The following is a 136,936-nucleotide window of genomic DNA, read 5'->3' as shown; positions in this document are numbered from 1 at the left end:
ATTCAAGTTCTACCATTTCAACATCCAACTTTAAGTGTGTCACCCTACAGTTCGCGAACTATACGGACATGGTTGAGTACTCACTCCGACCAATAACCAATAGCGGGATCTGGAGATCCATAATGGCTCCCACATATTCAACGATGACTTTAGTGATCGAATGAACCATTCACATACAATACCAATTCCCTTTGTCACGCGATATTTTACTTGTCCGAGGTTTGATCTTCGGTATCACTCTATACCTTGTTCAACCTCGTCTCCTGACAAGTACTCTTTACTCGTACCGTGGTATGTGGTCTCTTATGAACTTATTCATATGCTTGCAAGACATTAGACGATATTCCACCGAGAGGGCCCAGAGTATATCTATCCGTCATCGGGATGGACAAATCCCACTGTTGATCCATATGCCTCAACTCATACTTTCCGGATACTTAATCCCACCTTTATAACCACCCATTTACACAGTGGCGTTTGGTGTAATCAAAGTACCTTTCCGGTATAAGTGATTTACATGATCTCATGGTCATAAGGACTAGGTAACTATGTATCGAAAGCTTATAGCAAATAACTTAATGACGAGATCTTATGCTACGCTTAATTGGGTGTGTCCATTACATCATTCATATAATGATATAACCTTGTTATTAATAACATCCAATGTTCATAATTATGAAACTAATCATCCATTAATCAACAAGCTAGTTTAAGAGGCATACTAGGGACTTCTTGTTGTCTACATATCACACATGTACTAATGTTTCGGTTAATACAATTATAGCATGGTATATAAACATTTATCATAAACATAAAGATATATAATAACCACTTTTATTATTGCCTCTTGGGCATATCTCCAACAGTCTCCCACTTGCACTAGAGTCAATAATCTAGATTACATTGTAAGGTACCTAACACCCATGGCATTCTGGTGTTGGTCATGCTTTGCCCTAGGGAGAGCTTTAGTCAACGGATCTGCTACATTCAGATCAGTGTGTACTTTGCAAATCTTTACTTCTCCATCTTCGATGTACTCGCGAATCGAATGATAACGCAGCTTGATATGCTTCAGCCTCTTGTGTGACCTTGGTTCTTGTGCATTGGCGATGGCACCCATGTTGTCACAATAGATGACTAGTGGGTCCAATGCACTAGGAACCACACCGAGCTCTACAATGAACCTCTTCATCCATACCGCTTCTGATGAAGCCTTTGAAGCCGCTATGTACTCCGATTCTGTTGAGGATTTCGCCACCGTGCACTGCTTCGAGCTTGCCCACCCATCGCAGCACCATTCAATATAAACACGTACCCAGATTGTGACTTAGAGTCATCAGGATCAATGTTCCAACTTGCATCGGTGTAACTTGTTACAACGAGCTCTTGGTCACCTCCATAACAAAGAAACATATCCTTAGTTCTTTTCAAGTATTTCAGGATATTCTTGACCGTTGTCCAGTGTTCCATTCCTGGATCACTTTGATATCTGCTAGTCAAACTAACAGCATGTGCTATATCCGGTTTTGTACATAGCATGGCATACATGATAGAGCCTACTGCCGAGGCATAGGGGATCTGACTCATCCTTTCTCTTTCTTCTGCCGTAGTTGGACCTTGAGTCTTACTCAAGACCTTGCCTGGTAACATAGGTAAGAATCCTTTCTTACTTTCGTCCATTCTAAACTTCTTTAGAATCTTGTCCAGGTATGTACTCTGTGATAGCCCTATTAGACGTCTTGATCTATCTCTATAAATCTTGATGCCTAATATATACGATGCTTCACCAAGGTCTTTCATTGAAAAACTATTATTCAAATAACCCTTTACACTGCTTAATAGTTCTATATCATTCCCAATCAATAATATGTCATCTACATATAATATCGGAATGCTCTGAGCTCCCACTCACTTTCTTGTAAATACAGGCCTCTCCATGACACTGTATAAACCCGAAGTCTTTGATCACCTTATCAAAGCGTCGGTTCCAACTTCTTGATGGTTGCTTCAGTCCATAAATTGAACGCTGAAGTTTGCATACTTTGTCAGCATTTTTAGGATCGACAAAACCTTTGGGTTGTACCATATACAACTCTTCCTCAATGTCTCCATTAAGGAACGCCGTTTTGACATCCATCTGCCAAATCTCATAATCGAAAAATGCAGCTATTGCTAACAAAATCCTTACAGATTTTAGCTTCGCTACAGGTGAGAAAGTCTCATCGTAGTCAACACCTTGAATTTGTCTAAACCCTTTGCGACAAGTCGAGCTTTATAGACAGTAATATTACCATCAAGATCTGCTTTTCTCTTGAAGATCCATTTATTCTCTACAGCCTTGCGGCTATCGAGTAAGTCTACCAAAGTTCATACTTTGTTATCATACATGGATCCCATTTCGGATTTCATGGCTTCTTGCCATTTGTTGGAATCGGGCTCATCATCGCTTCTTCATACGTCAGCGGTCTTCATCATTGTTATCCACAATCATGACATTTAGACAAGGATCATACCAATCTGGAGTGGCACGTTCCCTTGTCGATCTGCGAGGTTCGCAGAGCTATCTCATTTGAAGTTTCATGATCATTATCATTAGCTTCCTCTGTTGCCGTGCAGGTGGCACAGAACATCTTCGATCTTGCGCTACTCTGATCAACGAGCAGAGATTCTTCAATCTCATCGAGTTCTAATTTTCTTCCAGTCACTTCTTTAGTGAGAAATTCTTTCTCAAGAAAGGTTCCGTTCTTAGCAACAAAGATCTTGCCTTCGGATCTGTGATAGAAAGTGTACCCTATAGTTTCCTTAGGGTATCCTATGAAGACACATTTCTCCGCTTTGGGTTCTAGCTTGTCCGGTTGTAACTTTTTTACGTAGGCTTCGCAACCCCAAACTTTCAGAACGATGACTTAGGTTTCTTATTGAACCATAATTCATACGGTGTCGTTTCAACGGATTTTGATGGTGCTCTATTTAAAGTGAATGCGGCTGTCTCTAATGCATAACTCCAAAATGATAACGGCAAATCAGTAAGAGACATCATAGAACGAACCATATCTAAGAGAGTTCGATTACGACGTTCGGACACACCGTTTCGTTGTGGTGTTCCCGGCGGTGTCAATTGTGAAAGTATTCCACATTTCTTTAAATGCATGCCAAACTCATAACTCAGATATTCACCTCCACGATCAGATCGTAGAAATTTAATCTTCTTGTTACGTTGATTTTCTACTTCACTTTGGAATTCCTTAAACTTCTCAAAAGTCTCGGATTTATGTTTCATGAAATAGATATACCCATATCTACTCAGATCATCTGTGAAGGTTAGAACATAACGATAACCACCGCGCGATGCTACACTCATTGGTCCGCACACATCGGTATGTATGATTTCCAATAAGTCGCAGCTCGCTCCATAATACCAGAGAATGGAGTCTTAGTCATTTTTCCCATTAGACATGCTTCGCATCTATCAAGTGACTCAAAGTCAAGTGATTCAAGTAATCCATCGGTATGGAGTTTCTTCATGCGTTTCACTCCAATATGACCAAGACGACAGTGCCACATATAAGTAGAATTATCATTCAATTTAATTCGCTTAGCATCAATGTTATGTATATGTGTATCACTACTATCGAGATCTAATAGAAATAAGCCATTCTTTTCAGGTGCTCGACCATAAAAGATATTATTCATAAAAATAGAATAACCATTATTCTCAGACTTGAATGAATAACCGTCTTGCATTAAACAAGATCCAGATATAATGTTCATGCTCAACGCGGGTACAAAATAACAATTATTGAGGCTTAAAACTAATCCCGAAGGTAGATGTAGAGGAAGTGTGCCGACAGCGATCACATCGACTTTGGATCCATTTCCAACGCGCATGGTCACTTCATCTTTTAGTAGTCTTCGTTTATTCTTTAGTTCCTGTTTCGAGTTACAAATATGAGCAACCGAACCCATGTATCAAATACCTGTGTACTAGTACGAGAACCCGATAAGATTAACATCTATAACATGTATATCAGATATACCTTCTTTCTTCTTCTTGACAAGGCCGCTCTTCAGATCCGCCAAATACTTGGAGCAATTACGCTTCCAGTGTCCCTTCTCCTTGCAGTAATAGCACTCAGCATCAGGCTTAGGGCCAGTCTTAGGTTTCACAGGAGGCGTGGCAGCTTTCTTGCCACTCTTCTGGTTCTTGCCTTTAGACTTGCCCTGTTTCTTGAAGCTGGTGGTCTTGTTGACCATCAACACTTGGTGCTCTTTCTTAATTTCAATCTCAGCAGATTTCAGCATGGAGAAGAGTTCAGGTAACTCTTTGTTCATGTTCTGCATATTCTAATTCATCACAAAGTTCTTGTAACTAGGTGGCAGTGATTGAAGGACACGATTAATCCCCAGTCTGTTAGGAATCACTATTCCCAAGTCACTGAGTTTCTTCGCATGCCCGGTCATGGCGAGCATGTGCTCACTAAAGGAGCTGCCTTCTTCCATCATTCATCTTAAGATGTGTTTCTATGCTTCATATCATTCCACGTCCGCATGAGTCTCAAATATAGTCTTCAACTCATTGATTAACTCATGTGGATCGTGGTGCTCAAAACGTTTTTGAAGATCGGCTTCCAGATCGCATAAGATGGCACACCGAACTTGAGAGTACCGAGTTTTCCGAGTTGCGTAAACAGCTTTTACTTCATCGGTTTCAGTTTCTGCGGGAGGGTCACCTAGCGGTGCATCAAGCACATATTGCAGATTTGCCATTGAGGAAAATCCTCACATGACGGAACCGATCGGTGAAGTTGCTACCGTTGCTCTTAAGCTTTTCTTTCTCTAGGAACTGGTTAAAATTGATTGAGGACGCCATATCTACAACATATTTGCAATAGTTTAGACTAATGTTTATGACAAATTGAGTTCAAATTTTAATTCAATATAATTAAAAACTAGGTGAACTCCCACTCAAAACAATATCCCTCGCATTGTCTTAGTGATCACACGAACCAAATCCACCACACCAAGTCCGATCATCACGAGACAAGATGTAACTTCAATGGCGAACACTCAAAATGTTCATCATATCAATCATATGATTCATGCTCTACCTTTCGGTATCACGTGTTCCGAGACCATGTCTGTACATGCTAGGCTCGTCAAGGCCACCTTAGTATCCGCATGTGCAAAACTGGCTTGCACCCGTTGTATGCACTTGTTGATTCTATCACACCCGATCATCACGAGATGCTTCGAAACGACAAGTCTTGGCAACGGTGCTACTAAGGATGAACACTTTATTATCTTGAGATTTTAGTGAGAGGGATCATCTTATAATGCTACCGTCGCGATCTAAGCAAAATAAGATGCATAAAAGGATTAACATCACATGCAGTTCATATGTGATATGATATGGCCCTTTTGTCTTTGCGCCTTTGATCTTCATCTCCAAAGCACGGACATGATCTCCATCATCAACGGGCATGATCTCCATCATCGTCGGCGAAGCACCAAGGTCAATGGCGCCGTCTTCATGATTGTCCTCCATGTAGCAACTATTACAACTACTTTGAAATACTACTCAACATGAAATTTAAAGACAACCATAAGGCTCCTGCCGGTTGCCACAATACAATAATGATCATCTCATACATAGTCATCATCACATTATGGCCATATCACATCACCAAACCCTGCAAAAACAAGTTAGACATTCTCTAATTTGGTTTGCATATTTTACGTGGTTTAGGGTTTTCGAGTGAGATCCAATCTACCTACGAACATGAACCACAACGGTGATACTAGTGTTGTCAATAGAAGAGTAAATTGAATCTTTACTATAGTAGGAGAGACAGACACCCGCAAAGCCTCTTATGCAATACAAGTTGCATGTCGAACGAGGAACAAGTCTCATGAACGCGGTCATGTAAAGTTAGTCCGAGCCGCTTCATCCCACTATGCCATAAAGATGCAAAGTACTCAACTAAAGATAACAAGAGCATCAACGCCGACAAAAACATTGTGTTCTACTCGTGCAACCATCTATGCATAGACACGGCTCTGATACCACTGTAGGATAACGTTGCATAGAAAACAAAAAAATTCCTACCGCGAACACGAAATCCAAGCCAAGATGCAATCTAGAAGACGGTAGCAACGAGGGGATTATCGAGTCTCACCCTTGAAGAGATTCCAAAGCCTACAAGATGAGGCTCTTGTTGCTGCGGTAGACGTTCACTTGCCGCTTGCAAAAGCGCGTAGAAGATCTTGATCACGGCGCCACGAACGGGCAGCACCTCCGTACTCGGTCACACGTTCGGTTGTTGATGAAGACGACGTCCACCTCCCGTTCCAGCGGGCAGCGGAAGTAGTAGCTCCTCTTGAATCCGACAGCACGACGGCGTGGTGTCGGTGGCGGTGGAGAACTCCGGCGGAGCTTCGCTAAAGCACGCGGGAGCTATGGAGGAGAGGGGGGCGGCTAGGGTTTGGGAGGGGTGGCCGGCCACTCAAGGGGGGCGGCCAGGTTGTGGTCTTGGGGTGGCCAGCCCCCTCCCCTTGGCCCCTCATTATATAGGTGGAGGCCCCAAGTGTTGGACTACAAGTCTCCGAATAAGACCCAAACCCAAAACCTTCCATGTGATAGGGAAACCTACCCAAGGTGGGAATCCCACTTGGGTGGGATTCCCCCCTTCCATGTGGGGGGGTGGCCGGCCCCCATAGGGGGAGTCCACTTGGGACTCCTCCCCCACTAGGGTTGGCCGGCCATGGAGGTGGAGTCCCTCCGGGACTCCACCTTCCTTGGTGGTTTCTTCCGGACTTTTCTAGAACCTTCTAGAACCTTCCATAGAACCTTCCGCATCATTTTAATTCACATAAAATGACATCCTATATATGAATCTTATTCTCCGGACCATTCCGGAACTCCTCGTGATGTCCGGGATCTCATCCGGGACTCCGAACAAATATTCGAACTCCATTCCATATTCAAGTTCTACCATTTCAACATCCAACTTTAAGTGTGTCACCCTACGGTTCGCGAACTATGCGGACATGGTTGAGTACTCACTCCGACCAATAACCAATAGCGGGATCTGGAGATCCATAATGGCTCCCACATATTCAACGATGACTTTAGTGATCGAATGAACCATTCACATACAATACCAATTCCCTTTGTCACGCGATATTTTACTTGTCCGAGGTTTGATCTTCGGTATCACTCTATACCTTGTTCAACCTCGTCTCCTGACAAGTACTCTTTACTCGTACCGTGGTATGTGGTCTCTTATGAACTTATTCATATGCTTGCAAGACATTAGACGACATTCCACCGAGAGGGCCCAGAGTATATCTATCCGTCATCGGGATGGACAAATCCCACTGTTGATCCATATGCCTCAACTCATACTTTCCGGATACTTAATCCCACCTTTATAACCACCCATTTACGCAGTGGCGTTTGGTGTAATCAAAGTACCTTTCCGTTATAAGTGATTTACATGATCTCATGGTCATAAGGACTAGGTAACTATGTATCGAAAGCTTATAGCAAATAACTTAATGACGAGATCTTATGCTACGCTTAATTGGGTGTGTCCATTACATCATTCATATAATGATATAACCTTGTTATTAATAACATCCAATGTTCATGATTATGAAACTAATCATCCATTAATCAACAAGCTAGTTTAAGAGGCATACTAGGGACTTCTTGTTGTCTACATATCACACATGTACTAATGTATCGGTTAATACAATTATAGCATGGTATATAAACATTTATCATAAACATAAAGATATATAATAACCACTTTTATTATTGCTTCTTGGGCATATATCCAACAAATATAGCCTAAGAGACCCACACGGTGAACACACTGTCACCTTTACACACGTGGGACAAGGAGTCTCCGGAGATCACATAAGTAAAATCCACTTGAATAGCATAACGACATCTAGATTACAAAGCTCATCATATGGATCTCAATCATGCGAAGCGACTCATGAGATCATTGTATTGAAGTACATGGGAGAGAGATTAACCACATAGCTACCGGTACAGCCCTTAGCCTCGATGGAGAACTACTCCCTCCTCATGGGAGACAGCAGCGGTGATGAAGATGGCGGTGGTGTCGATGGAGAAGCCTTCCGGGGGCACTTCCCCGTCCCGGCGGCGTGCCGGAACAGAGACTCCTGTCCCCCAGATCTTGGCTTCGCGATGGCGGCGGCTCTGGAAGGTTTCTCGTACCGTGGCTTTTTCGTATCGAATATTTAGGTCAGGGAGCTTCTTATAGGCGAAGAGGCGGAGTCGGAAGGGTTACGGGGGCGCCACACAATAGGGGGGCGCGCCCCCCCTTGGGCCACGCCGGCCACATGTGTGGGCCCCCTGTGGCTCTCCTCTGGTCCCTCTCGGGTGTTCTGGAAGCTTCGTGGAATTATAAGATGCTGGGCGTTGATTTCGTCCAATTCCGAGAATATTTCCTTAATAGGATTTCTGAAACCAAAAACAGCAGAAAACAGGAACTGGCACTTCGGCATCTCGTCAATAGGTTAGTTCCGGAAAACACATCAAAACGATATAAAGTGTGAACAAAACATGTAGGTATTGTCATAAAACTAGCATGGAACATAAGAAATTATAGATACGTTTGAGACGTATCAAGCATCCCCAAGCTTAGTTCCTACTCGCCCTCGAGTAGGTAAACGATAACAATGATAATTTCTTAAGTGACATGCTACCAACATAATCTTGATCAACATTATTGTAAAGCATATGAAGTGAATGAAGTGATAGTAAAGATAATGACTAAACAATTGAATCATATAGCAAAGACTTTTCATGAATAATACTTTCAAGACAAGCATCAATAAGACTTGCATAAGAGTTAACTCATAAAGCAATAGATTCAAAGTAAAAGGCATTGAAGCAACACAAAGGATGATTAAGTTTCAGCAATTGCTTTCAACTTGTAACATGTATATCTCATGGATAGTTGTCAACATAAAGCAATATAACAAGTACAATAGGTAAACATGTAAGAATCAATGCACACAGTTGACACAAGTGTTTGCTTCTAAGATAGAAAGAAGTGGGTAAACTGACTCAACATAAAGTAAAAGAATGGCCCTTCGTAGAGGGAAGCAGGGATTAAATCATGTGCTAGAGCTTTTTAAGTTTTGAAATCATATAGAGAGCATACAAATAAAGTTTTGAGAGGTGTTTGTTGTTGTCAACGAATGGTAATGGGTACTCTAACTACCTTATCAACCAGACTTTCAAGAGCGGCTCCCATGAAGGACGTTATCTCTACCAGCAAGGTAGATCATCCCTCTTCTCTTTTGTTTACACATGTATTTTAGTTTCATCATTTATAGATGACACTCCTCCCAACCTTTTGCTTACACAAGCCATGGCTAACCGAATCCTCGGGTGCCTTCCAACATTCACATACCATGAAGGAGTGTCTATTTGCAAAATTAAGTTGCTTACTGATGAATCAGAGCAAAACATGTGAAGAGAATTATTAATGAAGGTTGATTAATTTGGGGGCTGGGAACCCCGCGCCAGCTCTTTTTGCAAAATTATTGGATAAGCGGATGAAGCCACTAGTCCATTGTGAAAATCTGTCAAAAGTAAATGACAAGATCGAAAGATAAAACACCACATACTTCCTCATGAGCTATAAAACATTGACACAAATAAGAGATAATAGCTTTTAAATTGTTTAAAGGTAGCACATGAAGTATTTGCTTGGAATGGCAGGAAATACCATGTAGTAGGTAGGTATGGTGGACACAAATGGCATGGATTTGGCTCAAGGATTTGGATGCACGAGAAGTATTCCCTCTCAGTACAAGGCTTTGGCTAGCAAGGTTGTTTGAAGCAAAGTCAAGTATAAAACGGTGCAGCAAGACTCACATATGAACATATTGTAAGCATTATAAGACTTTACATCGTCTCCTTGTTGTTCGAACACCTTAACCAGAAAATATCTAGACTTAGAGAGACCAATCATGAAAACCAAATTTTAACAAGCTCTATGTAGTTCTTCATTAATAGGTGCAAAGTACATGATGCAAGAGCTTAAACATGATCTATATGAGTACAACAATTGCCAAGTATCAAATTATTCAAGACATTATACCAATTACTACATGCAGCATTTTCTGTTTCCAACCATATAACAATGAACGAAGCAGTTTCAACCTTCGCCATGAACATTAAGAGTAAAGCTAAGAACACATGTGTTCATACGCAACAGCGGAGCGTGTCTCTCTCCCACACAAGTATGAATTTATTCAGAGAATGAAAATAACAAAACGAAAATAAAAGCACACCGACGCTCCAAGTAAAGCACATAAGATGTGACTGAATAAAAATATAGTTTCAATAGAAGAAACCTGATAAGTTGATGAAGAAGGGGATGCCTTGGGCATCCCCAAGCTTAGACGCTTGAGTCTTCTTGAAATATGCAGGGATGAACCACTGGGGCATCCCCAAGCTTAGACTTTTCACTCTTCTTGATCATATATCATCCTCCTCTCTTGACCCTTGAAAACTTCCTCCACACCAAACTCGAAACAACTCATTAGAGGGTTAGTGCATAATCAAAATTTCACATGTTCAGAGGTGACACAATCATTCCTAACACTTCTGGACATTGCCCAAAGCTACTGGAAGTCAATGGAACAAAGAAATCTATCCAACACAGCAAAAGAGGCAATGCGAAATAAAAGGCAGAATCTGTCAAAACAGAACAGTCCGAAAAGACGAATTTTTTAGAGGCACTGGACTTGCTCAGATGAAAATGCTCAAATTGAATGAAAGTTGCGTACATATCTGAGGATCACGGACGTAAATTGGCAGATTTTTCTGAGTTACCTACAGAGAACCCTGCCCAAATTCGTGACAGACAGAAATCTGTTTCTGCGCAGTAATCCAAATCTAGTATCAACCCTACTATCAAAGACTTTACTTGAAACAACAATGCAATAAAATAAAGGTAAGTAGAGGTTGCTACAGTAGTAACAACTTCCAAGACACAACAAAACAGTAGCAAAATAAACACATGGGTTATCTCCCAAGAAGTTCTTTCTTTATAGCCATTTAAGATGGGCTCAGCAATTTTAATGATGCTCGCGCAAGAAATAAGAGTTGAAGCAAAAGAGAGCATCAAGAAGCAAATTCAAGACACATTTAAGTCTAACCCACTTCCTATGAAAAGGAATCTTGTACAAAAATAAATTCATGAAGAACAAAGTGACAAGCATAAGAAGGCAATACAAGCGCAACTTCAAAATTCTCAACATAAAGAGGGGAAACTTAATATTATTAAGATGCATATAACCATGTTTCCCTCTCTCATAATAACTTTCGGTAGCATCATGAACAAATTCAACAATATAACTATCACATGAAACATTCTTATCATGAGCTATATGCATAAAATTATCACTCTCCACATAAGCATAATCAATTTTATTAGTTGTAGTGGGAGCAAATTCAACAAAGTAGCTATCATTATTATTATCATCAAGTGTAGGAGGCATAGTATAATCATAATAAAATTTACTCTCCATAGTAGGCGGCACCAAAAGACCACTATCATTATAATCATCATAAATAGGAGGCAAAGTATCATCAAAGAAAATTTTCTCCTCAATGCTTGGGGGACTAAAAATGTCATGCTCATCAAAACCAGCTTCCCCAAGCTTAGAATTTTCCATATCATTAGCAACAATGGTGTTCAAAGCGTTCATACTAATATCATTGCTACTAGCATGTAAATAAGATTCCATAGGTTTTTTAATTTTCGCAGCAAACAATCCATGTCTTAACTCAGGAAATAGAATAAGAAGCTCATTGTTATTTTCCATTATGCCTAACTAGTGTAAACAAGAAACCAAAAGATGCAATTGCAGGATCTAAAGGAAATAGCTTCGAACACTCACACAACGGCAACATAAAAGTACTTAGTTACCTGGGACCGTAGTATGAGTGCCTTTTACCTTTCCTCCCCGGCAACGGCGCCAGAAAAGTGCTTCATGTCTACGGGTGCTTCTATTCTTGTAGACAGTGTTGGGCCTCCAAGAGCAGAGGTTTGTAGAACAGCAGCAAGTTTCCCTTAAGTGGATCACCCAAGGTTTATCGAACTCAGGGAGGAAGAGGTCAAAGATATTCCTCTCAAGCAACCCTGCAATCACGATACAAGAAGTCTCTTGTGTCCCCAACACACCTAATACACTTGTCAGATGTATAGGTGCACTAGTTCGGCGAAGAGATAGTGAAATACAAGTAGTATGAATGAATATGAGCAGTAGTAATGTAGCGCTTGAGAAAAGTGTTTGCTGGCGTGCAGTTGATGGTAGTAATATTGCAGGAAGTAAAGATGCAGTAAAACAGTAAACAAGCGATGATTGCAGTATTTGGAAACAAGGCCTAGGGATCATACTTTCACTAGTGGACACTCTCAACATTGCAATCATAATGGAATATAAATAAGCACTTCACTATGCTATTCCGAATTACTCTCTGGCAAGATAACGAACTCTAATTCATCATGTAGGCAAACCTTAAAGATGTATTACCAAGTACTAATGAACACCCCACGCTGTCACTTTGAGCATTCATAGGAGGTACTAACACACCACAATTTCATAGAGACATCCAACTCAAATCATAACTCAGTGAATAAGTATTCTGTGAAATATAGCCTAAGAGACCCACACGGTGCACACACTGTCACCTTTACACACGTGGGACAAGGAGTCTCCGGAGATCACATAAGTAAAATCCACTTGAATAGCATAACGACATCTAGATTACAAAGCTCATCATATGGATCTCAATCATGTAAAGCAACTCATGAGATCATTGTATTGAAGTACATGGGAGAGAGATTAACCACATAGCTACCGGTACAGCCCTTAGCCTCGATGGAGAACTACTCCCTCCTCATGGGAGACAGCAGCGGTGATGAAGATGGCGGTGGTGTCGATGGAGAAGCCTTCCGGGGGCACTTCCCCGTCCCGGCGGCGTGCCGGAACAGAGACTCCTGTCCCCCAGATCTTGGCTTCGCGATGGTGGCGGCTCTGGAAGGTTTCTCGTACCGTGGCTTTTTCGTATCGAATATTTAGGTCAGGGAGCTTCTTATAGGCGAAGAGGCGGAGTCGGAAGGGTTACGGGGGCGCCACACAATAGGGGGGCGCCCCCCCCCCTTGGGCCGCGCCGGCCACATGTGTGGGCCCCCTGTGGCTCTCCTCTGGTCCCTCTCGGGTGTTCTGGAAGCTTCGTGGAATTATAAGATGCTGGGCGTTGATTTCGTCCAATTCCGAGAATATTTCCTTACTAGGATTTCTGAAACCAAAAACAGCAGAAAACAGGAACTGGCACTTCGGCATCTCGTCAATAGGTTAGTTCCGGAAAACGCATCAAAACGATATAAAGTGTGAACAAAACATGTAGGTATTGTCATAAAACTAGCATGGAACATAAGAAATTATAGATACGTTTGAGACGTATCAGAGCGTCCTATCCGGCGCGCTCCACCAACGCCGGTGACCCGCGGCGTTGTTGCGCGCAGGCGGAGGTGGCGGGCCGTCGTAGGATGCCAGTTCGCGCTCCCACCGCCGGAGGAAGAACGAATTCCACCGAGTGTAGTTCTCGGGGTGGTGGCGCGGGTCGGCGCGTTCTTCCTCCGTCATCCCCATCCGCGCCTCCTCGATGGCGACGTCGAGGGCGTGGCCCTGGGGCGGCGGCGGGATTGGCACGCCACCAGCGCTTAGCCGCCACCCGCCGCCGGGGGGCCTCGTGTCCGGCTGGCAGGGGTACCCCGCCTGGTGGAGGAGGTGCCCCTCCCACGTGTGGAGAGATCGGCGGGGGAACCCGTTGTTGGATGCGCCGTCGTCGTCGTAGAACGCCATCGTTGGAGGTGGAAGTGGAGGGTGAGTGGAGGGAGAATGGAGGAAGAGTGGAGCAGGGGCATCGCGGCGAGCGGTGTGGCTTTAAATAGGCGCGGCGGGCGCGGCGGACGCCGGCGATTAATGCCGCGTGGAAGACGATGCGTGCGCGGAAGACGATGCGATGGCATTAACTCGCCGCGTGGAAGCTACGCGGCCGGCGAATGCTGACCGGCGGCAGGCTTTTACAGCGCGCGGAAGACGATGCGATGAGGATGACGATCGGTGTCTCTCGCCGACAAGTTGGGGCCACCAGACGCGCGGGAAGTTTCCTCATCATTTCGCGCGCTTTTGTTTCGTCCGGAGTCCCCGAGAGCTCCCCGGGGGGCCGGGGATGGCGTGGGATCGCCGGATGAATTTAGGCCCAAATCCGGACGAAATCGAGGAACCGGGGGCGCGACTGGGCCGAATTTCACCGTCCGGATGGGAAAAACGTCGCTCGGGGGCCTCGTCCGGGGGACGAGTGGAGATGCTCTAACTTGTCATCGCAATCGTCCGATTATAATTGAAGGATCCAGATCCTAGAAGGAGATTTTGGTGTGTCTCAGAAGGGAAAAAAAAGGGGAGAACAACCTCCTTTGCCACGTGGCACCTGACTTGGTGGATTGCGATTATAATTGAACAACTTAATTTTGATATAACATTTTTTTAAGTTATAAATGGATTTGGGTCCCACATGTCAGTTGGATATCCATCGAATATCCATGGAGCAAACGCTCTGCCCGTGCTCGCTCCATGAATTATCGGATATCCGCCCCATGAAATCCGTGGACACAACCAACCCTCCATACCCGTGCCCGGCTGGTCGAATATCCATGAATACCCGGATCCGTGGATAAAATTGTCATCGTGAAAGGTATATCTTTTCAATATAGTTATCGACCTTCACAATTTGAAGGAGGCTCGTTTGTATACGTTATCTAGGGAAACCCATTGTAACGGATCTAAAATACCTAATTGTACTCCAATCCAACAAAAAATCTCGCCACTCCTTTACATGCATCATCCTGCCTCTAATGGGACCTGACATACATGGATGATGATGCATGTAGCGAGGACAGATATATGTTTCTCAATTCAGGAAGACAATGCTCATCTACTTAATGTTATTAATCCTGAAAATACAGTAGTGCTACACAACACAAAAATAATACATCCCTAAGAAGCTTGTTCTTGGTGGGATGGCAATGGGTACCCATGACCCATGTACCCGCGGGGTAAATACCTAATAAGAGTACGGGTATGGAATAAAATATTACCCATGAGTTTGTAAATGGGAGAATATCATACCCATCGGGTAGAGCGGGTACGGGTATGTGATGGTAGAACCCATACCCACATACCCATTTACCCATCTAAATTTAACTAGTGGGTCATCGAAATAGTATAAACTACTTAATTTCCCTCTAATCATGTTTTCACGTTGCTAGGATGAACCTCACACTTTCTGGTCTAACAATATCAGCTAGGTTAGTGAGGATTAGACCACTATTTAAGATCACTTCACCTTCTCTCATATTTTTCTGATTAATTTGATGTGTTGTAAGCGTGGGTATTTTTTTCCCGCGGGTACCCTTTTACCTTGTCGGGTGACGGGTATGGGAAAATTTTGTACCCATTGACGGGTATGGGTACGGGTAACGGGTAAGATATAAGGCGACGGGTACGGGTATGGGATGGCTCTATGTACCCATACCCTGCGGGTGCCATCCTTGTGACTTCAAATATGATCATACACAATCAATCAATGGTTTGCAGTATTGGTATTGCTCTATAACCGCTTCCCAAATCTATTTTAAGTTCGTAATCAAGGGTGCAAACAACTACTCATCATCAACACAAACTATATATCACCTCTACATGAACACAGTTGGGCCCATGCCTCTGCCTATCGTTGCCATCAAAGCCTAGATAGCACCTGAACATGGAAACAAGATGTTGTGAACAACTCAACATAGCTGCAAAAATGGTTATACTACTTCTCTATGCAGAATCATGGCTAGTATACCCGGAACATGCTAAAGTAGTTAATATTACAGATTTATAGTACTTAATATTTCACGTTTTCTGAAAAGGGAAACAATCTTAAGAAAACAAAAGGCTAAAAGGTAACCACGGACTTGACATGCAATGCATGACAATAGATAACCATATAACCATTGTTCAGAAGCAAACATGCAATCAAAAAATATAAAAATACAGTAGGTCTTGGCATCTGGATTAATTACCCTGAATACGAAATAGAGAAAATTTATTCCTAGTCAATTAGTTTTCTCTAAGCATAGCGGAAAGTAGTGGCTTCTTAATATCAGTCTAATCCATCGATTCCTTGTGTTCATGTAGAAATATTTTCACAACAATCATTTTAATGCTAAAAATTTAAAATTGTAGAGTTATGTGTCTTTCTTGGGATCCAAAGGTTAAATCATGGCATTTATCCTTATGCATAGCTCAATAGAAGGATGAGAAACAGACCTAGAGTATTACTTAGCATTTAGTTGCTACAACAAATCGATCGTCCTCTTAACTTAAGAGAACACGAGCATGCGCACATTCAGCTTATCGTAAACTCGACAAATTTATTAACAAGATAGATAGGCATGCTACTACTCACATCATAAACCAATAGGGACACAAATTGATGGATCAAAACTATACCTGAGCAGGAAAAACGAAGAAGAGCACTGCAGTAGGTTTCCTTTTGCAATTGGAACTTGCTGCAGATTGTGCGAGACTTCACAAGAACAGAGGATTGATTTGCCAATGTTACATCCACCAAAGGGTTGTGTTATCTACTAATTTCAAGAGGAAAAAAAGTCACCAACAATGAAAGTTAAATCAGAACTCCATCGTCAGTACCAAGGATTATTGCTTTCTACTGATTTTGACCTGTTAGATTTTTCTTGTTTATACTATCTTTAGAACAGCGCACCATGCACATACTGCAAAATGGCTACATTACGGACGCCACCATAGATCTAGAAATATTACCCACCAATAGCATAACTTATGTTAGTTCTTAACTCTGCAAAGGGAGTAGCGCAAAACAGGAGGAAACCTAAGTAAAATATATATAACATATAAAAAAGTAATTTTTTTGCTCCGATGTACAATTTTGATTATGCACCTACCAGTTTCTGGTTTATGCACTGTGCTATTTTAAAAGGAGTAAATATTAAAGACAAAAGCAAATGCAAGATTTCACTAATGTACCATGCAAGTGACATCGATTAATCATTTTCATCAAAGACAAAAACAAGTGCATAGTATGTCAACATTTCTGGGGTCGGCCTCTCTTTTTTAATCAACTTGTGCACTGAAGAGAAGATGCAAAAAAGGGAACTCATAATATTTGCTGACAATCAGGGGGATTCACCACTAGACCTTTTTTTCAATGTTATTCAGCTCTTGAATTAAAGCACGCTTCAAGTACATAACCAACCTATTGCATTGGCGGACATTCTGCTGAAACTTTATGTAATAGACATGAAGTCACTTATTCAAATATGTTAGTCCTGAAAACACTAAATTGATAATGTTTGACATGTACGTTTCTGCTTGAATAAAAAGAAACTAATGAAAATATGCAACAGTAAAATTGGGCATAGCTAAAAAATGCAGTATAGACACTACAACTCTATCCTTGGGATATTTAGCAAACAAACAAATTTACCATGTCAGAAGGTCTAATACCTAGCAGCGATGAACATAAGAAACGGAGGCATTGAAGTAAACCAACTTTGCGGTCAACCAACAGCTTCGGTACCTCGTGATGCATCCGACCAAGCAAGTTTTCTTTCCTCAAGGCAACAACAAAGCAGCCTTCGAGACCTACCACATGACCTTAATATCAAGATCCAAAACCATGGCCGCATATAAAAAGATAGGAAAAATAAAGTTACCGACAATATTAAAAATAGTTGTGTACCATGTTTTGTAGAAGTGCTAATCACCAAATTTCACTCTGAATACCCAAAAAGTTACCACGATTTTGTACTAAGCTCTGAAAGATGCTAATTGCTAGAATTCACGATGTCAAAAAGTGTACCTTTAAGGTGATATTGACCTCCCTTCTTTTCGGTGAAATTTCTGGAAGAGAATTTTAATTAAGAACCATTACATGTAAGCTCACCAGCGGTTCTTGAGCACCATGACAGGGAGCAGTAGAGACCGTCGAGGTTGCCTAGCACCGTGGGAAGGCGAAGGTGCACAGTGTGTTCTGAATCCACACAATAATCAGTCTTCAAGAGAACCATCCAAGGAATTTCCTTTTCTTATTAAACCCAATCAACCTAGATAGAAGACATGAAAATCCTTCAAGAATAGAATTGCACGGTAATACACATTATGCATTACAGCAGTGAGTGGAGCCATATATATATATTCTAGAAGTTACAAAGAAAAATAATTAATTAAGCTGGAAAATGAACAGATCAACACTTCCTGTAAGGCTGCAACTCCCCCAATTGACAGATTGTATTGTACTGCTGAATATGATGAACATGAGAAAGGAGAGAGTTATGTCGCCACTCCGGCGTCGACCAAGTCGTCCACCTCATCCATCTGACTGACAGTGCCCGCCGACCGCGACGCCCATATGCGGGGTAGGCTGGTTAAATACCTCTTCTAGTTGTACCTTGGAGTCAATATAACTGCAATCTTACATGGATAGATGCAGTCCGACCCAGCAACACCCGCCCTCCTCTCGCTAACCCTGTGAGAAGAACATGCGGAACAATTAGAGATTGAGTTCAGACTAGAGGAATAGAGAGAAATTACTATACCATGGGGTACGGAGCACAGGAGCCGGGCAGGCATAAAACACAAGTCCACCATCACCCATAGGAAAGGAAACGGGAGGTGGCTCCTAGCTAGGTGAGTTTTACCGTTAACTAATATATATTTTCCATGTTTATGTTATTTATTCTTGCAGAAGGCTGTTGGAGCAGCAGCTCACCTCATCTTTCTTGGTCCCTGGCGGCTGGTGTGGTTTCTTCTCTCTTAGGGTTAGCTCTCCTCCAGCTCCCTCCTTTTATAGGTCAGCACACACATGGGCTTGGGACACTTGGGCCAGAAACATGTCCAGTGTTCAACACTCCCCCTCAAGATGGATGATAGATATCTATCAATCTCATCCTGTCACATGTCAAGTTGCATTCCCTTGTTCCCAGTCCCTTTGTCAAGCAATCAGCAATCTGCTTCCCAGAACTGATATGAGTAAGGCTGATGATCCCAGCATCAAGTTTCTCCTTATTGAAGAAGCGATCAATTTCCACACGTGTCACACCAAGCTCTCAAGGGTCCCTTTCTCAGAAGTTTCAACTCGCTCAGGAGATGCTTCACCCAAAACATCTCACACGCCCCTTTAGGTAAAGCTCTGTATTCAGCTTCTGTCGTTGATCTAGACACAATTGTTTGTTTCTTGCTTCTCCATGACACCAGATTTTCTCCCACAAACACACGATAGTCTGACATTGATCTTCTATCATCTCAATAGCCAGTCCAATCAGAGTCACTATAGCCATCCACCTCAAGGCGTCCACTCTTTGCAAACCACAACCCCTTTCCCGGAGTTCCCTTCAAGTATGTCAAGATTCTGTGCATTATATCAAGATGCCCACTCCTTGGTTCATGCATGTATTTGCTCACCACACCCACGGCATATGTAATGTCAGGCCTGGTATGACACAAGTACAAGAGTCTGACAACCAATTTATGATAATTTTCCTTATTCACTAGCTCACCTGATTGTGCAGTCACTTGATGATTTTGTTCAATTGGGGTAGGGGCTGCACGACATATCATCATGCCCATGTCACTCAAGAGATCTAGGGTGTATTTTCGTTAACATAAAGATATTCCCTTCTCTGTCCGAGCCACTTCTATGCCAAGGAAATATTTTAGGTTGCCCAAATATTTCACCTCAAACTCCTTGATCAGACACTCATTCAATCTCTTTATTTCCTCTTGGTCATCTCCAGTGATGATAATGTCATCCACATAAACTACAAGAATGGTGATCCTCCGCTCAGCGTGTCTATAGAACACCATGTGGTCACCATTGCATTGACCATACCACATACCACACACAGCTCGTCTAAACCTATCAAACCATGCCTTTGGAGATTGCTTCAGACCATACAAGGATTTCTTCAGCCTGCATACTTTTCCCTTGGTCTGTGGGGTATCAAAACCTGGTGGTATCTCCATATACACTTCTTCCTGCAGGTTACCATGTAAGAAGGCATTCTTGACATCTAATTGATGCAACTTCCACCCAAAGTTAGCAGAACATGAAACCAATATTCTTATTGTGTTCATCTTCGCCACTGGAGCAAACGTCTCATCGTAGTCAATTCCATAAGTTTGAATAAACCCTATAGCGACCAATCTTGCCTTATACCTTTCTACCTTCCCTTCAGGATTCTGCTTCACAGTATAGATCCACTTACAACTCACTGCCTTTTTCCCTGCTGGCAGTGTGGTTAGCACCCATGTCTTGTTTTTCTTCCGTGTTTCCAACTCTTCTATCATCACTTCGCGCCACTTCGGATCTTGCTTTGTTGTCTTCTAATCATTTGGAATTGACACGGTTTGTAGAGAGGCCACAAAAGCTCTATAGGAAGGAGACAAATCCTTGTAAGAAACAAATTCGCTAATGTCATGTTCATCAGAAACAATTTGTAGAGCATGCATTTCGCAAAGAGCCTTCCTTGTCACTTCACCCTTTTTGGCTGCTTCACGTGTCTCCTTTCGCAATGCAATTGGCATATCCAAATGAGCTGCTAGCACTGTCTTGTTGCTCCCCCTGCACATGTGGCTACTGTCCCAGTGTGTCAGATGAGCTCACATCACTACCTTCCTGCTCCCCCTGCACATGTGGCTGCCATCGAGTGTACACACTTGGAGATTCTGCGGCCACTGATCCTGAACAGGAACAGGAACCTGGGGATAATCAAGCGGAATCGTACCCACTACTGATTGACCTGAACCTGCACATCACCATCAGGTTTAGTACCCATAGAATTGCCCTTAGTGCGAGACACTACTTTCTCCCCCTCATGACCATCTTGCAGAGAGTGAAGTTGGTCAAGTTCTGCAAACAACAAGCTCAGATCAGTTTGTTCACCATATAATGGCTCGGATTACCTGAAGGTGGCATCCATACTTACAAACATGCATTTCGCAGAGGGACACCAACATTTATACCCATGCTGACAGAGGAATAACCAACAAAAACACATTTTACTGCTCGTGGGTCTAACTTCCCAATCGATGGTTATGATCCCGAACAAAGCATGTACTGCCAAATAATTTCGGAGAGACAACAAACTTATTTTTCCCAAACAAAAACTCGCATGGGGATTTTATACCGAGTATCCTGGAGGGTGTCATGTTAATAAAAAAAGTGGCTGTCATGACTACTTCACTCCACAGGAACTTGGGCACAGTCGTTGTGTACATCAGCGAGCGAGCTACTTCCAAAACGTGTCTATTTTTTTGCTCTGCCACACTGTTTTGGGGAGGGGTATCTGGGCAAGTCGTTTGATGAAGAATACCTTGTTAAGACAAGAAGGCCCCAAAGGTGGTGTTCAAATACTCCGTGTCATTGTCAGTACTGAGCACCTGCACCTGTACTTAAAACTGGTTCTTTACATATGCATGGAAGTTATGAAAACAGTGAAACACCTCATCCTTGTGGCGCATCAAATAAACCCAAGTCATACGAGAATAGCAGTCAATGAAGGTAACAAAGTACTTCATTCCATTCACTGACACCACTGGGAAAGTCCATACATCTGAATGAATAAGCATAAAAGGAGATATGCTCGTAAGCCCCTTACTCACATATGAGGATCTTGTATGTTTAGCATATTCGCAAGCATCACATGTTAACTTGCCCTTTCTTATTCCACACATAATATCAGGAAATATTCTACTCATCTTATCGAAAGACACATGCCCCATCCTACAGTGATGGATCATAGCCTGTTTTTCCTTGTCCTCCATGGTTGCAGCATACACCAACTCTGATTGCACCCCTTTTTCCACATACCAGAGCCCCTTACGCCTAGTGCCAGTCCCAACCATCTGCCTCGTCTCCCGCTCCTGAATCACGACACCAAACTTGTTAAGAGTCACACTACAGTCTATGTCATCAATTAGAGCACTCAGGGAGAGCAAATTAACAGGAAACGCTGGGACATGTAAAACAGATGACAAAGAGATGTTTGAAGTGCACTTTACTATGCCTTCTCCAACAACAGGTTGTTTTGTACCATCAACAGTTTGAATGGTGCCTTTGCGAGTAGGAGGAAGCTTAATGTAAGACTCAAACACACCGAATTTACCTGCAACATGCTTAGATGCGCCAGAGTCTAGAATCCATCCTGTATCATTCTCATTAGTAGCAAGGGATGCCTTTTCAGAATTACCTTCATCCGTGGAGACCAAGTTAGCAAAGTTTCCATAGGCAGCACCATCCACTTCTGCATTCTTTGACATTCCATTGTCCACTTCAGTCGCCATGTGTGCACTCTGACCACCGGAGTTTCCGGTGTGTCCTCCTCTACCTCTAGCAGTTTGACGTCCTGAGTATCCACCTCTACCTCCTGCCATCCTGCTACTTTCCCCTCTATTATGTTCCCTGCCTCTACCACGAGTTGGGCAGTACCACTTCAGGTGACCAGTCTCCCCACAAATGAAATAGTCCCTAGTCTCTTTTCACTCTCTATGCTCGGTCACGACAAACGTTGGAGCTGATACAACTTTCTCATCTGCTGGTTCCAGAGAGAGCCACACCTCCTCTTGAGCCATTGCTGCAATAGCCTCGTCAAGAGTGGGCAAGAAGGTGTGGTGCGGCAGATATGCCTTTCTGCCATCAAAGCACTTACTTAGCCCCTCCAAAAACTTGAGCACACGCCTGCGTGCTATCCACTTGTGCCCTGACTTGATGGAGGCTGCATCATAGAGTTCGAGAGGGTCACATTTATTCTGATCAGCCCATAAGGCTTGCAGCTCTGCCACATATGCCATCACTGTCATGTCCCCCTGGTGGAGATGGGGAATCTTCGCATCAATCTGAGCAATGAGGATGACATTGCCCTTACCAGAGTACTGGATGGATAATGTCGTTGCCTATTCGACGGTACCTCGGAGGAGGGATCCTCACGAGGGGGAGAAGAAGTAGGGGCCATAGGGCGGAGTGCACTCGGGACGGTGGTACGCGATTTACCCAGCTTCGGAACACCTGCACGAGGACAGGTGACAAGGTATTGACTTGTCAATGCCTATGGATTGTAGGCTAGGGTTTAGTTAGAAGTAGAGGGTAAGTAGATCTCGAAGGTTTCAGCCGAAAAGTACTCGACGACTATGAAAACTAGGGTTTGCAGACAATGATTCGATTGATTCTTCGTCCCTCGACTCCCCTTTATATAGGAGGTGAAGCCGAGGGATTCGTGCTATACAAGTTTACAGAGTCCGGGACGGTTTCTAACTCATCCCGCCAGATTACAAACAACACTTCCTATTACAACTCTATCTTTCCTTAGTAAATCTTGGGCTCCCGAATCTTCTTATTCTTCGGGTATTGGGCCTCCAGTAAACCCCGGGTACCATCTTCGGCAGGCCCATTTGGGATGCCTATGTCAGTAGCCCCCGAGATTTTGCTTGAATCGTAGAGTCAGGGAAAATCTCCATTGTTTATTTTTACTCGAAAGCTTTAACCTTTTATATTTCTTCACATAAAATTCTATATTGTACAGGGATACTGGTAATTGGGGCTAGTTCATCTGACGGATCAGGTACTAGTTAACTGCTCTAGTGGCAATCCGCAAAAACCTACTTCAAAATCACGTCCCCGGACATGATCTCGGGATACTGGTGTAAACGTCGACAGGTGCCGCTTAAGGTCTTACCATTACGTCGAGTCCCGAGTCAAATTTATCGGGTACCTAACGCGTCCGTTAGGATTTTCTTCGTATCTGTTGATACGGATAAAAGTAGCAGAGCTTGATCTTTGGCGATGCCACGCCAATGCACGGATCTGGGGTCTTACCTTCGCAAATTTGCGGCATTCAGAAATTGATCGCAACTTCGGCGTTCTGAGAATATATTGTCGAGTGCTTTTCCGGCTGTTGGAATGGCACATTTTATCGAGTCACATATGACTTATATTGTTCTCCCGATGGGAGTATATGTAGAGTTAATTATAACTCGAAATATACTCTCTTGTTTTTCTATTTTTGTTAATTTCATCGGGCACGCGAACAGCGTTCCCGATGGGAGTAGCCCCCGAGGCTACAACCAAGAACTTGTGCTTGGTTGTAGGCTCAACATTTTAATCCACCTTGTCGCTATATTTTCATTACTTCCCAATATGATCTCTTTCTTCTTCTCTCTTTTTTTTTATCTCTCGGGTGCGCGAACAGCGCTCCCGATGGGAGTAGCCCCCGAGGCTACAGCCAAGGACTTTGTGCTTGGTTGTAGGCTCCCGCAATTTCTATATTTGTCATACTCGGAAATTTACTTTTGTCCGAAGTAGCCCCCGAGCGTTTGGGCAAAAACTTGTTTTTGATCAAAAGCTCCCGAAGTATTGAATAATTCTTCTTTGTCGCCAATCTTCTTTTTATTTTTCTTGTCGACATTCTTCCCTTAATCAAATTTACTTCATCCTTGACGAGTAGTCGTGATTTTTCTGCCCTGTGGGTCCATTGCTCCCACCACGTTGACACGTCGTGCAAGTGGGGGACACACGTCCTCCACTTTTTCTGGCGCATGTACGGTAACGCCTATCTCAGTAAAAATACCTTTTTACCCTTGTTTCTAGAAGATCTATTCTCACCACACGATTTCTCCATCCAACGGCACGCTGCTTCACCCGATTCTTATATAAACCTTTCTTCAACCTCCGTTCATCCCTTCGCTTGCGCCGCTCATCTGTTCCCCTTCGCAAAACTTCTCCTGCGCCCGAATCTCTCCAAGCTTCCGCACTCACAGACCTTACTCTGCCCATTGCCGTTGATGCCACCGCGCACGCGACTCACTCGCCACAGCACTCCGGAATCCAAGATGGCTGCCGAGGATCTTGAGTGGGAGAGATCCAAAATCTCCAATCAGGACACCAACATGCTGAAGAGGCTTGGCCTCATGAAGAAGGAGGACGCCATCCGCTTCCCCAGCGAAGAAAGCTACCCCAAGCCTCCAATGGAGTATCGGGTTAGTTTTGTTGATCACTTAATCCGCGGCCTTTCGACCCCAATCCACGATTTCCTCCGCGGCCTTCTTTTCGTTTATGGGATTCAACTGCATCAGTTGACCCCTAATTCCATCCTTCACATTTCTATTTTCATCACGCTTTGCGAATGTTTCCTCGGAATCCCTCCCAATTGGGCTCTGTGGAAACGCATTTTCTGCCTCCGCCGCAATGGCTCTCACAACGTCACTTATAACATAGGTGGCGTTGTTATCTGTGTTCGTACTGATGTCGATTATTTCGACGTCAAATTTCCTGATTCTGTCCAAGGATGGCGCAAAAAGTGGCTCTACATTCACGAAGAAAGCGCCAACTCCGTTGAACACAACATAGTTCCTTTTGACGGAAGTGCCAGAATCCAGCGCCGCCGCTCCTGGGATGCCGAAGTTTCTGAAGAAGAGAAAAAGGCGACAGAGGCACTCATGTCTCGTATCCATCAGCTGCAAAACACTCGAGGCAAAGAGCTGTCTGGTGTTCAAATCACTGCCTACTTCCTTAGGATTAGGGTGCAGCCTCTTCAGGCTCGCAAAAATCCCCTCTGGACGTATTCTGGTGAAAACGACGCCAATAGAATCTCCGACGATCTTTCTGCAAAGGACTTGGAGAAGTTGATCCGAAGAGTTTCCCGCTTGGCCAAAAAGGATCCTATTCCTTCCGCTTGTCGCGTGGAACCATACAGCTCCGCCAATCCTCTCCCCGAGGTATTTTGCCTTCTCGAGTTTCTATATTGTTCCGAATTTGCCCTGCATCTCATTGTATTTGTGTCACTCTAATTTTTCTTTTGTCGCTGTTTTCTTGCAGAACCATCCTACTATGACTTCCCTTCCTCCTCTTCCTGAGGATGGAGAAGTCGAAGAACGGGGCATCGTTGCCGAAGATACCCCAGGTTCTTCTATTCCTGAAAGTGAAGTCGCGGGTTCCCACAAATCTGCGGCTTCCCATGAAAAGGAAGTTGAATCTGAGGCCAGTGAATCAACGCAATCCCTTCCTCCTGCAGTTTCCCCAAAGAACAAAAGGAAAAGGCATGATGCCGAGGATTCTGGCACTTCTAAGGCTGAAGAAGCTGGTCCTTCTAATCCGAAGGCAACTTACGATCCTTATGTTGAATCCCTCATCAGCTCGTAAGTCACCTATCTCGCTATATTTTTGTACTCGAAATATTTATCTTGTCGTGCTTTTTATACTGCCGATTTTTTGATCAATCAGTGATGAGGAGGAAGAAGTACCAGTTACTGACGTGGCTCCTCGAACAAGCACATCACGTACTGTACTTGCCTCAGACACGCTAGTTGAAGGAGAAGAAACGTCGCCTCCTCAACAAGACGTCGTCACCACTACTCCGCCATCAAGCCCCCGTGTCCCTTCACCAAAAAGGGCAAGGGTTGAAAAGATTGTTGATCCTGCCCCTCGGTTGGGCGGTTAAGTCGACTCTGCTCTTAGATGATGTAAGTCTGTCGACATCTATATTTTCCTTATTTTATTTTTTCACACCTTTTCTCTTTTTCATGCCGATGTTTCTCTTACTGTGTTCACGCTGAACAGCCTATGATCAAGGATCTTCTCCGCATCGGGTCCCAATTTATTGGGTACCGTGAATATGCCGCCAGAGCCGAAGGTAACGACTTTTATACTTGCTATTTTGCACTGACTTTCTATTCCTGTTGCTTGTCGCTATTTTTTGATCTTTCTTTTCTTTCTTTTTCATATCTCGACAGAAAAACTTTCAGAGGCCAACGAACGTGTCGACGCACTTGCTCAAAAACTCGAGCAAAGTGAGGCGGCTCGCAAGAAAGCTGAACTTGCTGCTAGCAAAGCCAAGGCCGAGGTTGATGAAGCCAAGGTGAAAGCTGCTAGTGTCGAGGAACTGCAGAGAAGGCTCAAAGATGCCGAATCTGCCTTAGATGAGCAGAAAACTGCACAAACTGTGCGTGAACAAGAGATCATCAAGCGTCTGAAGTCGCAAAGTCGACGTACGCTGAGTAATATCATCAACCCCTTCTATTGTACTTCCTGTTTCTTGGTTTTTGACTAATGGTTTGTCTCGTGTGGCAGCCCAAACAAACCAAGATTTTGATCTGGAGAATCCCGTCAATGACCCTCTCCTTGATGCACTTTCTCTTCTGGAGTTCCATGGGCGCGAAATTCGTGAAGGCGTGGCCAATGCCAGTGCGAGTTTGTCGGCGTTGTTCCCCTACTTCTTCCCGAAGAAAGAGGAACCTTCGACTTTCCTTGCCCTTGCCAAGCTTTTCAATTCGTCGGAAGACCTGGGATTGAAGATGCGTCAGGAGAATATGAAGGTTCTTTGTCGAGAGTACTGTTGCCCTGGTTGCTGATAGCCAACAGACGCTTGATTGGATGAAGGTTGGCGACACCAGCCAGATAGAGCATTCGAGATGGAGGTCGCTGATCAAGGCAGCCAAGCCCAACACGAAGAAGATCTTGGCGTATCTGGGGATCAAGCCAGCTTCGACTCCTAGCTCCTCGAGGCCGGAGGTCTAGTTGCATGCCTCCTTGTTTCTTTTTCTGTTTCTTTTGCTTTTGTTGCCAAAATAGTTGTTTTGGCGACATTCATTTCTTTAGCTCTACTGTAGTGCCCTTGTAATGATTCCAAGAAATTAATGAAAAACTCTATCTGTCATTTGATGTTGTCTTGTCTAAATTTCAGTTGATATTTGATAACTATACTCCAACTTCCGCTCCTGCCAATGTATCGCCTTCTTCTCGTGCGAGGAGAGCTTTTGCCGATATCGCACTGTCGACGATACCTTGTCGCAAGAACTGGATGAACTTCGGCAGCAACTTCAGTATGCGAAGAAGCAAACACTTGTGATGATGGAGCAATCTCGTAAGTCATCTGAAGCCGAAAAAATTGCTCTTCAACAATCTCACGAAGCCGTGGCTGCTAAGGAAATTGCTGCTTCCGAGGCTGAAAAGGCAACTACTCGAGAAAATTTCATGCTCGAATTAATGAATGAAGCCAGTGCAGATATGTCGGGTATGCCTGTTTCATCCGCTGATATTCTTTATCTTCATGCTATTGTTTCTTAGAGGTTTCCACTTCTTTGTTTTGATAGGTGCCTTTACTGATGCTGCCGAGGAGGAGAGGGTAAATGCTAGGACAACCCTCCTTGTTAATCTTTCCCTGGACCATGGTTCTTTGTTTTGGGCTACCCCAGAGAGGACCCGCCAAATTGTCAGATTTCAAGATCGCGCCTCTCAAACTCGCGATTTCCTTGACTTCTGCACCAAGACTTTGTCCATGGTTTACAACTCCATGTTTCCTCGGAACGTCCAGCCAAAAACTCTTCCTGACTTGATGGAAAGGTTCAGGGATGCTCGCAGTATCCATGATTTTGTCAGAGCTCAACTGGTAGCTGGCGCCAGATTTGCTCTTATCATGCTCCAGATCTGCCACTCGAAGCTTGACCTTACCCAGGTTGTCGAAAAGGTTCACCAAAAAGTAAAACGTCGGAGAGTTGGTGTTGACAGGATTAACACGAAGGTTACGCCTATAGCCGAAGAAATGATTGAGGACCTACTTCGGATGGATGCCGACTTTTTTGCCGATGGCCATTATGCCGATTTTCTTGGTGCTGCTCCTGAGGAAAACAGGGTTACTCTTGATGACATATTGAATCAAGACTAGTTATTTTCTTCTTGTAGATATTTTTTCTTTGTAATCCATGACTATATTGTAAAGCAATCATTATATTTCTCTGTTTGTTTAGCCCCCGAGTGTTTCGGTGACTCTTTACTATATTTGTATACTTGCGAGGTTTTGAACCAAGGCATTTATATATTTAAGGCGAATATGAGCCCCCGAGCTTTTTATTGAGTACTATTTTGTATTTTTGTTGACTCACGAGGTATTTGAATACCAAGGCAAGTTTTTTCTTTTGTCGATGAACTATATTGAAATTCGTCGGAGCGAAGACTTTAGTCATGTCGATAAAGAAGAAAAGTTATATTGTCACTATCTTTATTATATTGCAGCACCGCGAGCCCGCCTCATTAAAAACCTTCTCCGGCCCCACTCGGTGCCCCGAAAAAGGAAAAGAGTGCGTCTGAAAACTCGCGGGCGTTTCAGTACATTGAAGCTTTACAAAGACTATATTTTGACTCTAGGCGTAGAAACGCCTAAGTTGCGCCACGTTCCAGGGGTTTGGCTCCTCCACCCCTGTCTTCTTGTCCTTTATTCTGTATGCTCCTCCTCCAATTACTTCCGTGACAATGTAAGGGCCAAGCCATGGTGACTCGAGTTTTTCATGACTTTTTTGCGTGAGCCGAAGAACTAGGTCTCCCACCTGAAAAGATCTTGGCCGCAAACGTTGACTGTGGTAATTCTTCAAGTCCTGTTGATATTTGGTTACCCGAGATAATACTTCATCTCGAGCTTCATCAAGTGCGTCGACGTCGTCTTCTAGCGCTCTTCTCGACGTTTCTTCATCATATTCACCGACACGTGGAGAGTTGTGCTCTATCTCGATTGGTAGTACTGCCTCTGCTCCATGAACCAGGAAAAACGGAGTTTCCTGCGTTGCTGTGTTTGGTGTTGTTCGGATGCTCCACAACACGCTTGGTAGTTCTTCTGGCCAGGTATGTCGAGCTTTTTCCAGTGGTCCTAACAATCGCTTCTTGATACCATTGCAGATGATGCCATTGGCTTTCTCGACTTGCCCATTGGTTTGAGGATGTGCAACTGACGCAAAGTTCAGCTTAATACCCACCTCTTCGCAATAATCTTTGAATTCATGGGATGTGAAGTTACTGCCGTTGTACGTGACGATCTTTGTGGGGCACTCCAAATCTGAAGACGAGGCCTTTTACGAATTTTATCGCGGATGCTCCATCTGGTGAATTTATCGGCTTCGCTTGTCCACTTTGTAAACTTATCGACGCCTACTAGCATGTACTCCTTTCCTCCTGGCCAGGATTTGTGTAACTTACCCACCATATCAAGTCCCCATTGAGCAAAAGGCCATGACAATGGTATTGGTGCTAGCTCTGCTGGAGAGTGGGGTTTTGCGGCAAACCTTTGACACGCGTCGCAAGTTCTTACTATGTCCTTGGCGTCCTCGATTGCTGTCAACCAGTAGAATCCTGCCCGAAAAACCTTGGCTGCAATAGCTCGACTACTTGCGTGGTGGCCACATATTCCTTCGTGTACATCCTTCGAATTATTCTTCCTTCTTCAGGTGTGACGCACCTTTGCAAGACGCCCGAAATACTTCGCTTATACAATTCTCCCTTGACCACCGTGAAAGCTTTGGAGCGTCGAATTACTCGCCTTGCTTCAACTGGATCGTCCGGTATTTCTTTCCTAAGGATATATGATATGTACGGCTGCATCCACGGTATCTGTATCATCATGACCAAGTCCTGATCTTCTTCGTCTTCTTGCTTTTCCTTGGCAGCCCCCGAGGGTTTCTTCTCCTTCTTTTTTGACTTTGTTGGCTTAGTGGATCTCTCTGTTATCTCTTCCCCGAGAATACACAGCGGGACCGGAAGGCACTGTGACCCGATGTTTGCAAGAACGTCGGCTTAAGTCGTTGCTCAACCTGCTAATATGATTTACTTCGCATCCATCGAATAACTTCTCAAGCTCGTTGTACACCTCCTTGTATGCCATCATGCTATCATTGACTGCATCACATTGGTTCATAACTTGCTGAGCCACCAACTGTGAGTCGCCAAAGATTTTTAATCGAGTTGCTCCGCAGGCTTTCGCCATTTTCATCCCGTGTATGAGAGCCTCATATTCTGCTTCATTGTTAGATGCGTTAAGGAACGTCATCCGGAGGATGTACTTCAATTTGTCGCCTTCAGGTGATATGAGTACTACTCCTGCGCCAGCTCCTTCTAGTCTCTTGGACCCATCAAAGTTCATGGTCCAAGTTCTTGATAAATCTGGAGGTCCTGTATTTTGCAACTCCATCCATTCTGCGATGAAGTCAGCGGTATTTGCGATTTTATTGCTTTTCTTTTTTCATACGTGATGTCCCGAGGAAAGTTCTATTCCCCAAAGGGAGACACGACCCGTAGCTTCCGGGTTATTCAGTATATTTGACAAGGGAGCTTCATTGACCACTATGATCGGGTGTGCCGAAAAATAGTGGCGCAATTTTCGTGCTGTCGTGAACACTCCATATGCTAGCTTTTGGTACTGAGGGTACCTTTGCTTTGAAGGTGACAAGACTTCGCTCACGAAGTATACTGGCCGCTGCACTCCATGGATTTTCCCTTCTTCTTCTCTTTCGACAACTAATACCGTGCTAACCACTTGAGGCGTGGCTGCAATATATAGCAGGAGAGGTTCCTTTTCCTTTGGAGCCACCAGGATTGGTGGTGTCGAGATTTTTCGCTTCAGATCCTCGAAAGCTCTGTCGGCCTCTTCGTTCCACTGGAATTTATCTCCTTGTTTTATCAGCGCATAAAATGGTAACGCTTTTTCTCCTAACCTAGCGACGAACCTGCTCAAAGCTGCGACTCGCCCAGTTAGCTGCTGTATTTCTTTCAACTTTGTTGGCTTTCTCATTGTTACTATGGCTTGTATTTTGTCGGGATTTGCTTCAATCCCTCTTGCCGAAACTAAAAACCCCAGAAGTTCTCTATTTGGGACGCCAAAAGAACACTTCGTCGGGTTCAGTTTGAGGCAGAATTTGTCGAGGTTGTCAAAAGTTTCTTTGAGATCCTCGATCAGCGTTGTCCCCTTTTTTGATGTTATGACGACATCATCGATGTATACTTGCACGTTTTTCCCGATCTGTGTTGCTAAACACTTCTGCATCATCCTCTGATACGTTGCTCCCGCATTTTTTAGACCAAAGGGCATTGTCTTGTAGCAAAACACGCCGTAAGGTGTAATAAACGCTGTCTTGGCTTCATCATCTTCTTTTAATCTGATCTGGTTATAACCAGAGTATGCATCCAAGAAGGAAAGACGTTCACAACCTGCCGTGGAGTCGATAATTTGATCGATCCTTGGGAGGGGAAAGTGATCCTTGGGACAATGTTTATTGAGACACGTAAAGTCGACGCACATGCGAAGGACTGTCGTGTTTTTCTTCGGCACCATCACTGGGTTAGCTACCCATGTGGCTTCTGTAGATATTTCTCTGATAAAACCAGCCTCTTCGAGTCGATTTATTTCTGAAAGCATGGCTTTGCGGTTTGGTTCCGAAAAACGCCGCAGAGGTTGTCTGATTGGTTTCGCCGTTGGATCCAAATTTAGGTGGTGCTCGGCAAGTTCCCTGGGTACTCCTGGCATGTCAGCTGGACACCATGCAAAGATTTTCCAGTTCTCACGGAGGAACTTGACGAGCGCGCTTTCCTATGCGATATCCATGTCGTTTGCTATAGATGTCGTCTTTTTTGGATCTGTCGGGTGAATCTGCACCTCCTTAGAATTTTTCTCTGTGTTGAAAGTTGATTCTTTATTTGGTCTTCCAACGTCTGGCAGTACGTCGTAATCAGTCATGCTTTTTGACGCCAAGTACTCAGCTTGCATCCCGAAAGTTTACGCCAACTTTGTGAAAATCCTTGTCGCACTTATCGGCTAAGGCAAAGCTTCCCCTGACTGTGATTGGTCCTTTTGGTCCGGGCAACCTCCACAACAGGTATGTATAGTGTGGCACTGCCATAAATCGAGCATATGCTGGTCGTCCCAACAGAGCGTGATATTGTGATGGAAAATCGACAACTTCGAACTCGAGCCTTTCGATTCTATAATTTTCTCGGGTCCCAAACTGAACGTCAAGATTGATCTTTCCCAATGGATAACTTGGTTTCTCCGGTGTGATGCCGTGGAACCCTGTGTCTGTTGGTTTCAAGTTTGCTAAGGATATGTTCATCTTCCTCAATGTATCTGCATACATGAGGTTCAAGCTGCTGCCGCCGTCTATGAACACTCGAGAGACATCAAATCCTGCGATAGCTTCTTGGCAGAATAAGTGCTGACTGCCTCGGTCGAGGAACTTGCTGCGGATGATCCGCTATTGTGAAGCCGATATCTTGTCCTGACCAATTAAGGTACTCAACTGTTGGTGGAGGCATTTTCTCTGCCATAAACACCTGTCGTGAGATTACTTTTTGAGCTCTATTGGACGGCCTTCCCTTCTGAATCATCGACACTGCTCCGTTGGAGTTAGGATCAACATAGGGTGGTGGTGCAGGTGCTGCCGCTATTCTTAGCTGGTGTCGATTGTCCTCTGTAATCGCGGGAGGTGGCGGTAGATGAACTTCGCTCCTAGGCTCCCGAGGGTTTCTCTGTGCTGCTCGAGCGTGAGCATTTTCTGCGTATCTGAACATTGCTGAAAATTTCGACGGTCTTTGCAGTGCCCTGACCGTCTTTTCCCGTTCTTTGTCGAGGAAGAAGTGCATCCGGCATGGTCCGTTCAGCATTTCCTCGGGGACACGAAAGGTCTTGGAAACCTCGGCCCACTATTTTGCACATTGCGTGAATCATCCCTATTATCACCTCGCTGTTCACTGCTTCTCTGGTAATCATCTCTGTTGCCTCCTGTATTTGTCCGAAAACCTGCCGAAATTTGTCCTGGAGCGTCGTAGTTTTGGTACGTCCGAGGAAATCTTCGCCTTGGTTGATAGTTTCGACCACGGTCCTCCTCTGGCGACTGTGTCGTTTGTTGTGGACAGCGTCTTCTCCATCTGCCCATTTATTTGCTATCTCCATTAACGCGGATACCGTCCTTGGATTGGTCCTTCCCAAATCCTCGACAAAGTCTCCACGCCCGACTCTGCGACAAACGCATCTATTGCTCTCTCGTCGATATGTTTTCTCACGAGTATTTGATGATATTCCACCTCTGGATGTACTTTCTCATTGGCTCATCTCGGCTTTTGTCGACACGCTCTCAACTCCTCTAACGACGCGGGTTTTTTGCACGTGGATCTGAAGTTCTTGACGAACACGTCCTCGAAACTTTCCCAGCTGTCGATGGATCCTGGAGCGAGTTTCTTTATCCATGATCGTGCGGCACCACTCAGGTGCACCTGGATGCTTTGCATGGCTGTTGCCCTAGTTCCTCCTGTCAGCTTCACCGTCTCCAGATAGTCGACTAGCCAATCCTCTGGATCTTGAAGGCCGTCGAATTTCTTGAAATTATCGGGTAGCTTGAATCCTGAGGGGACTCGAGTTTTTCGGACTCTCCTCGTGAAGCATGGTAAGCCACACATATCTTCGTCATTAAGTTCTGGGGATTGCCGGTGATCCCTTCTGCTCTGCCGCGCTCTGTCGACTCTTGCTTGTGCTGCTGTGTCTCTTGCTCCACTTGGCCCTTGAGTCTTTGCCTATTCTTGCTGCTGCGGGTCGTGGACTATTTTGCCTTGCCGCTCCTTCGGGAGGCGTTGATACGAACGCTGTCCCCATAGCTCCAACTCCTGCTACCGCCATATTGTACAGTGTTTCCCGTGGATCACCTGGAGGTGGTTTAGATGCAAGGATAAAAGCATGTGTCGCCATATACCCAGCCTCTGGTGTCTTAGGGATGATGTTTCCTCTTGTATCTATCGACATAAATGACATGTCGAGGTTTTGGACCAAGTGCTCTCTTTCTGCTTCGGGTATATGTTGCAGCCTTGATCTTGCTCTGTTCCGCGCCTCCCGGTGGCTATCACCCGTAGTTCTAGATTGTCGACTTAGATCTGCCCTTCTCCTGCTGGATGCAGAAGCTGCCTCCTTTCTCCTGTTCAACTCAGCTGTCTGTTTTTCCAATTCCCTGGCAGCTCGTGCGAGCCTATATTGATATGCTTGCAGTTCTTCTGGTGTGGCCGTGGTAGCCATTGGTTCTGTGCCGTTCATAGCTCTCGCGGCTCTGTCCCACGCTGCTTGTGAAAGTTGAACTCTATCTCGCGGCTCTGGCCCGACGTATTTGTTGCCCAGGCCTTGTCGCAGATTGGAGGGATCGACGTATGGATTTCCCAGACTGTCGAAAGCCTCAGATGTTTCCTCTTGATCTTCAATGGCGTAAATTTGATGGTACTTTGTACTCAGATCTACGTTGGGTTTGGTGACATCATCGTTGAGATTGATGAAGACCTTGCCCACTGTGAGAGATTTGTCGATGAAGTCATAACTGTCGACATCGCTTGAGCCATCGCTTATATATGAGTCCGCAGATGACTCAAATGACATGTCGTTGAAGATCTTGGCAAGTTTCTCTCTTGCTCTGATGCTGACGTAGCGTGTCGCCGAGGTTTCTTCTTCTCCTGACTCGTTTGACGATGCATAGCTTGAAAAATCGGAATCGGCTACCGATGATCCCGACGAAATCGGAATCTCGACACGATACGATCCTTCCTTCTCAACGCGAAAGTGGAACCTTCCGAACGTCATCTCCATGGGCTCCGCCAGATACGCATATGCATCCAAACGGGAGGGTGGGTGAGGAATAAAATCGACAAGACCAGTAGCGATCTGTTTACCTCGATCCATTGTGTTGCTTGCAGTTGATGATGTCGAAGATCTTGAGCGTGCCATCGAGATCAGCTCCTTACGCCCCTAGTTCCCACAGACGGCGCCAATTGACAAGGTATTGACTTGTCAATGCCTATGGATTGTAGGCTAGGGTTTAGTTAGAAGTAGAGGGTAAGTAGATCTCGAAGGTTTCAGCCGAAAAGTACTCGACGACTATGAAAACTAGGGTTTGCAGACAATGATTCGATTGATTCTTCGTCCCTCGACTCCCCTTTATATAGGAGGTGAAGCCGAGGGATTCGTGCTATACAAGTTTACAGAGTCCGGGACGGTTTCTAACTCATCCCGCCAGATTACAAACAACACTTCCTATTACAACTCTATCTTTCCTTAGTAAATCTTGGGCTCCCGAATCTTCTTATTCTTCGGGTATTGGGCCTCCAGTAAACCCCGGGTACCATCTTCGGCAGGCCCATTTGGGATGCCTATGTCAACAGGGCCTACTGCTGCTTGTCTGGAATTATCTGGGCGCTTTCGCGTTGTTACAGTGAGTTGTGGTTGTGCCTCTAGGGCTCCCGGGATCCGGCTTATAAAGGCGCACGGATCTAGGGTTTACATGGAGAGTCCTAGCCGGATTACAGATTGCCTAACTACGGTACAATGTCTTGCCATGTACATCAAGGATCTGCCTTCCATATACGTCGTACTGGATCCGGGTTCCTCATGGGCCTCCCTGGATCCGGCTTCCTCCGAAGGTCGGTTCGGATCCGGCTTACTGATCCTGGGCTGGACTTCATCCTTCATGATCAACAGCAACTGGGCCGCCCGATGGGCCGCATGCCACATCACCGTCTATGGGCCACCCGGGCTTGCCGGATCTAGGCACTGTCGATGGTACACCCATGAAGTATACCCACAACAGTAGCCCCCAGAGTTCTCCGAGATTCACCTCTTGTTTCCGCCTTGCTAAAACTTTAAAGCTTCCGTCAATCTTGATAGCATGGGGAAACTTGAAGAACTCCAACTTTATATTTTTCTCTTTCTCCAACTCTTAGTCGGAAATCTCCCCCATCCCGCGGGACTTCATCCATCGACAGCATTCAACATGTCTCCGGGTTACTCCCCTGCTGCGGACAAGAGTTTGTTTATCTTTATGCTGCAACCCGGAACCTTAGAAGGTTCAAACGGTTCCGCCAATTCTGGCGTTATTCTCGCGTGATTTGAGCGGTAACTTATCCTTAGCCATTCTTACCGTTAGGGTTTGTGACACGTGTCAATCATCCAACGGCGCGACGCTTGCGTTCCGACCACAGGATGCGGAGCACGAATCTCCTCCCCTCAGCCTATAAATATCCGCCGTTCACCCCATTCACCCCATTCGCCCCCCTTTTCACCTCTCACACATCGCCGCCTCCGAGCTCTTCCTCCGCCGCACCGGAGTTCACCGGAGTTTCGCCGGAGCCGTCCCGCCACCGTGAGTTGTTCTTCGTGTTCTTAAGTCTGGCGAGCCACCGCAGCAAAACCTCGCCGCCGGTGACCGCAACCACCACGGAAACCATTCCGGTAAGCACTCAAGCTTTTCCTTTTTGCTGTAGTTGGTAGGGATGAACTAGGTACTTGTCATATTGGATCCGGCTAAGTTTCAGTCTTCCTCGCTCATTGTCTTTGTAGATGTCTTCATCGACTCCGCCTCCCTCTACCGAGCCGATCGTGGCAACCCCAATCTCCTCCGCCCCTCCTCCATTCGTCCCAGTGCTGCTAGAACCCTCCAAGGACTCCGGCAAAAGCATCGAAGGGACATCTGCCAACCCGGAAGATACCGCAGGGGCAGAACAAATGGAACAAAAAGTGGAGGAGGCTGCTGCCAAGAAGTCTAAGGCCCGGAAACGGGATGACAAAGCTAAAGGGAAGTGGTGGCCCTGCTTCACCTCCGAGATCGAGCTCCGCAACCTCGAGGCGGAGGGTTTTATAAAACCCGGGTCCTGGCGGAGAGTCTTCGGCGAACTGAACCCCGCACCCGAAGTCGGAGAGTGGGTGGTGACCAAGGCGCTTATCGAGCGCGGATTCTCTTTCCCGCCCAGTGATTTCTTTTCCGAGATCCTGACAGCGTACGAGCTCCAGCCTCACCATATTGCTCCGAATAGCATCCTGGCCATCAGCAACCATGTTGCGTTATGTGAAGGCCACCTCCAGATAACTCCGGATCTTCCCCTCTTCCAGTATTACTTCTCCGTGAAGAAGGAGAAAATCTCACAGACCTCCACTCTGGCCACTTGTGGTGGCGTTACCTTCAAGCTCCGCCCCGGACGCACGTACCCTGATGAGGACATCCCTACTTCACCACTACCTCCGTCATTGATAAATGAAGATGAACCTGCTGTGAAGCTTAAGTCCAATGAAGTTCGGATTGGACCAATTACAAGGGCTCGTGCGAAGCTACTTAAACAACAGGTGAACTTGTTTCTAAACGGTACTTTGATTGATGAGAACTTTATACTGCCTAAGTCCTATTACTTATGTATCATCAGGTATCAAGAGGAGACGAGCGTCGCACGAGGAGTAGAGGAGCAGCTGGACATGAAGACGGACGTCAAGATGGCCGTGAAGCTGGACATGGAGCTGGACAAGAAGATATCTCATGGTCGCGCGAGGGAGGAGCGGGAGGCATGCGCGAGAGGAGAAGACGATGTCCAGGCCGGTCCAGAACCCGGTCAGACCGGCCACCAGACCGGCCAGCCCGGTCCCTGGCCCGGTCGACCGGTCGCCAACCGGCCGCCAACCGGATGAGATTTATCGTACCGGGCAAAAACCGGAAAGTTGCGAAGTTTCCGGTTGTCGCCCGGTTGACCGGACGCCAGACCGGCCGACCCGGTCCCTGGCCCGGTTGACCGGATTCCAGACCGGATTCGTCCGAGTCTGTCTCGACCAGATCTATTCTGGGTCGGTTATTCTTGTATCTTTTTGACCAGAACTCGTCCCGGACACCTATATAAGTGCCCAGGACGCCCCCCTAGCTGCTTTAGACCACGTTTAAGATAAATCCTAGTTCTTAGTTGTTTGCTCTAGCAAAACTATTGAATCCCTACACCATATTGCTTGATATTGTGTAGATCCTGAAAAAGTCTTGTGTGATCTGCTGTTCCATTGGGAATTAGACGATTGCAACTTACCGCTTTGTGGTCGGCGGCTACGTGCGCAAGTGTGTGGAGTTGCGAATATCTTGCAGGGTTGAGAGTTGTTGCATTGGCGACAGGGACCAATCGAGAGATCTCGTTGCGTCATACAAGTTATCATCCACTTTATCGTCGTGTTCCTCCGCTGCTATCACCCGTGATCATCATCACCACCGTTGCTTACTGAGAAGATCGGGCCACCCCATATCATCTTGGTATCAGATTTCCAGTTTTCCTCGGTAAGCCATCCACAATCCACCCCATAGTTGAGTTGTGAGTGTTTCCTATCCAGAAAAAGCCATAAAAAGTTAGGGTTAGGGTTTGCCATAGCCTTAGATTGCACTAATTTCGAGTTTTAGTTGCTTTTCGTAGTTGTTTTTGCGTATCTTTTCTTTCTATCTAGTATTTTAGGGTTTGTGTTTTCCCTATCATCTAGTTTATCATAGTGTGTCAGTTTTTGGTTACTCTGAGTCCACATAGCGTACAGTGTGCTTGTTCCCAACCATAGACACAGCCTATCGATATAAAGTGACTAGGAACTTCCCCAGAAGAGACTAGTCTTACCGCTCGACAGGCTGCTCGTTAGGTTATCGGTGCTTTGCATATTTCTGTTGGCCGTGTTATCAAGGAGTTGAGTCAAAAAAATCAAAAAAAAAGAGAAAATTGAAAAGAAGCAAAAAGAGCTACATAGCTGCGTGTGTTATACAAACGAAAAATCCAAAAAAGAAAAGTGAAGTGCTAGTTGATCAAGTGAAGGCCTAAGTTTACTTTACTGCACCCGTAGTTGAGCAATCTTGTGCCTGTCTCGTTGAGCTTTGCTAGCGTCTCTCTAGTGCATTGCAACTTTTCTTACATATAGTTGCATTGCCCCATTATATCGCCTTGTGTGAGTATCATTGGTTGTCTATGGTCAGCGCTAGAGCTTGTTATTGGTGCAAATAGGTAGCCTACCTACAGCCCCACACATACCCTGCTTTGTCGTGTGATTGTTTGTATACCCTTGATATTCGCTTCGCTACATCCGTGCACTAGTTGTTACTACAAGTGGTAAGCAACACTAATTTACTTTGGAACGGTAAGATTTCCTTTTCTTATCAGTTTTGAGTGAGTTGTGAGAGTACCACCATATATTTTTGATTTAGTGCACTAATCTACTAACGATGTCTGCTAGTGATCATAAACTTGTTAACCAGGAAAACAAGAGTGCTGCTGATATCATCACATGGAGGGAGTATGAGGCTCTTCGTAATGAGATGCGACGTGAATTCCACGCTCAGGACGATGTGCTTAATGAGAAGGTTGAAGAGATCTCCCAAAAGCTGGATGCTACTCATGTGACCGTCACTATAATGCAAGATCAAATGACGGATGTACAACGCAGTCTTGCTGATTTGCGCTTAGCTGTTGAGAATTTGACCGCGCAACAACAACAAGACGATGACGACGATCCTGAGCTTCAAGATGACGCACACAATGCTCGTGGTGCGCCACGTGGTAATCGTCCTCGCGGTTGGGCTCCACTTGGCCGCAATGGTCGTGGACAAGATGAGGAAGATGGTTTGGGTAAGCCCAAGTTTTCTATACCCAAGTTTGAAGGAGGAGCTGATGTTGAAGAATACCTCACTTGGGAGCTGAAGATTGAGAAGTTGTGGAGCTTACATCCACATTATACTGAAGACCGGAAGATCAAGCTTGCTTCTTCCGAATTTGATGGCTACGCTTTGCGTTGGTGGGATGCTTTTGTTCATAACCGAGACGATGATGGTGAGCAACCTATACGCACATGGCGTGCCATGAAGGAGGCGATGACTTCTCGCTTTGTACCTACAAATTACTTGCGGAATATATATGATAAGCTGACTCTATTGAGACAAGGTGTGAAGTCTGTGGATGAATACTACATGGAGATGGAGATGCTTATGCAGCGTGGCCGTGTCCGTGAGTCTCTCGAGATGACAATGCAGCGTTTTCTCAACGGTTTGAAGTATGATATCAAAGGCATTGTTCGTCACTACAGCTACACCAATATGAATCAATTGTTACATCATGCAAGAGAAGCTGAATCACAGTTGGCTGACGAAGCCAAGATCAAAGGTCGCACTACAGGAGCTGGGCGTTTCACACCCCGCGCAGCACCATCTTCGGCGCCGGCGCCTTCGACGCGCTCCGCACCTTTTTCTACTCCGCCTAGTAAGCCGGTCTCCAATGTGTCTAACACAAAGAAGTCTGAATCTGCTGCAAGTACGAGTGGCTCTAATGTGTCTACTGCGCGTAACCGTGATATGATTTGTCATACATGTGGTGGCAAGGGTCATTTCAAGAGAGATTGTCCTAACCACAAAGTCATGATTATCAATGAGGACAATGAATATGAGACTGGAGATGATGTTGATCCTAATGCTCCAGAAGATGATGTCTATGACACTGATGGTGAAGATGCATATCCGTCTGATGCTCGCACCATTGTTGTGTCGCAGCGTGCTCTTAATGTGTTGCCTAGTGCATCTACTCAGCTCTGCAATTTGTTCCAAACAAAGGCTTTAGTTGGTCCTGACAAGGCTTGCAAGGTCATCATTGATGGCGGGAGTTGCCGTAATTTAGCAAGCAAGGAGTTATGTACCAAGCTGAAGTTGAAGTATCTACCGCACCTGCATCCATACTATATTCAGTGGTTGAGCGACAATGGTGAGATGAAGGTAAACCACATGGTGCGTGTTGAGTTTGCTATTGGACCGTATAAGGATTGCATTGATTTTGATGTCGTTCCTATGACGGTGTGTCACCTACTATTGGGACGGCCTTGGCTCTATGACCGTTCTGTGCAACACAATGGCCGTGCTAATACATATCACTTGGAGTTCAAGGGCAAGAAAATCAATTTACAGCCTATGACACCACAGCAAATTGTCAATGAGTTTCGTCAGAAAGTTGAAGTCAACTTGGAGGATGCTTCTTTAGATAGGCGAGAGAATTGTAATGTTGTGAGTGATATAACGAAAAGTGAGAGAGTGAATTCCTTAGTCTCATTAGCCACCAAAGAAGACATGAGATAATTTAGTGAGGATCCTACAGCCATGCCTCTTGTGCTCTTGTACAGGGGTACGGTTTTGGTTTCTAACGACATGACCCCTCTTCCTCTTGGTGTTTCTAATGTTTTGCAGGAATTTGGCGACGTTTTTCCGGATGAGGTACCCGCAGGACTTCCACCATTGCGAGGTATTGAGCATCAAATCGACTTGATTCCCGGAGCTTCGCTACCCAATCGGGCACCATATAGAACGAATCCTGAAGAGACGAAGGAGATACAGAAGCAAGTACAAGCGCTACTCGACAAAGGTTATATCCGCATAAGCCTTAGTCCTTGTGCTGTTCCTGTTATTCTTATTCCTAAGAAAGATGGTACATGGCGTATGTGCGTAGATTGTAGAGCGATAAATAACATTACTATTCGATATCGTCATCCTATTCCCCGTTTAGAGGATATGCTAGATGAATTGAGTGGTGCTGCTATTTTCACTAAAATTGATTTGCGTAGTGGTTATCATCAAATTAGGATGAAAGAAGGGGATGAGTGGAAAACAGCCTTTAAAACAAAATTTGGTTTATATGAGTGGTTAGTAATGCCTTTTGGTTTAACTAATGCACCTAGCACTTTCATGAGACTGATGAACCATGTTTTGCGTGATTTTATTGGCAAGTTTGTGGTTGTGTATTTTGATGACATATTAATTTACAGCCGCAATGAATCTGATCATATTATACATATTCGACATGTTTTGCAAGTGTTGCGTGATAGTAAACTCTATGGTAATCTTGAGAAGTGCACATTTTGCAAAGATAAGGTCATATTTCTGGGTTATGTTGTCAACACCCGAATTTTTTAAGTCCGGATGCCTATTATGTCATACATCGCAATCCCAGGAATATTGTTGTTGCGAGGCATAATAGTTAAGTATCACAGTCATCATTCATTACAAACCATAAGTCTTACAAATTGGAATCACATGATCCATATTACACGAATAGTTGATCTATTGATCAACGAACAAACACAAGTTCATAGTTCAACATAGCGGAAGCGTAAGATACAAGGACTCTCTAGTCCACAGGCCAACGCTTGACGTCGGAAGGCGCTTAGTTGTCGTAGGCGTCCTGCTGGTCATCTCCGTGTTCATCTTCATACTCTGGCCATTTGAATAGCCAGGGACAAAGCCGTGAGTACGTCGAGTACTCGCAAACTAATACTAATGTAAAAGCTAGACATTCTAGTAAGGTTTGCTAAGCTCTAGTTTATTTGCATAAAGCTAGTTTTAGTTCACAAAGTTTTGAGAAAAAAGCTTATTCAAGAACTAACTAACTCAAGGGGGAACATTAGTGTCATTCCCACCATCCATGTGGTGATTTCAATTCAATCCACCACAAGTCATTTCACCAACATCCTTTTCAACCTCATTTTCAAAGATATGACATCGGAAACTGTATGGCCTTTCCAACCGTCCGTAACCGTGGACGCGGCTATTCGAATAGGTTTACACTCTGCAGAGGTTGCACACTTGTGCCACAACATTTGATTTCATCCGTCGGGATTTCCCCGAATAATCGTAACACAGTACGCGGATCATCAACCATAACCTTTCACTTACGAACCCTAGTACGAGCACCTCTCCCCATGAGCTTGGCCTCCCAGTGAAGACCAGCTGTCAACTTTGGGAACTGCACAGGGCTTGGGCCGGACATTCACCTCATTTCGCATCATATCGTATCGTTTCTTTTGTGGTAGAGGCAGCTTTCGGCATAACCCCGATGACGCTTGTTTAGAGGGAACCCATACTAAGACGCATAAACTTCCAGTTAAGCCCTACCCATAATCAGGTATTGTGGGGGTACTTGAGAATTGGAAAGGTATCGCATTCAAACCAACATCATGTTTTATCAAAAATCACCATCTTCTCTTGGTCATATTCACCTTCAAAAATCATTCAATGGAATGCATCTTCATTCCAAGGTTTCAAAATCCTTTCAAAATCACAAGTCTCCCATCTAGAGTAGTCACATTTAGTCTATTAGCACTAGCTCTAATTCATGAGGGGTGCTATCTTGCCTTGCGTGGAAGAGACTAACTCACTACTCTAGTACCCAACTTGTACTTCGACCAAAGTTAACTATAAAAGTAAATCATTTAGAAAACAAGTAAAAAACTTGGGGTGGGTTCACCTAAGAAAAGATAAGAAACATGGTGCCATGCCCCAAGGGGCTTTGCACTTTGCAAGGATAAAAGCTTGCATAGTAATTTAGCTTGCCTTGGTAGTTCTCAAACTGTTCCTCCTCCTCCTCCTGGTAGCAACCTTCTTCTTCGGCGTACTCTCCGGTGCTACCGTCTAAATTTGAATACGAGTATAATTACTCCCTAATTCAATGGCTATTCCACACATCACAAATAAACACACAACTACTCTATGCACACACATAAATAAACTAGGGTGCATGGGTGGTGGGATTTAAATAGAATTTGTAGTCCATATGTAAATGATAGTTTCCATAGGGTTCTTGAGAAATAATTTCCTCTCATTGAAATCTTCTTAAGATTTAATTTCTCCAACAATCATGGATGAACTCATATTGACCTAAATCAATTGTTCATCATCATCATCATTTGGTAGAATGATTTAAATGAGGTGGAACACCTCATACCATTTAAATAACACTACATTTGATTTAAATCTCAAGAAATTCATATAAGAGAGTTTGGAACCAGGGGTTCAAACCTCCCATGAATTCATGTGAGACAAGTTTAAATGAAGTGTAATACTTCACACCATTTAATTCTAATAGTTTTGGACAATATCAACTAGTTAAACTAGTCAAAATATCCATTCACAAAACCATGGCATGATCATGCAAAGTGACCACACCATTTTATTGCATAAACAATTAGTGTAAGTCAAATGTGAGCTATTAGAGTTGGAATTTACTTAATATATATTTTGGTTGATTTTTAAGAATTATTTGAATAGGGAAAAGTCCCTGGCTTGTTATTTTTGTCACATTAATTCTACAAAGAAATTGACCATGAGGCCAGTGGCATTGGATAGAGAATTTCAGTGGCTTTCTAACAATGTCAAATTCACTAAATTTGGTTTAGCCAATTTGAAATGGTTGAATTTCAAAGTTTGGGCAGTATTGGATTGTTTGGAAAATGTTTAAAACGAATTTGAATTAAACAGGCCGGCGGAAACCAACGTGGGCCGAAACTGTTTAAAAAGAGGAAAACGGCCCAGCAGCGCATCCGGTGCGCGCGGGCCTGCTGGACAGGGTGGGGTCCACCCGTCAGCCTCCTTTAAAACCCGAAACGGTGCGGGCGACGTGGAGCGTAGGATTAGAGAGTAGATCGACGGCTCAGAGCCATCGTCTTCTCCGGCGAGATGCCGAGGTTACGGCGGCGAGCCTAGGGGTGGGAGAGCTAACCAGGGCTCCCGCGGTGGCTGGCAGTGTGCGTGATGTCGATGTGGACGACGGCGAAGCTCCCGGCACCGGCGGCGTCTCTGGATCGGCTCCAATCGACGGCGGCGGCGGGTGCGGCAATCGGCGGGCTCCGCTCGTCAAAATGGAGCAACTCCGGCGACAATCGAGTGAGTGGTTGGGTGGAGGAGAAGCAGTGGAGGATGGTGAACGAGATGGTGTGCTCAACTTCATCCAGGGAACGCTGTATTTATAGCTGGCCAAGGGTGCGGCGTGGCCGTGAAGAAGTCGACCATGGCGCGGCTTCTCCGGCAGCGATCGAGCTAGGCGAGGTGGTGGCAGTGTTCTACGGCTCTGGCGACGCTATTGGCGGCGGCAGCGGGGTCGGGCGGTGGCTAAACTGGTCGCATTGCTTCCGTGTCTGCCGTGTTGGTCGCGGGATCGCGTTGTCGTCTCCGGCGACGGCGGGCACGGGTCGGGGTCGAGGGCATGTCCGGTGGCTGCGTGGCGACGCGGCGATGCTCAACGGCTGGTCAGCGAGTCCAGGGCGTGCTCGTGGTGACGGCGCGGCGCGTGGCCAGTGTGTGCCCGCGGCGTGCACACGCGCGACGTGCGCGGCATCCAGGGCGCCATGGACGCGTGCTGGTCTCGGCGTTGTCGAGCTCCTCCTCGACCAGGGCTGGGCTAGGGTGGCGTAGGAGAGGTGGTGGCACACGGTGGCGCAGGGGCCAGGGTTGGGGAAGCAAGGGGAGAGGGGGTGGTGCGGCATGGCCGGCATGTGGCCGGCATGGCCATGCCATGCTTGCTCTCTCTCCCTCCTTAGCTCCACTATGCTTTATTTAGGGTTTAAGGGGACCAGGGAGCATTGTAGGATAGCTTTGGTTTAAATTTGGATGAGGTAGATCACTATTTGCAATAGTTGCAAATAGTGCCCAATTTTGGAAAATGCAAAATTATCCAAATTGGAAAAAGTTCAAAAGGTGAAAGTTTGTGATATGTGAAGGTTGAGATAAGTTGTAATTGACCAGATATGAATTGAGGTGGTGGTGGAAAAATTAGATTTCAAAATTTGGCCAAAATGGCTAAGTGGAGATTGTTGACAATGTTAAAAAGTCAAGACTTTGGATGAGCATAGCTAGTGATCCAAGATGAATTTGGCAGGGTGGTCTTCATCAAAGTTGTTCACCTTGATGTTGACTTTGAAATGGTGCAAAGAGTTAACAAAGATTGGTTTGGGAAAATTGAATTGCAGGGGCTCAAAGTGGTGATCAGACTAAAATTGGCAGATTTGGTCATCATCACATGTGAGTGGGAAAAGTGTTTGAAATTCATTTGAATTGTGCAACCCTGGTTCCAAAAGTTGTAATAAGTGTTTAATAACATTATTCCACTAATGGTGAAGACCAAATAGGTCTAGGGTCAAAATTTATAAAAATGCCATAGGGCATATGTGAGGGTTTTTAGGGTTTTGCCTTTTATTGGATTTTCTTCCTCTTTGATTTATTTGGTTGGTGATCTTCATATGATCACTCTAGGGTTTTAGAGCCCATCAAAATACAAGTAATAACAATCATCATGGCATATCACTCAAATGCACAAGTCCTATGCATGGTACTATATGCAAAAGAAAAGTTTTTGTTGGTTTGAAATTTTGCTTTCTGAATTCTCTAACTTTCTTTTCATTGAAATTTGGGGTGTTACAAACCCTTCCCCCTTACAAAAGATCTCGTCCCGAGATCGAAAAGAAAGTTAGGTACTAAAGAGATCTGGGTATTCCTTCTTCATGAAATCTTCGCGTTCCCAGGTGGCTTCATCCTCTGTATGATTGCTCCATTGGATCTTCAGAAACTTGATGCTTCTGGTGCGGGTGGTTCTGTAAGCTTCTTCTAGGATGCGAATCGGCACTTCGCGGTAAGTCAGATCCTGGTTGATATCCACCGATCGGTGATCGATGTTCTTGAACACTTCGGTCTTCTCAGGGACTTCAAGACATTTCCGGAGAAGTGAGATGTGAAAAACGTCGTGCACAGCCGACATTTCTTCAGGCAACTCCAGTTGATAAGATACTTCACCTCGGCGGCTGAGGACTTGGAAAGGTCCCACATAGCGAGGTGCAAGCTTTCCTTTCAGCTGAAACCTTTGCATCCCTTTCAAGGGGGATACTTTAAGATAGACGAAGTCTCCGATCTCAAAGGTCATCTCACGACGTCTCTTGTCGGCGTAGCTCTTACTGCTGGATTGCGCAGTCTTGAGGTACTCGTGGATCTTGTGAACCTTCTCTTCGGCTTCACGAAGAACATCCGGGCCGAACACTTGACTCTCTCCGACTTCCGACCAGTTCAGGGGGGTACGGCACTTCCTTCCGTACAAGGCTTCAAAGGGGGCCATCTGCAGGCTGGCTTGGTAACTATTGTTGTATGAGAATTCGGCGTAAGGTAGGCAGTCTTCCCACTTGGATCCGTATTCCGACGCATGCTCTAAGCATGTCTTCCGATGTCTGGTTTACTCTCTCAGTCTGTCCGTCGGTCTGAGGGTGATAGGCGGTGCTGAAATTTAGGCGAGTGCCTAGTCCTTCATGCACTTTCTGCCAGAACCTTGAGGTGAACTGTGATCCTCTATCTGACACTATCGATTTGGGGGTTCCATGCAAAGCGACAATTCTGGAGATGTAGAGTTCAGCTAACTTGGGGCCTTGATAGGTGGTTTTGACGGCGATGAAATGGGCGACTTTGGTCAATCTATCGACCACTACCCATATGGAATCATTGCCTTTGCTAGATTTGGGCAGTCCGGTGATAAAGTCCATTCCTACGGAGTCCCATTTCCATTCCGGAATCTGAAGGGGTTGCAACAGTCCGGCGGGTCTTTGGTGTTCTGCCTTGCCTCTCGGGCAGATGTCACACTTAGCGATATAGCTACCGATCTCTCTCTTCATTCCGTGCCACCAAAATTGTTCTTTCAGGTCCTGGTACATCTTGGTACCTCCGGGGTGGATTGAATAAAGGGTGTCATGGGCTTCTTGCAGGATGACTTGTTTCAAGTCAGAGTCCGATGGTACGCAGAGACATTCTTTGTACCAAAGCACTCCGGCTTCGTCAATGGTGAATCCGGGGGCTTTTCCTGCGGCTATCTGTTTCTTGATTCCATCAATGCTAGCGTTGTCCTTCTGGGCTTCCTTGATCTGACCAATCAAGGTGGGTTGCAGTTCGATGCTGGCTAGGAATCCTTCACTCACAAGTTCAAGTCTGAACTGTTCAAACTCTTGGTGCAAAGCGGGCTGTTCGGTTGCGAGCATGGAGTTCAAGCGGCACGGCGATCGACTCAAAGCATCCGCTACCACATTGGCCTTGCCGGGGTGGTAGTGAATCTCCATGTCGTAATCCTTGATCAATTCGATCCATCGGCGTTGTCTCATGTTCAACTCCTTCTGGGTGAAAATATATTTGAGGCTTTTGTGGTCGGAGTAGATCTCGCATCGATTACCCATAAGGTAATGACGCCAAACTTTCAGGGCTAAGACCACGGCTGCAAGTTCGAGGTCGTGGGTTGGGTAGTTCTGCTCATGTTGCTTGAGTTGCCTAGAAAGGTAGGATACAACCTTTCCTTCTTGCATAAGCACGCATCCAAGTCCAGTCTTGGAGGCGTCGCAATATACGTCAAAGGTCTTTGCGATATCAGGCATGATCAGGATTGGGGCTGTTGTCAGTCTACTCTTGAGCTGTTGAAAGCTCTCTTCACACTTGTCGGCCCACTCGAACTTTCTGTCCTTTTTCAGCAGTTGGGTCATTGGTCGAGCGATGCTCGAGAAACCTTCTACAAATCTGCGGTAATATCCGGCTAATCCAAGAAAAGCACGGACCTCAGTTTGTGTGGTTGGGGCTTTCCATTCCATAACAGTTTTGATCTTGGCGGGATCTACGGCAATTCCTCCTGCAGACAAGATGTGTCCGAGGAATCCAACTTCTTCCAGCCAAAACTCACACTTGCTAAACTTGGCGTACAACTGGTGCTGTCTAAGGGTTTCTAGAACAATTTCCAAATGCTGTTCATGTTCCTCTTCGGACTTGGAGTAGACCAGAATGTCGTCGATGAAAACAACGACAAATTTGTCCAAGAAGTTCATGAAGATCTTATTCATGAGATTCATGAAATAAGCGGGGGCATTGGTCAATCCAAACGACATGACGTTGTACTCATACAACCCATATCTGGTGGTAAAGGCAGTTTTTGGGATGTCGGTGGCTCGGATCTTCAGTTGGTGGTATCCAGTTCCGGGGATTAACTCGATGATAAACTCGATATCCCGGTCCGGGGGCATACCGGGTAGATCATCCGGGAACACATCAGGGTAGCGACAAACGACCCTGATTTGATCCAGAGTTGGCTTGGATACACTTTGGTTGCAGGTAAATTTTCTGGGTAGTTTTTCAGAGACGTGCTCAACTATGATACCGGTGCTGCTAGTCATGGTTATGGCTTTCTTGGCGCAGTCTATCAACCCATTGTGCTTGGACATCCAGTCCATTCCTAGGACAACTTCCAAACCTTTGGTTCCAAGTATGATTAGATTTGCAAAGAAATCAACATCATGGATTCTAATTGGCACATTTTTGCAAAATTTTCTGGCTTTGGTGGTTGATCCGGGGATTTGAACTATCATAACATGCTTCAAACTGAGGGGTTGAATTTTACTTGTTGATGCAAAATCTTCGGTGACAAAGGAATGCGATGCTCCGGAATCAAACAACACTCTAGCAGGGGTGTGGTTGATAGAAAACATACCCAGCACAACATCGGGTGCTTCCTGGGCTTCTTCGGCGTTCATGTGGTAGAGGCGGCCGTTGCGGTTGTTGGGGTTGTTGGGGGCGAACTTCTTGCCGGTGGAGACACGGCGTTGCTACTGAGCAGGAGCAGCGGTGTTGCCGGCGAGCTTGGCAAGACGCTTGGGACACTCGTTGGAGTAGTGCCCCACTACACCACACTCATAACAAGTGATAGTGCTCTTGTCCTGCTTGTTCGCAACGGGAATGGCATTGCTCCCGGTTCTGGGGTTGGTGTTGGTGTTGGTGTTGTTGGTGTTCGGGGCTCGGGGTGGAGCGCGGTTGTAGTTGTTGTTGTTGTTGTTGTAGCCTCCTGGCTTGGGGTTTCCTCCACTCCGGTTCTGATAACCGGGGCGAGAGTTCTGCATCGGGGGTTTGATGTGTCTCGGAGGGAATCCTCCGCTTGAGCTAGGGCGAAACTTTTGGGGGTGGCTTGATCCACTCTGATTTGCCATGCGGCGCTTGCGGTTCTCATTGGCTTGGTTTAACTTGCCCTCCATCTGGATGGCGGAGTCAACAAGGGCTTCGAGGTCGGCGAAGGGGATGTTGACGAGGACAGTCTGCATCTCATCATGCAGTCCGTTCAGGAATCTCTCCTTCCTCTTCTCAACGGTGTCAGTCTCATCAGGGGCATACCTTGACAAAGTGAGAAACTTGTCGCGGTACTCAACCACCGTCATGCGACCTTGTTTCAGCTCACGGAATTCATCCATCATCTTCTTGATAAGACCCGGGGGTACATGGTACTTGCTGAACTTGAGTTTGAAATCCTCCCAAGTCATGAATTGACCTCCGTTCATGGCACGGGTACTTGTCCACCAAGCGCGAGCTGGTCCAGCGAGGTAGTGAGTGGCGAACAACACCTTCTCGTTGGCTTCCACTCCAGCTACTTCCAGATTGTTCTCCATAGTCTGGAGCCAATCGTCGGCGTCGAGGGGCTCCTCGGTCTTGCTAAACACCGGAGGGTTGGTGTTCTGGAAGTTCTTGAGCTTGGATCCGGGGTGGTCATGATTTCCATGGCCTTGGTTGGCGATGTTCTGCAAGGCGATGATGTTGGCTTGTCGCTCGGCTCTCTCGGTTTCCGGTCTGCAAGCAGGGTTTGCAGAAGTTGCATCATCGCGTCGTTGGTGCGATTCGGAGGGGCCATCTGAAGATATAGAAGATCATGAGATAAGAGGGAACATTCTATGGTTTATTTTGGTTAAGTTTGAAAAACATTCGAAAACTGGTAATCTTTTCATGACAAACATAACATTCATTCATTCATGCAACACATAGTACAAACTACACATACTCCAATGGTTTTAAGAACCATTCTCATGCTACGATACAAAGGACGGGATACAACTCACACCTACTATAAGTGAGACTAGTGCAACTACTCCTCATCATCGATATCGATCGGGACGTAGTCATCCTGTCCGGCCTCCAGGAACTCGTAGTCCTCCTCCTCGGTGTTCTCGTCCTCCTCAAAGTCATCGTCATCGCTCAGAAAGGCGTCTCCTCCTCGGATGTCGATGCCTCCATCGTCCTCCTCCAGCTGAAGAATCTGATCCTCCTGGGCCTTGACAGTGGCCTCGAGTGACGCGATCCGGTCGCGAAGGCGGCGAATCGTAGCGTCCTTCTTGGCACGCTGCTGGCGAAGGCTTCTGCGGTCGTTGTTGAGTAGCTTGATCGCCTCACCCTGCTCGATGCTGTGAGCATGGGTCTGGTTCGCGTAAGCGCGAGAGGCGTCTAGGTCCCTCTGAGTCTGGTAGAGCATGAAGTCCAAGTGATCCACATGGTGCCTCAACTGGGGGTGCAGTGGCACATCCATGGGTCTTCCGTCAGAGTTACGCCGTGCGAGATGCGCAAAGCGTTCCTCACGAAGGGCTTCGGTATTCTGCCCGCACAGACGAGCAAGTGCTTCCTGAAGAGCACGTGCAAGCCCGTCGAGCCAGTTGCTTTCCCTGAAAGAGAAAAGGATCCTCTCCGAGGTGGGAGGCTCCAGCTTGCCCCTCAAGTCGGCAGTGATAATCCACTGCAGCTCCCCTCCCGGCTGGTCGTCCACCTGAATCCCGTGAAACTCGGGGTGTGGGCGGCCAAGGTGATCCGACAGGGAGTCGAGGTCATGCTCGAAGATCAAGCTTCCTCCGTTTCCAAGCTGATAAAACTTGGTGTTGAGGGGTTCATTCGGCTCCATCTGAAAGAGAATTGGATGAGTAAGTTAGAGAGTGCAAAGTGTGGCAAAGTTTTAAGTTGATTCAAATAAGATAGAACATGCTCAATTTTTGGCAAAGTCTCAAAGACAAGAGTGTAGTAAATTTTCACAAGTAATTCTTTCATTTGATTACAAAGTTAAATTTTTCAGAACGCCCATTCTAACTAAGGTCTTCTAAGGTCAAACAATGGCTCTGATACCAACTTGTCAACACCCGAATTTTTTAAGTCCGGATGCCTATTATGTCATACATCGCAATCCCAGGAATATTGTTGTTGCGAGGCATAATAGTTAAGTATCACAGTCATCATTCATTACAAACCATAAGTCTTACAAATTGGAATCACATGATCCATATTACACGAATAGTTGATCTATTGATCAACGAACAAACACAAGTTCATAGTTCAACATAGCGGAAGCGTAAGATACAAGGACTCTCTAGTCCACAGGCCAACGCTTGACGTCGGAAGGCGCTTAGTTGTCGTAGGCGTCCTGCTGGTCATCTCCGTGTTCATCTTCATACTCTGGCCATTTGAATAGCCAGGGACAAAGCCGTGAGTACGTCGAGTACTCGCAAACTAATACTAATGTAAAAGCTAGACATTCTAGTAAGGTTTGCTAAGCTCTAGTTTATTTGCATAAAGCTAGTTTTAGTTCACAAAGTTTTGAGAAAAAAGCTTATTCAAGAACTAACTAACTCAAGGGGGAACATTAGTGTCATTCCCACCATCCATGTGGTGATTTCAATTCAATCCACCACAAGTCATTTCACCAACATCCTTTTCAACCTCATTTTCAAAGATATGACATCGGAAACTGTATGGCCTTTCCAACCGTCCGTAACCGTGGACGCGGCTATTCGAATAGGTTTACACTCTGCAGAGGTTGCACACTTGTGCCACAACATTTGATTTCATCCGTCGGGATTTCCCCGAATAATCGTAACACAGTACGCGGATCATCAACCATAACCTTTCACTTACGAACCCTAGTACGAGCACCTCTCCCCATGAGCTTGGCCTCCCAGTGAAGACCAACTGTCAACCTGGGAACTGCACAGGGCTTGGGCCGGACATTCACCTCATTTCGCATCATATCGTATCGTTTCTTTTGTGGTAGAGGCAGCTTTCGGCATAACCCCGATAACGCTTGTTTAGAGGGAACCCATACTAAGACGCATAAACTTCCAGTTAAGCCCTACCCATAATCAGGTATTGTGGGGGTACTTGAGAATTGGAAAGGTATCGCATTCAAACCAACATCATGTTTTATCAAAAATCACCATCTTCTCTTGGTCATATTCACCTTCAAAAATCATTCAATGGAATGCATCTTCATTCCAAGGTTTCAAAATCCTTTCAAAATCACAAGTCTCCCATCTAGAGTAGTCACATTTAGTCTATTAGCACTAGCTCTAATTCATGAGGGGTGCTATCTTGCCTTGCGTGGAAGAGACTAACTCACTACTCTAGTACCCAACTTGTACTTCGACCAAAGTTAACTATAAAAGTAAATCATTTAGAAAACAAGTAAAAAACTTGGGGTGGGTTCACCTAAGAAAAAATAAGAAACATGGTGCCATGCCCCAAGGAGCTTTGCACTTTGCAAGGATAAAAGCTTGCATAGTAATTTAGCTTGCCTTGGTAGTTCTCAAACTGTTCCTCCTCCTCCTCCTGGTAGCAACCTTCTTCTTCGGCGTACTCTCCGGTGCTACCGTCTAAATTTGAATACGAGTATAATTACTCCCTAATTCAATGGCTATTCCACACATCACAAATAAACACACAACTACTCTATGCACACACATAAATAAACTAGGGTGCATGGGTGGTGGGATTTAAATAGAATTTGTAGTCCATATGTAAATGATAGTTTCCATAGGGTTCTTGAGAAATAATTTCCTCTCATTGAAATCTTCTTAAGATTTAATTTCTCCAACAATCATGGATGAACTCATATTGACCTAAATCAATTGTTCATCATCATCATCATTTGGTAGAATGATTTAAATGAGGTGGAACACCTCATACCATTTAAATAACACTACATTTGATTTAAATCTCAAGAAATTCATATAAGAGAGTTTGGAACCAGGGGTTCAAACCTCCCATGAATTCATGTGAGACAAGTTTAAATGAAGTGTAATACTTCACACCATTTAATTCTAATAGTTTTGGACAATATCAACTAGTTAAACTAGTCAAAATATCCATTCACAAAACCATGGCATGATCATGCAAAGTGACCACACCATTTTATTGCATAAACAATTAGTGTAAGTCAAATGTGAGCTATTAGAGTTGGAATTTACTTAATATATATTTTGGTTGATTTTTAAGAATTATTTGAATAGGGAAAAGTCCCTGGCTTGTTATTTTTGTCACATTAATTCTACAAAGAAATTGACCATGAGGCCAGTGGCATTGGATAGAGAATTTCAGTGGCTTTCTAACAATGTCAAATTCACTAAATTTGGTTTAGCCAATTTGAAATGGTTGAATTTCAAAGTTTGGGCAGTATTGGATTGTTTGGAAAATGTTTAAAACGAATTTGAATTAAACAGGCCGGCGGGAAACCAACGTGGGCCGAAACTGTTTAAAAAGAGGAAAACGGCCCAGCAGCGCATCCAGTGCGTGCGGGCCTGCTGACAGGGTGGGGTCCACCCGTCAGCCTCCTTTAAAACCCGAAACGGTACGGGGCGACGTGGAGCGTAGGATTAGAGAGTAGATCGACGGCTCAGAGCCATCGTCTTCTTCGGCGAGATGCCGAGGTTCTGGCGGCGAGCCTAGGGGGTGGGAGAGCTAACCAGGGCTCCCGCGGTGGCTGGCAGTGTGCGTGATGTCGATGTGGACGACGGCGAAGCTCCTGGCACCGGCGGCGTCTCCTGGATCGGCTCCAATCGACGGCGGCGAGGTGCGGCACTGGCGGGCTCCGATCTTCAAATTGGAGCAACTCCGGCGACAATCGAGTGAGTGGTTGGGTGGAGGAGAAGCAGTGGAGGATGGTGAACGAGATGGTGTGCTCAACTTCGTCCAGGGAACGCTGTATTTATAGCTGGCCAAGGGTGCGGCGTGGCCGTGAAGAAGTCGACCATGGCGCGGCTTCTCCGGCAAGCGATCGAGCTAGGCGAGGTGGTGGCAGTGTTCTACGGCTCTGGCGACGCTATTGGCGGCGACAGCGGGGTCGGGCGGTGGCTAAACTGGTCGCATTGCTTCCGTGTCTGCCGTGTTGGTCGCGGGATCGCGTTGTCGTCTCCGGCGACGGCGGGCACGGGTCGGGGTCGAGGGCATGTCTGGTGGCTGCGTGGCGACGCGGCGATGCTCAACGGCTGGTCGGCGAGTCCGGGCGTGCTCGTGGTGACGGCGCGGCGCGTGGCCGGTGTGTGCCCGCGGCGTGCACACGCGCGCGGCGTGCGCGGCGTCCAGGGCGCCATGGACGCGTGCTGGTCTCGGCGTTGTCGAGCTCCTCCTCGACCAGGGCTGGGCTAGGGTGGCGTAGGAGAGGTGGTGGCACACGGTGGCGCAGGGGCCAGGGTTGGGGAAGCAAGGGGAGAGGGGGTGGTGCGGCATGGCCGGCATGAGGCCGGCATGGCCATGCCATGCTTGCTCTCTCTCCCTCCTTAGCTCCACTATGCTTTATTTAGGGTTTAAGGGGACCAGGGAGCATTGTAGGATAGCTTTGGTTTAAATTTGGATGAGGTAGATCACTATTTGCAATAGTTGCAAATAGTGCCCAATTTTGGAAAATGCAAAATTATCCAAATTGGAAAAAGTTCAAAAGGTGAAAGTTTGTGATATGTGAAGGTTGAGATAAGTTGTAATTGACCAGAGATGAATTGAGGTGGTGGTGGAAAAATTAGATTTCAAAATTTGGCCAAAATGGCTAAGTGGAGATTGTTGACAATGTTAAAAAGTCAAGACTTTGGATGAGCATAGCTAGTGATCCAAGATGAATTTGGCAGGGTGGTCTTCATCAAAGTTGTTCACCTTGATGTTGACTTTGAAATGGTGCAAAGAGTTAACAAAGATTGGTTTGGGAAAATTGAATTGCAGGGGCTCAAAGTGGTGATCAGACTAAAATTGGCAGATTTGGTCATCATCACATGTGAGTGGGAAAAGTGTTTGAAATTCATTTGAATTGTGCAACCCTGGTTCCAAAAGTTGTAATAAGTGTTTAATAACATTATTCCACTAATGGTGAAGACCAAATAGGTCTAGGGTCAAAATTTATAAAAATGCCATAGGGCATATGTGAGGGTTTTTAGGGTTTTGCCTTTTATTGGATTTTCTTCCTCTTTGATTTATTTGGTTGGTGATCTTCATATGATCACTCTAGGGTTTTAGAGCCCATCAAAATACAAGTAATAACAATCATCATGGCATATCACTCAAATGCACAAGTCCTATGCATGGTACTATATGCAAAAGAAAAGTTTTTGTTGGTTTGAAATTTTGCTTTCTGGAATTCTCTAACTTTCTTTTCATTGAAATTTGGGGTGTTACATATGTTGTCTCTAAGCATGGAGTAGAAGTAGATGTGTCTAAAATTGAAGCTATTCAAAATTGGCCTACTCCCATGAATGTGAGTCAAGTAAGAAGTTTTCATGGTCTAGCTGGGTTTTATCGCCGTTTTGTGCCCAATTTTTCTACTATTGCTGCACCTTTGAATGAATTGACTAAAAAGGGTGTTGCATTTGAGTGGGGCGTTGCCCAAGATCATGCTTTTGATGAACTGAAACGATTGTTAATTTCTGCACCGTTGCTTGCACTTCCTGATTTCAATAAGCAATTTGAGATTGAATGTGATGCTAGTGGTATTGGAATTGGTGGTGTGTTGATGCAAGAGGGTCGCCCAATTGCATATTTTTCTGAGAAACTTTCTGGTGCTAAATTGAACTATCCAATATATGATAAAGAATTGTATGCTTTAATTAGAGTTCTTGAGGTTTGGCAACATTATTTGTGGCCAAAAGAATTTATCATACATTCTGATCATGAAGCTTTGAAATATCTGAAAGCACAATCTACTTTGCATAGGCATCTTGCTAAGTGGGTTGAGTTCATTGAGTCTTTTCCATACATTATTAAGCATAAGAAAGGAAAAGATAATATTGTTGCTGATGCTCTATCTAGGAAGAATATGCTATTAACTCAACTTGATGTTAAAATTCCTGGATTAGAGGTGCTATGTGATTTGTATGCTATGGATCATGATTTTGCTGAACCATATCGCTTATGTGCTCTTGGTAAAGCATGGGATAAATATCACATACATGATGGGTTCTTGTTTCGAGCTAACAAACTATGTGTTCCAGAATCGTCTGTGCGTTTGCTCTTATTGCAGGAATCACATGCTCGAGGTTTGATGGGTCATTTTGGGCGTGAGAAGACGCTACTCATGCTCGCTGATCATTTTTATTAGCCAAAGATGAGGCGGGATGTGGACAGGTATGTGAAGAGGTGCATTACTTGCAACAAGTCCAAGTCCAAGCTGAAGCCTCACGGTTTGTATACTCCGTTACCGGCACCTACTACACCTTGGGAAGATATTAGTATGGATTTTGTGTTGGGTTTGCCGCGTACTAAAAGAGGCCATGATTCTATATTTGTGGTAGTAGACAGATTTTCTAAAATGTCACACTTTATTGCCTGCCACAAAAGCGACGATGCGTCGCATATTGCTAACCTGTTTTTCAGGGAGATTGTTCGACTACATGGAGTCCCGAAGACTATTGTTTCTGATCGTGATGTGAAGTTCATGAGCTACTTCTGGAAGACACTTTGGGGAAAGCTAGGGACAAAGCTACTGTTCAGTACTACTTGTCATCCTCAGGTGGTTAATCGAACCTTGTCACAACTGTTGAGATCCATGATCAAGAAGAACCTGAAGGAGTGGGAAGAGTGTTTGCCGCATGTCGAGTTTGCTTACAACAGGGCGGTACATTCTACCACGGAGCTGTGTCCTTTTGAGGTGGTATATGGTTTCAAACCCATTACTCCACTTGACTTGTTGCCTTTGCCCATACATGAGAGAGTTAATATGGAGGCATCCAAGAGGGCAGATTTTGTGCGCAAGATCCATGTGAAGACTAAAGAGTTGACCGAGATGAAAGGCAAGAGCAATGCTGCAAGGATGAATAAGAAGCTCAAAGAGATGTTGTTCAAGCCTGGTGATATGGTCTGGGTACATTTTCGCAAGGATAGGTTCCCGAAGCTGCGGAAGTCTAAGTTGAAGCCTCGTGGTGCTGGTCCTTACAAAGTGCTTGCCAAGATCAATGATAATGCATACTCGATAGATCTTCCAGTTGATGAGTTTGGTGTCAGTAATTCTTTCAATGTTGCTGATTTGACACCATATGATAGAGAAGACCTTGGAGCGTCGAGGTCGACGCCTTTTGAAGGGGGGGAGATGATGAGGACATCCCTACTTCACCACTACCTCCGTCATTGATAAATGAAGATGAACCTGCTGTGAAGCTTAAGTCCAATGAAGTTCGGATTGGACCAATTACAAGGGCTCGTGCGAAGCTACTTAAACAACAGGTGAACTTGTTTCTAAACGGTACTTTGATTGATGAGAACTTTATACTGCCTAAGTCCTATTACTTATGTATCATCATGTATCAAGAGGAGACGAGCGTCGCACGAGGAGTAGAGGAGCAGCTGGACATGAAGACGGACGTCAAGATGGCCATGAAGCTGGACATGGAGCTGGACAAGAAGATATCTCATGGTCGTGCGAGGGAGGAGCGGGAGGCATGCGCGAGAGGAGAAGACGACGTCTAGGCCGGTCCAGAACCCGGTCAGACCGGCCACCAGACCGGCCAGCCCGGTCCCTGGCCCGGTCGACCGGTCGCCAACCGGCCGCCAACCGGATGAGATTTATCGTACCGGGCAAAAACCGAAAAGTTGCGAAGTTTCCGGTTGCCGCCCGGTTGACCGGACGCCAGACCGGCCGACCCGGTCCCTGGCCTGGTTGACCGGATTCCAGACCGGATTCGTCCGAGTCTGTCTCGACCAGATCTATTCTGGGTCGGTTATTCTTGTATCTTTTCGACCAGAACTCGTCCCGGACACCTATATAAGTGCCCAGGACGCCCCCCTAGCTGCTTTAGACCACGTTTAAGATAAACCCTAGTTCTTAGTTGTTTGCTCTAGCAAAACTATTGAATCCCTACACCATATTGCTTGATATTGTGTAGATCCTGAAAAAGTCTTGTGTGATCTGCTGTTCCATTGGGAATTAGACGATTGCAACTTACCGCTTCGTGGTCGGCGGCTACGTGCGCAAGTGTGTGGAGTTGCGAATATCTTGCAGGGTTGAGAGTTGTTGCATTGGCGACAGGGACCAATCGAGAGATCTCGTTGCGTCATACAAGTTATCATCCACTTCATCGTCGTGTTCCTCCGCTGCTATCACCCGTGATCATCATCACCATCGTTGCTTACTGAGAAGATCGGGCCACCCCATATCATACCCGCACACAGATCGACATGAACCAGTGCGGTACTGGTCCAGCAGCTTTTTTTACCTGAAGGACGTGTCGGATCTAGCATCTCCGAAGGTGCTGCCAGACTTCAAGGACTGCCCCCCTAGCGAAACTCCGGCCTGGACTCAATGTCCTCACCTCTCCGAGTCTCCTCAACTGACTCGGGCGGTTAGGCGGATCCACAAGCTCACGGACGAGGGCTTGTCGGGGAAGGACTTGACCATGTCCTGGTTTACTAAGCGGATCCAGCCCCTACAACATTGGGACCGCCTGCTATTCCAGTACACGGGGCGCGAAGACAACATGCGCGCCTCCAAGGACAACCTCTCCGCCGACGCCTTGGAAAAGCGCCTCCGGGTGGTAATCAAGATTCTGCGTGAGCTGAAAATCCATGTATGCAATATGGATATTCACAGCAATGGCTCCAGGACCGCGGTAAGTTAACATGACTCAACTATTGATTCTCTAAGCTTTTTTGTTGAATTCGTCTGAACGTTTCCTGCGTAACTTAGCTCGAGGATCTCGAAGAGAAAGACCTCGGTACTCTCCTCCGAGTACCCCAGACAGGCAACACCGATCCGGAGGCCGCATCCGAGGCGGAGGCTCCCGAGATTCCGGGTTCCTCCAAGAGGAAAAGGACTTCTTCCTCCGGCCCTTCTGCCAAACGCGCCCGCGAAGTGCCTAACACTGCGGCAACCCGGAAGGCAGAGGCGGAAAAGAAGCGCCTCAAGCTTATCGACACCAGCAACCGTGCTCAGCCCAACATTCAGCGATTTTTTATACCAACTGGGTAAGCGTCTGATTTCCGTCATAAGATCTTGTTGCTGCTGTGAATCAACATACACTAACTGTTATGCCTCTTTTTCTTACATTGCAACAAAAGCTCCGGAAGCCAAGCCCCCAAGATTACCAAGAAAAGGGTGAAACCCTCTCCGGCTTCTGTGCCCGTCACACCGGAAGTAGAGGTTCCGCCCAAGGCCACCTCAACCGCCAAGCCGGATCCGAAGGACGTCATCAATATTGATGATCTCCCGGAAGATCCAACTGTCGAGTCCAACAAGGGCGATTCCGGCAAGGGCGCCTCCTCATCTGCACCTCCGCCTGAACAGCCCACTGCTACCTCAACTGACGCTCCGACTGACCAAGTCGAGAGAAAACTCACCTTGAGCGGCGCCACTGGAACGCCCCAGACCCATCCTCACTTCTTCCCAATTTTGCAAAAGGCCCCCCTCTCACAGCGCCACGCGGAGATCTCCGCCATGATGGATCAGGTGTGAGGGCCTGCGAACACGGAAGAGCAGGAGCTGACCGAGCTTGAGAGCGGCATCAAGGCTTTTTTCGCCAAGCACAAGAATGTGCGTCAGGTAACACCAGCCCCCAGGCATTGGTTAATGCATTCTTTCCGAGTAACATGTATGAGCCAATGTCTTGAACTGTAGATTGTAGCGGAAAATCAAAAATTTCACACGCTAAAGATTTTAACTTCCGTCCAACCCCCAAAAGTTTGAATTTCCGTCTAATCCTTAAACTGCTTTCACAGAACACGCGGAAGCTGCACGATGACTTGCGCACCCATGTGCTGGAGCAGAAAAAGGAGATTGAACTGCTTCAAACCAGGGACGCGGATAGTCAGAAGGCCATCGCGCAGCTGGAAACCCGCCTCAAGAGTTATGAAGGTAATAACTCCGGGTGAGCCCCCAGGATCGTCAATGTAACTATACTTTCTGAACTAACTATGTTGTTGTATTTTCGAGTCGCAGAAGAAATTGCCAAGCGCCCCACCATCGACACCCTTGCCGCCAAGGTCGAAGTTCTTGAGGCAGAAAATGAATCCCTCAAGAAGTTCCTGAAGGAATCCTCCGAGGAAGAAACAAAGAAGAAGAACGAGCTCTTGGAGAAGCATACTCAGGAACTATCGGATCTTGCGGAAAAACTTAAGAAAAGCCAGCAAAGGATCCAGACCTTGGCAGCAAAGAACAAGAATTACGAGTCGGAAGCGGAGGCTATTGACAAGATGATCTTCCGTAAGAACCTCTTTGTGTTTCTTTTGGACTCCGACTTCCTCAGATTTTTGCTTCTGTTCACGGAAAAAACTAATCACGTTTTTTCGCAGCGAGCCTTGGCTTTGAGTGATCAAAAGATGCAACTCTCAAAAGGACTGAAGCGTATGAAGAGGCGCAGAGCTCCATTGATAACCTTTTCGATGCTTGTCGGGGGGTCGCCAAATCGCTGTCCCTGAAGAGAGCTGGAACCACGGTGATTGACACCATGACCAAGCTGATCAAGCAGGTGCCGGAACTCATCAAGGACTGGCAGGAGTCTTCCGCCCGCGGAGTCACTTCCCTCGTGTTGGCGACGTGCAAGGCACACTTCCCAACCATGAGCTTTGCTGATGTTGCACGCGGAGCCCCCAAGGGCACCAACATGAGGATCCTTCTCGCGGAGACCCAAGGGTATGACCGGCTATTTGTCGGACGAGTGAACCACTCGTTCTGGTACAACAAGCACGATCTTCCTGGGGGATTCTCTGACGCGGAGGATGACGATGAAGATGACTGCCCCGAAGATCTTGTGGAAGAGGGCTCCGGGTCAAGCATTGAGCACGACGAAGACAACTCCGGCGACGACTCTGGCGATGGCTCCGCCTACGTAGCGTCTAATGAGGATCATTCTTCCGAATAGAAATCCTGTGAAACAATTAAATTGTTGTATTATTTTGGCCCCAGAGTGGGTTTGTAAGATAACTTAAATTTTTAAGTAGCTAGAGACGAAACAGTTATGCATGGGCGGAAACGACTTATCCTGCTATCCTTTAATATTATTTGCATGTTTCGTTTATTGAAAGCAAGTGCTGATTTTATAAGTTCCGGCTTGCCCATTTGACCTTCCACGAGCCGGAAAACTTTTAGCCGGAAACGCTCGCCAGCGGCGACGAAGCCCAATGGCAATCCATCAATAACCGCGGAAACAAGCCCCTGGCCCAAGTGCCGGAAATCGCTACCAGGAATCCATGAGTTTGCAACAGAAGATATTTCCACCAGAAAACTTAAGCTTACGTCCTAAAAGGACGATTTTGAAAATCACAACTTTCATACACGCCTAGGCGGAAATATCCAGCTCGGCGGTTTTAGTCGGAAAACATACATGATCTAAAAATGAACAAGTAAAGGAGGTAAAAGACTCAAAGAGTGAACCAAAAGCTTTATTTCATTGATCATGTATAACTGTTACAAAGTATGTAATTTTATGCTAAGTGTGGAAAGGACGTAGCTGTGCAATGTTCCAAGGACGTTCTGTTTCATCGTAAATGACATCCGGATCCTCCCGCTTGCGTTTCCGGTACCAATTAGCAGGTCTATCCTTTAGCTCTCGGAAATCGACAAGGTAGTACGATCCGTTGTGAAGCACTTTGCTAACGACGAAGGGTCCTTCCCATGGAGATTGCAACTTGTGATCTTTCACCTGACGAAGGCGGAGGACCAAGTCCCCAGCCATGAACGAGCGATTCCGAACTCGACGACTATGGTAGTGATGGCGTGTAACTCACACGTTCGTTGGGAACCCCAAGAGGAAGGTATGATGCGCACAGCAGCAAGTTTTCCCTCAGAAAGAAACCAAGGTTTATCGAACCAGGAGGAGCCAAGAAGCACGTTGAAGGTTGATGGCGGCGGGATGTAGTGCGGCGCAACACCAGGGATTCCGGCGCCAACGTGGAACCTGCACAACACAACCAAAGTACTTTGCCCCAACGAAACAGTGAGGTTGTCAATCTCACTGGCTTGCTGTAACAAAGGATTAACCGTATTGTGTGGAAGATGATTGTTTGCAGAAAACAGTAGAACAAGTATTGCAGTAGATTGTATTTCAGTAAAGAGAATTGGACCGGGGTCCACAGTTCACTAGAGGTGTCTCTCCCATAAGATAAACAGCATGTTGGGTGAACAAATTACAGTTGGGCAATTTACAAATAAAGAGGGCATGACCATGCACATACATATCATGATGAGTATAGTGAGATTTAATTGGGCATTACGACAAAGTACATAGACCGCCATCCAACTGCATCTATGCCTAAAAAGTCCACCTTCAGGTTATCATCCGAACCCCCTCCAGTATTAAGTTGCAAAGCAACAGACAATTGCATTAAGTATGGTGCGTAATGTAATCAACAACTACATCCTTAGACATAGCATCAATGTTTTATCCCTAGTGGCAACAGCACAACACAACCTTAGAACTTTCATCACTTGTCCCGGTGTCAATGCAGGCATGAACCCACTATCGAGCATAAATACTCCCTCTTGGAGTTACAAGCATCTACTTGGCCAGAGCATCTACTAGTAACGGAGAGCATGCAAGATCATAAACAACACATAGATATAACTTTGATAATCAACATAACAAGTATTCTCTATTCATCGGATCCCAACAAACGCAACATATAGAATTACATATAGATGATCTTGATCATGTTAGGCAGCTCACAAGATCCGACAATGATAGCACAATGGGGAGAAGACAACCATCTAGCTACTGCTATGGACCCATAGTCCAGGGGTAGACTACTCACACATCACACCGGAGGCGACCATGGCGGCGTAGAGTCCTCCGGGAGATGAATCCCCTCTCCGGCAGGGTGCCGGAGGCGATCTCCTGGATCCCCCGAGATGGGATCAGCGGCGGCGGCGTCTCTGGAAGGTTATCCGTATCGTGGCTCTCGGTATTGGGGGTTTCGTCACGGAGGCTATTTGTAGGCGGAAGGGCAGGTCAAGAGGCGGCACGAGGGCCCCACACCACAGGGCCACGTGGCCAAGGGGGGGGCCGCGCCGCCCTAGGGTGTGGCCCCCTCGTGGCCCCTCTTCGTCTCTCCTTCGGACTTCTGGAAGCTTCATGGAAAAATAGGACCCTGGGCGTTGATTTCGTCCAATTCCGAGAATATTTCGTTACTAGGATTTCTGAAACCAAAAACAGCAATGACAAAGAATCGGCACTTCGGCATCTTGTTAATAGGTTAGTTCCAGAAAATGCACGAATATGACATAAAGTGTGCATAAAACATGTAGATAACATCAATAATGTGGCATGGAACATAAGAAATTATCGATACGTCGGAGACGTATCAGCATCCCCAAGCTTAGTTTTGCTCGTCCCGAGCAGGTAAAACGATAACACAGATAATTTCTGGAGTGACATGCCATCATAATCTTGATCATACTATTTGTAAAGCATATGTAGTGAATGCAGCGATCAAAACAATGTATATGACATGAGTAAACAAGTGAATCATATAGCAAAGACTTTTCATGAATAGCACTTCAAGACAAGCATCAATAAGTCTTGCATAAGAGTTAACTCATAAAGCAATAATTCAAAGTAAAGGCATTGAAGCAACACAAAAGAAGATTAAGTTTCAGCGGTTGCTTTCAACTTGTAACATGTATATCTCATGGATATTGTCAACATAGAGTAATATAACAAGTGCAATAAGCAAGTATGTAGGAATCAATGCACAGTTCACACAAGTGTTTGCTTCTTGAGGTGGAGAGAAATAGGTGAACTGACTCAACATTGAAAGTAAAAGAATGGTCCTCCATAGAGGAAAAGCATCGATTGCTATATTTGTGCTAGAGCTTTGATTTTGAAAACATGAAACAATTTTGTCAACGGTAGTAATAAAGCATATGTATCATGTAAATTATATCCTACAAGTTGCAAGCCTCATGCATAGTATACTAATAGTGTCCGCACCTTGTCCTAATTAGCTTGGACTACCGGATCATCACAATGCACATGTTTTAACCAAGTGTCACAATGGGGTACCTCTATGCCGCCTGTACAAAGGTCTAAGGAGAAAGCTCGCATTGGATTTCTCGCTATTGATTATTCTTCAACTTAGACATCCATACCGGGACAACATAGACAACAGATAATGGACTCCTCTTTTATGCATAAGCATGTAACAACAATTAATAATTTTCTCATTTGAGATTGAGGATATATGTCCAAAACTGAAACTTCCACCATGGATCATGGCTTTAGTTAGCGGCCCAATGTTCTTCTCTAACAAAATGCATGCTTAACCATAAGGTGGTAGATCGCTCTTACTTCAGACAAGACGAACATGCATAGCAACTCACATGAAATTCAACAATGAATAGTTGATGGCGTCCCCAGTGAACATGGTTATCGCACAACAAGCAACTTAATAAGAGATAAAGTGCATAATTACATATTCAATACCACAATAGTTTTTAAGCTATTTGTCCCATGAGCTATATATTGCAAAGGTGAATGGTGGAATTTTAAAGGTAGCACTCAAGCAATTTACTTTGGAATGGCGGAAAATACCATGTAGTAGGTAGGTATGGTGGACACAAATGGCATAGTGGTTGGCTCAAGTATTTTGGATGCATGAGAAGTATTCCCTCTCGATACAAGGTTTAGGCTAGCAAGGCTTATTTGAAACAAACACAAGGATGAACCGGTGCAGCAAAACTCACATAAAAGACATATTGAAAACATTATAAGACTCTACACCGTCTTCCTTGTTGTTCAAACTCAATACTAGAAATTATCTAGACCTTAGAGAAACCAAATATGCAAACCAAATTATAGCATGCTCTATGTATTTCTTCATTAATGGGTGCAAAGCGTATGATGCAAGAGCTTAAACATGAGCACAACAATTGCCAAGTATCACATTACCCAAGACATTTATAGCAATTACTACATGTATCATTTTCCAATTCCAACCATATAACAATTTAACGAAGGAGAAACTTCGCCATGAATACTATGAGTAGAAACTAAGGACATACTCGTCCATATGCTACAGCGGAGCGTGTCTCTCTCCCATAAAGTGAATGCTAGGATCCATTTTATTCAAACAAAACAAAAAAAAAACCGATGCTCCAAGAAAAGCACATAAGATGTGATGGAATAAAAATATAGTTTCAGGGGAGGAACCTGATAATGTTGTCGATGAAGAAGGGGATGCCTTGGGCATCCCCAAGCTTAGACGCTTGAGTCTTCTTGATATATGCAGGGGTGAACCACCGGGGCATCCCCAAGCTTAGAGCTTTCACTCTCCTTGATCATGTTGCATCATACTCCTCTCTTGATCCTTGAAAACTTCCTCCACACCAAACTCGAAACAACTCATTAGAGGGTTAGTGCACAATAAAAATTAACATATTCAGAGGTGACACAATCATTCTTAACACTTCTGGACATTGCATAATGCTACTGGACATTAGTGGATCAAAGAAATTCATCCAACATAGCAAAAGAGGCAATGCGAAATAAAAGGCAGAATCTGTCAAAACAGAACAGTTCGTATTGACGAATTTTAAAATGGCACCAGACTTGCTCAAATGAAAATGCCCAAATTGAATGAAAGTTGCGTACATATCTGAGGATCACTCACGTAAATTGGCATAATTTTCTGAGTTACCTACAGGGGGATTTTGCCCAGATTCGTTACAGCAAAGAAATCTGTTTCTGCGCAGTAATCCAAATCTAGTATGAACTTTTCTATCAACGGCTTAACTTGGCACAACAAAACACAAAACTAAGATAAGGAGAGGTTGCTACAGTAGTAAACAACTTCCAAGACACAAAATAAAAACAAAGTACTGTAGGTAAAAACATGGGTTGTCTCCCATAAGCGCTTTTCTTTAACGCCTTTCAGCTAGGCGCAGAAAGTGTGTATCAAGTATTATCAAAGGGTGGTGCATCGTCATTATGAGCTCCCCCATCCTCAGTGGTACTAAGGGCTTTGTCAATTTTAGTCCTATAATAATACTTCTTTGGTTTAGGCACTTTAGAGACATACATAAACTTTTGCTCCTTACCCACATAAGCTTTCTCCCTATATTTAAGAGAAGAAAATGTTGAACCCAAGGTTCCCATAGCTTTTTCAAGTTCGTCAATCCTATTAATTTGATCATCATGGACAACAAAAGTTCCTAGGACACTAATTCTTTCATCAATTCCTCCTAAGGATTTATCAAGTTCATCAGTTTTATCAAGTAACATTTCCAATTTAGTTTCAACACTTGGAAATTTTTTCTCTATGGTTTCCAATTTTTTCATAACGTCTTCAAGAGAGATTTCAGTTTTAACTTTATCAACAGGGGGTATTCCAAATAGACTCTCAATAATGCAGCTAGCTTCTAATGCAGGAGTACTTAAAAAGTTACCTCCTGCGAGACAATCAAGAACATACCTATTCCAGCTAGAGATACCAACATAAAAATTCCTGAGTAAAATAGTAGTGGAGTGTTTCTTAGTGCACCTATTATGGGCATTACTAATTCTATACCAAGCATCTCTTAAACATTCTCCCCCTTGTTGCTTAAACGTACGAACTTCAACTTCAGGATTACTCATTTTAGTAGTAGTAAATAAAGCAAACTAGATAAAGTAAATGCAAGTAAACTAATTTTTTTGTGTTTTCGATATAGCAAACAAGATAACAAATAAAGTAAAACTAGCAACTAATTTTTTTGTATTTTGATTTAGTGCAGCAAACAAAGTAGTAAATAAAACTAAGCAAGACAAAAACAAAGTAAAGAGATTGAGAAGTGGAGACTCCCCTTGCAGCGTGTCTTGATCTCCCCGGCAACGGCGCCAGAAAAAGAGCTTGATGGCGTGTAACTCACATGTTCGTTGGGAACCCCAAGAGGAAGGTATGATGCGCACAGCAGCAAGTTTTCCCTCAGAAAGAAACCAAGGTTTATCGAACCAGGAGGAGCCAAGAAGCACGTTGAAGGTTGATGGCGGCGGGATGTAGTGCGGCGCAACACCAGGGATTCCGGCGCCAACGTGGAACCTGCACAACACAACCAAAGTACTTTGCCCCAACGAAACAGTGAGGTTGTCAATCTCACCGGCTTGCTGTAACAAAGGATTAACCATATTGTGTGGAAGATGATTGTTTGCAGAAAACAGTAGAACAAGTATTGCAGTAGATTGTATTTCAGTAAAGAGAATTGGACCGGGGTCCACAGTTCACTAGAGGTGTCTCTCCCATAAGATAAACAGCATGTTGGGTGAACAAATTACAGTTGGGCAATTTACAAATAAAGAGGGCATGACCATGCACATACATATCATGATGAGTATAGTGAGATTTAATTGGGCATTACGACAAAGTACATAGACCGCCATCCAACTGCATCTATGCCTAAAAAGTCCACCTTCAGGTTATCATCCGAACCCCCTCCAGTATTAAGTTGCAAAGCAACAGACAATTGCATTAAGTATGGTGCGTAATGTAATCAACAACTACATCCTTAGACATAGCATCAATGTTTTATCCCTAGTGGCAACAGCACAACACAACCTTAGAACTTTCTCACATCGTCCTGTGTGTCAATGCAGGCATGAACCCACTATCGAGCATAAATACTCCCTCTTGGAGTTACAAGCATCTACTTGGCCAGAGCATCTACTAGTAACGGAGAGCATGCAAGATCATAAACAACACATAGATATAACTTTGATAATCAACATAACAAGTATTCTCTATTCATCGGATCCCAACAAATGCAACATATAGAATTACATATAGATGATCTTGATCATGTTAGGCAGCTCACAAGATCCGACAATGATAGCACAATGGGGAGAAGACAACCATCTAGCTACTGCTATGGACCCATAGTCCAGGGGTAGACTACTCACACATCACACCAGAGGCGACCATGGCGGCGTAGAGTCCTCCGGGAGATGAATCCCCTCTCCGGCAGGGTGCCGGAGGCGATCTCCTGGATCCCCCGAGATGGGATCGGTGGCGGCAGCGTCTCTGGAAGGTTTTCCGTATCGTGGCTCTCGGTACTGGGGGTTTCGTCACGGAGGCTATTTGTAGGCGGAAGGGCAGGTCAAGAGGCGGCACGAGGGCCCCACACCACAGGGCCGCGCGGCCAAGGGGGGGGGCCGCGCCGCCCTAGGGTGTGGCCCCCTCGTGGCCCCTCTTCGTCTCTCCTTCGGACTTCTGGAAGCTTCGTGGAAAAATAGGACCCTGGGCGTTGATTTCGTCCAATTCCGAGAATATTTCGTTACTAGGATTTCTGAAACCAAAAACAGCAGAAACAAAGAATCGGCACTTCGGCATCTTGTTAATAGGTTAGTTCCAGAAAATGCACGAATATGACATAAAGTGTGCATAAAACATGTAGATAACATCAATAATGTGGCATGGAACATAAGAAATTATCGATACGTCGGAGATGTATCAGGTAGCGTCGGAGCTTCTGCTGGTAAATGGTGGAACGTTGGTCTGCTAAGTTCCGAGCTTCTTCGATCAGGTCCACAGATAGCTGTCTGGCCTCGTCAGCAGTTTCATCATTATAGGCGGAGACTCGCGGTGAATCGTGGATGATGTCGGAAGGGAGCATAGCTTCGGATCCGTATACCAGGAAAAACAGAGTGAATCCTGTTGACCTATTAGGGGTAGTTCGTAAACTCCACAGGACGGAGTCTAACTCCTCAGCCCAAGCTCCGGCTGCGCGCCGCAGCGGTTCTTCAAGGTGTGGTTTTATTCTGGATAAGAGGAGTCCGTTGGCTCGTTCGACCTGACCATTGGACTGTGGATGAGCCACGGATGCCAGGTCTAGCCGGATCCCAACGCCTTGGCAATAGTCCTTCAATTCTCCTTGGGTGAAGTTCGTGCCATTATCTGTGATTATGCTGTGCGGGATGCCAAATCTCGTCACGAGGCTGCAGACAAATTTGAGTGCCGTAGCACCATCGGCTTTTCTCACTGGCTTTGCCTCGATCCATTTACTGAACTTATCAATAGCGACCAGGAGGTACTCAAAACCGCCAGGAGATGATTTCTTTAACTTACGAACCATATCAAGCCCCCAGACCGCGAACGGCCAGGTGATAGGGATGGTTGATACGTCTCAAACGTATCTATAATTTCTTATGTTCCATGCTTGTTTTATGACAATACCTACATGTTTTATTCACACTTTATATCGTTTTGATGCGTTTTCCGGAACTAACCTATTGACGAGATGCCGAAGGGCCAGTTGCTGTTTTCTGCTGTTTTTGGTTTCAGAAATCCTAGTAAGGAAATATTCTCGGAATCAGACGAAATCAATGCCCAGCATCCTATTTTTCCACGAAGCTTCCAGAACACCCGAGAGCCAGCAGAGGGGGGCCACCACACGCCAGGGTGGCGCGGCCAGGGCCTAGGCCGCGCCCCCCTATTGTGTCACCGCCTCGTCAGCCTTCCTACTCCGCCTCTTCGCCTATTTAAAGGTCCCTGACCTAAATCTTCGATACGGAAAAGCCACGGTACGAGAAACCTTCCAGAGCCGCCGCCATCGCGAAGCCAAGATCTGGGGGACAGGAGTCTCTGTTCCGGCACGCCGCCGGGACGGGGAAGTGCCCCCGGAAGGCTCCTCCATCGACACCACCGCCATCTTCATCAACGCTGCTGTCTCCCATGAGAAGGGAGTAATTCTCCATCAAGGCTAAGGGCTGTACCAGTAGCTATGTGGTTAATCTCTCTCTCTGTACCCCAATACAATGATCTCATGAATTGCTTTGCATGATTGAGATTCATATGATGAGCTTTGTATCACTATTAGTCTATGTGCTACTCTTGTGATGTTATTAAAGTAGTCTATTCCTCCTTCACGGTGTAATGGTGACAGTGTGTGCATCGTGTAGTTCTTGGCGTAGGTTATGATCATAATCTCTTGTAGGTTATGGAGTTAATTATTACTATGATAGTAATGATGTGATTTATTCCCCCTTCATAGTGTAAAGGTGACAGTGTGTATGCTATGTTAGTACTCGGTTTAAGTTGCAAAGATCTATTATGCTCTAAAGGTTACTTAAACATGAACATTGAATGTTGTGGAGCTTGTTAACTCCGGCATTGAGGTGCTCTTGTAGCCCTACACAACGAATGGTGTTCATTATCAAACAAGAGTATATGTAGCACAAAGGAAGAGAACTTATTTATTTATGTGATCAATGTTGAGAGTGTCCACTAGTGAAAGTATGATCCCCGGGCCTTGTTTCCAATACTGCAAACACCGCTTGTTTACTGTTCTACTGCATGTTTACTTCCTGCAATATTACTACCATCAACTGCACGCCAGCAAGCACTTTTCTGGTGCCGTTACTACTGCTCATATTCATTCATACCACTTGTATTTCACTATCTCTTCGCCGAACTAGTGCACCTATACATCTGACAAGTGTATTAGGTGTGTTGGGGACACAAGAGACTTCTTGTATCGTGATTGCAGGGTTGCTTGAGAGGGATATCTTTGACCTCTTCCTCCCTGAGTTCGATAAACCTTGGGTGATCCACTTAAGGGAAACTTGCTGCTGTTCTACAAACCTCTGCTCTTGGAGGCCCAACACTGTCTACAAGAATAGAAGCACCCGTAGACATCAAGCACTTTTCTGGCGCCGTTGCCGGGGAGGAAAGGTAAAAGGCACTCATACTCCGGTCCCAGGTAACTAAGTACTTTTCTGTTGCCGTTGTGTGTGTGCTCGAAGCTATTTCCTTTAGATCCTGCAATTGCATCTTTTTGTCTCTTGTTTTACACTAGTAAGGCTTAATGGAAGACAACAACAAAATGAGAGATCTTTATGAACTTTATCTTGAATTAGGACATGATGTGTTTGAAGAGAAAATTAAAAACCCATGGAACTTATGCATGCTAATGGGAATGTTATTAGTATGAAATGCTTTGAACACCATTGTTGCTAATGCTATGGAAGAATTTAAGCTTGGGGAGGTCGGTTTTGATGAAAATGATCTCTTTAGTCCTCCGGGTATTGAGGAGAAAGTTTATGTTGATTATGATATGCCTCCCATATATGATGATTATAATGATAGTGGTCTTTTGGTGCCGCCTACTATGGAGGATAAAGTTTATTATGATGATACTATACCTCCTATATTTGATGATGAGAATAATAATGATAGCTACTTTGTTGAATTTGCTCCCAGTACAACTAATAAAATTGATTATGCTTATGTGGAGAGTAATGATACTTTTATGCATGTGAATAAGAATGCTTTATGTGATACTTATATTGTTGAGTTTGTTCATGATGCCTCTGAAAATTATTATGAGAGAGGAAAATATGGTTGTAGAAATTTTCATGTTACTAAAACACCTCTCTATATGCTGAAATTTTTGAAGTTACACTGGTTTTATCTTCCTATGCTTGTTACTTTGCTCTTCATGAACTTGTTTATTTACAAGATTCCTATGCATAGGAAGCATGTTAGGCTTAAATGTGTTTTGAATTTGCTTCTTGATGCTCTCTTTTGCTTCAACTCTTATTTCTTGCGAGTGCATCATTAAAATTGCTGAGCCCATCTTAATGGCTATAAAGAAAGAACTTCTTGGGAGATAACCCATGTGTTTATTTTACTACAGTACTTTTGTTTTATATTTGTGTCTTGGAAGTTGTTACTACTGTAGCAACCTCTCCTTATCTTATTTTATTGCATTGTTGTGCCAAGTAAAGTCTTTGATAGCAAGGTTGATACTAGATTTGGATTACTGCGCAGAAACAAATTTCTGTCTGTCACGAATTTGGGCAGGGTTCTCTGTAGGTAACTCAGAAAAATCTGCCAATTTACGTGCGTGATCCTCAGATATGTACGCAACTTTCATTCAATTTGAGCTTTTTCATCTGAGCAAGTCTGGTGCCACTTTAAAATTTGTCTTTACGGACTGTTCTGTTTTGACAGATTCTGCCTTTTATTTCGCATTGCCTCTTTTGCTGTGTTGGATGGATTTCTTTGTTCCATTAACTTCCAGTAGCTTTGGGCAATGTCCAGAAGTGTTAAGAATGATTGTGGCACCTCTGAACATGTGAAATTTTGATTATGCACTAACCCTCTAATGAGTTGTTTTGAGTTTGGTGTGGAGGAAGTTTTCAAGGGTCAAGAGAGGAGGATGATATACTATGATCAAGAAGAGTGAAAAGTCTAAGCTTGGGGATGCCCCCGTGGTTCATCCCTGCATATTTCAAGAAGACCCAAGCATCTAAGCTTGGGGATGCCCAAGGCATCCCCTTCTTCATCGACAACTTATCAGGTTTCTTCTCTTGAAACTATATTTTTATTCGGTCACATCTTATGTACTTTACTTGGAGCGTCTGTTTGTTTTTGTTTATGTTTGAATAAGTTCATCCTTGTGTGGGAGAGAGACACGCTCCGCTGGTTCGTATGAACACATGTGTTCTTAGCTTTTAATGTTCATGGCGAAGGTTGAAACTGCTTCGTTCATTGCTATTTGGTTGGAAACAGAAAATGCTGCATGTGGTAATTGGTATAATGTCTTGAATAATTTGATACTTGGCAAATGTTGTGCTCATATAGATCATGTTTAAGCTCTTGCATCATGTACTTTGCACCTATTAATGAAGAACTACATAGAGCTTGTTAAAATTTGGTTTGCATGATTGGTCTCTCTAAGTCTAGATATTTTCTGGTTAAGGTGTTTGAACAACAAGGAAGACGATGTAAAGTCTTATAATGCTTACAATATGTTCATATGTGAGTCTTGCTGCACTGTTTTATACTTGAGTTTGCTTCAAACAACCTTGCTAGCCTAGCCTTGTATTGAGAGGAATTCTTCTCGTGCATCCAAATCCTTGAGCCAAAAACTATGCCATTTGTGTCCACCATACCTACCTACCACATGGTATTTCTCTGCCATTCCAAGCAAATACTTCATGTGCTACCTTTAAACAATTCAAAAGCTATTATCTCTTATTTGTGTCAATGTTTTATAGCTCATGAGGAAGTATGTGGTGTTTTATCTTTCAATCTTGTCATTTAATTTTGACAGACTTTCACCAATGGACTAGTGGCATATCCGCTTATCCAATAATTTTGCAAAAAGAGCTGGCAATGGGGTTCCCAGCCCCAATTAATTAACTTGCATTAATAATTCTCTTCACATATTTTGCTCTGATTCATCAGTAAGCAACTTTATTTTGCAAATAGACACTCCTCCATGGTATGTGATTGTTGGAAGGCACCCGAGGATTCGGTTAGCCATGGCTTGAGAAAGCAAAGGTTGGGAGGAGTGTCATCCATAAATAAATAAATAAAACTAAACTAAAGTACATGTGTAAACTGTTGGAGATATGCCCAAGAGGCAATAATAAAATGGTTATTATAATATCTTTGTGTTTATGATAAATGTTTATATACCATGCTATAATTGTATTAACCGAAACATTGGTACATGTGTGTTATGTAAACAACAAGGAGTCCCTAGTAAGCCTCTTGTATAACTAGCTTGTTGATTAATAGATGATCATGGTTTCGTGATCATGAACATTGGATGTTATTAATAACAAGGTTGTGTCATTAGTTGAATGATATAATGGACACACACCCAAATGAGCGTAGCATAAGATCAAGTCGTCAAGTTCATTTGCTATAAGCTTTCAATACATAGTTGTCTTAATCCTTCGACCATGAGATCATGTAAATCACTTACACCGAAAGGGTACTTTGATTACACCAAACGTCATTGCGTAAATGGGTGACAATAAAGGTGGGATTAAGTATTTGGAAAGTGTGAGTTGAGGCATATGGATCAACAGTGGGATTTGTCCATCCTGATGATGGATAGATATACTCTGGGCCCTCTCGGTGGAATGTCATCTGATTAGCTTGCAAGCATATGAATAGTTCATAAGAGATCACATACCACGGTACGAGTAAAGAGTACTTGTCGGTAACGAGGTTGAACAAGGTATGGAGATACCGATGATCAAACCTCGGACAAGTAAAATATCGCGAGACAAAGGGAATTAGCATCGTATGTAAATGGTTCAATCGATCACTAAGTCATCGATGAATATGTGGGAGCCATTATGGATCTCCAGATCCCGCTATTGGTTATTGCTCGGAGAGGAGTCTCGACCATGTCTGCATAGTTCGCGAACTGTAGGGTGACGCGCTTAAGGTTCGATGTCGCATAAGTAGATTTGAATATGGTATGGAGACGAAGTTTGTTCGGAGTCTCGGATGTGATCCAGGATGTCACGAGGAGGTCCGAAATAGTCCGGAGAATAAGATTCATATAAGGGAAGTTGATTTCTAGGTTTTCGGAAATGTTCGGGATTATTCCGGTGTTGACTGAAAGGTTCTAGAAGGTTCCGGAAGGGTCCACCATGGGGCCCACGACCTAGGAGGCCCACCGTGGGCCGAGGGGATGCTTCCTGGCCTAATGGGCCAGGGGCACTTGGCCCCCAAGGCCCAGGCCGGCCAACCCCCTAGGGTTTCCTAGGGGGGGATCAACTTGGGGGAGGGGAAAGCCCTCTCCCCCCTCTTGGCCGCCGCCCCCCCTAACCCTAGATGGGAAAGGGGGCCACCTTGGCCAGCCATCCCCCTATATAAAGAGGGGAGGGGGTGGCCGGCCACACCATCCCCCCGATTGCCTCCTCCTCTGGCCGCCTCTCCCTCCACCATACGCTACTCCGGCTTAGGCGAAGCCCTGCAGCTTTTCTTCCTCCACTACCACCACCATGCCGTCGTGCTGCTGGAGTTTGGAGGAGATCTACCACACCTCCGCTGCCCGCTGGAACGGGAGAGGAAGGAGCTTCATCGACACCGTACGCGCGACCGAGTACGGAAGTGCTGCCGGATTGCAGCACCGGGGACGATCGTCTACACCAACAACGAGATTAATCTCGTAGGCTTTGGAATCTTCGAGGGTTAGTCTCATCTCCATCTCGTTGCTTAGATCTTGTAGATTAGATCTTGGGTGTTCCATAGATTAGATCTTGGATTTATTCGTTTTGCGGTAGGAAAATTTTTGTTTTCTATGCTACGAACCCCATCAGTGGTATCAGAGCCATGTCTATGCATAGATCTGTTGCACGAGTAGAAGACAATGGTTTTGTGGGCGGTGATGCTCTTGTTGCTTTAGTTTGTGTACTTTGCTTCTTGCGGGATGGTGGGATGAAGCGGCCCGGGCTAACTTTACATGACCGCGTCTCATGAGACTTGCTCCACGCTTGACATGCAACTTGTATTGCATAAGTGGCTTTGCGGGTGTCTGTCTCTCCCACCATAGTGAAGATTGTAATTTACACTTCTATTGTCAACACTAGTATCACCGTTGTGGTTCATGTTCGTAGGTAGATTGGATCTTACTCGAAACCCTAAACCACGTAAAATATGCAAACCAAATTAGAGGCGTCTAACTTGTTTTTGCAGGGTTTGGTGATGTGATATGGCCATGATGTGATGATGATTATATTTGATGTATGAGATGTTCATTATTGTATTATGGGAACCGGCAGGAGCCTAATGGTTGTCTTTTAATTTTGTTAAAGACCTGCGTGTCTATTCATCATGTAATAGCTTTATTTCAAGTAGTTGTTATAGTAGCTATAAGTGATGGACAACCATGAAGCGGCGCCACTGACCTTGACGCCATGCTGGTGATGATGGAGATCATGTCCGTGCTTTGGAGATGGAGATCAAAAGCACAAAGATGAAAGGCCATATCATATCACATATTATGAATTGCATGTGATGTTAATCCTTTTATGCATCTTATTTTGCTTAGATCGCGACGGTAGCATTATAAGATGATCCCTCTCACTAAATATCAAGATAATAAAGTGTTCATCCTTAGTATGCACCGTTGCTAAGACTTGTCGTTTCGAAGCATCTCGTGATGATCGGGTGTGATAGACTCTACATGTGCATACAACGGGTGCAAGCCAGATTTGCACACGCGGATACCAAGGTTGCCTTGACGAGCCTAACATGTACAGACATGGTCTCGGAACACGGGATACCGAAAGGTAGAGCATGAGTCATATGAATGATATGATGAACACTTTGAGTGTTCGCCTTTGAAGCTACATCTTTTCTCGTGAAGATCGGACTTGGTGTAGTGGATTTGGTTCGTGTAATCACTAAAACAATGCGAGGGATGTTGTTTTAAGTGGGAGTTCACCTAGTTAATTTCAGAATTAAATTGAACTCAATTTATCATAAACTTAGTCTAAACTCTTTGCAAATATGTTGTAGATCATGGCGCCCCCCTCCATCAATTTTAACCAGTTCCTAGAGAAAGAAAAGCTTAAGGGCAATGGTAGCAACTTCACTGACTGGTTCCGTCATGTGAGGATTTTCCTCACTGGTGGAAACCTGCAATTTGTGCTCGAAGCACCGCTAGGTCCCCCACCACCTCCTGCAGTGTCCGAGGACATAAAGAATGTTTATGAGACTTGGGCAACTCGGTACTCCGAAGTTCAGTGTGCCATCTTGTGCAGCTTAGAGGCAGAGCTCCAAAAGCGTTTTGAGCACCACGACCCCTGTGAGATGATGCGTGAGCTCAAACTTATCTTTGAGACTCATGCGGCCGTGGAGAGCTATGAGGCCTCGAAGCAGTTCTTTACCTGCATGATGGAAGAAGGCAGCTCCGTTAGTGAGCACATGCTCGTCATGTCCGGGCATGCGAAGAAGCTCAATGACTTGGGGATGATGATCCCTAACCAGCTGGGTATTCATCGTGTCCTTCAATCACTGCCACCAAGTTACAAGAACTTCGTGATGAACTACAACATGCAGAACATGAATAAGGATTTACCTGAAATCTTTTCCATGCTGAAATCTGCTGAAGTAGAGATTAAGAAGGAGAACCAAGTGTTGATGGTCAACAAGACCACCAGTTTCAAAAAGCAAGGCAAGCCTAACAAGGGTAACTTCAAGAAGGGCGGCAAGAAAGTTGCACCGCATCCTGAGAAGCCTAAGGCTGGTCCTAAACCTGAGACTGTGTGCTATTACTGCCAGGGGAAGGGGCACTGGAAGCGCAATTGCCCCAAATACTTGGCCGATCTGAAGAGCGGCCACGTCAAAAAGAAAGGTATATTTGATATACATGTTATTGATGTCTATCTTACTGGTTCTCGTAGTAGTGCCTGGGTATTTGATACTGGTTCGGTTGCTCACATTTGTAACTCGAAACAGGAACTGCGGAATAGACAAAGCCTGGCAAGAGACGAGGTGACGATGCGCGTTGGAAATGGATCCAAAGTCGATGTGATCGCTGTCGGCACGCTCCCTCTACATCTACCTTCGGGATTAGTTTTAAACCTTAATAATTGTTATTTGGTGCCTGCGTTGAGCATGAACATTATATCTGGATCTTGTTTAATGCAAGACGGTTATTCGTTTAAGTCTGAGAATAATGGTTGTTCGATTTATATGAGTAATGTCTTTTATGGCCATGCACCTGAGATGAATGGTTTATTCTTGTTAAATCTCGATAGTAGTGATACACATGTTCATAACATTAATGCTAAGCGAATGAAATTGAATGATAATTCTACTTATATGTGGCACTGTCGTCTTGGTCATATTGGAGTGAAGCGCATGAAGAAACTCCATTCCGATGGACTTCTTGAGTCACTTGACTTTGAGTCACTTGACAGATGCGAAGCATGTCTAATGGGAAAAATGACTAAGACTCCATTTTCTGGTACAATGGAGCGAGCTACAGACTTATTGGAAATCATACATACCGATGTGTGCGGACCAATGAGTGTAGCATCGCGCGGTGGTTATCGTTATGTTCTAACCTTCACGGATGATCTGAGTAGATATGGATATATTTACTTTATGAAACATAAGTCCGAGACTTTTGAGAAGTTCAAGGAATTCCAAAGTGAAGTAGAAAATCAGCGTAACAAGAAGATTAAGTTTCTGCGTTCTGATCGCGGAGGCGAATATCTGAGTTATGAGTTTGGCATGCATTTAAAGAAATGCGGAATACTTTCACAGTTGACACCGCCGGGAACACCACAGCGTAATGGTGTGTCCGAACGTCGTAATCGAACTCTGTTAGATATGGTTCGGTCTATGATGTCTCTTACCGATTTGCCGTTATCGTTTTGGGGTTATGCATTAGAGACAGCCGCATTCACTTTAAATAGGGCACCATCTAAATCCGTTGAAACGACACCGTATGAACTATGGTTTGGAAAGAAACCTAAGCTGTCGTTCCTTAAAGTTTGGGGTTGCGAAGCTTATGTAAAGAAGTAACACCCTGAAAAGCTAGAACCCAAAGCGGAGAAATGCGTCTTCATAGGATACCCTAAAGAAACAATTGGGTACACTTTCTATCACAGATCCGAAGGCAAAATCTTTGTTGCCAAGAACGGATCCTTTCTTGAGAAGGAGTTTCTCACTAAAGAAGTGACTGGAAGGAAAGTAGAACTCGACGAGGTTAATGAACCTTCTCTCATAGATCAGAGTAGCGCAGTGCCGGAAGAAATTCCTGCACAGCCTGCACCGATAAGAGAGGAAGCGAATGATGATGATCATGAAACTTCGAACGAGGAAGCTCATCGAACCTCGCAGATCGACGAGGGAACGTACCACTCCTGATTGGTATGATCCCTGTCTGAATGTCATGATTGTGGACAACAATGATGAGGACCCTGCGACGTATGAAGAAGCAATGATGAGCCCAGATTCCAACAAATGGCTAGAAGCCATGAAATCCGAAATGGGATCCATGTATGATAACAAAGTATGGACTTTGGTAGACTTACCTGATAGCCGCAAGGCTGTCGAGAATAAATGGATCTTTAAGAGAAAAACAGATGCTGATGGTAATATTACTGTCTATAAAGCTCGACTTGTCGCAAAGGGTTTCCGACAAATTCAAGGAGTTGACTACGATGAGACTTTCTCACCTGTAGCGAAGCTAAAGTCTGTGAGGATTTTGTTAGCAATAGCTGCATTTTTCGATTATGAAATCTGGCAGATGGATGTCAAAACGGCGTTCCTTAATGGTGATATTGAGGAAGAGTTGTATATGGTACAACCCAAGGGTTTTGTCGATCCTGAAAATGCTGACAAGGTATGCAAACTTCAGCGTTCCATTTATGGACTGAAGCAAGCATCCCGGAGTTGGAATCTACGCTTTGATAGAGTGATCAAAGACTTCGGTTTTATACGGACTCATGGTGAGGCCTGTATTTACAAGAAAGTGAGTGGGAGCTCTGTAGCGTTCCTAATATTATATGTAGATGACATATTATTGATTGGGAATGATATAGAACTATTAAGCAGTGTTAAAGGTTATTTGAATAAATGTTTTTCAATGAAAGACCTTGGTGAAGCAGCATACATTTTAGGCATCAAGATTTATAGAGATAGATCAAGACGCCTAATAGGCCTTTCACAGAGCACATACTTGGACAAGATTCTAAAGAAGTTCAGAATGGATGAAAGCAAGAAAGGGTTCTTGCCTATGTTGCCAGGTAAGGTCTTGAGTAAGACTCAAGGTCCAGCTACAACAGAAGAAAGAGAGAGGATGAGCAAGATCCCTATGCTTGGCGATAGGCTCTCTCATGTATGCCATGCCGTGTACTAGACCGGATATCGCACATGTCGTTAGTTTGACCAGCAGATATCAAAGTGATCCAGGAATGGAACATCGGACAGCGGTCAAGAATATCTGAAGTACTTGAAAAGGACTAAGGATATGTTTCTTTGTTATGGCGGTGACCAAGAGCTCGTTGTAACTAGTTACACCGATGCAAGTTGGAACACCGATCCTGATGACTCTAAGTCTCGATGCAGGTACGTGTTTATATTGAATGGTGCGGCGATGGCTGGAGCAGTTCCAAGTAGTGCACGGTGGCGAAATCTTCAACAGAATCTGAATATATAGCGGCTTCAGAGGCTTCATCGGAAGCGGTATGGATGAAGAGGTTCATTGTTGAGCTTGGTGTGGTTCCTAGTGCATTGGACCCGTTAGTCATTTATTGTGACAACACGGGTGCCATCGCCAATGCAAAGGAACCAAGGTCACACAAGAAGCTGAAGCATATCAAGCTGCGTTTTCATTCGATTCGCGAGTACATCGAAGATGGTGAAGTAGAGATTTGCAAAGTACACACGGATCTGAATGTTGCAGATCCGTTGACTAAAGCTCTCCCAAGGGCAAAGCATGACCAACACCAGAATGCCATGGGTGTTAGGTACCTTACAATGTAATCTAGATTATTGACTCTAGTGCAAGTGGGAGACTGTTGGAGATATGCCCAAGAGGCAATAATAAAATGGTTATTATAATATCTTTGTGTTTATGATAAATGTTTATATACCATGCTATAATTGTATTAACCGAAACATTGATACATGTGTGTTATGTAAACAACAAGGAGTCCCTAGTAAGCCTCTTGTATAACTAGCTTGTTGATTAATAGATGATCATGGTTTCGTGATCATGAACATTGGATGTTATTAATAACAAGGTTGTGTCATTAGTTGAATGATATAATGGACACACACCCAAATGAGCGTAGCATAAGATCAAGTCGTCAAGTTCATTTGCTATAAGCTTTCAATACATAGTTGTCTTAATCCTTCGACCATGAGATCATGTAAATCACTTACACCGAAAGGGTACTTTGATTACACCAAACGTCATTGCGTAAATGGGTGACAATAAAGGTGGGATTAAGTATTTGGAAAGTGTGAGTTGAGGCATATGGATCAACAGTGGGATTTGTCCATCCTGATGACGGATAGATATACTCTGGGCCCTCTCGGTGGAATGTCATCTGATTAGCTTGCAAGCATATGAATAGTTCATAAGAGATCACATACCACGGTACGAGTAAAGAGTACTTGTCGGTAACGAGGTTGAACAAGGTATGGAGATACCGATGATCAAACCTCGGACAAGTAAAATATCGCGAGACAAAGGGAATTAGCATCGTATGTAAATGGTTCAATCGATCACTAAGTCATCGTTGAATATGTGGGAGCCATTATGGATCTCCAGATCCCGCTATTGGTTATTGCTCGGAGAGGAGTCTCGACCATGTCTGCATAGTTCGCGAACCGTAGGGTGACGCGCTTAAGGTTCGATGTCGCATAAGTAGATTTGAATATGGTATGGAGACGAAGTTTGTTCGGAGTCTCGGATGTGATCCAGGATGTCACGAGGAGGTCCGGAATAGTCCGGAGAATAAGATTCATATAAGGGAAGTTGATTTCTGGGTTTTCGGAAATGTTCGGGATTATTCCGGTGTTGACTGGAAGGTTCTAGAAGGTTCCGGAAGGGTCCACCATGGGGCCCACGACCTAGGAGGCCCACCGTGGGCCGAGGGGATGCTTCCTGGCCTAATGGGCCAGGGGCACTTGGCCCCCAAGGCCCAGGCCGGCCAACCCCCTAGGGTTTCCTAGGGGGGATCAACTTGGGGGAGGGGAAAGCCCTCTCCCCCCTCTTGGCCGCCGCCCCCCCTAACCCTAGATGGGAAAGGGGGCCACCTTGGCCGTCCAGCCCCCTATATAAAGAGGGGAGGGGGTGGCCGGCCACACCATCCCCTCGATTGCCTCCTCCTCTGGCCGCCTCTCCCTCCACCATACGCTGCTCCGGCTTAGGCGAAGCCCTGCAGCTTTTCTTCCTCCACTACCACCACCACGCCGTCATGCTGCTGGAGTTTGGAGGAGATATACCACACCTCCGCTGCCCGCTGGAACGGGAGAGGAAGGAGCTTCATCGACACCGTACGCGCGACCGAGTACGGAAGTGCTGCCGGATTGCAGCACCGGGGACGATCGTCTACACCAACAACGAGATTAATCTCGTAGGCTTTGGAATCTTCGAGGGTTAGTCTCATCTCCATCTCGTTGCTTAGATCTTGTAGATTAGATCTTGGGTGTTCCATAGATTAGATCTTGGATTTATTCGTTTTGCGGTAGGAAAATTTTTGTTTTCTATGCTACGAACCCCATCATAAACAAAAGAGAAGAGGGATGATCTACCTTGCTGGTAGAGATAACGTCCTTCATGGGAGCCGCTCTTGAAAGTCTGGTTGATAAGGTAGTTAGAGTACCCATTACCATTCGTTGACAACAACATACACCTCTCAAAACTTTACTTTTATGCTCTCTATATGATTTCAAAACTTAAAAAGCTCTAGCACATGATTTAATCCCTGCTTCCCTCTGCGAAGGGCCTTTCTTTTACTTTATGTTGAGTCAGTTTACCCACTTCTTTCTATCTTAGAAGCAAACACTTGTGTCAACTCTGTGCATTGATTCTTACATGTTTACCTATTGCACTTGATATATTGCTTTATGTTGACAACTATCCATGAGATATACATGTTACAAGTTGAAAGCAATTGCTGAAACTTAATCATCCTTTGTGTTGCTTCAATGCCTTCTACTTAGAATCTATTGCTTTATGAGTTAACTCTTATGCAAGACTTATTGATGCTTGTCTTGAAAGTACTATTCATGAAAAGTCTTTGCTATATGATTCATTTGTTTACTCATTGTCTTTACCATTGCTTTGAATCGCTGCATTCATCTCATATGCTTTACAATAATGTTGATCAAGATTATGTTGGTAGCATGTCACTTAAGAAATTATCATTGTTATCGTTTACCTACTCGAGGGCGAGTAGGAACTAAGCTTGGGGATGCTTGATACGTCTCAAACGTATCTATATTTTCTTATGTTCCATGCTTGTTTTATGACAATACCTACATGTTTTGTTCACACTTTATATCGTTTTGATGCGTTTTCCGGAACTAACCTATTGACGAGATGCCGAAGGGCCAGTTGTTGTTTTCTGCTATTCTTGGTTTCAGAAATCCTAGTAAGGAAATATTCTCGGAATCAGACGAAATCAGCATCTTCTTTAGCTGTGAGCCAGTAAAATCCGAGCCGGAAAGCTTTGGCAACGAGGGACCTGGGAGCGGCGTGATGCCCGCAATCCAAACGCTGATAAGTTGGTAAAAACCTACCGAGGTTGTGAGTACTACGCTACTCAACCAAACGCTCCAGCCCAAGAGCTGAAGACCATTGATGTCTACGGGTGCTTCTATTCTTGTAGACAGTGTTGGGCCTCCAAGAGCAGAGGTTTGTAGAACAGCAGCAAGTTTCCCTTAAGTGGATCACCCAAGGTTTATCGAACTCAGGGAGGAAGAGGTCAAAGATATCCCTCTCAAGCAACCCTGCAATCACGATACAAGAAGTCTCTTGTGTCCCCAACACACCTACTACACTTGTCAGATGTATAGGTGCACTAGTTCGGCGAAGAGATAGTGAAATACAAGTGGTATGAATGAATATGAGCAGTAGTAACGGCGCCAGAAAAGTGCTTGCTGGCGTGCAGTTGATGGTAGTAATATTGCACGAAGTAAACATGCAGTAGAACAATAAACAAGCGGTGTTTGCAGTATTGGAAACAAGGCCTAGGGATCATACTTTCACTAGTGGACACTCTCAACATTGATCACATAATAAATAAGTTCTTGATACGTCCAATTTGCATCACTATTTTATATCATAATTTGTTGTTATTCATTGATATATTTCATATTTGGAAATGATACTTATGTTATTTCATCTATTTTGCATGTTTCATGATTATTTGGGGATCGCGCACCGGAGCCAGGATTCTGCTGGAAAAAGCACCGTCAGAATGCAATATTTCGGAAGATCAACAGTTGACGGAAATTATACGAAAAATCCTATTTTTCCAGATGACGAAGGGAGCCAGAAGGGGGAGCCGAGGGGACCCGAGGTGGGCCCACCTCATAGGCCGGCGTGGCCCAAGGCCTGGCCGCGCCGCCCTGTGAGGAGGGGGCCCACAGCCCTCTCTCGCCTCCTTTTCTTCGCGTACGTCTTCGTCCCGAAAACCTAAGCTCCAGAGGGTACATCGCGAAGAGCCACAGCCGCCTCTGCGGGGCGGAGAACACCAGAGAGAAAAGAGCTCTTCGGCGGGCAGGAATCCGCCGGGGAAATTCCCTCCCGGAGGGGGAAATCGACGCCATCGTCACCGTCATCGAGCTGGACATCATCTCCATCACCATCGTCATCATCTCCATCATCATCACCGCCATCTCCACCGCTGCACCTCGTCACCGCTGTAACAATTCGGGTTGGATCTTGATTGTTTGATAGGGGAAACTCTCCCGGTGTTGATTTCTACTTGTTATTGATGCTATTGAGTGAAACCATTGAACCAAGGTTTATGTTCAGATTGTTATTCATCATCATATCACCTCTGATCATGTTCCATATGATGTCTCGTGAGTAGTTCGTTTAGTTCTTGAGGACATGGGTGAAGTCTAAATGTTAGTAGTGAATTATGGTTGAGTAATATTCAATGTTATGATATTTAAGTTGTGGTGTTATTCTTCTAGTGGTGTCGTGTGAACGTCGACTACACGACACTTCACCTTTATGGGCCTAGGGGAATGCATCTTGTACTCGTTTGCCAATTGCGGGGTTGCCGGAGTGACAGAAACCTGAGCCCCCGTTGGTATATCGATGCAGGAGGGATAGCAGGATCTCAGAGTTTAAGGCTGTGGTTAGATTCATCTTAATTACTTTCTTGTAGTTGCGGATGCTTGCAAGGGGTATAATCATAAGTATGTATTAGTCCTAGGAAGGGCGGTACATTAGCATAGGTTCACCCACACAACACTTATCAAAACAATGAAGATTAATCAGTTGTATGTAGCGAAAGCACTAGACTAAATTCCCGTGTGTCCTCAAGAACGTTTGGTCATTATAAGTAAACAAACCGGCTTGTCCTTTGTGCTAAAAAGGATTGGGCCACTCGCTGCAATTATTACTCTCGCACTTTACTTACTCGTACTTTATTCATCTGTTACATCAAAACCCCCTGAATACTTGTCTCTGTGAGCATTTACGGTGAATCCTTCATCGAAACCGCTTGTCAACACCTTCTCGCTCCTCGTTGGGATCGACATTCTTACTTATCGAAGATACTACGATACACCCCTATACTTGTGGGTCATCAAGACTATTTTCCGCGCCGTTGTCGGGGAGTGTAGCGCTATTGGTAAGTGGTATTGGTAAGGGAAATTTCTCTTTTGTTTGTGCTGATTTTATTTCTGCACTTTCTTGCTATAATTCATTATGGAGAGATCTTCTCTTGAGTGTTTATTTGGGAAATCTACTACTACTGCAAAGGTAGTGGATGAGGCGCCGGTAAGGAAGAAATACCATACAAAATACCTATGAAAATTATTGAACGTGTAGTGGGTAACCGTTATACGGGGGATGGAACTGTCCACCACGGAGATCATTCTTGTTCTTACATGAATTATGCGGTTTATTCAAGTGTGCAGGTATTGCTATGGATGAAGTGAGGAAGAAACTATTCTCTATATCATGTCTGGTAAAGCGGCGCATTGGTATAAATTCTTGGATAATGGGGATTCTCTTGAATGGAATGATATTGTGCCCCGGTTTTATTCTAAGTTCTATCCTCCAAGTGAGATTCACAAAGATCGGAATCGCATATATAATTTTTGGCCTCATGAAGGAGAGAGTATTGCCCAAGCGTGGGGGAGATTGAAGTCTTTAATGCTCAAATGCCCCATTCATGAGCTTCCTGGTAATATTATTATTGATAATTTCTATGCAAGACTTTCTTTTCAAGACAAGACCTTGCTGGATACTTCTTGTTCTGGATCATTTACACGCAACAAGGAAGATTTTAAAAGGGACCTTCTTAATCGGATCCAAGAAAATACTGAAGGATGGGAGAACGACAAGGATAGAGAATCAGGTATAAATTATGATTATAAATGCATTGAAGCTTTTATGGATACTGATAAATTTCGTAATATGAGTGCTACTTATGGTCTTGATTCTCAAGTTGCTGCAAATCTTTATAAAGCTTTTGCCTCTCATTATGAATTGCCAAAGAAGAACTTTGATAAGTATCATGAACCGTATAAAGATAAAATTGATTCATCTATAAATAAATGTGTTGTAGTGGAAACTGTTGATCATGTTGTTCCTGAAGCTTATATTGAAAAAACTCCTTTCCCTGCTAAAATGAAGGAGTACTCTGTTATAAATAGTGCGGTTCATAAAAGTGAAAAGAAACCTATAGAACCTAAAGAACAAATAAAAGTTGAACCTGCTGTTGCAATAATTAAAGATCTTGTGACTGAAAATGTGGAGGATGGTCATATTATTTTCTGTGAAGATGCCTCTAATATTGTTTCGCATCCTAATAAGTCTAGGAAAGCTAGTGTTCCTATGCTATCTGTTAGAATTGGTGATCATTGTTATTATGGTTTATGTGATATTGGTGCAAGTATTAGTGCTATTCCTTATGAGCTTTACACGGAGATTATGCACGAAATTGGTTCTTGTGAACTTGAAGATATTGATGTGGTTATTCGGCTGGCTAATAGAGAAACTATCTCTCCAATTGGTATTGTTCGAGATGCGGAAGTTCTATGTGGTAAGATTAAATATCCTGCTGACTTTATGGTACTTGGTTCTGCTGCTAGTAAATATTGTCCTATTATTTTTGGTAGACCTTTTCTAAATACTTGTGGAGCTATTATAGATTGCAAGAAAGAGAAAATTTTGACTAAATTTGCTGGTGAATCCTATGAGTTTAACTTCTCTAAATTTACCAAAACTCCTTATAAAATTGATTCGCCTAATAGTGATTTTAAAATTGAACAGTGTGCATCTATTGCTCTTGCTCCTAGTAATCCTTTGCAGCAACATTTGGAGAATAGTGAGAGTGAAGCTTTTAGGGAAGAAAGAGATGAGCTTGATGAAATTTTCCTTCGTCAACCTATTCTTAAGCATGATTTACCGGTGGAAGATCTGGGTAGAACACCACCACCAAAGGAAGATCATGTCTTTGATTTAAAACCATTGCCTGATAATCTTAAATATGCTCATATTGATGATAAGAAAATATATCCTGTTATTATTAGTTCTAAGCTTTCAGAGTTTGAAGAAGAAAGGTTATTGGAAATACTGAAGAAACACAGAGGTGCTATTGGCTACACTCTTGATGACTTGAAGGGGATTTCTCCCTCTATTTGCCAACACGCCATTAATATGGAAGATGATGCGAAGCCTGTTGTTGAACCTCAGCGTCGTCTAATTCCTAAGATGAAGGATGTGGTAAGAAATGAGGTATTAAGACTCCTTGAAGCTGGTATTATATATCCTATTGTTGATAGTAGATGGGTTAGTCCTGTGCATTGTGTTCCTAAGAAAGGAGGAATGACTGTTGTGCCTAATGATAATGATGAGCTCATACCTCAAAGAGTAGTTGTAGGGTATAGAATGTGCATTGATTATCGAAAAGTTAATAAGGTTACTAAGAAAGATCATTACCCTTTGCCTTTTATTGATCAAATGTTAGAAAGGTTATCTAAAAATACTCATTTTTGCTTTCTTGATGGTTATTCTGGGTTTTCACAAATTGCTGTTAAAACTAAAGATCAAGAGAAAACCACTTTCACTTGTCCCTATGGAACTTATGCTTATAGGCGTATGCCTTTTGGTTTATGTAATGCTCCTGCTACTTTTCAAAGATGCATGTCTGCTATTTTTCATGGCTTTTGTGAGAGTATTGTAGAGGTATTCATGGACGATTTTTCCGTCTATGGAAATTCTTTTGATAATTGCTTGCGGAACCTTGATAAAGTTTTGCAGAGATGTGAAGAAACTAACCTTGTTCTTAATTGGGAGAAATGCCACTTTATGGTTAATGAAGGAATTGTATTGGGACATAAAATTTCCGAGAGAGGTATTGAAGTTGATAGAGCTAAAGTTGAAGCAATTGAGAAGATGCCCTATCCGAGGGATGTTAAAGGTATTCGTAGTGTTCTTGGTCATGCTGGGTTTTTGTTATCACCAGATTTTGGCCAAATCAGGAGATGGGCCGTAAGGGAGATGGGCTTGGAAGATTACACGTGGAAGATCTCTGAAGCGGCCTTGCACGAAGAGTTTGGGCTAGATTGCCCGTGTATCTGTAATATAGTAGATCGCATCTTAGATTAAAAGATAGAGTTTAACCCGTGCACGGTTAGGTGCACGCCTGAATTAGAAAGTCCCCTGGACTATAAATATGTATCTAGGGTTTATGAAATAAACAACAACCAACGTTCACCCCAAATCAATCTCGGCGCATCGCCAACTCCTTCGTCTCGAGGGTTTCTTCCGGTAAGCATCATGCTGCCTAGATCGCATCTTGCGATCTAGGCAGCACAAGCTTATTTGTTGTTCATGCGTTGCTCGTACTGAAGCCTTTTTGATGGCGAGCAACGTAGTTATCTTAGATATGTTAGGGTTAGCATAGTTCTTCGTATCATATGCTGTCGTAGTGCAACCCTTACGCATCTAGCCGCCCTTACACCTATCTTAGGTGTAGGGGCGGCACCCCGCTTGATCATTATTTAGTAGATCCGATCCGTTACGGTTGCTCCTTGTTCTTCAAGGATTAGTTTAATATCTGCAATAGTTAGGCCTTACAAAGGGTTGGAGGATCCAGCGGCGCGTAGGGTGTCGTTCGCTAGTCCTAGACAGGATGTTCCGAGGATCAACCTCGTGTTGGTTTTTAGGCCTTGTCTAGGATCGGTTTACGATCACCGTGCGTGGCCGCGAGGCCCAATCGTGAGTAGGATGATCCGATTATGCGGTGAAAACCCTAAATCGTCGTAGATTGTTTTAGCTTTATCTTGATCAAGCAGGACCACCATATATTCGTGCACCTCGTACGAATCATGGGTGGATCGGCTCCTTGAGCCGATTCACAGGATAACCTGAGAGCCGATCGAGGCTCGTATTTAATGTTTACGTGTATGCCATGCAGGAAACTAAGCGAGGCATCTCCATCACCTTCCTGACCAGGTATAGGTCAGGTGGCACGCCCTTGCACCAGCATCGGACGTGCGTGCCGGAGGCTTTGCGGGCCGTCGCTCGGAGGGACCAGGGCCAGCCGCAGCCCTAAGTTGTTCCCGGCTCTACTGTGTTGCCCGTCGCTGCTCGCTGGTGGGTTTCTGACCGCAACACATTCTGGCACGCCCGGTGGGACGAGCTTCGACATCAACCACATCGCCATCTACATCTGAGATGGCGGACGGTACCCCAGTCACGTACGAGGATCTGACCGACGAGCTCAAGAAGAAGTATGACGAGGTCAAAGCTATCCTCGAAGCCGACCTCATCGGCTCTTTTCACAGAACCCGTTCACATGGCATCAGGTGGAAAGGGTTCTCGCCTGACGGTGCGCTCGATGGAATAGACCTGTCCGCCCCGTCAGAAGAACGCACCAGGTCCCTGCGTCAGGAGATCAACTACATGGTGGCTCACTCGCTGCACCGCCACTCTGAGAACCTGGTGAACACGTTGGAGCGTGTCGCTCTTCGGGTGATCCAGGAGATCATGAGGCACCAGTACTCTCCGTCAGGACCAGCTCTCGGGACACATCAAGGAGAGATGCCACTCCAGTCCCGTCCACCGCTGCCGTTTGCATTGGCAGCGCCAGAAGTGCCGAATTCACCGGCATTCGTCGTCTACAAGATCGGTGGTGACCCTAGTGACTGCCAGTTCTTGCATGAGGCGCCTAAAGAGATCCCTCACGGGTACATGTGCACATACGTGCGCATCGCGGTAATCGGGCGCTCACAAACCAGGCCGCAACAGCAGGGACTTCTGGAAAAGCAGGAGGAACGTCAGCGACAGATCTTGAGAAGCAGACGTGGCTAGCTAAGTATGCCACCCCGACGAACCTCCAGAGCTCAGCTCCTGCAGTTGGCTCAGAGCTGGAAAAGCAAGCATGGCTGGCTAAGTACGCCACCCCGGCGAATCTTCCGAGTTCGACTCCTGCAGCCAGCACCGCGGATCAAATCAGTACCATACTGAGAGACCAGTTTGGCATGGTGCCGAAAAGGAGGACAATCGGCTATTCCAAGCCGTACCCCGACGAGTACGAGTTGATCCCGCTACCACCCAAATATCGGCTCCCTGATTTCTCCAAATTCAGTGGATCAGATGGTTCCAGCTCCATCGAGCACGTGAGCCGATATTTGGCACAGTTAGGAACGGCCTCAGCGTCAGATCCACAACGCGTGAGGTTCTTCGCACAGTCCCTCACGGGATCGGCTTTCGGGTGGTACACTTCGTTGCCACCGGACTCGATCCGGACTTGGAAGCAGTTGGAAGAACAGTTCCACATGCAGTACCACTCAGAAGCTTCCGAGTCTGGCCTTGCCGATCTAGCACAAATACGTCAGAAGCGTGGAGAAACCGTGGCAGAGTACGTCCAGCGCTTCAGAAATCTAAGGAACCGATGTTATTCGGCTCGTGTAACTGAAAAGGAAGCAGTCGAGTTGGCAGTGGTGGGCCTTGCATCACAAATCAAGGATATGGCCTCCCAAGCAGACTACCCTTCACTGGCGCACATGGTTCAGAAACTGTCAGCATATGAACAGTGCCATCCGGACTTGTACCAGGACAAATTCAAGCGTGCGGTAGTCCTGGTTGAGGCAGATGAAGACGAAGGCTCTGCGGGAGATCAAGAGGTAGCAGTGGCTGAATGGACTCGGGGGGCAACCCCCGTGTCCTGCAAATGGGTTAAGCCACCAGGTCCGCCCAGAGGGTTTGATTTTGACGTGACCAAAACTGAGAAAATCTTCGACCTCCTACTCAAGGAGAAGCAGTTGGAGATACCCGAAGGCCTCAAAATCCCCACGGTACAGGAGCTGAACGGAAAGCCATACTGCAAATGGCATAACTCGGTCTCCCATGCCACCAACGACTGCAGGGTGTGGCGTCAGCAGATCCAAATGGCGATAGAACAAGGACGTCTGATTTTTAACCAGTACGCCATGAAGGTCGACACCCACCCCTTCCCCGCCGTTAACATGGTGGAGTGCACTTATCCTGAAGGTTGCCAGCCAGGATCCTCGTTCAGCATCAACATGGTAGGACCTGGACACCACGCTGGCAAGGATGGAGACGAGGGCAGCTGCTCTCGTAGCAAGGACACAGAGGAGGCCGCTCCACGCGATCGGCTCCGGCACGATGGCAAGCGCTACATCACAGAGGGAGAAGTAAGGAACGTAAGATATCAGCGACCTCTCTCTGATCACCTCCTCAACAAGTATGTGAGTCAGTATGACCAACGCCGACGATCCAGCGATGATGATGAAAGAGATCGTCTGGCTAGAGAAGCCAGAAGACATCGTCGGCATGATCGCGATGAGGAGGAGTACGAGCGCCGTGCCAAGGAAAAATCAAGGGAGCAAGACGACGAAGATAGGCACTGGGACTGTCCCTTCTTCAGACACTGCTGGGATTCAGGAATGAGCCGATTGCCTACAATCGGCAATTGCCCAGAATGTAACTAGAAGAAGAAGGAGGCAGCTAACATGTCCGTGTTCCAACGCCTAGGGCCTCTCCCGCCTCGGAACAAGCACGCTGAGTCCCCTCGAGTAGAAGATCTCGAGGATTTGGAAGACAATGAAGAAGAAGAAGATAGGTACCACCGGCCAAGGTGGTGCCCTGATGGACTCAGCCGTTCCCAAAAACGTAGGGTTCAGCGACTGCGCGGCTTGGAGGAAGCCGAAAGGTTATAGTTGCACACGCTAAGGAAGGCGCGGCCTGATCTGGCCGCGAAGATCCAGCGAACCCTGGATGAAGAGGGTCGACCACAGAAAATGGAGTGGCGCCCCAAGCAAAGGAAAGCCGATGATGAAACATCGGCTGGCACAAACATGGTGCTCGTCCTTCCGACGGAGTTTAGTGCTCCAGGATTACACGAGGCACCCAATTTTGACGACGGCGAGCGCATGGACGTGGTAAAGGATGGGGTTAGGCTGGTCTTATCCACCGACCTGACCGTGTAGCAAGGACAAACCGATGAGCAAACGTGGCGAGGCCGATCCTTGGGATCGGCCCCAATGATATATGAAGGAACATTACAAAGCCTTCATTGAGCGATTCAAGATGGAGGCCGATTCCAGCAATCGGCCAAAATTATCCTCACCACATGTTCTGCTTGTGTTCAACATCGATCTACTGGGCAGCGGTTACGTCGGCTGATGAGTTAGGAAGAATCAATATTGGTCCTACCAGAGCCGACGTGTAAATTCATATGCCTTGGTTAACTACAGAGCCGATATCTGCAGTTCCCTGACAGATTCGGCTCGGGGGGCATCTAGTCAGAGGAGCATGTACATATGAACATGTGTGCAGATGGACATGTGTGCAGCGAAATATTGGGGGCCGATAGAAAAATCGGCCAGTAAAAAAAATACTCATAGTGGGTATGCAGCCGATGCACAGACATCGATTTTAGAATAGAAAGCTGATGCATGGCCATCGACTCAAGAGGTACAGCTGATATGAGCGCAAGCCCGATGGAGCAGTTGTTGAGTTAGAAGGAGAAGCTCTGCTGGATAAATTCCTTTTCAAGACCTCCAACTCCTTCTGCAAGTCTTCAAGTTCAGCAGCGTGAGCACAGCCGATGACGGATCAAGCGGCTATGGCGTTTTGCCTGACATGGACCAAGGAGGCGGCTTGGTCGATGTCACTTTCAGAGGTTGTTACGTCCAGAGTCTTGGAGGGCATCAGAAATTCAAAACATCCTCACCGGAAGTTGCATCAGTCTGCCAGCGATGATGAGCCGATCTGACCAGCAAGGCGCAAAGGATTGAATTAGGAGGAGTCGGAAAGCCATTATATTTGAGGCATCTTAGTTCAAGGAACGGATTTGCTGATCTTTCCGAAACCTTTCAGTGCGTCGGTTCTTTGGGCGTAAGCTTTCCTGCCACGTTTTGATGGGAGCTGAAGAGGCTCGGGGGGGCAGCTCGCCCTGAAATATCTTTGCTCTGGAAAGCCGATTTTTGTTGGAATCGGCTGGTTCTGCATCGTAACTTGGAAGCCGATGGTGACACATTTGGCTGATTCATTACTGTTCTCGCCTTGTATGAGGCTCGGGGGGCAACTCGCCCGAAAGGTTCTTTGCTCTGGGGAGCCGATATTGTTGGAATCGGCTGGCTCTACATCGCGACTGTTCTGAAAAGTGGTGCTTTTGTTACAGAGTTATCAGTTTCAGCATCCAAGCTGATTCAGCAACAGTTCCAGGGCTCTCTTAAAGATGCCTGCTCAAGACCAAATCGCCGGCCTGCTGCGATCGGCTGAATCAAGTGCTATCGTCATCGGCGGAGCTGGCTAACTTGGAGGGATGACTGAATTGGCCTGTCCCGCAGATTATCGTGAGAGACCAATGCGTTGCCATCGGTCATTGAGCATTGATTAGGCTAACAGTCAACAAAGTCAGATGAGGAAAAATCGGCTAAAACAACATAAATAGCATCGGCAAAAATCAAAGGAAGTTTTTCATTGATAATAAGATTTCTTACAAAGAGAAGCCGATTGTTCAACAAAAGGGAACAGATTGCTACTGCTAATCCTATGCTAGTAGGTCCCTACTCTAAGGGCTGTTGCTGTCTTCGCCGTCGTTGGGGTAGCTGCCGTCATTGTTGCTGTCGACGAGTTCCTCGTTGCTGCTACTGTAACCTTCAGCGGAGGCTTCTTCCTCGTCATCATCATCGTCCTCATCTGACCAAGCCCAGCCACGGATGCGCTTTGGCGGCGGTTCGTCGGAGGAGGTGTCGTCCTCCTGTTCCTTCTTCCTGTCGGAGGAGATGTCTTCGTCTTCGTCATCCTCTTTTTCTTCTTTGGTGATGGAGGTGAATTTACCCCGGAAGGGAGGGTCATCGTCGTCGCTCTCCGCCTCCAGTGCTCCGTCAATCAGGAACCGGAGATCATCCTCCCCGTCAGTCAGGGGCATGGCCCCATCTGACCAGACGAGGTCCTCGGGTAGGCCCTCTGGCACGAAATCGAAGTCCCACTCCCGCTCATCCCAATGCTTGGGAGCGCGCCTGTTGTACGCCTCCATCTGGTTGTACCCTGGGATCGACTCGCTTGAGGAAGAGGATTGGAGAGAAACGGAAGAGGAGGAAGAGGACGACATGGCTATGGAAGGAGAGGGTTTTTTGGCTGACGGCTAATTTGGAACAGGGGGATGAAGAGGTGGACTGTTCGATGCTGTAAATAAAGGGGATAGAATAGAGATTTATTACTCGAGCAGTTTCCGAGGAGGTGGAGCCAAAATTGTCAAATCGTGCAGAGGAGTTGAGAAGGCAAGTCATCATGATGAAGAATACTGCGACGGTTCTGATCTGCCATGACATGACCCTTCGAAGGAAAAACAGAGTGGTTTTGAAATTATCATTACCAAAACCAGGGGGGCATGTGTTATCACCAGATTTTGGCCAAATCAGGAGATGGGCCGTAAGGGAGATGGGCTTGGAAGATTACACGTGGAAGATCTCTGAAGCGGCCTTGCACGAAGAGTTTGGGCTAGATTGCCCGTGTATCTGTAATATAGTAGATCGCATCTTAGATTAAAAGATAGAGTTTAACCCGTGCACGGTTAGGTGCACGCCTGAATTAGAAAGTCCCCTGGACTATAAATATGTATCTAGGGTTTATGAAATAAACAACAACCAACGTTCACCCCAAATCAATCTCGGTGCATCGCCAACTCCTTCGTCTCGAGGGTTTCTTCCGGTAAGCATCATGCTGCCTAGATCGCATCTTGCGATCTAGGCAGCACAAGCTTATTTGTTGTTCATGCGTTGCTCGTACTGAAGCCTTTTTGATGGCGAGCAACGTAGTTATCTTAGATGTGTTAGGGTTAGCATAGTTCTTCGTATCATATGCTGTCGTAGTGCAACCCTTACGCATCTAGCCGCCCTTACACCTATCTTAGGTGTAGGGGCGGCACCCCGCTTGATCATTATTTAGTAGATCCGATCCGTTACGGTTGCTCCTTGTTCTTCAAGGATTAGTTTAATATCTGCAATAGTTAGGCCTTACAAAGGGTTGGAGGATCCAGCGGCGCGTAGGGTGTCGTTCGCTAGTCCTAGACAGGATGTTCCAAGGATCAACCTCGTGTTGGTTTTTAGGCCTTGTCTAGGATCGGTTTACGATCACCGTGCGTGGCCGCGAGGCCCAATCGTGAGTAGGATGATCCGATTATGCGGTGAAAACCCTAAATCGTCGTAGATTGTTTTAGCTTTATCTTGATCAAGCAGGACCACCATATATTCGTGCACCTCGTACGAATCATGGGTGGATCGGCTCCTTGAGCCGATTCACAGGATAACCTGAGAGCCGATCGAGGCTCGTATTTAATGTTTACGTGTATGCCATGCAGGAAACTAAGCGAGGCATCTCCATCACCTTCCTGACCAGGTATAGGTCAGGTGGCACGCCCTTGCACCAGCATCGGACGTGCGTGCCGGAGGCTTTGCGGGCCGTCGCTCGGAGGGACCAGGGCCAGCCGCAGCCCTAAGTTGTTCCCGGCTCTACTGTGTTGCCCGTCGCTGCTCGCTGGTGGGTTTCTGACCGCAACAGTTTTATAGGAGGTTTATTAAAGACTTCTCCAAGATTTCAAAGCCTCTTACTAATCTTCTTCAAAAAGAAGTACCTTTTGTTTTTGATGATGATTGTAAGGAAGCTTTCGAAACTCTAAAGAAAGCCTTAACAACTGCCCCTATAGTTGAACCTCCTGATTGGAACTTGCCATTTGAAATTATGTGTGATGCTAGTGATTTTGCTGTAGGCGCTGTTCTTGGACAGCGAGTAGATAAAAAACTGAATGTTATTCATTATGCTAGTAAAACTCTTGATGCTGCTCAAAGAAATTATGCTACTACTGAAAAGGAATTGTTAGCTGTAGTCTTTGCTTGTGATAAGTTTAGATCTTATATCGTTGATTCAAAAGTTACTATTCATACTGATCATGCTGCAATTAGATACCTTATGACAAGGAAAGATGCTAAGCCAAGGCTTATTAGATGGGTACTTCTTTTGCAAGAATTTGATCTGCATATTGTAGATAGGGAAGGTGCTGATAATCCTGTTGCTGATAATTTGTCTAGATTGGAAAATATTGCTTATGATCCTGTTCCTGTTAATGATAGTTTTCCAAATGAACAATTGGCTGTAATAAAGGTGAGTTCGTGAGACAGTCCTTGGTATGCTGATTATGCTAACTTTATTGTTTCCAAATACTTGCCTCCAACCTTTTCAGCTCAGCAAAGGAGGAAATTCTTTTATGACTTGAGGCATTATTTTTGGGATGACCCACACTTATATAAAGAAGGAGTGGATGGTATTCTGCGAAGATGTGTTCCCGAATATGAGCAACAAGAGATATTGAGTAAATTTCATGGGAGTGCTTATGGAGGACATCACGCTGGAGATAGAACCGCGCAAAAAGTTCTACAATCAGGTTTTTATTGGCCAACTCTCTTCAAAGATGCAAGGAAGTTTATTTTATCTTGTGATGAATGTCAAAGGGTTGGTAATATCTCCAGACGCAATGAAATGCCTATGAATTATACTCTTGTTATTGAGCCATTCGATTGTTGGGGATTTGACTTCATGGGACCTTTTCCCTCTTCAGAAGGTAACACTCATATACTTGTTGTTGTTGATTATGTTACTAAATGGGTGGAAGCTATACCTACGAAAAGTGCTGATGGTGAGACCTCTTTAAGAATGTTGTTAGACATTATTTTTCCTAGATTTGGAGTTCCTAGATATATTATGACAGATGGAGGTTCTCATTTTATTCATGGTGGTTTTAGAAAAACTCTTGCTAAATATGGTATTAATCATAGAATTGCTTCCGCTCATCATCCTCAAACTAGTGGGCAAGTAGAACTATCAAATAGAGAAATTAAATCTATCTTGCAAAAGGCTGTTAATAAAACTAGAAAGAATTGGGCTAGTAAATTGAAGGAAGCACTATGGGCTTATAGAACTGCTTATAAAAACCCCATGGGAATGTCACCTTATAAAATGGTTTATGGAAAAGCTTGTCATTTACCTTTAGAACTAGAGCACAAAGCTTATTGGGCTGTTAGAGAACTAAACAAAGATCCTAAACTAGCCGGTGATAAGAGGTTGTTGCAATTAAGTTCTCTAGATGAATGGAGAAGTGAAGCTTATGAAAATGCTAAACTCTTTAAAGAGAAAGTTAAGAAATGGCATGATAGAAGGATTATCAAAAGAGAGTTTAATATTGGGGATAAAGTCCTATTGTATCGGTCTCGTCTCAGATTCTTTGCAGGGAAATTACTCTCGAAATGGGAAGGATCATATGTTGTTGAGGAGGTGTATCGTTCAGGAGCAATTAAAATTAGTTCCCTCCAAGGCAATGCCACGCAAGTGGTGAATGGACAAAGACTCAAGCATTATATCTCAGGTGATTCTTATAATGTGGATGTTGATGTTATTCGAGTGGAAACACCAGAGGCTTTCATCAAAGGTCAAATTGACAGTCCGCCAGAACTCGACTTTGAATAGGTAACAGTACAGGTAATAAAAAGTTCGCGATTTGCTTTCCGAACAATGTTTTTGCTGTTTTTGGAAAATATGAAAAATTACGAGATCGAAACGGAGTGGAGGAGACGCACGAGGGCGTGCCCCCATAGGCCGGCGCGGCCAGGCCTTGGCCCGCGCCGCCCTATGAGCTGGCCGCCTCGTCGCCCCTTTCCGAATCTGGTTCGACCTGGTACTTTCCGTTTGTCATAAAAATTCCTGCTATATAATCCCCCGGACCCCTGGAGGTCCGTATATCGTTTTCTCGACGTGTTTTGTTTCGAGCTGTTTCTGTCAGGATCTATTTTCAATCTAGGAGAACCATGGCCTCCGACAACAAGGGCAAAGGGCCTTCGAAGGAAGAAGTGAAAAGGGTGTCGTTAAAACAAGAGCAACAAGCTGTTGGGAGTAAGCAAATCTTGGTGGGATCTGTTGACACTCGACGTTCTTTCTCTCATAACTTGCAGGGACCCTTACCACCTGCTCTTGGCCTCGACTCTTTCCCTGTGCTGGAAGAAGCTCTACAGACTACCGATGAGCTTTGTGGTCAATATCGGGCTCTAAGAAGAGAAGTGGAGATACTCCAGGAGGAGAATTATCGACTCCGTAGAATGCTGGAATATTACTCGATACCCATCACAAGGTCGCCACCGCCAACTTCAGATAACAATGAATCTCTTCGAGTCTTAGTGCAGAATTGCCAAGCTGAGAAACTGAAGCTGAAGGAGATCTGTAAGAAGCGCGGGAGGAATTCATCACCACCATCGCCGAAGGAGTAATTCATCATCGGTATTGGCATCCCCTTGGTTTGTTCCAAGCTTGGGGGAGTGCCGCGGTATCACATCATCACTACCTTTTACTTTTTACTATCAAGTAGTGTCATATCATGAGTAGGAAAGTTATCATATAAGATGGGTTGCAGTGTGGAAGTATCTCTCCTTTAGTTGGTTGTCTATGTATCCCTTGGTGTGAGTTATCGTTATGAAATATTAGTGAGAAGTCTTATCATTTACATATTGCACACCTTATTTTAGTTTGCAATTTCTATTATATGATTGATCTTGATTTTAGTATTGGTACCACTTTGGGAGCATTGAGTAAATCTATTTGGTTTTGGCAAACTTAGCATTGGTCAATAGCAACAACACCTTGAGGTTTAAGTAGAAAAGAGAAATATATATAGTTGTTTCATTGTCTTCCTTTCTTGTTAGCTCATAGCTTATTATTCTGAAGTTAAAATTGTTTGTGCTTACAAGAAAGATGCATGATTGTTTCTATCACATGTATATTCGTTTGTTTCCCTCAACTTTTGTGCTTGCTAATTAACCTTGCTAGCCAAAGACCTGTACTGAGAGGGAATGCCTCTCGTGCATCCAAACCTCAACCCAAACCTATGCCATTTGTGTCCACCATATCTACCTACTACATGGTATTTCTCTGCCATTCCAAAGTAAATTGCTTGAGTGCTACCTTTAAAATTTATATCCTTTATCTCTGCAATATATAGCTCATGGGACAAATAGCTTAAAAACTATCGTGGTGAAGAATATGTACTTATGTGTCTTATTTCTTAGTAAGTTGCTTGTTGAGCGGTAACCATGTTTTCTGGGGACGCCATCAACTCTTACCTTTGTTGAATATCATGTGAGTTGCTATGCATGTTCGTCTTGTCTGAAGTAAGGGCGGTTTTCACAATCAAGTGGTTTGAGTATGCATACTGTTAGAGAAGAACATTGGGCCACTAACTAAAGCCATGATTCATGGTGGAAGTTTCAGTATGGACAGCTAATCCTCAATCTCTTGTGAGAATAATAATTGTTGTTGAATGCTTATGCATTAAAGAGGAGTCCATTATCTGTTGTCTATGTTGTCCCGGTATGGATGTCTAAGTTGAGAATAATCAAAAGCGAGAAATCCAATGCGAGCTTTCTCCTTAGACCTTTGTACAGGCGGCATAGAGGTACCCCTTTGTGACACTTGGTTGAAACATATGCTATGCAATGATAATCTATGTTAATGCAAGCTAATTAGGACAAGATGCGAGCACTATTAGTATACTATGCATGAGGCTTGCAACTTATAAGATGTCTTATACATAACACATATGCTTTATTACTACCGTTGACAAAATTGTTTCTTGTTTTCAAAATGAAAAGCTCTAGCACAAAAATAGTAATCCATGCTTCCCTCTGCGAAGGGTCTGTCTCTTACTTTATGTTGAGTCAGTAAACCTATCCCCCTCCATCTTAAGCAAGCATTTGAGTTGCGGTGATCAAACCATTATATTGTGATTTACTTCATCATGTCTTTTACTCTTCCTTGTTTAGTACAAGTTTTATCTGAATGAATATAGCTTTGAAAGTTATCAATGATTACTATGATTGAGTATGCAAGTTTACCATAAGCTTTAATATGAAAGCGCTGCTCCATAGATAAGTATAATCTGTTAACTGTTCTCTGACCATGAACAAAGTTTGCCATCACCAACTATGATTTCTTATGCACCTTTATTTGTGATTACCTTATACTTGTTTCAAGTTGAGTTATATGAGGAAGTTGTTCACTAGAATGTCTTGTGTGAATGAATATGATGCTTCTTGTCCATATTTGATTTATCGACTCTTCACTCCATAAACATGTGGTCCTGTTTACCGAGTTCAGTTTCGCTTGGGGACAAGCGAAGTCTAAGCTTGGGGGGAGTTGATACGTCCAATTTGCATCACTATTTTATATCATAATTTGCTGTTATTCATTGATATATTTCATATTTGGAAATGATACTTATGTTATTTCATCTATTTTGCATGTTTCATGATTATTTGGGGATCGCGCACCGGAGCCAGGATTCTGCTGGAAAAAGCACCGTCAGAATGCAATATTTCGGAAGATCAACAGTTGACGGAAATTATACGAAAAATCCTATTTTTCCAGATGACGAAGGGAGCCAGAAGGGGGAGCCGAGGGGACCCGAGGTGGGCCCACCTCATAGGCCAGCGCGGCCCAAGGCCTGGCCGCGCCGCCCTGTGAGGAGGGGGCCCACAGCCCTCTCTCGCCTCCTTTTCTTCGCGTACGTCTTCGTCCCGAAAACCTAAGCTCCAGAGGGTACATCGCGAAGAGCCACAGCCGCCTCTGCGGGGCGGAGAACACCAGAGAGAAAAGAGCTCTCCGGCGGGCAGGAATCCGCCGGGGAAATTCCCTCCCGGAGGGGGAAATCGACGCCATCGTCACCGTCATCGAGCTGGACATCATCTCCATCACCATCGTCATCATCTCCATCATCATCACCGCCATCTCCACCGCTGCACCTCGTCACCGATGTAACAATTCGGGTTGGATCTTGATTGTTTGATAGGGGAAACTCTCCCAGTGTTGATTTCTACTTGTTATTGATGCTATTGAGTGAAACCATTGAACCAAGGTTTATGTTCAGATTGTTATTCATCATCATATCACCTCTGATCATGTTCCATATGATGTCTCGTGAGTAGTTCGTTTAGTTCTTGAGGACATGGGTGAAGTCTAAATGTTAGTAGTGAATTATGGTTGAGTAATATTCAATGTTATGATATTTAAGTTGTGGTGTTATTCTTCTAGTGGTGTCGTGTGAACATCGACTACACGACACTTCACCTTTATGGGCCTAGGGGAATGCATCTTGTACTCGTTTGCCAATTGCGGGGTTGCCGGAGTGACAGAAACCTGAGCCCCCGTTGGTATATCGATGCAGGAGGGATAGTGATGTCTACGGGTGCTTCTATTCTTGTAGACAGTGTTGGGCCTCCAAGAGCAGAGGTTTGTAGAACAGCAGCAAGTTTCCCTTAAGTGGATCACCCAAGGTTTATCGAACTCAGGGAGGAAGAGGTCAAAGATATCCCTCTCATGCAACCCTGCAACCACAAAGCAAGAAGTCTCTTGTGTCCCCAACACACCTAATAGGTGCACTAGTTCGGCGAAGAGATAGTGAAATACAAGTGGTATGAATGAATATGAGCAGTAGTACGGCGCCAGAAAAGTGCTTGCTGGCGTGCAGTTGATGGTAGTAATATTGCAGGAAGTAAACATGTAACAGAACAGTAAACAAGCAGCGATAGCGGTATTTAGGAACAAGGCCTAGGGATCATACTTTCACTAGTGGACACTCTCAACATTGATCACATAACAAAATAAATAGATAGATGCTAGACTCTACACCCTCTTGTTGGATGATGAACACCACTAACTGTGTAGGATTACACGAACCCTCAATGCCGGAGTTAACAAGCTCCACAATATTCAATGTTCATATTTAAATAACCTTAGAGTGCATAACAGATCAACATAACCAAACCAAGTACTAACATAGCATGCACACTGTCACCTTCACACTACGAAAGGAGGAATAGATCACATCAATACTATCATAGCAATAGTTAACTTCATAATCTACAAGAGATCACAATCATAGCCTATGCCAAGTAATACACGATGCACACACTGTCACCTTTACACCGTGCAGGAGGAATAAACTACTTTAATAACATCACTAGAGTAGCACACAGATAAATTGTGATACAAAACACATTGCAATCATAAAGAGATATAAATAAGCACTTCACTATGCCATTCATAACAGTGAATAAGTATTCTGTGAAATATAGCCTAAGAGACCCACACGGTGCACACACTGTCACCTTTACACACGTGGGACAAGGAGTCTCCGGAGATCACATAAGTAAAATCCACTTGACTAGCATAATGACATCTAGATTACAAGCATCATCATATGAATATCAATCATGTAAAGCAGCTCATGAGATTATTGTATTGAAGCACATAGGAGAGAGATTAACCACATAGCTACCGGTACAGCCCCGAGCCTCGATGGAGAACTACTCCCTCCTCATGGGAGACAGCAGCGTTGATGAAGATGGTGGTGGTGTTGATGGAGAAGCCTTCCGGGGGCACTTCCCCGTCCCGGCGGCGTGCCAGAACAGAGACTCCTGTCCCCAAGATCTTGGCTTCGCGATGGCGGCGGCTCTGGAAGGTTTTCTCTGGTTTCGTCGAACGTGATAGGGTTTTCGCGACGGAGGCTTTAAGTAGGCGGAAGGGCAAGGTCGGTGGAGTCACGAGGGACCCACACAACAGGGCGGCGCGGGCCCTAGCCTGGCCGCGCCGCCTTAGTGTGGCGCCACCTCATGGCCCCACTTCGTATCTCCCCCGGTCTTCTGGAAGCTTCGTGTGAAAATAGGACCCTGGGCGTTGATTTCGTCCAATTCCGAGAATATTTCCTTACTAGGATTTCTGAAACCAAAAACAGCAGAAAACAGGAACTGGCACTTCGGCATCTCGTCAATAGGTTAGTTCCGGAAAACGCATAATAATGACATAAAGTATGCATAAAACATGTAGATATCATCAATAATGTGGCATGGAACATAAGAAATTATCGATACGTCGGAGACATATCAGCATCCCCAAGCTTAGTTCATGCTCGCCCCGAGCAGGTAAACGATAACAAAGATAATTTCTGGAGTGACATGCCATCATAACCTTGATCATACTATTGTAAGCATATGTAATGAATGCAGCGATCAAAACAATGGTAATGACATGAGTAAACAAATGAATCATAAAGCAAATACTTTTCATGAATAGTACTTTCAAGACAAGCATCAATAAGTCTTGCATAAGAGTTAACTCATAAAGCAATAAATCAAAGTAAAGGTATTGAAGCAACACAAAGGAAGATTAAGTTTCAGCGGTTGCTTTCAACTTATAACATGTATATCTCATGGATAGTTGTCAATGCAAAGTAATATAACAAGTGCAATATGCAAGTATGTAGGAATCAATGCACAGTTCACACAAGTGTTTGCTTCTTGAGATGGAGAGAAATAGGTGAACTGACTCAACATAAAAGGTAAAAGAATGGCCCTTCGCAGAGGGAAGCATCGATTGCTATATTTGTGCTAGAGCTTTTATTTTGAAAACATGAAACAATTTTGTCAACGGTAGTAATAAAGCATATGTATCATGTAAATTATATCTTACAAGTTGCAAGCCTCATGCATAGTGTACTAATAGTGCCCGCACCTTGTCCTAATTAGCTTGGGTTAACACTGATCATCATTGCATAAAATATGTTTCAACCAAGTGTCACAAAGGGGTACCTCTATGCCGCCTGTACAAGGGTCTAAGGAGAAAGTTCGCATTGGATTTCTCGCTTTTGATCATTCTTCAACTTAGACACCCATACCGGGACAACATAGACAACAGATAATGGACTCCTCTTTTAATGCTTAAGCATTCAACAACAGTTAATATTCTCATAAGAGATTGAGGTTTTATGTCCAAACTGAAACTTCCACCATGATTCATGGCTTTAGTTAGCGGCCCAATGTTCTTCTCTAACAGTATGCATACTCAAACCATTTGATTGTGAAAACCGCCCTTACTTCAGACAAGACGAACATGCATAGCAACTCACATGATATTCAACAAAGAGTTGATGGCGTCCCCAGGAACATGGTTATCGCTCAACAAACAACTTAATAAGAGATAAAGTGCATAAGTACATATTCAATACCACAATAGTTTTTAAGGCTATTTTGTCCCATGAGCTATATATTGCAAAGGCGAATGATGGAATTTTAAAGGTAGCACTCAAGCAATTTACTTTGGAATGGCGGAGAAATACCATGTAGTAGGTAGGTATGGTGGACACAAATGGCATAGTGGTTGGCTCAAGGATTTTGGATGCATGAGAAGTATTCCCTCTCGATACAAGGCTTAGGCTAGCAAGGTTATTTGAAATAAACACAAGGATGAACCGGTGCAGCAAAACTCACATAAAAGACATATTGTAAACATTATAAGACTCTACACCGTCTTCCTTGTTGTTCAAACTCTTTACTAGAAATTATCTAGACCTTAGAGAGACCAATTATGCAAACCAAATTTTAGCAAGCTCTATGTATTTCTTCATTAATAGGTGCAAAGTATATGATGCAAGAGCTTAAACATGAGCACAACAATTGGCAAGTATCAAATTATCCAAGACATTTTACCAATTACTACATGTAGCATTTTCCGTTTCCAACCATATAACAATTAACGAAGCAGTTTCAACCTTCGCAATGAACATTAAGAATAAAGCTAAGAACACTTGTGTTCATATGCAACAGCGGAGCGTGTCTCTCTCCCACACAAGCATGTATTTATTCAGAGAATGAAAATAACAAAACGAAAATAAAAGCACACAGACGCTCCAAGTAAAGTACATAAGATGTGACCGAATAAAAATATAGTTTCAAGAGAAGGAACCTGATAAATTTGTCGATGAAGAAGGGGATGCCTTCGGCATCCCCAAGCTTAGACGCTTGGGTCTTCTTAAAATATGCAGGGATGAACCACGGGGGTATCCCCAAGCTTAGACTTTTCACTCTTCTTGATCATAGTATATCATCCTCCTCTCTTGACCCTTGAAAACTTCCTCCACACCAAACTCGAAACAAACTCATTAGAGGGTTAGTGCATAATCAAAAATTCACATGTTCAGAGGTGACACAATCATTCTTAACACTTCTGGACATTGCCCAAAGCTACTGGAAGTCAATGGAACAAAGAAATCCATCCAACACAGCAAAAGAGGCAATGCGAAATAAAAGGCAGAATCTGTCAAAACAGAACAGTCCGTAAAGACGAATTTTAAAGTGGCACCAGACTTGCTCAGATGAAAATGCCCAAATTGAATGAAAGTTGCGTACATATCTGAGGATCACGCACGTAAATTGGCAGATTTTTCTAAGTTACCTACAGAGAATTCTGCCCAGGTTCGTGGCAGACAGAAATCTGTTTCTGCGCAATAATCCAAATCTAGTATCAACCTTGCTATCAAAGACTTTACTTGGCACAACAATGCAATAAAATAAAGATAAGGAGAGGTTTCTACAGTAGTAACAACTTCCAAGACTCAAATATAAAACAAAGTACTGTAGTAAAAAAACACATGGGTTATCTCCCAAGAAGTTCTTTCTTTATAGCCATTAAGATGGGCTCAGTAATTTTAATGATGCACTCGCAAGAAATAAGAGTTGAAGCAAAAGAGAGCATCAAAAAGCAAATTCAAAACACATTTAAGCCTAACATGCTTCCTATGAAAAGGAATCTTGTACACAAATGAATTCATGAAGAACAAAGTGACAAGCATAAGAGGATAAAACACGAGTAACTTCAAGATTCTCAACATAAAGAGGGGAAACTTAATATTATTAAGATGCATATAACCATGTTTCCATTTCTCATAATAACTTTCAGTAGCAACATGAGCAAACTCACCAATATAACTATCACATAAAGCATTCTTATCATGAGTCTCATGCATAAAATTATTACTCTCCACATAAGCATAATCAATTTTATTAGTAATAGTGGGAGCAAATTCAACAAAGTAGCTATCATTATTATTCTCATCATCAAATATAGGAGGCATATTGTAATCATAATCAAATTTATCCTCCATAACAGGCGGTACTAAAAGACCAATATCATTATAATCATCATAAATAGGAGGCAAAGTATCATCAAAGTAAATTTTCTCCTCAATGCTTGGGGGACTAAAAATATCATGCTCATCAAAGCCAGCTTCCCCAAGCTTAGAATTTTCCATATCATTAGCAACAATGGTGTTCAAAGCGTTCATACTAATATGTTCCATAGGTTTTTTAATTTTCGCATCAAACCATCCATGTCTTAAATCAGGAAATAGAATAAGAACTCATTGTTGTCCATTATGCCTAACTAGTGTAAACAAGAAACAAAAAGATGCAATTGCAGGATCTAAAGGAAATAGCTTCGAGCAAACACACAACGGCAACAGAAAAGTACTTATTACCTAGGACCGGAGTATGAGTGCCTTTTACCTTTCCTCCCCGGCAACGGCGCCAGAAAATAGCTTGATGTCTACGGGTGCTTCTATTCTTGTAGACAGTGTTGGGCCTCCAAGAGCAGAGGTTTGTAGAACAGCAGCAAGTTTTCCTTAAGTGGATCACCCAAGGTTTATCGAACTCAGGGAGGAAGAGTTCAAAGATATCCCTCTCATGCAACCCTGCAACCACAAATCAAGAAGTCTCTTGTGTCCCCAACACACCTAATAGGTGCACTAGTTCGGCGAAGAGATAGTGAAATACAAGTGGTATGAATGAATATGAGCAGTAGTACGGCGCCAGAAAAGTGCTTGCTGGCGTGCAGTTGATGGTAGTAATATTGCAGGAAGTAAACATGTAACAGAACAGTAAACAAGCAGCGATAGCAGTATTTAGGAACAAGGCCTAGGGATCATACTTTCACTAGTGGACACTCTCAACATTGATCACATAACAGAATAAATAGATAGATGCTAGACTCTACACCCTCTTGTTGGATGATGAACACCACTAACTGTGTAGGATTACACGAACCCTCAATGCCGGAGTTAACAAGCTCCACAATATTCAATGTTCATATTTAAATAACCTTAGAGTGCATAACAGATCAACATAACCAAACCAAGTACTAACATAGCATGCACACTGTCACCTTCACACTACGAAAGGAGGAATAGATCACATCAATACTATCATAGCAATAGTTAACTTCATAATCTACAAGAGATCACAATCATATCCTACGCCAAGTACTACACGATGCACACACTATCACCATTACACCGTGCAGGAGGAATAAACTACTTTAATAACATCACTAGAGTAGCACACAGATAAATTGTGATACAACACACATTGCAATCATAAAGAGATATAAATAAGCACTTCACTATGCCATTCATAACAGTGAATAAGTATTCTGTGAAATATAGCCTAAGAGACCCACACGGTGCACACACTGTCACCTTTACACACGTGGGACAAGGAGTCTCCGGAGATCACATAAGTAAAATCCACTTGACTAGCATAATGACATCTAGATTACAAGCATCATCATATGAATCTCAATCATGTAAAGCAGCTCATGAGATTATTGTATTGAAGCACATAGGAGAGAGATTAACCACATAGCTACCGGTACAGCCCCGAGCCTCGATGGAGAACTACTCCCTCCTCATGGGAGACAACAGCGTTGATGAAGATGGTGGTGGTGTTGATGGAGAAGCCTTCCGGGGGCACTTCCCCGTCCCGGCGGCGTGCCGGAACAGAGACTCCTGTCCCCCAGATCTTGGCTTCGCGATGGCGGCGGCTCTGGAAGGTTTTCTCTGGTTTCGTCGAACGTGATAGGGTTTTCGCGACGGAGGCTTTAAGTAGGTGGAAGGGCAAGGTCGGTGGAGTCACGAGGGACCCACACAACAGGGCGGTGCGGGCCCTAGCCTGGCCGCGCCGCCTTAGTGTGGCGCCACCTCGTGGCCCCACTTCGTATCTCCTCCGGTCTTCTGGAAGCTTCGTGTGAAAATAGGACCCTGGGCGTTGATTTCGTCCAATTCCGAGAATATTTCCTTACTAGGATTTCTGAAACCAAAAACAGCAGAAAACAGGAACTGGCACTTCGGCATCTCGTCAATAGGTTAGTTCCGGAAAACGCATAATAATGACATAAAGTATGCATAAAACATGTAGATATCATCAATAATGTGGCATGGAACATAAGAAATTATCGATACGTCGGAGACGTATCAGATAGCAGGATCTCAGAGTTTAAGGCTGTGGTTAGATTTATCTTAATTACTTTCTTGTAGTTGCGGATGCTTGCAAGGGGTATAATCACAAGTATGTATTAGTCCTAGGAAGGGCGGTACATTAGCATATGTTCACCCACACAACACTTATCAAAACAATGAAGATTAATCAGCTGTATGTAGCGAAAGCACTAGACTAAATTCCCGTGTGTCCTCAAGAACGTTTGGTCATTATAAGTAAACAAACCGGCTTGTCCTTTGTGCTAAAAAGGATTGGGCCACTCGCTGCAATTATTACTCTCGCACTTTACTTACTCGTACTTTATTCATCTGTTACATCAAAACCCCCTGAATACTTGTCTGTGAGCATTTACAGTGAATCCTTCATCGAAACTGCTTGTCAACACCTTCTGCTCCTCGTTGGGATCGACATTCTTACTTATCGAAGATACTACGATACACCCCCTATACTTGTGGGTCATCAGTTCTCTTCCTTTGTGCTACATATACTCTTGTTTGATAATGAACACCATTCGTTGTGTAGGGCTACAAGAGCACCTCAATGCCGGAGTTAACAAGCTCCACAACATTCGATATTCATGTTTAAGTAACCTTTAGAGCATAATAGATCTTTGCAATTTAAACCAAGTACTAACATAGAATACACACTGTCACCTTTACACTATGAAGGGGGAATAAATCACATCAATACTATCATAGTAATAATTAACTCCATAACCTACAAGAGATTATGATCATAACCTACGCCAAGTACTACACGATGCACACACTGTCACCATTACATCGTGAAGGAGGAATAGACTACTTTAATAACATCACAAGAGTAGCACATAGATGATATTCAACTAGATCACAAAGCTCATGATCACATAAAGATCACATGGGAGAGAGAGATGAACCACATAGCTACCGGTACAGCCCTTAGCCTCGATGGAGAACTACTCCCTCCTCATGGGAGACAGCAGCAGTGATGAAGATGGCGGTGGTGTCGATGGAGAAGCCTTCCGGGGGCACTTCCCCGTCCCGGCGGCGTGCCGGAACAGAGACTCCTGTCCCCCAGATCTTGGCTTCGCGATGGCGGCGGCTCTGGAAGGTTTCTCGTACCGTGGCTTTTCCGTCTCGTGTTTTAGGTCAGGGACCTTTATATAGGCGAAGAGGCGGCGTCAGAAGGTCAACGAGGCGACGACACAACAGGGGGGCGCGGGCCCCCCCTTGGCCGCGCCGGCCTACTGTTTGGTGGGCCTGTGGCCCCCCTCTGGCGGCTCTCGGGTGTTCTGGAAGCTTCATGCAATCCTAAGATGCTGGGCGTTGATTTCGTCCGATTCCGAGAATATTTCCTTACTAGGATTTCTGAAACCAAAAACAATGAAACAGAAGCTGGCCCTTCGGCATCTCGTCAATAGGTTAGTTCCGGAAAACGCATAAATATGACATAAAGTATGCATAAAACATGTAGATATCATCAATAATGTGGCATGGAACATAAGAAATTATCGATACGTTGGAGACGTATCAGTGGGGAGGTGAGTATTTCCTTCAACCCCTGAAGTGCTGCGTCTGCTGCGTCGTCCTAGGCAAATTTGTCTGTTTTCTTCAGCAGCTTGTACAAAGGTAATGCCTTCTCACCAAGACGGCTAACAAACCTACTGATTGCTGCGACACAACCAGTTAGTCGTTGCACATCTTTGAGACAAGTTGGCCTTTTGATACACATGATTGCCTTGATTTTTTCCGGGTTAACCTCAATGACTCTGTGAGAGACTATGAATACAAGGAGTTTTTCGGCTGGAACGCCAAAGACGCACTTCAGCGGATTCAACATCATCTTGTACCGACGGAGATTCTCAAAGGTTTCTGTGAGGTCGCTGATCAAGTCCGATCCTTTCTGGGTCATGACCGCGATGTCGTCAACGTAAGCGTGCATGTTCCGGCCAATTTGGTCCTTCAGGCACCGCTGCATCGTACGGTGGCACCTGCATTTTTCAAACCAAAGGGCATGGTGACATAGCAGTAAGTGCCAAAGGGGGTGATGAATGAGGTCGCCTTTTGGTCGGACTTCTTCATCCGGATCTGATGATACCCGGAATATGCGTCAAGAAAACACAGAAGTTCCACCCCTGCCGTCGAATCAATGACTTGGTCAATGCGTGGCAAAGGGAACGGATCCTTCGGACAATGCTTGTTCAAGCCGGAGTAGTCGATGCACATTCTTAGTATTTCAGTGTTCTTTTTGGGTACAAGGACGGGATTTGCGACCCAATCAGTATGGATAACTTCTACTACAAAACCTGCCTCTAGTAACTTAGCTAGTTCCATTCCTATGGCGCGGCTCTTCTTATCTCCAAAGCGTCGCATAGCTTGCTTCACCGGTTTAGCCCCTGGATTTATGTTGAGGTAGTGCTCGGCGAGTTCCCTAGGTACTTCGGACATGTCAGAAGGTTGCCATGCGAAGATATCCATGTTAGCGCGGAGGAACTCGACGAGCGCGTCTTCCTATTTGGGGTCCATGTTGGCTCCGACTGAAACCTGCTTGGAGCCGTCTCCTACGATGAGGTCGTGCTTCTTGGTTTCTATCGCGGCCTTGAACGAGGTTTTCTGCTCGGAGATCTGCTTCTTGGTGGTCTGCATATCAGTTGGATCCACCGCGGCTCTGTAGCCTTGCAGCTCCTCTCCAGATATCACAGACTCTGCGAAGGCGGCTTCGCCTAACTCGCATTCATGAGCCTTCTTGTAGTCTTCGGATACGGTAATCATACTTTTTGGACCCGGAATCTTGAGCTTGTTGTAGATGTAGCACGCTCTTGCGTGAAACTTGTGGTAGGTGGACCTGCCGAAGATGACGTGGTAGGAGCTCTTGAAGGGCACGACCTCAAACGTGATCATCTCTTGGCGAAAGTTATTTGCGTCGCCAAAGGCCACGGGAAGTCTGATGCTGCCCAAGGAATTTGCCTTTTTTACCCGGAACCACACCGTGGAATTCGGTGGTGCTGTGCTTGAGCTGTTCCTTGGTAAGGTTCATCCGCTCCAAAGATTCTAGGTACATGATGTTCAGGCTGGCTCCGCCGTCCATGAGGCACTTGGAGAAATCATACCCGTCGATGCGGGGACTTACAACCAAGGCATAGCACTCTTTCGGAATGACAGTAGGATGATCCTTCCTATCAAACGTACACGGAATTTCCGACCACCTGACATACTGCGGCACAGCGGGAACTGTGGCGTTCAGGATCCGGAGTACTGATTTGCTTGCACGGAATGTTGGAGTTCCAAGGAAGGTGTGGTACGCACCCGCACTTTTTTTATCGAAGGGGTTGGGTTTAGCTGCGGATCCGGCTTTGGGATCCGGCGAAGCATCATCCTCATCCATCGCCTCGGAACTGTCTTCCTCCTTGTCCTTGTTCTTGCCCTTGCCTCCTTTGCCACGTGGGCGGTGCTTCCGGGCTCGCTTGTATCCTGCTTCCGGGTCAGATTTGAGATCGTTGACCCACTTGCAGTTGCGGTTGGTGTGAGTGGACTTCCCTGTAGCTGGATCCAGATGGGCCAGGCAGGGCATGTCTCTGTACTCTTCATAAGTTTGGGGGGCGCGGGTTCTGGCAGCGGTGACCTTGTCACCACGCTGCTGGCCCCTTCCAGCTCCACCTCCGCGGCCGCGGCCTCTTCCGCCTCCTTGACCTCCGCGTTGGAAGGCCATGGCGATCAAGTCGGATCCGCCACTCCTTTGGTCATCAGGAGGATTTTTCCGCTTGGTGCCGCTGCTGCTACCGTTATCACGGTTCTTCTTTTGGTGATGCAGGGGGATTGCTGTAGCTGCTAGATCTCCGCCTGCGTCATCATCGGCGGCAGTATGATCGCTGGCGATGGTGATCATGTCATCCAATGTCAGTTTATTTGCATTGACAAGCAGGTTAGCTTGTGCCGCAGTAGTCCTCCTCGCTGCAAGCCACCGATAAAGGCGTGCATTGCTATGCGGTTATCGACGTTTTCGCACTCGTTCCTGGTTTGCAACCATCGGGTGAGGATACTCCTTGATGTTTCGCCCTTCTTCTGGATACATGCCTGAAGGTCGCTTGTCGTGGCAGGTCTCTTGTAGGTGCCTCTGAAGTGTTTCTCGAAGGCATTCTTCAGGTCAAACCAGCAAAAGATGGAGTTCTTCTCGAGGTCACTGAGCCAGATCCGGGCTGGACCTACGAGGTACAACTGAAGCATGCGGCAGGCTATATTAGGGGTTCCTCCGGCAAAGGTTACTGCATTATAGTAATCCTCAATCCAGGTATCCGGCCTTTCCGTGCCATCATAATTCTTCAGGTTTCCGGGTAGCTTGAGGTTCATCCTTGGCTTTGGTTCCTCTCGAATCATCCTGCCGAAGCACTTCGGGCCAATGTAATCAGTTTTGTACGCATTGAGGCATTCTCGGGCATCACGTGGGCCGCCGTCCGGGGTTTTTGAGCGGGAGAGAGATCTCCGGCCGCTGCCTCCGCCTCCGCCACTTGGTGGTGGTGAAGGAGATCTGCGAGGGGGCCTGTGAGATTTTTTGCTTCCGCCCTCGGGTTCCCGGTGGTCTTCCCACGGCTCGCTCCGGCTCCGGTGGCTACTTTCACCTTGGTGATAGTCTCCTCCGTCGTTCCGGCTTCAGCGGGGCTCAGGCTCACGTTCCGCGTTCCGGCTCCTCCTGGGCTCAGGCTCGCGATCGTTGTTCCGGCTCCTTCTGGGCTCGGGGTCACGATCGTTGTTTTGGTTCCAACGTGGTTACGGCGTACGCTCCCTGGTTCTCGGCGGCGGCATGTCGCGGATGTTGATTCCACTGGCCCCATGGGGCCTGGTGTTTCCGACTGGACTGCGGCGGCGAGGAGGCGGGGGATGCGGGTACCCGTTAGGCGGAGGTGACGGGTTCCGGTACTTGTTCCTACCAGCGTACATTGCATCCTTTCTCTTCTTTGGATCTGACGGAGGCGTCTTTGATGGTATGGGGATCGGATTTGGGTGCTCCCTGTTTTTTCTTCTGCGCTCCGAGGATCCGGTGCGCGATTCATCATCGGGATGGCGATTGACGCGGGCATCCTTCTGCGCGGTAGAGATACAGTGATTCGGATTGGATTCCAACCTGCGCGAAGTATATGCCTTGCTTTGCTGTTTCATTGCTGACGCAACGAGCGTACGAACATAGTCGATGTCAATCTCCTCGTCCTTCTTTTTCAAGATCTCCGCAGCCTTTTTCATGTTGTCCTTTGGGGTTGCAAGCGGCTGTTGCTCAGTGGGGGCCGCGAAAGTGATCTTGCGAGGGGGTATAGCTTCCCGCCTGATTTGATCGACCTCCTGCTGAAGCTCGGTGACCTTGTCCTTCCAGTGCTGTTGGAGCTTCTTGACTTTTGCGAGTTGTTGGTCAACCTCCAGCTCTCGTTGTTGGAAACCTTCCACGAACTGCGCGGCTTCGTTCCTTTCATCCAGAATTGCTGCTGCGGTTCGAGCGATTTTCTGGGCTGTTGCCAACATCTCTTGCCTCTTGGCTTCTAGAGCCTCCGGGTCTACAGCTTCCTCGGGAGTTATTGGTTTGTTGAGGATCGCCGAGTGTGCTATTGCGTCGATGCCTGCCTGGGCAACCAACTCTTCTGGGGACAGGATTTCCTGACGTGGTCGTTCCCGCGATATCGGAGTACCTGCATGGGATGGCTGTGGGTCGGAGGTGGTGTGCTCGTCTGCCGATTCCTGCTGATCCAATGCTGCTAAGGTTGCGAGAACCTGCTTTGGCTGGGCGGAATCTACTTCCGGCTGCTCACCGTATCCGAATTCCTTCACCTTGCGATCGAACTCGTTAGTATCCATGGAGGGGGTATCCCCGGAAATTGGGCTGAGGTTGCCCAGGATTGAATCTTCACCCGGATCGTTGCTTTCTTCGATAGCTTCTTGCTGATCCGGAGCAACGTTATTTTCCGGTTCCTCAACCTGCACGGGGTCAGCTCCGACTATCTGAGGAGCGGCTCCGGCGGTATGGGCTATGAAGTGCACGAAGTGACACCTTTGCTTCTCTAACACCTGGGAGACCCAGGCGGATCTGCATTGGTCTTCCACCTTTATTTCCTGCTCAGGGGCGGATTGGGTGGGCTTTGATTTTTCCAGATCCAAGGCGGAATCTTCCTTAGGAAATTCCTGCGACTCAGATCGGATCTTCGCGATTGCGTCCTGCTCAGTGGCGGTCGCGTCAGCGTTACTTACCAGTGCGTTCCCATTGGAATCGACGGTCTCGCCGATGAAGATGTGTATCCCGCCAATCGGGATGATGGAGAGCTTGACGGGGTTTGTCCTAGCCGGAATCCAGCACTCATCCTCAGGGACGATCGGGAAATTTCCGGCGTACTTGACGCGCCCCACGGCGATGGTGTCGCCGATGCCTCCGAAGGTAGAACCCTCCCGGTTCCGGCCTCCAGACGCCGCAGGCCCCACGGTGGGCGCCAACTGTCGTTGCCTATTCGACGGTACCTCGGAGGAGGGATCCTCACGAGGGGGAGAAGAAGTAGGGGCCATAGGGCGGAGTGCACTCGGGACGGTGGTACGCGATTTACCCAGCTTCGGAACACCTGCACGAGGACATGGCCTACTGCTGCTTGTCTGGAATTATCTGGGCGCTTTCGCGTTGTTACTGTGAGTTGTGGTTGTGCCTCTAGGGCTCCCGGGATCCGGCTTATAAAGGCGCACGGATCTAGGGTTTACATGGAGAGTCCTAACCGGATTACAGATTGCCTAACTACGGTACAATGTCTTGTCGTGTACTTCAAGGATCCGCCTTCCATATACGTCGTACTGGATCCGGCTTCCTCCGAAGGTCGGTTCGGATCCGTCTTATTGATCCTGGGCTGGACTTCATCCTTCATGATCAACAACAACTGGGCCGCCCGATGGGCCACATGCCACATCACCGTCTATGGGCCACCCGGACTTGCCGGATCTAGGCACTGTCGATGGTACACCCATGAAGTATACCCACAACAGATAAGGTCTTCCATATTTCAGCAGCTATGGACAACCCCTCCACGGAACGCCCAATGGAGGGCACCACCGAGTTCAACAGCCACCCAATAAGCAAAGAGTTGACGGTTTTCCACTTCTTTCCCTGAGCACTAGTCTTGTCTCCTGGTTCTTTGATAGTCCCCAATAAGTACCCATCAAGATCTTTCTGATCCACAACCAACATTGCCCTTCGAGGCCAACTCAGATAGTTGGTAACCCCCTCTAGCTTGATGTCCGTGGGTGACAGGTCAATCTTCTGAACCACTTCTTGTCGGGGAACAATGGCCTCAGAGCCACCCCCTTTTGAGAGAAACATCGTGAGCTGCTCGAGAGCCTCCGCAAGGCCTTTGGAGTCACCCATCTGCACTCTCACCTTCACCCAGCAAAAACAACAAACAGCTTCGGGGCACGCTTACCAGCAACCTCCCTTCACCACCAGCAGGCACACACAACTTGACAAACCACCACCCCTGCTTCACTCCTGGACGAGCAGCTGCATGCAGCAGCAAGAACCACAGTCTAGCTTGTCCTTCTCCTTCCCCTTGCACGCAGCACCACCTCGTCACCTCTCCGCTGCGCAGAACCACTGTTGTTCCCTGCCTGAACCGGCTTCCCTTCAGGCCCCACTGTCACCTTGCTCTTATACCATGTTGGAGCAGCAGCTCACCTCATCTTTCTTGGTCCCTGGCGGCTGGTGTGGTTTCTTCTATCTTAAGGTTAGCTCTCCTCCAGATCCCTCCTTTTATAGGTCAGCACACACATGAGTTTGGGCCACTTGGGCCAGAAACATGTCCAATGTTCAACAAAGGCAAACACACATAATTTAGGCAACATAATCTCATGAACATTAAATTATTTCCTAGAAACAAAAGTACCTAGTACTTTAGTTCTTGCCCGAGCACTATTAGTTGGTCCTCGTATTTCTGAAATTCGGTGCATGTAGTTATAGGGTGGTGGGTGTAGTCGTGTAGATGTAATCATCATTTTGTCTGGTTAAGGTGGCACTAACTTCTTCTTTATTGTATTACCGTCATTACTCTTGTACTAATTGTTACTTGTCTTTCTCTTCTCCGCACAACACCATTTTCCTCTCCCATCATATTCTCCCTACTAACCTCCCTTTTTGCGAACACTCTTGTATATTTCCAATGATAATCCACTCACACTTGGTGGCACGGTCCTACTACTATCGTAACCCGAAATCCTGCTCGGTGCCAGCATAAGCACGAGGATGGGAAGGAAAAACATACGATAAACTCAACCTCCATGTCCCTTCGTCATACACTTGGATCGATTTTGTGGGAGATATTACCATTAACATGCTGGGTATTCGCTGATGTAGCATGTGGGCCCTCTAGATGAGGGCCCCGGACTTCAATGCCGCAAAGTCACCAAATGTTTTTTTTTTTTGCGAAACACAGTACAATCAAAGACGCTCATACATACGCGCACACACTCACCCCTATGAACGCACACACGCACACCCTACCCTTATGAGCACCTCCAAGAGACTGCGTTGAAGAACTGATCCGGCGGGTCTTGAGATTGACGAAGTCACCACATGCGCCTCGCTGTCGACGGGAACGTCGTCTCCCACTGAAAAATATTCCGCCTTTATGAGACACCAAAGTGTCAAATCTGGGATTTGAACTCTGGTGGGCTGGGGGTGCCGCTGCCGTCCTAACCATCCAATCACAGGTTGGTTCGCAAGTCACCAAACGCTAAGTCGGTGATTATAAGCGCCCGCTAACATGTAAATGTCAGCAGTAAAGTCATCCAAGATGACACTAACACATATTTTTACGTTACACATTTAGACATTCTTTCTAGATATAAGGCATTTCTCTATAGAGTATATGGGCTTACAAGCCCAGTAAAGTTCGACATGGTGAATCAATCAGCCTAGCGACCGGGCCCAAACCCTCGTCACCAGCGCAGCGCCGCGGCCGAGCATTGCCGACCCGAGGCCACTTCGCCCGTTTCACTCCCCCACCCGCTCTCCCACGACGCGATCCCTCCCTCCCCTTTCCGCTTCCACCCCAGCTCCTCCTCCGCAACCATTTCGCCGCCCCGGCACGCCGCCGCCGGCGCACGCTCAGCAGGTTCCCCCAGGTAAGCCCCCACCACCCTCTTCTCCAAGCTGAGTGCAGCTCCCGCCGCCCCGGCTCCCGCCGAGCCGACGCGCTCTGCCCCCGCCAGATCCCGATCTCGCGCTAGGGTTCCTCCTCCGCTCACGAGCTCGAACCGGCGATTCATTTCCGTGTGCAGGAAGCGGGGAGGTGAGCGATGGAGGACGACTCGCCGATGGTGAAGACGGCCAAGGGCGCCGTCACGGGGCTGGCCGCGGGAACCATCTGGGGCACCATCGTCGCCACCTGGTACGACGTGCCCCGCGTCGAGCGCCACGTCGCGCTCCCGGGCCTCATCCGGACGCTCAAGATGTGCGGCAGCTACGGGGTCACCTTCGCCGCCGTCGGGGGGCTCTACATCGGCGTGGAGCAGATCGTCGAGAGCCAGCGCAAGAAGCGCGACTTCGTCAACGGGGCCGTCGGCGCCTTCGTCTCCGGCGCCACCGTCTATGGCTACCGAGGTTAGCCCTGCTGTACCCAAAATATATGTGAGATTACGACTTGGTTTTTAGATTGTGGCCACACGTCGAGATTTTCTAGATAGTGATGTACTGGGGGCTGAGGCACTTCTCGTGTTTCTGCTCGCTATTATTCGGTGCAGTTATGTGTGTATCATCCTATCGTGTTAGACTGAAACTGAATATGATAATATGATGATCCCACTTCACACGAATGGGCTAGAGCTAGATTTAGCTACATTCGAAGGATTTTTCTACGGCGATAGAAGCATAGGGGCACTCTAGGATTGATCGATTCAACAGCATTACTTGCTCTCTGACGATCACTGCCATGAACACATAGGTCAATTTTACTTGGACTTTACCTGTTTTAAAATGCAGTTCTACTGCAAGAAGCATTTCCACTTGGTGCCTTTTTGAAACAATCTTCTCCAAGTCCTTGCATCAACAAAAGTTATATTCAGCATCTCAGCTTGTTATCGAATGAGCATATATGTATTTCTTGTTACCTTGAGGACTACACACATCTTCTGTCAGGAGAATTGTTTCCTTGCAGAATAAGTGAATCACTGAAGTTTGTTGAAACGATTCGCCAAGTCCTTGTATGAGAGGAAGTTCTGTTTAGCTTGTTATCGAGTGAGCATGTATAGTTCTTGTTATCTTGTAGGAATAGACACATCTTCTTGAGGGTTACACACATCTTCTGTCAGCAGAAATATTTATGAAACGATATTCGCCAAGTCCTTGTATGGATGGAAGTTCTATTTAGCTTGTTATAGAGTGGGCATGTATATTTCTTGTTATATTGTAGGAGTAGAAACCTCTTCTTTCGGGGGAATTATTTCCATGCATGATAATTGAAGATTGTTGATTAACATGAATAAACTGGTGGCACTAATATGTCTATAAGATGTTATTTAAATCCAGAATAACTTCAAAGTGTTCCTCCCTTGGTCAATGGTTTTTAGAGAACCACATTAAGTGAAATATTGGTTCTCTTGTTTGATGAACCTTTTCTTGGATATCTCTGTTCTGGAGCATTTTGGATTGGTCCATCCTAATATTGGATGATGTCATAGTTTATGCTCCTATATTGGTTGGCTTCTGGTGACTACACAGTAAAAGTTATTGTGTGGACAGATACGGGTCAGACATATATTTTGTCTTCCATAATTCGCATTAGACTATTTGTGTTTATTTTCACAAGATGACTTCCTGAATTCAGTATGATCATATTAAGCTTGATGGCTAAACAGTTTTATTCTAATTGGGGATTGTAAGCTAAGAGTCACCGAGAGTAGTATTTGGATCTAATTTGGTCATGTAGTACTTTTGGAGTTTCTGGATACAACTATGGCTTCCAAAGATCTAAATTATTTAAAAGATTGAGGTGTTTGGGTACAACAAACTCTGAAACCAGTGTGGTGAATAATAATAATATGTAAGGATATTTGGTATTCTTCTAAATACCTGTGTGTTTACTGAAGTCAAGCCTCCAAAGTCTCATATGTCTCTGGATGGTCATATACATCTCTTTTTCTTCATAATGAATAAACCTATATAACAGGAAAAGTACGTAGATCCTATTCCGTTTGTTAACTCAAAATATATGTGCATAAAACGAACTGTATAATGACTTGTATGCACACGGTTTTGTGTACAAGCCTTTACCGTTACTGAAGTTATTGTTGACACTTGACTGTAGATATGGTTGTTCAACATGGGCTTATAATCCGAGTAACATCAGATTGTTAACCTAGCTACACTTTTTTGGACACAACACTATGCTAAGTACTGTGACTATCAAACACATTGGACTTGTCTCAATATTGTAAAGAACTTTGATTCTCACAAGCTGTTTATTCTGTGAGAAATGACAAGAACTGTTGAATATTCTGGTTCTTAAGTACTGAATCATCCAAAGAGGCCCTTGTACTTTTACCTAACAGTCAAGGTTTTGTGCTTTCTAATTTTTATTACTTTTGGGGCTGTTTGTACTGCTATTGATGATTATTAATAGATCGGCTGATTTTCGCCAAAAAAAAAGTTTTTTGCTGCAACCTGTAATGATGCTAATAAGCCTTTTGCCATATATGATAGAATCATAATTAGGTGAGGCTAATATAGATCTAATTGTCTAACAGCTTATTGGACTTGGTAGTCTCATGGAACTGATTTGCATCATGAGATCATTGTTTATGTATTCTTTTCTTACAAGATAGCAGTATGGCCAGTTAAGTTGTATGTATTATGAGAAAATACTAACTGGGTATGTCCAATTTGGGTTTATGGAGCATGATGGTTGGTTTCTGAGAAATCGGCATAATAATATCATGGTTTTTGTTTATGCAACTAAAAAAACCTAAGTGGAACTGTTCCAGATCAAGCATGTTTCCCCTTGGGGATAGGAATTATGAATCGGTGGCGTTAAGAGATCCTTAAGGAAAGTTAGATATTTGATGCAGCGACAAAAAGTTAGATACCGTTTGTATGCTTTTCATTCAGATAGATGATATTCTGTATAGTGTCACTATCATTCAAATCAGTCGTTAGTGCGAGCCCAATAGGATATTCATGTCTGACATGCTCTTTTGTGTATTTGTATTCATATTCATATGAACCAGTATATTGGTTAGGATGACTCATAATAATGTGCAATTTGGCAGGAAAGAGCATTAAGTCTGCCCTCATTGGTGGTTCTGCTCTGGCATTCACATCTGCTATTCTGGACGTTGGTGGTAATACAACGAGAGTGGACAATGGCAAAGCATACCACGCTTACACAACGGAGAAGAAGCCTGCACATTGACCAAGGTTGTACTTGTAGCTGAAATCTTGCAAACCATCGGCTCGGTGAATTTTTAGCTGATGCTTGCTGTTATGTCTGTTTTGGTGATGCACCTAGTTCCTTTACAAATCCATGGTAACTTGTTTTGCTGGAGAGCAATACAACAGGCTTGAATAAATATTTGATGTTATTTTGCTTCATCATGGACCACAATAATCACCTGTGACGCACTAGTGCTACCGCAACCCTTGAAGTTGTGGTTTTTACACAACTTATTCTATTGCTTCATGCGTAAAACTAAAGAGACGGAAAGTCTATATCTCAGTTTGCAGGTTCTGAACCATGTTGTGTTGCTTTTTTTTAATATTATTATTATGATGATGATATGTTGAGACAATCCTATATCAGCTTTGACATCCAAACTTGTGTAAGTCTTACTTTGCTGATATGTTGAGACAACCTTATACCAGCTGTAGAATCAGCTTTTCTTAGTAGATCTAGTTCATTTAAAGAGAAGATGTTGCAAACCATAATTGACTACACCTATAATAAGTTAGGTGCTTGTATATGTTCAATATGTTCATAACCTTAGCAGTTAAATGCAGCATTAGGGCTGCCTTTTAACAAACGCACACATACATTTGATTTGATCAGTCACTGTGCCGCCCTCCAATTGTCTCTCTCTGATCGCCCCCACTGCAGTTTTTTTGGTTTGCCAGGATAGTAGATGAGCGCTGTGGAATTCAATTTAGCTGGACGTGGAGCGGGTTACTGTGCATTGTCAGGATCAAGCATGTTGCACTAGCATTCTCTTCTTTAGTATCAATCTTGTTGTGTTCGATTTACACACGAGAAATATGGCAACCTACGAATACATAGATCGTAGCAATTGTCCACTGGGAGGTACTGCTTGATGGGTACGATGCTGTTCAATGTTTGTTTACACGAGTCAGCTTGTCAACATAGCTTTATTATGCCTTTACCTGCATCAGATCTTAGTTGAATCCTCTTGGATTATCAAGTGGCCGTCAAATTTGAACTAAAACCGGGAGCAGACAAAATAAACAGGGCACTCGGTTCTCTTGTTATATCCACATACATAAGCTGTTACACTCTTCCGATCAATGACAGGTTTTGTTTTTCCAAATCCAGATAAGTTTTGAATATTAAAAATTGTAGATTGGTAGGGGCCACGCGAACACGTACCCCCTCGAGATGATGAACTAGTGCTCCTCCAAAGTGCAATGGAGGTCACTAATCCAGGCCATGGACGTCTTCCGGGCTTCTGGTTCTTTCTTTCTCGAGAGCTCCTCCCCCTTCTACGCCCCCTTGAGAGTCGTCCCTGTCAGGCCGGGCCGATCTGATGGCCTTCACGGCGGCGTTGCCGGCCGGAAGGTGCTGACGAGAGGCGCCGGAGCTAGAGTTGTACATATTAGATCCAATAAAAGTATGTCTAGTTGTGTGTCTTGGCTATATGCCGGTCGTCGGCTTCATGCCGTGGAGTTGGTGCTGGATCCTCTAGGCCGGATCTGGTGCTGGTTGATGTTTCTGCACCTTGTGGCGGTGCTCCCATGGTCGGAGCCGCATGCGATGAGGAGTGTGGACATCAGCAACTCCTTCAATAAGGTCTACTTCGGCAACTTGTCTTCGGCTGTGGAGGCAGTTCTGCAGATTTCCTCTGCTCGCATCGGCGGCGCTGGGAGGAAGTGGCAAGCTGGCGTCTACAGCTCCGTCGGAGAGTTGTCTTGGAGCTGTGATACCTTCTTCTGGAGAGCAATCTCGGCGGCCTTCGTTTGCCGACCGACTTTGATGGCCATCTGGTGGCTGAGCTGCTCGCCGGTGATGCTTCCCGGCGTTCCTTCAACCTCCATGCGGAGGCCCTTGGTGAGGCTCGTCGTGGCGCCCCCCGTCTGCTCGGAGTCAAGTGGTTTCGTCCCCGACGCCGTTGAAGACGGCCACGACGCGAGCGCTCTGATCTGTGGTGGTGGAGGAGGACCTGATTGCCTTTTGCGTTTTCATTGTAAGGTCTTCTTTGTAAAAGTGAGGGGTCTTGTTGTATTTCCTGTTTTTCTGCTGGCTCCTCTTGTAACTTGTACCCACCGCTCTTGCTAATGGTATCCAGGCCTTCGGGCCTCTCCATTGTTCAAAAAAAAAAAAAATCCAGGCCATGGGTCTTCTTGATCTCCAATTGACCCCGTCCAGCTAAGTATGTTTACTGGTTGCACCAGGTGCTTGGTGCAACCTATATACAGCCTCGTTCGACGTGCCTCGATGTGTTAGTTAGTAGTGTGGGACTAAACGTCCTGCATATGGCTTAATTAACCTATACACCGACAAGGTCGGTGCCTGGTAGGCACCGCACACCCGGGCCTGGCCTAGGTAGGTTTTTCTCCTTTCTCGTTTTTCTTTTATGGTTTCCTTTTCTAATTATTTTATATTTTTTATCTTTGTTTTTTTGTTTTTCAGATTCGACTAATATTTAAAATTCAAAATATGTTTGATTAAAAAATGTTCAAGTTTGAAAAATGTTCAATTTTGAGAAACATTCAAATTTGAAAATTGTTCAAATTAGAAAACTGTTCAAATTTGGAAAACGTGTACACTAAAGAATGTTAAAACTTTGGTGGTTTTTAGAAAAATATAAAAATGTTCAAATTCAAAATCTGAACAATTTCCGGATTTCAAAAAAAATTCGAATCTGAACTTTTACTAAAATTTTATCCTCCAAAAATCTTTTAAAAAATCAATGTTAGATATTGAAAAACGAAAAAATAACAGAAAAGAAATAGCAAAACAAAAAAAGAAAATTAACATACCTGCACATGGGCCGCGGCCCAACGAACGCTTGTGTGTGCGGTGCCCTTACCCGCCAACCAGGTCAGTGTAGAGGAGCCCCCGAGACATATGGGGAAAATCTATATATCGTCCATTAGCGTGCGGGAATAGGCCCCGCACGCGAATGGGGTGACATGAGCCGCGACCCATTAGCACATACGGTCAATGGTTCACTCCAGGGAAGTTTTTGGGTGTTTTTTTTTCCTTTTTTTCTATTTCTTCGGTTCTTCCATGGTTCGATCGATTTTCTGTCTTCTGTCTGTTTTTTCTTCTGTTTTGAATATTTTCAAATATAAACCTTTTAAAATTTGAACCTTTTACAAATTTGAACTTTTTTAAATTTTGAATGTTTTTTTGTTATGATCAAATTCAATTTTTTCCCAGGTTTAAATTTGCTCAAATTCAATTTTTTCTCAAATTCAAAATTTTCCCGTAATATTATTTTGTTCAGATTCGAATTTGCTCAGCTTCAAAATTTGCTCAAATTCAAATTTTTTCATACTATTTTTTATTCAGATTCGAAATCAGCTCAAATTTAAATTTTGTTCAGACTTTTATTTTGTTAAAATTCAAATTTGAAAAAGGTTGCGAACCGCGAATGTTGGGATTCGAACTTGGGTTGACCCCGACAAACCACTATGTTAGGCTTGGGATGATGTACTAATTGATAAACAAATGCAACTTCATTTAAGCAAGCAAATAACTAATGGGCCGGCCCATGGAATTGCCTTCACGCGATACGGGGCTCGCCCAAACTGCTAGGGGCGCCCGACATATGGGGGGCATATCTGTCATTAGAAAAAGGTCGACCTTCGCGAAGGGAAAACAACTCGCTCCGCATATGATAAGTGGCGTGCTGTGGTAGCAGAAAATCACTGGGAAGTGGTCTCGCTGCTCACCACGTGTCACAAAGGGAAGCAAGGTGGGAACAAGGGAGGAGAGAGAAGACAAACATTGGTTTGGGTCAGCTTTTCCCTTTATTTTGTAGATTTATTTTTTTAAATAAAATATCTTGAGAACCGTATCCAAATTATGATCCATTTTCACTTTTGAGATCCTCGCGTTAAGATCTTTAAACTAGATCCCATGTTGATATGTTTTATGATTTTTTTTTCATACTTCCAATACTAGTATGGTTGTATTCGTGGTGCGTACCTAATTGTACTCGTGCTTCAATTGATAATTCAACTAATAAGTACTTCTCTTTTTAGTTTAGTGTATTTGATGCAGTTTTTCCCTTTAGTCAGTAACTGTACTTGCTCGGGTGCGTGACTGTGTATGTACTTACTCGTGTGCGCGACTGTATTTGCCCGTGTGCGCGACTATACCTCTACTTGATCGTGTACACGATTGTATTTCTGTACATGTACTTGCTCAAGTGTGCAACTGTACTTGTACTTCGAAAATATACACGTGTAACTGTACTTGTGTGATGTACGTAAGTGTACTCATGTGTTGTACGTAACTGTACTAGTGTGTTGTACATAATAGTACTCGTGTGTTTCATCTAATTGTACTCATGTGTTTCATCTAACTGTACTCGTGTGTTATATGTGGTACTCTGTGTTATATGTAGTTGTTCTCATGTGTCTGTACGTCCTTGATCCAATGTTTGTGAACTATGCTACGGTATGTAGAGCTGAGTTAGCTAGATACCGGCAGGTCGTAGTGTGGATCTTACCAATGCATGTGAACTATTTGAGCTGGCTTCTCCGAGAAGCTGCCCTCCCCCCAGTTTCCTGGGGAAGCCGCCCCCAAAATTTAGGAAGGCTTTCGAAATGGTCTAGCCTAGATTAGTTTGAAAGCCTCCCTAAATTTTGTGGGCGGCTTTCCCAGAAAGCTAGGGAGAGGGCAGAGAAGCCGCCAAAAGAACTGAGCAGCTGTTTCCAAATCCATCGATCATGTTTATGTAGAGCTAGCTATGAGCGCGTACACTCGTGCCGCAACGGGGCTAGCAGGGAAAAAAATACGCGTACCGCGGGAGGCGAGTGCACGCGACACGAACGAGTACGCCGCGCAGGTCCGAAATGTACGCGTACACGCGGGGATGAGTCAACGCGCATGGACAAGTAGGCGCGCGAGTCTGTTCTTTTTTTTTTGAATGGGAAAGGGTCCCGAAGGACCGAGAGATTCCTCTATTCATAGGCGGTGATCTTACATCTTACATAGAGGACATTTAAGAAAAAAGAAAATAATTCTTGCATTGGTAAGATCACCGTCCGGTTCTTGCATAGAGAACCCTAGAAATATTAGCAAAAACACCATCAGGTTCTTCTTCCTCATCACCGCAAGCACTGGAATGCCTCGGAACGCGACGACCAACTTCAGCGCCGAGGACAAAACCACTTGGCCTGAGGTAGGTTGGAACCGCCGCATCGAGGTAGCAGGGCCTCCACCAAAGGAGGTTGAAGACGCACGAGCGCGAGGGCCGCACCGGCGTTTGGGATGGACGCCGACTCGGCCGAAGATCACAGTGGCTATACTCTGCCGCTGTGTAGGAACCCCAAGAAGCAGCAACTTGATCTTTCCCAGGATATCTAGATCTCATCGTCGGTCTCCTTCGTCCGACACCACGGTGACCATCCGGAACTCCAACCGCCAAATCAAGATCTCCACCAGCGAGCTTATTCAGGGAGACAACACCAGATCCCGCCTCTATCAGCTCCGACCACCAAGGTCGACCATCGAGGAGAGGAATCTAAGGCCACCAAGCGCTGCTCTCAAGCGCCATGGCCAAGCTCCAAACAGGCATGAAACCAACAAGACTCCATCTACAACTAACACGAAATCTACTATGTACAGGGAGGTTACCGGCGCTTCTCCCTAGCCATCTCCGACCGGCCTCACCGGCGGATGGGGCATGGGATCGGCCCGGGAGGCCCTGGGCGACTCTCAAGGTGGAGAGGATAAGAGCAAGGAGGGGATAAGGTCTGTTCTACTTTCGGGAGTCGCTTATGCGGGAAGCGTTGCCACGTGTCATCCATTCGCTGGCCCAAATTTCTCTTTACGAAAGTCAGTCTTTATCTAGTGATACCTCCTATCTATGGCGTGAAGCTAGCGGAGCATCACGTTGCTAAAGGCAGCCGCGTACATGGGCCAGGGTACTAGGCCCAATATGCCACGAGAGCAGCTACCCGCTTCCGATTTTTTGTCTTTTGCATGTGGCTCCTAATCGTGTAATCGTCTCTTTTCTTCTTTATCTAACAAATTAAATACTCGAATCTATACCTAATTTTCATCTTCATCTTCATCTTCAAATTGTGAATCTAGTGTTCTTAAATGTTACCTTGCAAACAAAAACATTTATCAAGATAGTTTTAAGACAATTAAATAATCTTTTTTTGAAACAAATATATATTAGGCTAGCAAGCCGCCTCATTAAAAACATTTCAGTCCCCGTAGGTACCCTGGTAAGGTAAAAGTGCATCTGGGACTTGCCGCCAAAATCACACAATAGTTCACAAGCTTGCTAAGGATGAACCTAGGGGGTTTATCGACCCAAGTACAAGTACTACTAGAACTAACAGAAACCTTAGCAAGCTCGTGAGCTACATGATTTGCTTCCCTATTACAAAACTCAACCGAAACCGCCCCAAAACCACTCCACATAATCATGCAATCATCATAAATGGCGGCTGAAGTATCAACCACTTGGGCACAGTCAGTTTGGATTATGAAATTATTTGCTCCTATCCTTTGCGCCAGGGTGAGTCCTTCCCGAAAAGCATAGGCTTCCGCCATATGTGCATCAACTACATGCGGTAAAAACACCTGCGATGCAGCCACAAACTGACCCATGTAATCTCTAATGATAATCCCGGCTGCTCCTCTACCACTTTCGTTATCAAAGGCTCCATCAATATTAACCATAAGCTTCCCTTCCAAAGGCTTCTTCCATCCTTCTTTCTTCGCTGTTTGTGCTTTCCTGATGGTTTTCATATAGTTTGTAGTAATAGCTATTATAGATAAACCTGATCTGTGATGGACTTGTACACTTTCACCATGGGTAATTTGCCTTCTCTCCCACCAAATATACCAGCCAGCTGTCAAGACCAGTTCAGCAAAACCAATCGTGTTCAGTTCTTGTAACCGACCTCCTCGCAAAATAATATCCTGAACCACAACCGATCCAGACCGGTCAGCCTTAATAAACTCAATTAATTGATCTTTTATACCAAGAATTCTCCAGATTTCGTCCGCCCTAGTGCAAGTAAATAGCATATGCTTTATATCTTCAAATTGTATGCTGCAAAGAGGACACCCCCCTTGATTACCAATATGTTTATTTGCTAGCACACCTCAGCAGGGAATTATACCTTGTAATACTCTCCATCCAAAGATTTTAATTTTACTAGGGACTTTAAGATTCCAAAGTTTTTCCCAAACAGGGTTGCTTGCACTCTGAGCAATGTTTTGGTTCCTCTCCTTCCTACCAAATCGATAATCCCATTGACGATAATAGGCTGACCTGACTGTGAAGAGCCCGGTTTTGTTATAATGCCATGCTACTAGGTCTTCCCGTTCAGGAGTCAGAGGAACTTGTAAGATCCTATGAGCATCAATCGGCCAAAAAATTGAATCAATCAACTCCGAGTCCCACTGTCCATCAATAGGGTTTATCAGATCATTAACATGTTGTACCAGGTTGTGTCCTTTTGGTGTCATAACCTTCAGATTGTGGCTTGAAGGTATCCAAGAATCTTCCCAAATATTTATTTCGGTACCATCTCCAACTCTCCAAATATAACCTTTCTTAAAACACTCCAACCCTGCCATAATACTTTGCCAAGTAAAGGAACTCCCACTTTTTAATTTTGCATGCAATAACCGGCCATCAGGGAAGTACTTTGCTCTCAAGACTCTTGCACATAATGATTCTGGTTCACTAAGCAATCTCCAAACCTGTTTAGCCAACATTGATAAGTTAAAACAATGTAAGTCTCGAAAACCCATACCTCCACTATCTTTTGGTATACACAGTTTCCACCACGCTTTCCAATGCATATGTTTTTGCTCTTTCTCATCACCCCACCAGAATTGAGAGATGGCGTCAGATATTCCTTTACATATATTTTTCGGAACTTTGAAAACCATCATAGCAAAAACTGGTATAGCTTGAGCAATAGCTTTTATTAAAATTTGCTTTCCCCCCAAACTCATCAATTTCTTAGATAATCTTAGATGTTTAAAATAGAGTATTAGCTAAAGGAGATACTAGATCTTGTAAAGTTTGGTCAATAAACAGTTTTGCAGTTAGGAAATAGTTACAGTGGACACTCTTTGATCTGGAGTGTTCGTTTCAACCAGGTGTCTTCTATTCGTTAATAGGAACCCCCACTACCAAATTTCTCTACACATGCAGGCTACCTACATCATCAGCACATCTTCCACCTCAGATTTTCTTTTCCGTTCGTCGCATTCATTTACCAGTCCACGTGATGCTATAATAACCGTTCAAGTTAAGCCAAACGGAGTGCATGCATATGTGCTAATTTGGGCCGGTGATCTAGTGACCATACAACTTGCCATCTCTCTATTTGGGCTGCAAAGAACAAACATCAAGCCCAAAACGGAACTGAAAAGCAGGAAAATCTCTCTTCATCTTCTCGGGTTCTCGCGCAAAACGTAATTATGGAGAAATCTTAGAAGTCACTAGTAAGAGTGCACGTACCACGCACGTATTATAATCTATAATAAAAATATTTTATCTTAAATCTAAAATTTGGACTCCACTAAAATAACTGCTAGTTTGCTTCTAGAATGTGTCATATTAACCTATTAATCGAGTAGCAATTAGAGTTAGTTTTCCAATAATGTTACAACATGAAATAAGCATCTTGATACAAATTCAAAGTTTATACCTTTTGAGGAATGCCAAATAAAATATCCCCATGAAGTATACCATGAATTTTAACATCTACAGACCTTCCTGTCACATGAAGGGTATCAGCTTTTTGATAACACAAAATTTAATATATTCCTAACAAAACAATTAATTATATATATACTGTATATATATTTATACAAATCAATTATCAATTATAAATAAAACACAATGATCAAAACTTTGTTTTACCGGACATGCTCCACGGCCGAAACTTCAAAGGATAATCATTTTTTGCCAATAAAAAGACCTTCAAAATTATCAAATGATTAACAAAGATTTCTCTAAAATTTAAGAGGACAATACTTTTTTGCTAATAAAAAGGCCATCAAAATTATCAAATGTGTCCCAAAGATTTTTCTAAAACTCATATAGAAAAAACATTTGTTTGCAGTAGTATATAATAACAGGCAAAAGGAATTCCCGCCTGAGAGAAATAACTGAAAACCCATGTAAAAAAAAATCAAAACCGAGGTCCTTCCCCGTCCCCGACACCTCTCCTTCCTCTGACAGCTCACTCTCACCCTCTTCCTTACTCATCCGGTGGCGGCCTCACTTCATGTGACTCCCCACTGCCTGCCACCGGACGCCCGCTCCCCTGCCTCTCTGCCACTGGCCTCGGCGTCCGCCTCCTCCATCCTCCAGGCAACTGGAGACCAGGGAAACTCGCGGGAGGCGCAAAGGGAGGTAGAGGGTGGACCTTTTCTCCACCGGATCCGAGGCCGCGGCCACCGCAACCAACCTTCGGTGGCTCTGCGTCGGTCTCCTCTCCGCCATTGGCGCTGTCCTCCCCGCCGCCAATGAGCTCCCTCCCACATCAATGTCGATGACCACGTCGGCGTCCCGCTGGCCGGGCTCACTACCGACGGACGGCCCTCTCCGGCTTCCTCCCCTCCGAGTGCATCATCCACGGATTCTTCTATGACGCGGCGCTTCCTTCTCCATGCTCACAACCCGCCTCGCCGACAAGCACAGGTCCGTCTCGTTTCACTCCGTCCATGCGTGACCCCCCTTTTGGTATACTACAATCAAAGTTAACTGCTTCACCTTGTAAAAATACACATCCGTGTGAAGCAGTTTTTTTCTAGATGAGGCTGTAAAGTTTGGATTGTAATCCTCTTTCTAGACTATACAAGGATGCAAATTAAGCAAGAAATGTTCGCATCCATTTTCCCTTTTATCTTTAGCGGCAGTAAAAGAAACACAAATCGGTATGAAGTACAAATTAAGAAAATTAGATGGACTGCTTCGTGAGGTATATATTAGTATATATATAGCTAGATTGATAGGAAAGAGCAACTGAAAGTAGGATTGGAGAACAGAGTTACTGGCATTAACTTGGTTGGATAAAATTTCACCCCCTGAATCATCTACAGCAGCATCCTAGTGGGAATAGACCTCTTTGCCATATGTTAACATAATAGTTAAACAACACGTATATACAATAGACTGTAGCATGGGCGTTATCTGAACCTTCTCACTATATCAACACGCCCAAGTCTCATCGGTTGTCTGACGGAAATACATAGCCCAAAAGATAAATATTTTATATGTAAAGCAACGGAATAATTGAGTATGTCTTAACTGGTATACAGGAATCGATGGACACCACGTGCAGTTTAACTTTGATCTTTTGTGCCCCAGGATGTATTCATACCTGTAATATTTTTAGATCAGTTGACCTGGCCTTGTCATTCCCATAATGTTTTCTTTTCTACAATGTTTTAGACATGTTTATAATAATTTGATAGTGTTGAACTTTATCAAGCCGATGGTCTTATTTTTGGCAGATATGAAACCTCCGTTTCTGGATGGGTGAGTTGTATTCACAAAGCAAACAGAGCCTGTAATGCCACTCAAGGATCCAACATCTGATATGGCTATCATTGCACGCAAAGGTTATGTTCTGGTACAGGAAATTTGTGAAAAGCAGGTCCAACGTTTCTGGGAGCTTGTTGGATAGTCTTGGAAATAAGAAAACGTCAGCAAGGTAAACTATTGCCACATTTTCTGTATATCTCGAATGGTGTTATCATTTCTACCACATGTTATTTTACGGTTGTATGCTCCTAGTTTTCTGGCCATTCATTACATGACGTTAGTGTGATCTGCACTACGGAGATATAAATTTTCTTTTGAATTTGCATAACTACAAGCCAAATTAGTTGAAAATGGAGTAGTTTCAGAAAAAAAAGAGTAGGCATCAGAAAAATTAAGAACAACTATCTACCAACAATGAATAAGATGTGAAACAAGTTGAAAGCATGCGGATAATTACCTGCTACCTCATTTGTGTTTTATTCCAGATGTACATTTGAACTCCGATCTAGACCTTGCAAGTCTTCACGCTCGATGTCATCCTCGTTGTCCTCTTGAGTGAATTTAGGTGGTGTCTCATATGGTATCCAACGATTCCATCCCGTCTCCCCTCTCGGGAAAAATAATGGATATGCCAAAGGATCATAGCAACCATAGTAAGCTCTAATATATATAGGACGGTCCCTTTGGAAAATGCACTTTGGCTCATAGGAGCATATGCTCCCATTATGTGAATGCACATTTCAAAGTGTCAAAAAATTCTAGACTAAATTTTTACATGTACATCTAGACATTTTATGTTGGTACACAAGTTTTTAAGAAAAACTAAAAACAATTGTGGCTCCTGTAAAAAAGACAAGTTTTGATGCTATAACACGACTACGTACAAGATATTTTTTTGTCTTTTTTGTACACGCCATTGTTTCTCCACGAAAATTTGTGCACTAACATAGAATGTCACGATGTACACCAAAAAATTTATATCAGAATTTTTTAACATTTTTAAAATTGTTTATTAGTTATTTTATATAATGAGAGCATTTGCTCCTATGAGCCAAATTGCCACCTCCGGTCCCCTTTGCCATACACGACAACTTGCCTATCAAAAGTGTTTTGTGGGTCACTCCCTTCACCCACATCGTGGCCACCTGGGAAGCAGTTGGGGCATTGTATCTTCATTGGTCCAGTCTTATATCTGTGTTAAGGGATATCCTATATTCTTCTAGATTCGTAACAGATCCACAACTCTTAAAGGTCTGTACATATGGGTTGTCCTCTAGTATCTCCAGAATCTTCCGTATGATATTGATATTAAGATCAGGAGATCGCTTGACTCTATGTTCCAAGGTTTCATCTGTATCATAGAAGTAGAGCTGGAGATGTCTAGGTCCTGACCACCAGGCACCAGATCGTCCATATTATAATACATTGCCCCTTGTGCTACAAATGTATACACACCGGTTCTCGCCGCATTGCTGACTGTCTTATCAAGGGTGACTCCAAACCTTGTGAAGGATAAGTGGGTGTTGAAATATCGTATGTGCTTTCTGAAATATTTTGCATCAGCATCAACCTGACTTTTAAACAACCGGCGCAACTTATCAGGAACTTCCGGTGTAACTATCTTGACCTTTCCTTTTCTGCAACAGAAAGCGGGACCCTCATATTGCAGCCTCATTGCTCCGCAATGTTCACAATCTTTTACTGGCTTCAACACATGATGCTTGGTTGGTAGATTGTGGTAGACATAGTCATAAGGATCAACATTATGGTTACACGGTGGAATGCCACTTGTCACTCGCCACGAATCGAACACATCGGCTGCAACATATAATAATAGGAATAAAATAGATGCAATGAATTTAGTACCCCACTGCAATAATATAACTTAGTTAGTGGTACAAGCTACATGTAGCACTAAAAATCCTGCAGTCATCGTCATCATTATGTATTGCTTCTTCCTCTTGGAAAGTGTCCAAGTTATATATGTGAAACATTTTAATTCAGCTTAGGGTATTGTGTGCTGGTAATATTTGTAATTACATTGAAGGTTTGTACTTTACCTTCGAATACAGCACCTTCTTTAGTTGGCTCAAAAATCCTAGTAGGATCAAAATCTTCGTCGCTATTTGTGTCACCTGGAAATGCTGTGTACAATTAAAGATGGTGAGAATTATCTGATAGAATAACAAAAGATTGTGAAAATTATTATCTGATAGGTTGGTAATGCTTGGATGGTTGTGCTTGCATGGCCGGTGTGGTTTTTTTGGGTAATAATTGTTCTGCTTGCGTGTCTGCATTTCTTGTACTCACGTTCTTGCGCAAACGCCCTTGCTTCTGTTCATCCGACATTAGCGAGTACATTTTCCTATCATGTTGACGTTTCTTATCAGTAGATGCATTTTTCTCTAGGAAGCTCTGTTGTCCATTAAATTCTGCGGATGTGGATACGTGTTTCATAGTTGACTCTTTGCATGGCGTTTGAAAATTCCTGGTCATGCTGACATATGTAATTCTAGTATCCGAAGCACCTAATCAAGTAGAAAGTGTGAGCCCGAAGTAACACAATGAAGCCATATTTCAAATTTACAAGGAGTGATGTCGCATGAGGTTCATTTACCATTTGTTAGTCTATTGGCGATGTTGCTGAATGGGATACCTGGTGAACTCGGAAAAGAAGCAGCTGATCTTTGAGAGATGTCGACATCTCTCCTTGTTGCATTTTTTTTCCTGTCGTGCTATGCGCAGCCTCTGTAAGTGCTCCGCCTTTTTATCATCAGATAATCGAGCATACCACCCTTGACCAGTCTGCTGCTTTTTACCTTCACGACTCTGGTAGTTACATTTGTTTGTAAGAATGTTAACCGGTGCAGACATACCAGATCGTGACCCAGATGCTCCCGGTTGATCGAGTGAAACATTACTGCAACCTAGAATATCATCAACACATGAACACCTCAAACATGAGTGCAGAGAAGATGGAACCTATATGTTTGCGAAAACAACAAGACATGATGTCATGTATTAGCTTACCCGATAATTGGGTGGGTGATCCTGTTGTGTGGGCATTTCCTCTTGCAGTTTCCTGCATTTGGTATGCATCATTTCTATGCAGCCACTCGGACTCATCGTCACCACACACCAAAGAAAAGACCTCATGTTGCTGTGAAGTGTGTGTCACAGATATTTGAGATGCATTGTAAACACCCAGATTTTTAAGTCCAGATGCCTATTATGCCATACATCGCAATCCCACGAATATTGTTTTTGCGAGACATAATAGATTGATACCACAGAACATCATTCATTACAAACCATAATAGTCTTACATCAAAGGATCACATGATCCAGTCTTAATACAACAATTGATCTAAAGATCAAATACATAGCACATAGAGGAAGAAACGTAGTAGCGGTCCATCTGTTCCACAGGCAACACTTGACGTCAGGAAGTAGTCCTAGTTATCATAGACGTCCTGCTGTCCATCCTCCTGGTAGGGGTACTCCTCTTCATAGTCTGGCCATTTGAATAGGCAGGGATAAAGCCATGAGTACTTTTAAAGTACTCACAAACTAACACTAATAGAAGTAGGTATTCTAAGCTTCTAGGTTCATTTGCGCAAAGACAATTTTATTTCATAAACACTTTATAGCAAAGACTCATTGATTGACCTAAAATACTCAAGTGGAAACATTAGTGTCATTCCCACAACTCTGTTGTGATTCAGGTCGAAGTCACCTTTCAAGTTCAAGTCACAAGTCACTAGTCATATTTTTAAAAGTTCTGATGACGGAACAATATGGCCTTTCCAACTGTCCATGACCGCGGACGCGGCTATTCGAATAGTTTAACACTCTGCAGAGGTCGTACACTTGTGCCACAATAATTGCAATAATCCTTTAGGGGTAACTGGCCCTGATTTATCACACTCAGTGTACGGACTACCAATCATAATCTTTCAATTACATACCCTAGTATAGGCACCTCTCCCTATGAGTTTGGCCTCCCATCCATGGCAAACCGCCATCCCAGGAACTGCAAAGGGCTTGGGTAGGACATTCACCTCATTTCACATCATTTCACTTTCAATGGAGGCAGCCTCGGCATAACCCCTATGATGCTTGTTCAGAGGGAACCCGTACTAACATACATAAGTTTCCGGTTAAGCCCTACCCAGATTCAGGTATTGTGGGGGTACTTAAAAATTGGAATGGTATCGCATCCGAACCCAACCATCAGTTTTTGTCAAAGAGTCACATTGTTCACCAAAGTTCATATTCACCTTCAAAACTTTCAATAGAAT

At 44.7% G+C, this 136,936-nt stretch overlaps 1 protein-coding gene and 1 pseudogene across 1 annotated transcript; one reads left to right on the top strand and one right to left on the bottom strand.

The window, feature by feature from the left end:
* Positions 1–18,585: 18,585 nt before the first annotated feature.
* Positions 18,586–117,120, bottom strand: LOC139832596 (uncharacterized; annotated as a pseudogene).
* A 1,572-nt stretch (positions 117,121–118,692) lies between these two features.
* Positions 118,693–122,295, top strand: LOC127306419 (outer envelope pore protein 16-3, chloroplastic/mitochondrial). Its single transcript, XM_051337054.2, has 3 exons — positions 118,693–118,832; positions 118,989–119,310; positions 121,974–122,295. Exons 2-3 carry the CDS (start codon positions 119,007–119,009, stop codon positions 122,114–122,116), a joined length of 447 nt encoding a protein of 148 aa, XP_051193014.1. The 5' UTR covers positions 118,693–118,832; positions 118,989–119,006; the 3' UTR covers positions 122,117–122,295.
* The last annotated feature ends 14,641 nt before the right edge of the window (positions 122,296–136,936 follow it).

The sequence above is a fragment of the Lolium perenne genome, chromosome 6, assembly GCF_019359855.2.
Source record: "Lolium perenne isolate Kyuss_39 chromosome 6, Kyuss_2.0, whole genome shotgun sequence".
In the NCBI taxonomy this organism is placed as follows: domain Eukaryota; kingdom Viridiplantae; phylum Streptophyta; class Magnoliopsida; order Poales; family Poaceae; genus Lolium; species Lolium perenne.
The sequence above is the reverse complement of the archived record's forward strand: the minus strand, read 5'-3'. Positions and strand labels throughout refer to the sequence as shown.

Coding starts and splice junctions, on each gene's coding strand:
- LOC127306419 (XM_051337054.2), top strand. CDS start 119,007: ATGGAGGACGACTCGCCGATGGTGAAGACGGCCAAGGGCGCCGTCACG. Junction 119,311..121,973: donor CACCGTCTATGGCTACCGAG/GTTAGCCCTGCT, acceptor GCAATTTGGCAG/GAAAGAGCATTAAGTCTGCC.